At 38.1% G+C, this 111,469-nt stretch overlaps 4 protein-coding genes across 4 annotated transcripts; 1 reads left to right on the top strand and 3 right to left on the bottom strand.

Annotated features, from left to right (window-relative positions):
• Positions 1-8,205: 8,205 nt before the first annotated feature.
• On the bottom strand, positions 8,206-10,556 carry LOC140245080 (NADH dehydrogenase [ubiquinone] 1 beta subcomplex subunit 3-like). The gene is made up of 2 exons (XM_072324680.1): positions 10,376-10,556; positions 8,206-9,414 (listed from the first exon to the last, which is right to left on the bottom strand). The coding sequence occupies exons 1-2, from the start codon at positions 10,492-10,494 to the stop codon at positions 9,264-9,266; spliced, it is 270 nt and encodes an 89-aa protein (XP_072180781.1). The 5' UTR covers positions 10,495-10,556; the 3' UTR covers positions 8,206-9,263.
• Positions 10,557-18,835: 8,279 nt separating this feature from the next.
• LOC140245333 (cyclin-Y-like protein 1) lies at positions 18,836-46,803 on the bottom strand. The gene is made up of 9 exons (XM_072324912.1): positions 46,752-46,803; positions 34,740-34,936; positions 28,788-28,856; positions 25,690-25,825; positions 25,131-25,218; positions 24,361-24,480; positions 21,815-21,981; positions 19,855-20,017; positions 18,836-19,010 (listed from the first exon to the last, which is right to left on the bottom strand). Exons 2-9 carry the CDS (start codon positions 34,915-34,917, stop codon positions 18,888-18,890), a joined length of 1,044 nt encoding a protein of 347 aa, XP_072181013.1. The 5' UTR covers positions 34,918-34,936; positions 46,752-46,803; the 3' UTR covers positions 18,836-18,887.
• Positions 46,804-47,238: 435 nt separating this feature from the next.
• Positions 47,239-51,758, top strand: LOC140245393 (uncharacterized). The gene is made up of 2 exons (XM_072324970.1): positions 47,239-47,354; positions 49,503-51,758. Exon 2 carries the CDS (start codon positions 49,517-49,519, stop codon positions 51,581-51,583), a length of 2,067 nt encoding a protein of 688 aa, XP_072181071.1. The 5' UTR covers positions 47,239-47,354; positions 49,503-49,516; the 3' UTR covers positions 51,584-51,758.
• Positions 51,759-68,122: 16,364 nt separating this feature from the next.
• Positions 68,123-106,875, bottom strand: LOC140244992 (acyl-CoA 6-desaturase-like). The gene is made up of 12 exons (XM_072324583.1): positions 106,645-106,875; positions 105,267-105,413; positions 100,150-100,296; positions 98,197-98,298; positions 84,379-84,438; positions 78,597-78,723; positions 76,466-76,542; positions 75,737-75,834; positions 72,706-72,802; positions 71,245-71,324; positions 70,262-70,387; positions 68,123-68,583 (listed from the first exon to the last, which is right to left on the bottom strand). Exons 1-12 carry the CDS (start codon positions 106,873-106,875, stop codon positions 68,511-68,513), a joined length of 1,365 nt encoding a protein of 454 aa, XP_072180684.1. The 3' UTR covers positions 68,123-68,510.
• Between the last annotated feature and the right edge of the window lie 4,594 nt (positions 106,876-111,469).

Here is a 111,469-nt window from a genome sequence, read left to right as displayed (position 1 = left end):
GGAAGTGTTGTTGTTGTTTGTTTTTTTTTGCCAAACTGGACCCAATTTCATATAAGATGTTACAAAAGCAATTCCTGCTGGAATGGCAACTTCCTGTAGCAGCAGCCAATCAGGAAGCAGGATTCATGTTGTTACCATGACACTTGCCATTTCAACAAGAGTTGCTACCATAGCAACTTTAAATGAAATTGGGCCCAGGTTCACCAAATTTGATTTGTTGTGGTGTGATTGGAAATCATATCTGAGACATGTATCTACATAGAATGCTTTGGAAGAAAAAGGGGGGGGGGGAAGAGTTTTGCAGCTTTATTGTTGAAGTGTTTAAAAAAAAGCATATTTGTCATGGACCCACCTATTTTTTTCTGTGTTTGTTTGTTCTAATGTGATTAAAGGATAAACCAAAGTAATGAATAATGGGATGAATGAACTGTAGGCGTGAAGTATGCCAATGCTGTTGATGTATGATTATATATTCTTTAAGGTGACCCTCAAACCACATGAGAGGGAAAATATGATACAATTTGTGCATATGATTACATGTAGATTTGCATAGATGACTCTTTGTAGTAAAGCACATGTGTTTGTCCTTGCCAGGCTTTTTGTCAGCTCATAAATCCATGCAGTGGCATACTATAGAAGTGTACAGTGCATGTCTTTCTTGAGCAGTCATATTTCAAGAGCATATGGCTGAATGAACGAGTTACCTACTCATCATTTCTTCAGTTGTGTCTTTGCTGAAGGATCAAGTGTCCAAGGCCAGGCGACGCAACTTTCCCCTGCAATTCTTTATACATTCCGTTCAGGGTTACATGGTTCTTATACTGTCGTGTGCTACGGCCAAAATTACAGAACAAAAATGATAGAAGAAAATTTACCTGAATAACAGGTGACATGGTGTGTATGAAAATCAACTTGACATTAGCCGCTTTATCCTGATGTTTGCGGTACATGGTTTGGGAGTTATATAAGTTTGTTTGACTTTGTATAGTTAAGCTGTTCTTCAGCTTCAAGACGAAGGAAGTTGGTTCCTGACACTCCACCAGCTGTTGCTTAACCTTGTCTGTACCAGGGACTTTGGACAGTTTGCAGAGCACTACGGGGTTTTCTAAGCCAGTCAGCACTCAAAGTCCACAAAGGTTCAAACCCACTTCCTTTTGGATCCTGGAGGATCTGTAAAAATGTCTATCAGCTGGGAATTCTGTATTGTACTGAAAATGGGGTTAAATCTTTAGGTGATGTTAATGCCATTGCAGTTTGTACAGGGATAGAGTGATGTATGTTTACACTGTTGTGGTTTCACATTAAGTCAAAGGTCAATGGAAGGGGAGGTACCGCTGACCCCTAACCCCTGGTCTGCAACCCTCCCTCACTACCGCACACATTAAGAAAACAATCTACGGCCCCTGCATTCTACCACCTGTCCATCATTTGGCAGTCATCATCATAATGAGTATGATTTTGCTCTAGAAACGTGTTGTAATGCTCCCAGACATAAAGTATCCAATATTCACCACAGATACATTTTTGCACATACATCATAAGTGCAAAAATGTAGGAGCATAATATTATTGTTTGTAGGTTTTGATCCATTCATTCATGTCACATCAATTTAGCTTTCCAACTTGCTCCATGTGGGTGAGACACATCCGTGTGATTGGATTGCCTAATATTATTCCTAATGTACCACCAGACAGTTATATCACTTAAAATGAGTGCTTTAATAATTTTCTCTTTTTTTTTTTCAGGTGTATTCAACAGTGCGCCATGGCTGGTTTGTGAGAGCTTTTATTTTATCTTTACATTTCAAGAAACACATGCACTGCACATTCACTACTATGAAATGCTACAGAGTTTTGTATGGACAATATGGTTATTATGTTTTCTGATTTCATATCAACATTGGCAGGAGTGTATTCAAGGACTTTTAAAATAGAAACTCTATGTTCTCCTCCCTACCTAGTTTGCATATTTGTGGGTGTACAGAAATGTATTTTGTTCTCAGTTTGGTCATGCTGGGGGATAAACTGCTTAAGGTAAGACTTTCCAATTTGGGAAGTTGAGTGCTGATTTGCACATATGTGTCATAATGTGATGTCAAAATGAAGTATTAATTATCAAAAAAAAAAAAAAAAACTTTTTTTTTTTTTTTTTTTTTTTTTTGGGGGGGGGGGGTTGGGGAGGCCCCCATATGTCGGGGGAGGCCCCCATATGTCGGGCAAGCGCATAAGCGCTCCATCCTTTGTTCCATCATAGCGTGTGATTTTATCAGGTCAGCCAGGTCGGCTTGTATGCATCTGTATGCGGTACACATATTAATACACATGTGATATGTTCTTGCCCTCAGGCAATGCATGTTTTAACATCATGGAACCTCATCTATAGATGGAGGTTTGATAGAAAGTGTGGCTTGGTGTTCAGGAAACCGTTATGATGTCGGCCTGATGTATGGTGGATGTAGAAAACTTCTTGGTTCTAGTACGAGTACTATTGATAGTGAAGTGCAGGCACTCTATATTTTCCCCCAGTTTAATTTATTCAAGATTTATGTACAATTATTTTAATAGTAGTCTTTGAAGCGACTCTTGATGGGTTTATTATATGTATGTTTTTTGTATTTACAGATTTCAATGCATAATTGATTAGATTTGATTTGAATGGTGTCTAAAGGTACTTAATGTTAGTGAATTTACTAGAGTTATATAAATGTTTTTGATGTGCCATCCAATATATTCCCCCTTTGTCCAGCTATTACTCATTGTATGCCCTTCTACTACTGCTTTATTGCCAGTGGGTCTCTTTATCTCTCTCTCTCCATCTCTTTCTGCTATATATTTTCCCTCTCCATATACATGTATTTTCATTTCTTCTCTTATACCCCGTTTATACTAAGGAAAAAGGGGGTTCTGAAACCCCCTGTAGCCGCTTCGAGCAGGCTTTCAGCTCAGTATAAACAGACAGAATTCAGAAAAGGCGATCCGATCGGGTCGGGTCGGGTCGGGTTCTGAAACTTCCTATGGGGGGAGGTTTCAGAACCCGCTATAGCAAGCTCGAGGGGGTTCGACTGCAGTATAAACGCAAAGGGGGTTCGAGAAGCCGCTTTTTGGCCGACCCGGAGGTAATTGCTGAAGGTCATCACCTACTTACATAAACAACCCAGCCATCTCGACAAATCCCTGTTGCAGAAAGCCTGTCAACTTGCACACTGTCACTCAAAAGCCCGCGCCATAAATCAGAGGAGAGGAGAAGGTTGGGCCTGCTAGGGCCTGCTAGGGTCTGCTTTTGGCGAGCAGTATAAACAGACAAGAGGCTGCTTTTTCAGAGTGGGCTTTCGAACCTCCTCGAGGAGGCTCTGAAACCCGCTAGCAGTATAAACGGGGTATTATTTTGTCTCTGCCCAACACCAGTTGCATTTTTATTTCTTTTTCAATTGGCATCTTTTTCTCTCCAGTTTACAACACTCTGTTTAAAACCTTTTCTTTTTCATTACTTCCTCTGTAGAATATCCCCAGTTTGCATTCCCATGTAGGTAACAACATTCATTGTTTCTTCAAAGACATTATCCCTGTACGTATTGATTGCTCATTTCTTCAGCTATTCTCATACAGATAGTGAATTTTGTATTTCGTATGTCGTAATATCAGCATTATAAGTCTCCACATTATGTCCTGTGTGTCATACTGTAAAAGTGGATATTTTTCCCCGCAGAGCCAGGTAAGATGAATTTGGTGTGTGTTTTTTTTTTATTTTGCAGAATCAGATCATTAAGTACTGCAGGTATAGTAAGCAAAAACATTTGCGTGATTTTATATTCATGCTGAAGTCTGGTTGTGCAAAAAATTTCCATACTGCAAAAATGTCCACTTTTACGGTTCTCCTCTGTTCAAATGCAATATTGTGTTTGGCTCATGCATAATGTGGAGTGTTATAATGAGTATAATTTCAAGTAGTGTTTTAGCATTTTTGCAGTTGAATGATTTATATTGTACAATGTTGTATATGTATGGGTCTAGGGATGAAATATTGGCAGTGTTGACTCTAGACTTGAATGTAGAGTCATTGTGATTATGTGTTTGTGATTTATTCATCTGATGTTCTTTGTAAGACAAGAACTGTTAGTCACCAAGCAATAATTGCATTTTTTTTTTGAATCTGTGAAAAAAAAAAATCAAAACATTCTGTACTCTATTGGATAAGAGTACTTGAAATTTTTCTGTTTGTTTGTTACAGAAAATAAGTGGCAGACCACACATTTCAAAGTGTGTGTGTGTGTGTGTGTGTGTGCCTGTCTGTCTGTTTGTGAAGAGCAAATTCTTTTACTTTGCTTATAATCAGGGAGGAAGAATTCAGCACATAATTTGCAGGTTATGTTGAAACTCTGAGAAACTTCAAAGCTATTCCAAAGTTGGTTTATGAATACGTGTAGCTGTCATTAAAAATCATTCATTACCTAGAGGTAGATAATCAATGAAAAGTTTGCATGAATCTCCATCTTGGTCAGAGTAACAGTGCAATTTCACCATATTAAATGAACAGATAAATGAATAAATAGATAGATAGATAGATAAATAAATAAATACAGAATAAAAAAACAAACTTACGCACCATCAAGTTTTGGATGTGAATGGCTTTTGAAAAATCAGAACCGACAAATGATGAGCTATATACTGCACATGATGTGAGATTTTTAGCTTCTGGCTTGTGAGGAGACTAGTGTAAATTAGGTTGTTGTTGTTGTTGTTGCTCTTGTCATTGCCTGTTGTAAAGGAGTCATAAAAGACTGTGAAGAAAGCTGCCTAGTCACTACATGGTATGATGTACTCATCATTGTGTCAGATTGACCAAGATGGAATCAGTGCATAGGCGAACCCTGCCACAAGATAATTTTGACCACTATAATTTTGTTATGACAGAATTTAATTTAAACAGACAAACAACATAAAAAGTTTTCATCCAGTAAAAATCCTCCAGGGGCCCGTTGCATAAAACTCCAACCGGATTTTTTTCCGGTTGAAATCACAAAATTCCGGTTGGAAGCTCCCAACCAGAGTTTTTATGCAACGGATTTTACATTCTTAGGTTAGCAACCTTAAAAAATTCAGGTTGGGCAAATCCCAACCTGAATTTTTTAAGGTTGCTAAAAAAGTTTTATGCAACGGGACCCAGGACTAATAAAATCTCATTGTATCCATGTTTCTTTTTGGTTGTGCCTGTTTTATATATTTTTTTGGTTTTGTTTTTTGTTGGTTTTTTTACACTCCCACACATGTATTATGTCATGCAATTATGTCTTATATTCTGTATTGTTTTCTGTATAACAATCCATTCATGCAGTGTGCAAAGAATAGCTGCCATTATTGTGTGACATTTTCCTGACCTTTAATTTTGTATCATGAAGGTACCGGTTAGAATATTCAGAGAGTACATTTCAGTGGTATGTATGATGCTTTGATATGCTAGTACAATGTATATTTTTTTAGGTGTGCATTGATTGTGTGGTGTATGATGTAATTACATATTGTTTGGTTTGATGTTTTGACTTTGCCATCCCCATGCGTAAGTAAGTGTTTGATACAATTTACTTTTAACATCATTTACATTTTCCATGTTACCATATGTTTGCAGATATTACCTCAAATACATTGAAAAGCTTTTTTTGTCAAATATTCTGTATAATCAGGTATAAGATTTGAGAAGATTACGCCAGTACATATTTTAGTAGGAACTGCTTGAAGAGACTGCAATTTGGCACAATGTAGAATAAGTTTTGAAATAAAAATTTGGAGCAGACTGGAAATTTGAGAAGAGTTTACCTTTATTTTTAGCAAGGGTTAAGAGAAAATGACTTAAAATCTTCAGATACAAGACGAGGGATACAGTTACAATTCGGTCCATAGAGAGAATTTCACAGGTGTTTTGTTGCAATCATGCAGACTGTAATTGTGTTTGCAAACTGCTCAACGTTACCTGTATTCCCTATGGTGGTACAATTTGAGTAAATCACAAAAGCTGGTTTTTGTTTGTTTGTTTTTTTAAATCCAATATCATGTGTTAACACTTAAAAAAAAAAGAATACATGTATTAAAACAAACACAGAAAACAACACAAAAAAGTCACCAAAATAACCTAGGAAAACTGAAAAAATGGTATTAATTTTGCAACATTACTAGAATATTTCAGAAACATACTGTTTTCTCGGAATCTTTTCAAGGGGCTCTTTAGAGCATTATTATTACCATGATTATCATTTTTATCATTATTTTTAATGTTATAATGTGTTTATGTCAGGTGATATATCCTCATAGTTCAAGAGCTTTGTTTATGAGGAAATATCACTTTCACAATTGGGGATTTCTCACATCAGATTTAAATACATGATTCCCCATTTCCTAAAGAGCTTGTTGATTTATCTGTTAATCTTCTTCTTCTTCTTCTTCTTCTTCTTCTTCTTTTTTTTCTTTTTTTTTTTTTTAAATGGGACTGATTTACTATGTATTCAAATTATCAGATTTTTTTTTCTTTCCTTCCGAGGATTGGGCAATTTGCTATTCAACTCACCCGATTCTTCTTAAACATGGTCTAAAGGTAAGTAGCTGGTTTGCATGACTTCGTTACGCTGCTGTTTTGAGCAAGCTTACTGGTTGTCAGGAACAACATACAGCTGCTGTAATATTTGTATGAGTACAATTTGAATATATTAGTAAACTGGTCTATTGTGAGACGCCAAATGCAGTTACTATAGCAACAGCTAATATGTCAGAGCTGATTTGGCACCGGCAACATGTTGCCATGGTAGATGCATTCACCATTCCAGTGTCGTATTAGTTTCTTATGAAAGGGGACCCAAAAAGTAGATATAATGGAATATATTGTAAGATATTGTTTCCTGTAAGTAGCACAGATAAGTATTTATATAGGTTTTTGTACACTTCCAAAGTCTAAATGTTTCTATACCAATACTCGTATTGGTCTAAAGTGTGTATTACCGTGAAGCATTGAGTTAGACTTGTACAAAGAGAGAGATTGATATGGATGATATTGATGTTGTTATTTTATGAGAAGAATATATAAAATTATGTTTGCTTATTCCAAAAATGGTAATAAAGGTATCGGTTTTCAAGAAAAAAAAAAGGCAAAGAAAAGATTGTATTGCTTCGAGTGTCAGTGTGTTCCTATAGACACTCATCAACTTGTTAAGTTGTACTTCATCAGATTTACATTCATGTTTACTTGATGAAAATTCAGTAAGGGAAAATTTCCAAGAAGTTTGCATTCAAGGCAGTGAAATACAATTGTACCATGTTACTGTGAAGCTATTGTAAAAGTAAAATCAAATACCACCACAGAAGTTTCACAGAATATGATGTGGAAGTTTCAAATTACCGGTACACGCTTGTAAAAATAATGTGCAACATGCAGATTCATTGGGATTGTTATGTGACTTCCTTTGTACAAATTTTTAACCCATCAAGGACGAGTCCCAAGAAAATTCTGGCAGGTGTAAGAGAAATATGTGTTAAAAGCAAAATCAGTTCATCCTCAATGAGTTAACCCATTGAGGACAGACTGATTTCATATCTATTTTTCTTTTCTAAAAAAACAAACCCCAACTCATACACACACACACACACACACACACACACACACATAACAAAAACAACCCAAACATTTCTGTCCTTTACATAATTGTAATGTTGTTTATCTTTTACTGAAGACTTGAAAAGGGACAAGGGTTCTAAATACTACTACTACACAAATTATTGTCCACAATATTTTTATATTTTTCTGTTCAAATCAGCGAGGTGTGTCATCCAATGTGCACATGTAAGTGGTACCCTGAGAATGGGTTAAACTAAAAACTTCCACATCTTTATATTTTCATGGGTGATGAAACTTCTAGCCTTGCTGTTGAGAGTACACTACTATGCCATTTCACATTCAAATTGTGAATACATGTGAACAAAATACATTAACATGAAAGTTACAACCACTTGATGTCGGCAAGTTAATCATATTATGGTATTGGGAAGACTTGTGAAGTACCGTCTAGATCATGCAATCACAAAACTATAATGTCAAAAGCCGCAGCATTTCTATGGAAATTCCTCCTTAACTCTCTCTCCCTCTCCCTCTCTTTTCTGGTTCCTTTCATTTGACTTCACACCCATAATGATCACTAAAGAATTGAAAATGATATCAATTTGCCACTTCTGTGATATAAGAATCTTTATTTTCTGGTCACATAGCAGTTTTTGTTTCTTTCAATAACACAGTAAACATTCACAATATCTGACAAAGAAGCGCCTGTAAGCTACCAGGACACAGTAAAGAGGGAGCATCACCTGCCACTGCTTTCCTGTAACTGTCTCCATGGAGACTAGTCTGAAGTAGGCTGTTATCAGCACATGGATTGGTATTGCATAGGAATACTCCTCTGCACTCTCAAATCCAGTCTCCCGTCATGTCCGCTTTATAGTCACTTTGATACAATGTCCACACATTGATATCTTTCATGACAATACTGATTACTGTCAACGGCCTTAACACTTGAAGTATCCAAAATTTCAGTTTAGATTTACCACAGCTTTGATACCACATGGTGATATTCACACGAGTCAAGCAGTGGAAGGGATGTTCCATTTATAATTATTGTTTTTGTTTTTGTTTTTTCTTTTATGAACACAGCATAAAGATAACCGGAGAGTGGATGTCTTGATGTAGTCTACCAAGCTCTGTCTTTGACTCTGCAAAATGATATCATCTTTGTTTTCCTGTTAATCTTTAAAAATCAGGCAATACAACACATAAAGTGTTAGAGACATGTACGGAGGAGCACATTTTTTTTTTTTTTTTTGTTAAACATATCAAAGAAAATGTATATGCACACTTGATAAAATCCTGTTTATGATATTGTCATTAATTCATAGGATAGTAACAGGAATCATGCGGCGCACACAACAGAAGAAACGTAGTGGTAATGCAGTTGTAACAGCATAACCTCAGTGCAACTATCCTCTATCCCTTTCTTTTTCAAGCCATCCTTTCCTTTCAAAGGAAAAGTAATGATTAAGTCTCTCTAAAAAACTTGAATTGTTGATATCATTTTGTCTGCAGTCCCCTCAGCACCTGTAGGAGTGATGATCCACGGCAGGTAGGCTTTCTGTCGGTTCTATGTAGCTCACAACTCACAGTTCACTTCTTAGTAATGATGACAATCAGAAAAACAACATGACATCAGTGATTTCACCCCAAAGGGTTCATGGTGGTCAGTGATGTCCATGATCATCCTTCGAGGAAAACATCTTCTCCAGGCCAACAGCTACGACAAAGAGGCCAGCCCCGATTGGGAAACCACGGAAGAGCACCTGCCAAAATGAGAGTCGCTTGAAGCAAGGTTGGTACCGCCAGACCTCATTCCTGTATGAAACAGACAGAAATATGCAGAAAAGATACCTCACTTTACTAATGGGGATCGGTAGAAATTTGCTGTGCTGCCAGAAAGAGTACTGTTGGAGGAACGGATGTATAATGTGACAGGTACAAGTGTGAAGGGTACAAGTCCCTTTTTAATAACTACGCTCAGAAAAGTGCATAGCTATGACTCAATGTTCCTCCCCCTGTCTCACCATGCATTATTGTTCATTGTATTGATTATGACATAAAATATTGCTGTGTGGACTGAAAGCACTGTTAGGACTGCAGTCTTGGAATTGTTCAACTTGTGACTGGTCCAACTGCAATGATAGGTAAATTCTTGAGATGGAGTGAAGCCAGGTGACAAGTAAAAACAAACAAACAAATCACAAAACAAGAAACCTTATTCATTCATATTCCACAAACTGGGCACCAAGCAAGTGCAGCTTTTCTAAACTAGAAAAGCACAGATCTCCACTATCAGCAGCTCATTTCCACATACGATACCACATTCATATGATGATACATGCATGCTGAAGATAGCCCAGTTTCCCTGTATAGAAGCCTTTTGTTTGCAATAGTTTTTATATCCATGTCAGGCAACATAGCATGGCCTATAGTATCTATATGGTCAAATCTTAAACTAAGTGTTGATATTAACGAACATAGCAAAACGCACATCACACAGCAAAGCCAAACAAACATCACATTACAGAATTTACTGATAGCTGATAAGACACATCAATGTCATACAGCATGAATATTGAACAGAACGCATACAAAGAAGGTCAGGTACGTAGCTCTATCTAGGGACGTGGAGTGTAATACAAAGACGAAATCCTACACACCCTGTCCTCGGTCCTACCTATGCCTAAAAGTCTTACATCAAAGTATACGTGCGGGACTGTGTCATTTCCCTGCGTAGTTATTATAACCCCCTCGATTTGGAATGTGAAATACTTACCTCAACCATGGGTCTTTTAGACCTCTTAAAGCCAGTCGCTCCTGGACAGCTTTCAACTCCGGAACATTTTCTACCTTGTATATACGCCAATCAGGTATTTCAATGCCACCTTTACCCATTTTGGTAAGGTTTTTCGCGACCCTTAGATATTGAGATTCGACATGGACAAACTGTCTGATCTGATCTAAGCCACTTGCTGAGATTGAACGTAGATGGCGCTGTTATTCATTAGCCCAAAACTTTTATTTGTGAAAGGTTCTTTTACTGTACATCATGTTTATAATACATGTATTGTTGAAAACTGTTGACGTAGCGCGCTCCTTGTCTGTCACGAACAGCCCAATTACAGTATCTAAATTTGTGAGGTGTCAGCACAAGAGAATGATAAATTTTCTTATTTCCCATATATCTGGGTATATTTAGGAAAATTCACTGTCGTCTTTCCAAGCTGTCAAAATATCAATCATTATTTCCTACAAGTCATTAAAAACATAACGATGTTGTGTTGACAACATTAATGCTTGTAAAGTTACAAGGCTCACTATTCTTGTCTGAAAATAAAAGAGAAGTTGTCATTGAAGTGATCACCATGATTTGTAAATGCTAAAATGATAATCACCTTTGAGAGAATTCTGTAGGTCTATTATCCAGTCAACCTTGCCCAAGCGAAATCCAGAAGTACCCGAAAAAATCTGACTTGAACCATGAATTTCGACCTACACAATAATTGTAATTAACAGATGAATATATCCACCATGAATGGAATCGTTCTTCCCCATAGTAAATACCCATATTTTGAATTGTGTAATTAAGTTTGCCTTGGAGAGGTTGCCTGTATGGACACATAATCAGTGGACTCCCGTTTTAATGAAGCAGTCCTCAGGATTGGCAGGTTTTTTTTTTTTTTTTTTTCTTTCTTTGTTATATTGAAATTTCGCTGTAACCGAACAAATTAACAATAAAAGACAAATAATGTCGTGGTCTGATTTGTTATTTCGTTGTAACCAGAATTTTGTATAACTGTGTTTGTTTTAATGGGAGTGCAATGTATAGTTACGACAAATATATCACAAGTTTATTTTTCTTTTTAATTTAATTACAAAGCAAAGCAAATTATCAGTGATAATGTTCATAATTTTTACTGAATCCTATCCTAAAGTCCTAAATAATCATTCAAGGAGTTTGAATGCAAAACGAGAAACATCATTTTCAGTTTTTAGAGTAGGTACCAAAGTTCACCTCCAAATCAAGAAACATTATGATACAATGTATATATAAAACTGTTTATCTTTTCAATGATACAGCACTCATTAAATCACAAAAAATATATATGAAGATATCATTAGAAACAACAAATATATTTCAATAGTTTTCTTTGTTTTTAGATCCATCCCTCCATTGCCATATTAATTCTTCAGTACGATTGAAATCTCAAGAGCTAAACTACCATATCAGTCAGCATGCACCATACACGTCACAATGAATGATAGAAAAGAGGAACTTTCAGTCTATTCATATCTGTCCTGCAGTTGCAGTTGTAATGTTTATTACAGAAATGACATAATTTATTCATCACAGTCATTTTGGTTTGTGTACCTCCATTAGCTTTCCTTGTCTACAGGAAACCTAAGAGTAGATAATCCAGTTCTTCCCTTCTCTTTCATATATATCTATTTTTTTTCTTCAGCATCACTAAAACAGAATGCAAGCAACACAATAATGCCATCTCCGAGCAAAATCAGTAGTACATCTCCTTACGATGCAAAATATTTGATCACGAATGCTATCATATTCACAAAACATTAAACATGACAAAAGGCAACATAAGGCATTACAAGAAAGAAAAACAAACGAAAGCTTGCAAGATCTCCATACCACGAAGGGACATATAATATAATCCTAGTCATTGCAACTGATTGACAAGGTGCCCTTCATTGACATGAATAAGTACCGATTATTCACTGTTTTGTTAGTAGTATCCATGATGAAAAAAAAAATAAAATCAAAATCATGGGCAAACATACTTGGGTCGGACTTGAACCAAAGATCTGATTACTTGAAAGGCTTCGTATCCACTATACTACCATGGAGCTACCAAAAAGCTCCATGATACTACTGAGCTTTTGCCTGACAGCTAGTGCTGGTTCTTATCCCCATAGCTGCAGGTACTGCATATCGCTATCTATTTGAATTAATGAATTTTTACATTGATTTGTTAATAATAAGTAATGTTTATTTACTTTAACGAAGGGCAATTTGTAAATGAGTTGCAATAACGAAATTGACACAAATTCATCAATCTGAATTATAGTCATGTTTATGTGAAGGGTTGAATCTACACGATGACAAAAATGAGCGGTCTGCTGCAGACATTATATTCATAACTGCCATGATAGTAATATGGGTAGATATGTGTTGGGACAACATTCAACATTGTGGTAGTAACACTGTGAAACAGAATGCTGCAACTAATTAGCCACAAGAATATTAGTTGCGTCTATTGCAGCTAAAGGTTTTGAATTTTATGACTGCAAAGAACTGCAAAACTCTTGTTCACACCACAACTATTTCCTCTTTAATAAATCAAGTGCACAAAAACTTTCTTGGACCTTATTTACTTCCTATACTCTATTTTCTTACAGTCTTTCTAGAATTGTTGATACAATTCACTTTAAAAATACTATTTCCACATCTTATTTAGAAGATATATTACACTGGCATTGCACTTGTACTTTATTAGACCAGTTCTTTTAAGTATTCAACTGCATGTGTGTTTCTGGTCCTTAAAATATGCTTTTCATTCCACTTACTTCAAACTTGATTTGTAGAACTAGAAGTATTTGCCCTTTGGTGGCTGGTAAGTCAGGCAAGCCCTAAAATATGCTCTTGGGTTGCTATTGGTTACTCTAATGAAGGGCCTATGCATGCATCATGCCCACTATCTCTTTCTTTCTGGTCTTTTCTTCAATATTTCATACTTACGTATTTTGTAAATCAAATCTAATTTCTGAACTCTGAATGCAATACTGTAAGAGTGGAAATTTTGGCATATCGAAATGAGTAATTTTTCGTGCTCAGACTGGTAAGGTAAATTTTGCACATTTGTTAATTCTGTGGAGTCAAAATACAAACTAGTACCAGTATTACACATAGGAAGCAAAAAAAGAAAAAAAAAAACTATTGTGCTTTCATTTTTGCGCTAGTTGCACATCTCACAAAATGCACAACATTTTCCATTTTTACAGTTGTATTCTATTTTTTTGATAAATGTGCCCCCTTCATGCAGCTAAGAGCTTTACATCTTTAAGATTTATCTTTTTTTTTTTTTTTTTTTGCTTCATACATGTATGTATTTTACCCATACACTTTCATGGACAAGCATTGTAATGAATGGCTGCATCCTCATATCTTCCCAGTCTATAGTGAAGGAAAAACCCAACAGAAAGGAGGGAGATTCTTGATTTAGTGCATGGTTTTGATTGAAATACTACTTGTGAATTAAAGAGGAAGAGCCAGTGTAATGGCTACAAATTTCATCTGAGGATCTTTCAAAAATTGACACCATGGCCTTAACACCAATCTCTTAATCAGACAAGGTCATAATCAGTTTATGTGAGTTATATAGAAAGTGGGCCTGTATCAGCAACACTCCTGCCACATGATAACCCAAGAGACAAATAGTGTTCCCTCTGAATCTACATATCATAAATCATTAATGCTATAATCATGTGGCAGCATTACTATTCATCCTGATGGATAAACTCCACAAGATGTATTTAATACTTTCTTTTTCTTCCCACGGCCAGTGGAAGACACAGAATGAGACCTTCTTACAAGCTACAAAGTCTGACACACTTTCTCTCACCTTTCACTTCTTACTTTTTATGTTATCTTTGCATCCCTTGATAAAAAGTTTGACTTTTACTATCTTAAATATTTGAAGCAATAAATGACATAAAAATGACATCTTATGAGTGTATCAAAAGGAATGCACAATAGTGTGCCTTCTGGGAAACATAAGAAAGAACAATAAGATTCTTTACGATATCATACTTTTTCCACGCAATAAAAGATCATGGCATTATCTTCTATAGCGGCAAAATGTTCTTTATATCTTACTGTAAACATGATGGGGAATATCAATACAATACCTTTACAAATAAATAGCATGCTTTAGCAAGAAAATTTATACACCAAGTTTAAAAAAAAGAAAAGAAAAAAATGAAGAGCAAAATTTTGCTCCCACAAGTTCAAGCAGTCTTCTTGACTTTACAAGTCTCTGGACTTAATGTGGTCAGAATTTCTGACCACGGATATGCTCCGAGCAGCTACATCAACATACAGTGTTGGTTGGACAAATATGGCTTACAATATTGCATTATTTTACACTTTTTTCCAATACACGTCTACACATAACAAGAGCATGAAACGTCACCTACAGGGCCATTCACATTTGCAGTAAAACACAACAAGATTTCAAATCTTTAGAAGTTCCACTCAAGTTGGATTGATGTGGATGTAAAGATGCATATGAAATCTAATAAGACATCTACGTACGTATCTTGCCCTTTATTGTTTTTTAAAAATTTTGTTGGGTACACATTGAGCACGGCACCCACAGATTTGAAGTGTGAATTTGATAGCCTGATATCCAGCTTTGTTCACTCACATGGCATCTCATATTCCCAGCTGACTTCTGAACTCTGCATCTCAAGGCACCTGTGTGCTATCTCCACAGTTTGCATGGATTACCTGGAGACTGACAGGGAACATATATGCAAACACAGTGCATTCCTGGTACACCTTGACTATCTAGAGCCAGGTGTACTATCAGTCCACTGCGATCATGTGTGAACGGAGCTAAGTTCTCTCAAAGATTTATTCCAGCTGTATTGGCAAGTGAGAGTGGCCCTGGAATACCAAAAGTGGATAGTACAACTGCAGATAAGAGGGGCTTTCTTAGACTGAATAATTAATCAATAGATCAAAGCTTCCAGGGTGAAATGGAATTGAGTTGGGGGGGGGGGGGGTGCCATGAAGGACTAAAAAAAAAAAAAGAAATTAAGAATTCAACAGAAATTGCTCATCAGACATAAAAAAACAAGTAATACTTAATAATAGTGGTGATCTGCCATCAATGCTATATGCAAACAAAACCCACAAATCTCTCTTAATTTCATTCCTTTCAGTCAAAACGCATAATATGCCTCCGAGTCATAAACTAGTTCTTCAGTGATACACATGTCAAAATATGTATTAGTAATTACCAAGCATTTTGGATATGAACAAGAAACAGCTGACTCCTGCTGTATGATGCAATAAAATCACATGAAACTGGCTGCAGCAAAGGTTACTGAGACACATGGCAAAGTACAGTTTGATTCCTGTGTCTGGGTTGTTCCATCAGACAGTGTGCTATGATAAATGCTCATGATAAAGTGGAATATTCTGGAGATATCAGTAAAACAAAGACAGAAAAATCTCTGGTAATTTTAGACTAGCATCTTAGAACCTAAGAGTGCTATTACATCATCAACATTGTACTGTTACAATGATCTTCTAGTTCTCACAGGATGAATTCTCAATTTTCAGTTGATGCACAAAAAGACACAATTTTCCAAAGGAAACATATCTTTAAAGTCAATGGAAAAATAAATTAATGAACGCAAAGGCATGACATTGGACATCAACAAAATTGTCTGTAGTGATATGGAATCCTCTATATCCTACTCAATATCCTATCTTTGTACATGCCTTTTGATGTACATTCCTAAAATCAATTTCCATCACATTACTAACAAATGCAATAATCATGAATATGTGTAAATGGGAGGTTTCCCTCTGTATATCATTGCAAAGTCCATGTAATATTGTGATGTTAATGGAGTGTACAACGCTTCATTCATTTCAAGACTCGGAGTGAAACACACAGTGTCGCAGTTTCGTCATTTGAACCTTGCACTATGGTGTCTACACTGTCACACTCGAGAACTTAACAGACATTCACATGGCAGTACCTCTTGTAATGTGTGTCCTACAAATTGTATGTTACTTGTGTTTTCACAAGTCTGTTGTGTTTCAGTATATTCATGTGACACAAATTTCCCCTCTGAGAATATCTTCCTATTGGGGACATAACAAAGTGTAAGAACGCAGAGACATGAAAGAGACATGAGGTGCTATGATAAACCTATCTCTGTCAAGATTTTCTTGCAAAAAAATATGTATTACACCTTGGACAATTCCAAAAATCTGCACTAACCTGTGCCGTAACTGTGGCAGCAGTTTATGGCTACTTGTACATAGCGAGTGTGAAAGTTCACTCTATTAAAATGTGTACGACAACCTTTCAACGGCTTTAGCTTACATGACAAATGTTTGGTCAAAATTTTGATACACAGAATAGAAAACTATGGGCTTCACAAAATATAATAAGTTAGTTGTATACTGTAAGCAACAGAATTTCCTTGCAACAGATAAAGGTAGGGAATTCTTGCCATCTGATTTGTACATGTCATGAACATGAGTAGGTGGAACATATTACTGTGAAAGTGCTCAATGCAAAGACACAAAAACATTGAAAAATGAAACAAAATGATTAATTACAAGAGGAATGAAATTTCTGACTTTCTACACTGGTACTGTGCATTTAAAGTGTGATAACTATTAAAGGACAGCTTTATCTGATTACATACAATGTAGTGACTGTGGTGGTGGGATTATCTGATATAGATATAAAAAAAATTAATCTGTAATTGTGATTTCAAGAAAATACTAGCCAACGTGGGATGCTAGTAACTACTAGTTCTTAGAGCGTGAATTTCTTTCCAATACAGCCCTGATGTTAAATTGTGGAGTTTTACAAGGGACTACAGAAATATGTCATGGGAAAGATAAAGATAGAAATCTAACTGCGAAATAGGACTGACTCCAGAGAAAATAAATAATTTTGTCTAAGGCAAGCTCGGCAAAACCAAGCACAGTAAGAGAAATTGTACAATGTAAATACATTTGAAGACATTATTTGCACTATTTCTTGCTTAACCAGAAGTCGGGTCAAATAAAAAAAATCCACCCCATACTGACGTACTGCAGGGTTTTCTGGTTTGGAGCATGGATGCTGGACAATTATCAAACGTTGACTTGTGAACTATATTGAGATGCATACTGTGACCTTTTTTGACATGTGAGTCTACTTTCATGTCAGTTTGGCATGTCTGAAGAAAAGTCTGCATGCTCAAGGCACAGCATGCTCACGACAGCGACAGAACTGCTGGCGCAAAAGGCTATCTACTTTTACTTTCCATCAGCATACAAGAGTAACATAATATGCTTCAGTCTACAAGCAACAAGCATGAGTGTAGAGTTACCGTGGCTTTTTATGCCGTGTTTGCAAGCATTCTTTAGGGCCAGCTGCAAACTTTTTCTCACTACCTTTCTGCTAAGTGCAACACATCATCCCCTTTTCACATTTCACTATGCAGTATAATTCCATGTCTTCATAGAGCAAAAGGAAAAATATAAAGAAAATCAGCAAACAGAAGAATATGAAAAACTAACAAATGGAGAGGAAAAGAGTGCATAAAAGACAGATTTAACAAGGCTTACAGTGTAATTGTTATCATTTTAACATTTCATGATATGAGAAAGCAACTTGTCGAGTTTGCATCATCTGCCCTACCTCAATCTGCACTATCCGATCCGTTCACTGACAGAAATCATACGCAATGACCATAAATACAGAAAAGGGCGTAGAACAGCAATTGTGAAGACCTTGTTGCTAACAAATGTATTAGACTACGAGACAACATAGCACATGGAGAGGTTATTTTAATCATCCCTGTAACACAAGAAGTTGGTCACCAGATTCTTTAAGTTCGGCCCACGAGCTGCGGTGCAAACGTGGAATCTTCTGAAGCTAGGAGCACCCAAGATTGTCCCTTGCACACAGATTAACGTACACATAGTGCTGTTCTTGGTTTTGTTGAAGAAGGGATGTGGTGGGATAGTATTCTCATGGTTGGGTACACGTCACTTCCGGTACAGCTGGAGTGAGGACAAACCGCTCGTCTGCACAGTACATGTGCGCGAAGCTCGAGTGTGAATCCGTGTGCTATATAATGTGAACGCTGTGCATGCACAAGCATACAGTGTACGAATCTACGTGGCGATACACATGACATAGCATCGGCATTTAAAATCCTTGATCTACCATTCTTTTACATAATTTATCAATAATATTTCTTGTGGCTATCAGAAATGTTAAGATGGAACTATATCCGACAGATTCATTAAATTTCAGAGTCAATTACGGAAGAAAAGTAGATAATTTCCTCTCAAAAGTATGCTGATTGTGCACTGATCATGGGTTTGTTTTCATTCCAGCTATGGCTAAATACCAGGATGTCCGACCATGAGAATAGTTGGGAAGTGGGGGAGTGAAGGTGGGAGGGGGCTGGTGTGAAAAAAGAGCTACTTGTCGGGCGCAGGGGTTGGCTTCCTGTGGCTTTCATCATGAGATGATTGCATTTGAGAATCGAGGCACGACTTGGATGCTGTCCGCACTCCGCGATCTCTTGAGGTTTGTTGGCGCTGGGAATTCTCGCGACTTTTCATCCGCTGTTTTTGAAAATACCTGAAGGATGGAGCATATTCAAGCAAGAAAAAAAAAAGAGATATAAAAAGACTTCACACATGACACATCATTCCATGTTTACAATGAATGGGTAAATTATCAATTTCTTTTACAATTCTTGAAAATACTATCTTAGAGCTGTGACATGCTACAAACACAACAAAGAAATGATCAAAACCTGCAACTGCCTTTGAGGTACAAAATATTTGGCATTAAGTTAATTCAATTTCCATTACATATTACGCCATGATTAAACACTCAACTGTCATAAGATGGAATGATGATTGTGTTAGATATATTTGTACATGAATTTTGAATGGCTGTCAGAAATCTGTCTCCTCTTATTGGCTGGTTGTTGGGGATTGGTGAATGAGATGTACAGGTGAAGGTTTTCATTATGTACAGATATTTTTGCTTTATTTTAATTACTGTAAAACGAGGAATGTTCGCATGCATTTTAATTTCGCGAATTTCGCAAGCGCCAAGATTTGCAAAATTAAAATGCACGCAAAAGTTCTTCTTTACACTATATGCATTGAATGCCAGTGGCAGTTCACAAAAATTTCATGCCACAAAAAAGGCCGTCGGATCTAATTCACGAAAAATTCATGCCGCGAATATATCATGTTTTACAGTAGTCTTTGAAATCAGGAATAAACTTCACATTGGGTAATTTACCTAGCAGAAAAAAATGACATTTTTGGTGGATTACTTTTATTGATCAATCTATTGATTGAATATGGATTATGTCATAAATCTGCATCAAATTCATAAGAAATATGTACTTAATGGCAGCTCTAGAAGAAACAGAATAGTACAATCTGTGACCCTCCCTGAGCGTTACCTCTAGTTTGGTGGCGCGTTCTGTACTGAGTGGTTCAAGGGGAAAGGCAAGTTCATGGGAGTCGGCCAGCTCACGCAGGTCGAAGTAGTACTTAGCATAAACACTGGCCGGAACGTTAATGTTGAACTGCAGAAGCTCCAGAAACTGCCTCTCCAGTTCATTCCTGCAAAGAGGAGGCAAAGTGTTCATGTTCTAACAACACGGCAGCGATGACCATTTGATGACTGATGTGCTTTGTGCAGCTTTACACTATGAGTACAGTAGGTAGAGAGTTTTTTATATAATAGGCTTTAGAATCTCTGCAATCTCATTGGGCAATTATCATGCATTTACTTTTACTGATCCACACTGAGCCATGTGTCTGGTAAAATCTGAATGCATGGCTCAAGCCTTGTACACGTTGTAGGTGTACCGTATACATGATGGGGGAAAAATTTTAAATTTCATGAATTTACAGGCTCATTTTATAAAACGAATGATGCACAGGCCTTTTTCATGGATCAGTGAGAATTGGATGCTCTCGTTTAACTTTGGACCCAGTCTAAAACCCACTCGCTGCGCTCGTGGGTTTAAACATTTCCAAAGTTAACTTGTGCATCCAATTTTCATCGATTCACTCTGTCCAGTGCATCATTTGTAATAACGATACACATCATGAGGTACAGTCTTTTCAGGAGACTGTTACAGATATAAGACAAAAGGAGAGTGGAGAAGAAGGGGTATTCTTTTGGAGCGAATCAGTTTCTTGTGAAACATTTTATGGCATCAAACAGAAAAGAGGCAGGAGGTGGAAAAGGAAAGAGGCGGTTGAGGAAAGGGCATTTTTTGCTGCAAATTAGTTCTAAGCAGATCTACAGATGGAGGTGGAGATAGTGAAAGTAGTGTGGAAGAAAGTTATGAAAAAAATTATGAAGAAATATGGTGGAAAAGGATAGATGAGTGGAAAGTTGAGAAGAAAAGGGAGATTTTTGGCTGCAGTTTAAAGGGACTGTACAGTACTGGTTGAGGTGGGGATTCATGTTTTGAACATTCCTAAGTGAGATAATGAGAAACCTCTTATGAAATGTGAAAGAGCGTGTAATTTTAAGAAGGATTCAACGTTTATTTGATGAAAATTGGTTTTCAAATGCCTGAGATATTCAAAACAGTGATAATAATAAAAGGCGACAGGCCACGCCTTTTATTAGGATCTCTTTGTTTCACCTTGTTTTTGGATATCTCAGCCATTTCTAAACCGATTTTCATCAAATAAACTTTGGATACCCTAAGAATTGCATGCTCTTTGACATCTCATAGTGGTTTCTGAATATCTCACAAAACATTAAAAGCTAAATCCTCACCTCAACCAGAACTGTACACACCCTTTAACTAATTTACAGCAAAAAATGGTCTCACTTCAACTTTCCACTTGTCTATTTTCTATACTTTTTACTTCTCCCGAGTATCTTTAATCTTCTTGAAACTAACTGTAGCAAAGAATATCCTTTCTTCTTTACTCTCCTACCTATCTGTAACAGATTTATGAAGGACTTAACCAAGGAGTGCTACCATAAAACTTTCTTTCTGCATACAGCTGAGCAATGTTGGTCATTTACTAATGTGTCTACAACAGTTCCACAATTTGCAACAGGGATAATGGGCAAAGATTTAAATACACAGCTATCATGACATGGGAGGAAGAATATTCCGTCGTATAATCAACGAGCTATGCAATTCAATCTGTGCATGAATCCTGTGTTGTGTATTCTCTATCCAGGTTGCTTCCAGTACCAAGGCAGTTCCTAATATGAGCTGCTTTAAATCAATAATAATCATGAACAATTTCTTCCTTTTTTCGGGAAAGGGGAGGGGGATTTGGGGAATAATTACCACTTCTTATGAATCATTCTGTCCATTATCAAATTTCATTCAGGGAGCAAATATACTCCTGAATGGTTTATTATAGCTGTGTGCTACTCACATGTCTTCCACTGTTAGTTCTCTCAGGATCTGACAGTAGTCTACATTCCAGACTGCCTGGTCGTCCCACACCTTGGAAGCTAGAAGGATGGCGCCGAGAACCATTCGTTTCCAGTTGCCGGGGGTGATGTTGATCTCTGCGTATGTTAATAACCTCTCAAGGTATACCTGGCAAGTTGACAAAGACATGGAGATGGTGGACATAACATGAATAGTACAGAAAGTATATTAGCTTTTTGTCTCTTTGTATTGCAGAAATACACAGCAACTCATTAGCCACAGTCACACTGGCATAACATTGAGAAGTTTAACATAGCGATCTGTAAGGTTATCTGAACGCTCACAACTGAAACTTTGTTCGTCATGTGACCAGTCCCCATCACCTGTTTGTGGAAGTGATCGATGGTTTTCAGGTTGTGCCTCAAAGGGATGCATCTATGTGCATTGTTACGTCACAATCATTGGCTGTCAGACGACATACTCTTTCTTCTTTCTTGTGCACACGCACTAGTGACCCAAACTTTGAGAACTTAAAGATTGAGAAGTTTGGTTGCCAGTGTGGACGGATGGCCAAAGATCGTGAAGACTTTGCAAATTTCTTTTGCCAGCGTGACCGCGGCTATTGATGATTCATGGGGAATAACACTTCTCCCCCCCCCCCCCCCCACCAGCTCTTATACTATTTCCTCAGAAACTACAAACTACAATCTATGATGAATTCTAATAACATCTCCAGGTCACCTCAGGGTATAAGCCCTTCCTGGAAGTGGCGGATACACACTGATCATGAATTCTAAACTTGATTTTGTGTATCCCTAACACCATAAAACTGCAACGCTACACTACAACAAGCCTGTTTCTCTTTCAGGCCATCATGAATAATACCATAGAAGTTCACGCATTTGATTCCTTGCCAGGTACAAAATTAGTTCATGTAAGAACAAAAAAAAAAAAAGAAAGAAAAAGAAATACAATGCTCACAGAAACTCAGAGAAATATAGATCCTAAACTGTGGCAGCTCTTTTTTTTTTTTTTTTTTTTGGAAGCTGATGAGATTGACATCTTATATCATTCTATTACAGATGTGATAGAGAGACAAAAAAGTTGGCAAAGACAATACAGAAAAAAAAAAAAGGAAAAGGAGGAAAAGCAAAAGTAATTTCTCGGAACCGATATCCTGTCAAATCGATGAACATGTTTCAGCAGGATGTGACTAATCTTCCAAAAGGAAGTGAAAGTGAAAGATGCTTCTCATTTTATGCAGAGAGATAAATCATGGCACCAAATCATTCGTGTTTGACAGTAAACACTTCAATAAAAACTTCGGGTAAAGTCAAGAGGAAAAGAAATATATCCTACTCTTGTCTGCTTTAAGCTTCAGATGAATGGATTATCAGCACCACGGCCAAACTTCTTTATTATTCCTCTCATTATGAATACTAAACCCTTTTGTTTGTTATGCTACATGTGGAAATTCATGTTGTCTTTAATACCACCTTTTTGTGCACATGAGCAGGTATGTGTATGTCTGCATTGTATGTATATCACCACGTGTATTCACTTGCAACTTTCTGTAAGTGCAATGTTCAATAGTTTAACGGCAATATGACATCATTATGACGAAATATTTTTATTTATTTATTCATTTTTTTTAAAATATGGGATATATTTAACTGTGTGTGTTTCTTGCAATAATAATTTTTCTCTGTATGCATGGCAATATTAGTCTCCAGACTCACTGTTATGCTCTTCTTTATTTGCAATAAAACCAAAATTGAATTGAATTGAAAAAAAAAAAAAAAGACTTCAGACAGGAGACCCTGTTCCATTAGTTTCGGAGCAGTAGAGGGAAAAGCTGTATCGATAGCTAGCTTGCTGTTCAACTGTCGCATGAAAAGTCACAGACATTGACAGTGAAGTGCACCTTGAATGCGAATGTCTATTACAATACTCCTTGTTACCTCCGCCAAGGGAGGAGGTTATGTTTTCATTACCACTGGTTTGTTTGTCTGTGTGCAAAATAACTCAAAAAGTTTCGAACGGATTTGGATGAAACTTGCTGGAAAGCTGAAAATGACACAAGGAACAGATGATTACATTTTGGTAGTGATTTGGGGATTTTTATGGATTTTATGAAGGATTTTAGATATTTTGGCACGTAGGGTCAATAAACTTCATGAACTTGGGAGTTCAAGCTGCACATTTTTGAGGTTTCCATACCCGCACTAAAGTGCATGCTCTAGTTTTGTGCTAGGGTGAGGCGCGCGCTGTGAGGCTGAAAGTTAACAACGTAACAAAGGGCTTCTATATTGGGAAATGGGGTGATTTCCAGCATGCATAATCTGGGTGGATATCACTGATCTCTATGGAAGAACGAGATCATTGGTGGAAATTAGCTGCTTGGCGGAGGTCTGCGCTCTCAGATTGCTTCTCTAGTTGTACTTTGGTGCTCTGTTGTAAAAGGCTTTGTAGACCAGTTAGGAGTTTGATGGGGGCCGGATGTACTGTAGATTCTATTAAGAATGAGACTATTCCACAGTCACTTACTAGAGTTACTATTGCACATTCTGCGGTGAGCTGAGCTGCGTTGAATAGCATGCGGATGAACTTGTAGATATGTCTGTGCTCCGGATTGTGTTTGTCATAGTCGTCCGGAACCGGTGTTTTCTGTATGGGCGGATGCAGATGGGTAAACAACATCAGAATGAAAACAAAAATTGGCAGTTGTATCACATCATAAAATGCACATGATCTGACCAGCAAGCAATTGTCTTGGGCAGAGATCCAATCAATACGCAGGCAGAGATAATCTACATAACAAAAAATTATTGCTGGTTTTGTTCCCTACATTGTTCAATGGTGACCAATAGTAGTATTTCTTTTTTTCTTTTTTTTTTTTCTCACTCAAGTCACTTTCAGTGTTATAGGCAAACAAATGATGGCTGAGTCTGTCTTTCAGCAATGCTGCACACTGGCACTGGTCCGACGGTCCAGGACCGGTAGAAATCACTGTTAGACCAGTAACTTTTTCAGGAATGGACCAGTAAAAAACGGAAAAAAACTGGGTACCTAATGGTAAGACAGACAGGTCAGACCAGTAGAAAAAATGGGTTATTGTGCAGTCCTGCTTTCAGTTATCAATACAAGATCAATACTGGGACTTTCAGGCTACTTTTTCAGTCCCGCAAAAAGCCACACAAGAACAGAAGAGATCAAAAAAGCAGAAAATGTCAGTCAGAAATTTACTGAAGAGAGTTTGGCACAGAAAATTCACTTTTGCAAAGAACTGATCACTCCTTAAAGTGATTACTACTTACTGATAGTGGGTATCGCTTTTCATCAAAGATGTCCATCTGTCGACTTGAGTCTCTGTTCTTTATGTGGTAGTATATTGCAAGTGATACACTGGAGTCAAAAGAAAGAAATAGACAAGCACAATTAACCACCAGTAGTGTTTTCTCACCCTTTCATTTGACTAAAATCAAAAGAAAGCAAACTTTTCTGTTTCCCAGGATGAACAATTTAGATAAAAAAAAAAAAATAATAATATTTAAGTCACAAAAAATAAAACAATATGTATATTAATCTCATAAAAATGTTGTTTGCACACAAAATATTAGAAACTATCCTGTCAGCTTTAGATAGAGCCTGACAATCATTACTAAAGATGATCCTCAGTACTACAAACATGTCCATCTGGATTTCTTTATCACTGGCAGTTTGCATTGTGGTTTTGACTGATGAGACACCATAATATGCTGTAGCTAGTCCTGTTTTATCTACTTATCATACACATATATTTTTTGCATTTTTTTTTCCCTGTGTGTGCATGTATGTGTGTCTGTGCTATGCCAAGCTAAAAGCAGTGCTTCTTACCATCGTATTGTTGACTTGAGGTTCGGTTGTGACACTGTGCTGTCGTCGATGAATATCGTGGAACACGAGCTGAACTTCTTACTGAGCGTGCTCAGCCTGTGGTCAGCGTAGTGATTTCTCCTCTCCTGGCTCACCTCTGTCCATTGCAAAAAAAAAATTAAAAAAAGACCTCATAGCAACTTTAGAATACAACACTGCTCCGTCTGTACATTCACAAAGCTACTTCCATCTGTTACAAATACATTGCTTTCACAAACATTCCCTGCACCCTACACGCATGTATATCTTGTTTAATTGCAGTTGAAGATTGAAAAGTACACACATACAATAAAAGGTATAAAAACTAGAAAATCCATTATTACTGGAGTTACTGGATAATCCATTACATCTGTTACACACATCACTGGAGTCACTTTGTGATTGCCCGACAGCACAAGACCATGAAAAATACAAAACAAAAACTATACAAAAAGCAAAGCAAAACAAAACAAAACAAAAACATAAAACAAAACAAAAACACATGCTACAAACAAACCATATAATGCAAAATATACTGTCTACACAAAATACAATATTTGGGCACACGGAAAAGTGAAAGTCAATTACCTCGTACTCTGGGCAAAATGTATGACAAATCGTGTCGTTCCATAGAAATCAAAATGAAAACTGCAGTTTGTTCTACACTGCTTACTTCAGGCATGCAAGAAAGCAGGTGACAAATCCGTCAAATCTACTTCAATATTCAAATCTTTAGGTTAAACTTTGGAGGTTCCCAATGAACAATAGGTGGGCACAGAAGTTGCTTCAAGCGTCATTTTGAAAGATTGCTGCAGCTGATGTTTCATGACATTGTACAGAAGAAGCCATTCAAGAGGACAAAACCACATGGAGTTCACTTCTTGGTAAAAATATGTGACCTGCTACAACAAAAGGATCCGAAAAGGATCCGAGAAACATTAGACTATAAAATTATGCAAAACAGAATTCAATGGTTTTGACTGATTTTGATGATCTAACTTCAAACTCAATACTCTCGGCTCAGCTGTCAGCAACTTTCGGATCCTTTTGCTGTGGCAGGTCACATATACTGTACGAGCTGAAATTTCGCGTACAGATATTTCGCGAATTGCTACTAGGAGGACATTTTCACGTGTTGTTAATTCGCGGTTGCGAGGTCTAACTGTACTTATCCTATTCGCACGTTGTTATTTTGGGGGCATCCACGAGACCGACACCCACGAGTCATACGGTCCACGAGACCGACATCAATATTAGGTCCATGAGCCATACAGCCCACGAGTTATACGGCTCAGGAGTCATACAGCCCATGAGTTCGACACTACGCACAAAAGGCTCATGAGACCGACACTAAGCAAACATAGCCCACGAGACCGACACTAAGCAACAAAAGCTCACGAGACCGACACTAAGCAAAGAAAGCCCACGAGACCGACAGTAAGCAAAAAGGCCCACGAGACCGACACTAAGTTAAAAAGGCTCACGAGACCGACACTAAGCAAAGAAAGCCCACGAGACCGACAGTAGGCAAAGAAGGCCCACGAGACCGACAGGATAAACAGCGCCATCTACATGTCAATCACCTGTACAGGGTGTTCCATAAACGGAAAAATAACATACTGGCGGTTGTAATTTCGTCACGTTATCAATTGAAAGATGGACCATCTACATAATTATGAACGACATCAAACATTTATTTCTACTTACTTGGAGGGGGGGGGGGCAAGTGTGTCAGGGAGCGACATTGTTATCAAGTAGAAAATAGAATTGTATTCTTCATGCCTCCGCCCCCCCCCCCAAAAAAAAAGATAGAAGAATTAGTATTCTTCATCCCCCCCCCCAAAAAAAAAAAGAGACACACAAAAAAACAAACCTACAAATGAATTAAAAAGAGGGCAAGAACGATGTATGGATTAATTTTAGAGCTTTGATAATGCCATCGTGCTATTTTAATAGGCTTTCCCAGTTTTTAGCTAGAAGATGGACAGGATATAATTTTTACCTCTTCTCTTTCCCGATTCACTAGTTACTTATTCTATTTTAGATATTCTACCCTCCTGCTTGGACGTTTTGCAGTGAGATCTATTTGTAATTTTCTCTGTAACTATAATGTAATGCTACTGATTAAAACGTTTTATATCGCAGGGATTCACCTTAATTTGTGGCTTGCGTTATTCTCCTCCAAACAGTACTTTTTTTTTTCGTGAAATACAATAGGTGTTTCCATGGATGCATCTAATTTTTCCGAATCCCATACGCTACTTTGATAGACGATTACGTTATTTTTTTATTTCTAATTAATACTAATTCAACACCCTCGCAGGTTTACTGTGGAAAGATCTGTTACACACTTTTACTGTACTTTGTTCATTTTTTCCCACAAACAAACACCCATGCAAACACAATGATCCTGATCATTTCGGGGGGGGGGGGGGGGGGGGGGGGGGGGCAACTCTTCTTTTCCATCTCTCATAGCTTCCTATGCTATTATCAGGACACCCCTATACAATTTATTGGTCTATAGGTGGCGCTGTTCATCCTGTCGGTCTCGTGGGCCTTCTTTGCTTAGTGTCGGTCTCGTGAACCTCTTTTGGGTAATGTCGGTCTCGTGAGCCTTGTATGCGTAGCGTCGGTCTCGTGGACCTTTTAAGTGTAGTGTCGGTCTCGTGGGCTTTGTTTGCTTACTGTCGGTCTCATGAGCCTTTTGTGCGTAGTGTCGGTCTCGTGAGCCGTATAACTCCTGGGCTTATTTACTTGATGTCGAACTCGTGGGCTTTATTTACTCAGTGTCGAACTCGTGGGCTGTATAACTGGTGGGCTGTATGACTTGTGAGCTGTATGACTCGTGGGCTGTATGACTTGTGAGCTGTATAACTTGTGGGCTGTATGACTCGTGGGTGTCGGTCTCGTGACGTGCACCCGTTATTTTCGCGTGTTGTTATTTTCGCGGTTCAAAGGCGATTCGCGAAAATAAAACCACCGCGAAAATTTCAGCTCGTACAGTAATGTACCACTTTTATAAGTTAATCCCCTTGCACAAACGGCAGAAAAGTTATAATCACCTCCTTCAAGATACCTACCTAATGCTTCTGATTTTGTCAAAAAGATGGTGCTAGTCCTCGGGTGTACTGATGGATCTAGGGCATCCTCTGTGTCAAAATAAAAACAACAAAAATATCGATTTCATAATCAAACTGACATCTAATGCTACAGGTGCACATCATGCAAATATGAACATGCTAGCACGAAGAAACGAAACATATTATGTGAACACATATATTCCAGAGCGACAGAAGAAGAAAAAAACATTTGCACATTACCTGTACATTGATTTAAGCCAACACAATGACTTTTAAAAACTTGAATCAGTATAAAATGAATACATTCCAGGAGTTGGTAAGAACCCCGATGGATGAGCCCTAGATTCTCAGTAACTTGTAAGTATATACTGTAGTACATACATTGTACTCATTTCATCCACATATTCATACAATCATATATTTCTATCTCTAGATATATTTACATATCAATATTTTATGTTCATATCTTTATATCACATTTACCATTTAATCAGGAAAAGAAATCAATCTCTAGGTGTTGGATATTACTAAAAATGTTGTTCTATGTTCTCCCTCTTTGTATGAAGAGGAAGAAGAATCCATGTGTAGGTGCACATCAATTTCGAGTACAGATTACACTGAGACTACAAAAACCAAGCACAGTGTATTGCTGCAGCTGGTATAGTGGACAGATCAAACATGGCCACCCAACAGAGAATGCTCTCGGGAGAATGTGGACTCCTGTAGATATGTTGGACAGCAAGGAACTTAGGAAGGGACTGAAGGAGACTGAAATAGGAGCAGCAGTAGAAGAGAGTCTGGGTGGGGCCGCTGGTCAACCGCTGGGGTTGAGAGATTACTACCGCAGACTGGTCGCAGCTAGGGCGCTGGACCAAAAATAGCACTGGACTACAGGTGAATAAAGGGGCAAATCACATTCAGATTACACATCAAGGAAGTGATTTAGACAGTGAGTGTGTATAAGTGCGTTACTGAGTAACCAATCTAGAGATACAGAAAGAGAAGAAAGAGAGAGAGAGAGAGAGAGAGAGCGAGGGGGGGGGGGCTGTGGGACTGTCAAAAGTTACTAGGAGCTATAAGGAGTGGCTCACATTAAACTTGAGAAAAATGCAGAGCCAGAGTATGGAGCTACAAATGTACATGGCCAAAGTATACAATTGTAGGAGGAAGGTAAACTGTGCCAGTATGAAGCACATACAGTCATCTGAAGTAAAGGAAGAAACTTGCATTGTTGCCCGCATTTAATTAACAGAGTAGGCACCTACATGTATAAGGGGAACTAGATATCCACAGTGTGTACTTCAAAATTGGTGGTGGTGGTGGTTAGTTTATTGAATGAATAAAATTTGTTTGAAATGATGCATCTCATACAGCCTTCCCCTATCTGCCATCCAAAATACAGTATACAGCAAATATTTAGCAAGTCTCATTTTTTTTTTTTTTTTTTTGCCAAAACAAGACTTCCCAAGAATTGCATGCATGGTTGAAACAGCAATTTTGGAATAAATCTTACAGTGCTGAATGGAGATTATAAGTATGTGTGCACATCACATTCATGTCAGGAACAGAGCTTATGTTTCTGCATATTTGAAATCCGAGAATAGCACCAGACTCGTGCAAAATTTGTGAAAAAAAAAAATCGAAATTATATTCAGTGTAGACAATATAATAGTACATACAGTTGTATACACTTATATACACACAAACATCTTCGCAATGGTACAAAAGCAAAAAGTGCTGAGAATCAGTGGCTGACAAAACAGAATCAACACTCATCCTCTAGAACCTTGGTACTTTAAGGAATGGCAGACCTCCTAATAGTAGTCCCAACCTTTCTGACTGGAAAATTGGGATGATTTGGCTCCAAAGTAGGAAAGAAAGGGCAGTTCCTATAGGAGTATGAAGTAAAATTTTAACTTACTAGATAAATAGGAAATTCCTATTGAAACAAGAGCTGGGAATGGTCAAAATTCAGATTCTTTCCTCCAAAATCAGAACGGTTGGGAGATCATGAATGGGGGTAATGTTTATGTTTCCTTCCTCTTCAATGGAATGACATTCCCTCTGCCCATCAAGATGCTGATTAGATACACTTGGAAGGTATCCCTATGGACAATCGCAGAGGGCGAGGGCTGTTTTCGCAAATGAGAGCACTAATCAGTGACCCAACTGCCAGGGAGTTTCTCGGGGTTGCGAGCATTACATGTACGCTCCACCAGCCCTCCCTGATGGATCACGATATCCGTAGGCAAACATTCCAAGAGTGCCTGTGTCATGAAACACTTCCCACCTTGGGGGTGGGAGGAGGGGGGGGGGGGAGGGGTGTGGGAGGATAGGGGCAGGGCAAGGCAGCCTTCATTCACTGGACTGTCACACAAACATCACACTGTGCACAATGTTCTCATCATGAGCTGAAGGTGGAGCGACTGGATGCTGCCTGTAGTGTAAAGAATGCACAGATGCTGCATGAAAGTCCAATATGAAATAAAGAGAGCCCACAACAGTCTACAGAATATTTGCTGGAAGTCGCACGCCCACACACAAAATGTCCACTGCAAGTACATGTACAATGTATCACTGCACATATGACAATATGACTGTGGTGAAAATAGTGGTCATATCCTCACACACACATATATCACGTTGTCACCCCATGAGAAGGTTTTTCTCTGTCTACTGAATTGGTTTGAACCACATCATATTTTACATAGCTTACAGTCCTAAATCTCAATGAAATCAGATACCCACTTACCAATATGCCCCAGGGAGGTTTAAAAGCAATGACACAGCCAAATCTGGGTCTTAAATCTAGGCTCAAAACTAGATCTACATTGTAAATAATGCATGCCCAATCTATGAGCTACAAACAAACATTGGTACAGTGGAAAGCCTCCTTGATCTATTTGTCATATATTATAATATTGAAGATGATGTTCACAATGTTGAGAGTGGCTTCTAATTTTAATACCTATCACATGCACTGTATCTTGCTTCGACACATTTTAAAATAATTCTGTATTCTACATTTCTACAAATATTTCATTCTTTTTCACTTTACATAGTACTCAGTTTGTCAAAATTCATACACATGGTAGGTTGCCTTACAGTAAAATCTACGTACTCATCTGTACATGTGTGTGTATATATGTGAGTCTGTGTGTGTTTGGGGGGGGGATGGGGGTGTGGTGGAGATACATTTGAAAAAAAAACGAGGAGCTGTTGCCTGATAGATGTCTCTATTGACTTAAATCCAGTTACTAGATAAATGATAGGGAAACTTCCACTTTTTCACTGGGATGTCTACTTACACAGCTGTAGAAACAAAGTGGAATATCCAGTATCGTCAACTTGGCATTGGAGTATTGATAGGAACTTTTAGGTTTGTAAAAGGCTTTCAAACACTGTATTCAATTCATCAATATCAATTTAGATATCATATATGATTTGAACACTCAAAAAAAAAAAAAAATTAACCAATATCATCAAAGTTGTATGCCTCCTTCAAAGTACCATATTATAAAATGCTCTGTACCTGTGGACAGTATGTGCATTAGAAGTCTTTGTAAAGTTGATCCTTTAAATAGGCATGCAACGTAAAGCTTATCTTGACTACCGGTATTTCTCTTTACTTCTATCAAAGGGAAAATTGTAAACATGGTTTCCCTTTCTGCTATTTTTACTTTATTTTAACAGGTTTTTTTATTTAGTTCATTCTTCTTTTTTTTTTTTTTTTTTGGGGGGGGGGTTCAATGGATCTAACATAGTACATGTACGATACATCCACAAGAATAAATTGTAGATCCATCAAATTTTAAATTTCTGTAAAATCTATAAGGCACATGCCCAGTTTAAAAAAAAAAAAAATAAGAATGGGTACAGTGTATGTACTAGGTTGAGGCAGTCAACTCCAGATCAATGGCAGTACTGCCCCTTGATAAACTCAAGCTTTTTACATGCTATCCCCAGCAGAAATTCCAATCCTCTGCTTAAATTTGTACCTGTAATGTGCATTTCATCCACCACTTTATACTGAGAGTACTAACTTTTGAACAAAACTACTGAATTTTTTTAATAAACCTACATCACATCTAGCTTGATATTGAGAGCATTCGTTTGAAAACACAAATCTTGCGCATTTAAAAGGTGCAGATGTAATCAAAGAGAGACTTTTATCAGTACAAATGCGAGTGTCAAATGCTGCATTCAGAAGAACATGCACAGTCGTAATGGAGCTCTGTGCCTTGCGATACTGCAGCGCAGGAGAAATACACTCTGTGACACACTACTGTACACAGTTGTCTGTACAGAATGTTCCTTGAAACTGCTAATATCATGCTCACTCGGCAGGCATTTGTATCATAGTTTGTGGCATAATGACCAGCTGCTCCCAGAGCAAACGTGTGTAATTAGCCAAAAGCTAAACCAGAGGATGCAAACATGTACAATGTATGACATCTCCAAGGTGTGCTAATGTGGAGCAAAATGGGGGGGGGGGGGGGAGTGGAGGGATATTGGTGCTGACTAATATGATATGAACAGGGATTTGTACACTGCCTCACAGTAACATTTTAATGGTATGTTGGAGGTAATTAGTTTCCAATTTTGGGAATAGATTCACACCAATACACACGTCACAGATGGTGAATTCATGTCAGGTAATATACCATGTATCATTCCTGATACTGGTACATTTTACATGGAACACTTCTTCCTCATGAACATTTGCACACACACTCACACACATACACTGTATTGTATTTTGTGTACTTCGGGAGAAAGATGTGAATCATTTGCGATGGCAGCAATTCGTTGCCCATGATGCCGTAATCTGCCAAAGTGCATTTTCTCGCAATACTTGTCCTTGCTACATACATGTAATCACATGTATTATTTCACATTTATACACTTTACATGGCTGCAGCACAGGTAATGGCTACGAGTACTGTACAAGCTGAAATTTTCGCGTACAGATATTTTCGCGAATTGCTACTTGGAGGACATTTGCGCGTGTTGTTAAATTCACGGTTGCGACAGTCTAACTCAACGTAACTATTTGCGCGTTGTTATTTTCGCAGTTCAAAGGCGATTCGCGAAATTCGCGAAAATAAAACCACTGCGAAAATTTCAGCTCGTACAGTATTTCATTCCCACTGTGAACTGCTTTCCATGTGATACTTTAAATATGAACTCACTATAAAAGATTACAAAGAATACAGAAGTATACTGTCATTCGGACTCACCCAAATGAGGGCAAGTGTTCCCAAAGACAATTCCTATGCACATTACTCTATCAAAGTTTGATATATATCAGAACAAAATTAAAGGGTGTGTACAGTTCTGGTTGAGGTAAGGATTTAGCTTTTAATGTTTTGCGAGATATTCAGCTAAACCACTCTATGAGATGTCAAAGAGCATGCAATTCTGAGGGGTATCAAAAGTTTATTGTTTAAAATCGGTTTTGAAATGGCCGAGATCCAAAAACAAGGTGAAACAAGAGAGCCTAATAAAAGGTGTGGCCTGTCGCCTTTTATTATTTTTACTTTTTTGGATATCTCAGCCATTTGAAAACCAATTTTCAACATATAAACATTGAATCCTTCTTAAAATTACATGCTTTTTCATATTTCATAAGAGGTTTCTCATTATCTCACTTAGGAATGTTCAAAACACAAATTCCCACCTCAACCAGTACTGTACAGTCCCTTTAACATTCATGAAATGCTAATATTCAGGTGCCATTTATTTCACAGTAAATGTGAAATGTTCAATACTTCATATCCATACATAATCTATCTCTCTCTCTCTCTAGTCTTTGCTTTAAAAGCAGCATAGCACTATCATATCTGCCACAATCAGGGCACACTCCCAGTGTACCATGTAACATAAATCCCTACTTGGAAACAAACTTGTAGGATGTGTGCAGAACGGAGACAGTCTGGAAGAACGTTTTACCTTCGATGCCCTTTTCCCTGTCACTGATGTGTTGTAGGTTATTCACCCGCTCATCTTGGTCCGGTTCTTCGTTGGCTGGCTCGTAGCGCTCAACGTCTTGTGGTGGCACCCTTCCCGGCCGCCTGGAGGGGTTCTTGTGGCAGGTCCTCAAACAGTTACAGGAGTGTTTGTTCCCCATTTTCAGGTACTACTGAGCACTGCCAATCAAAAAGGATCACAAGACAAACATGTACACATTCAGAGACATACAGTAAGGAACATGAATATTTTTGTTACGGGAAGTACGACTTACTAAATGTATTGCTTCCCTCTGACATGGAACATACGCCATGGTAGTTGCTTTCAAAGGAAGTCAAAGTATCCAATTGCACATACCTGAGAAGACTGCAGGGGCGGAAGAGAACAACAAATTGGTAATGGTTCTTTTCTGTACAACAACTACCGGTATTAAACTGCGTAGCATATAAACATCAATGGCAATTGAGGTGCTAGTTCTGAGGAGATACCACAATGGCTTCACTGTATAATCCATAGCTGTTCTAATTTACAACGTACCAAAGTTAGGTGTACTCGCAATTTCACGTGGAATTTCACCACTATTAAACATTCAACAGCAATCATATGCATTTTATGAAAGGGCCACTCAATATGTTTGTTCAACATTTGGCACAGCTGAGAAAATTCAACCAACATTGCACTTGGCAGATGGGCAGAATGTAAAAGAAGTGCAATATAAACCAGCAATATCACATGATACGTAACAAGGGGATGCCCCGCACTGCTGTGGAATGCACTGTGTTATTCTGTCACTGTCATAACTTGTTCTACTGATGAGAAGTTTGCCAACATTTCATTAATCCCCTTTTGCTTCAAAATATTTCCTGCTTTTGTTTCTTTGTGGTAAACAAATCCTCTGCGGGGATGTGGATCTTGGAATCACTGGGGATGCTTCATTAAAATCAAATGTCAGTGTAAAATATCAGCTTGCATTTTTGTCCCTTCACTATTAAGAGGGGTAGCTATCTCAACATGCAAGGAACATGGGACACCTTGATGTCTTTCAAACAAATGTTTTATTTCAAAATCACATACAGTGAATGCACATTTCTTATGCAAAGATCACAGATCACGAGACAGAGTGGTAATTTCCAAGAAAGAATACAGTCTACTGTAAAACTAGAAGCATTCTGGCCTGAAACTTTTAGGATTTGGAGCCGACAGCCTTTTTCATGGCATTAAACTTTCATGAATCGCCACAGCATTTACAATTGTAATTCAAATTGTAGAAAAATAAAACCACTTTTGCAAGCATTTCACTTTTGTGAACTTTGGATTTTTATGCACATGAAAATTTCTGGGTCATGTATGGTAAATTAAATGATGTGATTAAGAGGTGATTATATTGTATGTGTATCAACTCACAAGTTCAGAATTTCATATGATGTAGATTGATGTATATAAAATATAGCAAAAAGTCTTTGGCACTACTTTCACACATGTATCATAACACGTTTCCCTCCAACACTAAACCTGAATGGGACGTGATGCATAACTGATATTTATGAATTTTACAGGAAATGAAGCACATGCCTTCTTGGAAACCATTTTCATGAAGTCACTGATATCAGACAGTGACACTTCAACAGATAACTTTAAACTGCATTAACTGAAATAGAAACAGGAAAAAAGTGCATAGGGCAGGGCTGCACACTAACCCATTTTTTCTGCCGGTCCAACCTGTCTCTGTCGGACCGGTAAATGCCCCGTTTTACCATTTTTTACCGGTCCGAACAGAAAATTTACCGGTCAACAACGACAACCTAAAAAAAAACATTAAATGACTTGCAAACTTATTTTCTTGTTTTTTATGGACGTACGCCCTTACCCATGTACATTTTACAGATTAATATTCTTTTTTTAAACTTGCATTATTTATTGCACAAGAAATAGAAAAAAAAAGATAGGAAAAAATAGAATGTTTGTGAATTACAGTGTAAAATGATAATGAACAAAATCAGATTGTATCAAATGCGTTTGTGACTTTTTCTAAACATCGGCGCACGAACTTGCTGCGTAACCTGCTCTTGGTGGTCAGTTGGATTGCGACGATTTAATGAATTATTTTAGCTGTGATATTTTCTGATGCACGCGCTACAAGGGGTTCTTTATTTTTCTCCCGATAATCTATTCGCATTGTGCATGCGTTCTTGAAAGGTACACGACATGCAGGGCCGAATTCGCAATCCTTTTTGCGCCCATTTCCACCTCAAATATTAGCGGGATTGTGACGATTTCATAAATTACTTCGGCTGTAATATTTTCAGATGCAAGCACCAAAAGAAGTTGAAAATGTGTCCTTTATTTTTCCCGATAAACTCTTCGAATTTCGTAAGTGCGTTCTTAAAAAAAGATGCACCACATGGCCGAATTCATGATACTTTTTGCGCCTATTTCTACCTCAAATATCAGCGGGATTGTGACGATTTCATAAATTACTTCGGCTGTAATCTTTTATGATGCAAGCGCCAACATAGGTTGAAAATGTGTCCTTTATTTTTCCCGATAAACTCTTCGAATTTCGTAAGTGCGTTCTTAAAAAGATGCACCACATGGCCGAATTCATGTTACCTTTTGCGCCTATTTCTACCTCAAATATCAGCGGAATTGTGGCGATTTCATGAATTACTTCGGATGTAACTTTCTGTGATGCACGCACCGGCGAGAATCATGAATTACTTCGGATGTAACTTTCTGTGATGCACGCACCGGCGAGAATGGTTGAAAATGCGTTATTTTTCTCCCCATAATCTCTTCGCATTCCGTACATGCGTTCTTGAAAGGTATACGACACGGCCGAATTCACGATCCTTTTTGCGTCTATTTCTACCTAAAATATCAGCGGGATTGCGATGATTTTATGAATAACTTCGGCTGTAATCTTTTATGATAACGCACCAAAATGGGTTGAAAATGTGTCCTTTATTTTTCCCGGATAAACTCTTCGCATTTCGTAAATGCGTGCTTAAAAGATATGCGACACGGCCAAAAACCATGATTCTTGTTTTTGCGCCTATTGTTTCCTCAAACTTCAACGGGATTGCGATGATTTTATGAATTATTATTCGGCTGTAATCTTTATGATGCACGGGCCAAAAGGGGTTGAAAATGTGTCCTGTATTTTTCTCCCAATAATCTCTTCGCATTTCGTACATGTGTATACGACACGGCTGAATTCACGATCCTTTTATCACCTATTTCTACATTAAATATCAGCCGAATTGTGGCAATTTCATGAATTACTTCAGATGTAATCTTTTGTGATGCACGCACCAGCTAGAATGGTTGAAAATGCGTTCTTTATTTTTCTCCCCATAATCTCTTCGCATTCCGTACATGCGTTCTTGAAAGGTATACGACACGGCCGAATTCACGATCCTTTTTGCGTCTATTTCTACCTCAAATATCAGCGGGATTGCGATGATTTCATGTATGACTTCGGACGCAATCTTTATGATGCACGGGCCAAAAGGGTTTGAAAATGTGTCCTGTATTTTTCACCCCATAATCACTTCGCATTGCGTACATGCCTATACGTCACGGCCAAATTCACGATCCTTTTAGCGCCTATTTCTACATCAAATATCAGCGGGATAGCGATATGTCATTAATTATTTCGGATGAAATCTTTAGTGATACATTCACCAGAAGGGTTGAAAATGCGTTCTTTATTTTTCTCCCGATAATTTCTTCGCATTTGTGCATGCGTTTTCAAAATTATACATTGCATGCAGGGCCGAATTCGATATTCTTTTTGCGCCTATTATTGTTTACTCAAATTTCAACGGGATTACGAAATTTTCATGAATTACTTTTCAGCTGTAATCTATATGATGCAAGCGCCAAAAGGGGTGAAAATGTGTCCTTTATTTTTCTCCCGCTAATCTTTTCCCATTTCGTACATGCGTTCTTAAAAGGTATACGACACGGCCGAATTCACAATCCTTTTTGCGCCTATTTCTACCTCAAATATCAGCGGGATTGTGGCGATTTCATGAATTACTTCAGATGTAATTTTTTATGATGCACGCACCAGAAGGGTAAAATGTGTTTTTTATTTTTCTCCCGATAATCTCGTCGCATTTGTGCATGCGTTTTTGATAACCAACACGGCATGCAGGACTAAATTCAAGATCCTTTTTGCGCCTATTATTCCCTCAAATTTCAACGGGATTGCGTTGATTTCATGCACTCACCAAAATGTGTCCTTTATTTTGTATTTTTTTCCTCTCCTCTGTAATCTCTTCGCATTTCGTACATAAGCTTTTGAAAGATACGAAGCGGCCGGTCGAATTCATGATCCTTTTTGGGACGATTTCTACCTCAAATATGTAAGCGGGACTGCCATGATTTCATGATTTTTTTTCCCTCCCTAGTATTATCTCTTCACATTTTGTGCATGCGTTCTTAAAAAGTACACGGAAGAGCCGATTTCGTGATCCTTTTTGCGCCTATCTTCATTATGAGACCATTCTGAGCGAATGAAAATATTCATTTGTGAAATGACTGTGTATAATGAAAATGAACGCAATCAGATCCATTTACTGTATCGCTGAATATCAAATGTGTTTGTACTTTTTCTAAAAATCGACACAAGTAAATTAGTTCTAACATAACTGCCACGCTGCTGCGAAGCCGGGATCGGATCGATCTTGCGTTAAAAAATCATGAGTAAAATGACCCAGAAATGCGTGCGCTTCTATCAGTGCTTCTTGTCTGGCATGACCGCCGATCGCAAGCAAACGAAAAGCAGTTACACTGTACATGCTCTGCATGTATTGCATTGCACGGCAGAGCGTGAGCAGCGCCAAATGCGCAAGCGAGGGCGAATAACTGGTCGACTGCTAGTGCTCAAAACTAATGTATGTTTACTGTCACAAAGTGCACCGGTAGACATAAACGAAAACTTGCGTAAAACTTGTTGAACAGTGCGATATCTTGCATTCTGTTTCTCCCTGATCGGGGCTGCTCTTTTTCTTTCTACTGACCCCACCAATGCTTTTTTTTTACTGGTCATGTCGGACCGGTAACTTGTGGATTTCCTGAAAAGTTACCGGTCCGACAGTGACTTTTACCGGTCTTTGACCGTCGGACCGGCGCCAGTGTGCAGCCCTGCATAGGGGATGTACATGTCTAATGCCACTACCCATTGAAAGATGACCACTAGAACTCATAATATGTTCAATGGATGGCTATGAAATGTACACAGTGAAAAGAAGAAGAAGAAGAAGAAAAAAAAACCCTCAAACCATTAAAGGTCCAGTTTACCTTTGGGAGCAGTGATTTCAAAAATGTTCAAGATATCGCATTTGATGCATATATAGGTGTGTAGGTCTGTTGTATCACAAAACATCCTACCATAAAATTTTTGCAATAAAGCCTAAAATATTGTATGGAGATACAGTGTTTTTCTCAATAAACCGCAACTGTAGACGGTTCAGTCTGGAAACATTTTTATTACAACTATTGTTCACATTTTGTGAAATACGGACTCAAATTTTTACAGTGGTTGTTTCTATCCCTAACTCACTATTTTAGAACTATTTTAAAGCACTAAATGCTTGGTTTTTGTTTCATCTGCAAATGGTAAATTATGCCTTTAAAATCTGGCATTCAATGTCAAGTCAAATTATTGACACTGTACATACATATATCCCTATTCCATGCAAGCAGTGTATACACACTGGTAATGCTTCACTGGGTGGTTCTTATGCACATACAGTAGTTCAGAATTACCTACAATATGTACAAGACAGAGTAGGAATTGGCTGCCAGCTTTGTGTGTGTGTGTGGTGTTTTCATGTACAATGTACTTGTATGAAAATGCTAACAGCATTCATTTTCATTGGTTTGAGGACACATACATGTACACTGTACAGGTACCATCAAAGAACCATATGACAAATCTGATGCAGTGGTTTCTGGAATGTGATACACCCCTCGGTGCTTTACTTTTCTCTTTGAACACAAGCTCACTGGAGACCCAGTCGAGTAAACAGTTAGAAAATTGCATCTACATTGGACATCAAACATATCAATATTACCATGGTGACTACAGCTGAACCAGAAATTTATGTGTGCATGAAACTTTTTGCAAATTTTGCAAGGAGCTAAGATTCGCAAAAGTGTTTGTCTATATAAAGCATAGAAGTCAGTGGCATTTTGCGAAAGTTTCATGTCCTGAGTATTTCTGGTTTTACAGTATGCAATATTGCAACACATCTGTTCTTGTTATCAATCTTTGAAATACATTTTTCTTCATTATTTATGATTTCCTAAAATATCAGCCATTTCGTGGTTGTTACACTGTTTTGCAGGGCTGCCAGCATTCTTACACAATACATCAAAAGTGAAAATCCACAGAACTACATTTGTACATTACCAAAGGGAGATGCCTGCAATGGTACAAGTAAATTTGTACTTATATGCATCTGACGATGATCTCATTTATAGTGATGATATAACAAATCAGGTTCCAGGAATTTACTCTGCTTTTCTCAGAAAAAGTGAAGGAGTACGTACGCGTTCATCTTTTATGGAAGTGCCTGCAGAATCAAGGTAATGTTAATATAATAGCAAGTTCAAAGATAGTCATCTCTGTCTGTCTGTCTGTCTGTTTGTCTGTCTACCTCTCTCTGCATCTACAATACGTTGTAATGTATGCATCCATGCATCCTTCCATTCTAGTCTGCCAACCCTGGAAATTCAATAATTACATGAACTAAGGAGAAAATACTGCACAGACAGGAATTTGCCCATCCTCTTCTGTCATCACCATAAACTGGAGTTTGCTAATTTATACGAATGACAAGGTTTTACAAAATAAAGCTTCTTATTTCCTGAAATTAGGCACAGGTATGGCAGGTTTGTCATCCTGCCTACAGTGTATGTAGATGGCAACTGTAGAATCACAAGGGAAATTTGGCAGATCTGATTTTTCTTCCCTTCTTGTGTGCTCATGAGTACAGTAAATGGGAAAAAATATTGCAAAAATAATACACACAGTAATACCAATCTCTCATTTGTATTTACCACCATGAGCATGTTCTTGCAAAGATAGAAATACAAAGATTAAAGAATAAAGCTTACTTGTTTCCTGAAATCAGGCATACTTGACAGATTTGTCCACTACACAAGGTATGGCCATTCTTGAAGAATCACAAGGAAATTTTGAAAAATGTGGTTTTGTGTTCTTCCATGTGCATATCACTTCCAAATTATATACCAAACTCTGAAGTGGCTTGATATTGGCAAATATACCGACATCTACGACAAATGTCCATTGATGTGACTGATGTCTATATCAAACATCAATAGCTGTGGTAAAAATGAGGAAAAGGAAAAGAATTTGATGTGCACTGTCTTCAGTGACAAGCTGCTATAAAGTGGCAATACCCTCTCTCTTCCACATCGGTGCTTTTTTTTATGCCTTTACAGATAGATCTAGATACAAATATAAAGTTCACTCAGTGAGTGTCCAACAATACTTGCTGTTCTTATTTACCTACTATTTAGTACTAATAACTTATTAGTTATTGCTATGAAAGGTTTTTATCCATTACACGTACAAGATTTTTGAAGATTGACTATGTAAATCAATTCATACATTTTGTATGCTGTGATTTTCAAGCTAAAACTTCTAATCTTTCTAAGTACCAGTATGACTTCTATCGTTCAGTGACGATGTAAACAGGCAAAATGAGCATGAGAGCCTTGGGATGGAAAAATCATTTCAGAGATGAAATTCAGACAGGCAGATTTCTGAAATTGCTGGCTGGCTTGTCCGTTACAAACGATTAACCACATTGTCTTGGGCATGTTGCTGTATACAGTAGGCTCATTAAATCAAGACCTAATGAGCCAGAATACAAGTGTCTGAGGATTGTACATTGTATTATATAAACATCTGGGCATTTCTAAAGGTAAAATATACTTTCCACGAATGTAAAGTTATTTTCTGTTTCCAGAGTGCATTACCCCCAATACAATAAGAGCACTTAAATGATAGATAACTTGACCCCAAACAGCTTCAAAGAAACTGTCTATTTGCATTTTTTGCCATGAAATATATATTTTGTGTGTAACATACTGGTACACATTTGGTGAACAGACATCTATGAATGAATAGAAGGTCAAATACTGAATGTTCATTAAAATTTGTTGTTTTTCAACTGAATGGCCTACTACTGATTAAGATAGATAATAAAAATACTTGAATTCTATTGAACACTGTGTTACATACCATCGCAAAATGCAAGTTTTAAGAGGTGGAAGCTCAGATGTAAATCGTTTGTGTGACATGGTTAGCCTGATCACAATCAAGCATGTATTTTCTATTATCGTTATTTTCAAATTTTATGTGGTACATTGTACACTGCTGCACACTTCTTTCCAGGGTATTGTTGATAACATTACCTGCATTACCCCAAGGTATCTTACCTCCATGTTATGACCCTTGGGGCAAGCTCCCCAGGTCAGAGCATGAGGTTAAAATTCTTTGGGCGAGCAATAATATCGACAATGTCCCAAAAAGCAGTCAGTATCTGTATGTTGTGTGTGATGCTCAGATTGGTGATAAGCTATCAAACATGACATCAGGTTGCTAATCATTCCTTGCTTTGCTTCACTATGAAAATGCATATAAAAACATAGCAACTAACAACTGAAAAATAAATTTCTCTCAAGAGATTATTGACCTTCGAAAGATCCACTGGGAAAAAAAAAATGTCTTTGATCTACAGATGCAGAGGAATGCAATGTTCTTCTGGGCTGTTCAGCAAGAAAGAAAGAAAGAAAAAACACCCCCAAAACAAACAAACAAACAAACAACAACACCCAAACACAAAGTTGACAGAAGCACACTTTTACAACTGAATACTTTAAAAATGAACTAAATTCTCCACTGCAAAGTGACAATGTAACTTTCCTTATTGGAGACTGTTTGAAAATTATTACAATACACGCTTAGTAACTAAGGATGATCCTTCAAAAACCAACAAAACAAGACATGAAAAATATTCAGTGGCCTACATACATGTCCATGATCACACATTGTATTGACCATAAATTACATGAAATTTAATTACTCCAGAAGACATACATTTGTACATTGTACACAGCACAGTGTCTGACAAGGACCTGTGCACTTTCATTGAGACATCCTTTGTACAAGTTACATAAAATGCTCTAGATATTATTTACAGTATTATACAAACTTCTACAGATTGTATGTTCTGCTTCAAATCTTATGTTTTACTTGCATGAAATTGATTGCTTAACACATAAATTTGGCATTACAAACCCTGCTGAGCCATTAGGCAATGCCCATGGGGCAAAATTTGCATTTCTAATGGCAAAAACTGTCAATCGCAAGCGCGGCATTAATTCAAAATACATATTACATGTATGTATGGCTACCTGCATTATGGCTCCATTACCATCCTACTGTAGGTTACAACCTCTAAAGAGGTTAAATCCAGAGCCTACACTGCGTTAGTCCGTCCTCAACTGGAGTACGCTTCAGAGGCATGGAACCCTCACACTGTCACAGCCGTTAACTTACTCGAGCAGGTACAAAGATCAGCGGCTCGGTTCGTTTACTGTGACTACAGGAGAACAACATCCTCCTCAACCTTGGTTTCAGGCCTAGGATGGGACAGCCTCCATTCTCGCCGGCTCCTCTCTCAGTGCTCTCTTTTCCATCGATTACATCATCAACTCATTTGCATGCCTTTTCCTCAGGGAATCATACCAGCAACCCACTTCGGAAGACATGACCACCCAGCCAAATATGTCATACCCAAAGCTACAATAGACGCATTCAAATTTGCAACTTTCCCAAGGTCAATTCGACTGTGGAATAATTTACCAGGATCTGTGGTACTCACTCCAAACCCAGCCACGTTCAGAGAGGTTGCGCTGCCCTTCATCAACAAGATGCAAACTCCTGCTGGGTCCCACATGCTGTAAAAAGGGACCAATGTTTTTACTTGCACAGACACTCTCACTTTTATTGTACATAAGAGAGACACACACAACCTTGTCACTTTGGCACCTCCATTGGCACATGACACGATTTGCATCCCGGTATAGCTTCCTTGGAGCTGCGAATGGGATTACTGCAACAAGTAACAAGTAACAATACTTTGCCTTTACTAAAGTATGTATTTTCATGTCAAAATCAATTGTACACTTTCTCATAACAACGCTCAATACAGTCGATAGTTTGATCACAACAAGTTTTTCTATGGTATCTTCATTAAGATATATTGTTCTTTATACATTCCCTTTCCCTCAGCTTGTACCAAGTCTTGCAGTAATGGTTGTTTAATATGAAGTGAATGATTCGAGGTAAGTTGTCGTTTTGTGCTGTGTGTGCATTTGAATGAAATAAGAATGTGATTTTATGTTGATCTTGAAAAATAATAAAATAACATAATAGATAATAGACGTTAAAGAGAAAGAGAGGGGAGACAGAGGAGAGAGAAGAGAGCTAAGATGAGAGAACAGATGGGGAAACATGTAGAAAGAGAAAGGACAAAGAAAATACATTGTAAATGTTTACGAACATAGAGGCTTACAGCACTAAAAATACAAAAATAAGAAATAAACAGATTGTTAGAATAGAAAGTAGTCTTAAAAATGGAAAGGAAAAGAACACAGGAAGGAAAGAAGAGACAGATGGGTTCATAAAGAAAGGAAGCAAGAACAAAATAAAGATAGTTATTGAAAACGAAAGAAAAAAGATATTGATACAATGTAGAAGGATGTGAGAAGACAAAGATTTGGAGAGGAAGGCAAAAAAGGCAGATGAAGGGAATGACAAATCAAAGCAAAGAAAGTTCAACAGTTACGAAGATACAACATTTAACATTGGGCAAAACATTGATTTTTTTTTTGCCATAAAACAGTGGAATTTAAAGCCTAGGCACCTGGTGTGAAACTGCACGAGTGCCTCAACAAGACTCGTATCATGGGCCCAAATTCACGAAGGTGGTTTAACCTCAGAACCTGGTACAAATCAAAACCATGGTGTAAAATAAGCGTGAAATAGGCGTACCTTTTCCATGCACGTATCAATGGCTCTTTGCTACTGTGGATATATTGCAATTGGATGTCTGTTGGCATACGCAATCTCTAGCTATCTTAGACTCTACAATTTGCACAAAAAATGGTTTAGATTTAAACCACCCTTGTGAATTCGGGCCTTAGCGTAGCGTAGCATAGCGCATATAGCGTAGTCTATGTTCTAACCCACACTACAGTGCACACTACCCTGGCCCTACCGTAGGCTACACAGTTTAGATTTTGAGTTCAGTCAGAAACAAGTTTTACAACCAAGGTCTGTCTTAGCCCGACCAGACGCCGGTCGCTATTTATACAGCGACTGGGCTGTGCATAGTTAGGTCTGTCTCAGCTACAGCATAGGTTCAGGGACTTTTCTTCACATGGTGACACAGCATCGCATCTGCATATTAATGAATACTGTCTGTATGCTCGACAACCTTCCTTGGCTTCAGACTACACATTGTTGTCATTAGTAGTAGTGGTAGCTTATTAGTACATGTACTATCTATCGCTGACCAGTGAATGCCATACCATGATACCGTATGCGCCGGGTTTATTTCTAAAAGGACGTTCCCTGCCTCCAGCCAGCCGCAGCTACTTACTGGCGAACCGATAATACACTGCACTGGGTGCATACACTCACTGTTTCTTAGCCCGAGGCGAGCCGCTACCTAAACGTCCAAACACGACACCCCGTTATGCTAGACCAGGGCAGTGCAGATCGTTGTCCGGTAGGCGGGCAGCTGTCTTCAGAGGTGAATTAATCAGTTCACATGTTACAGAAAATACATCATATCTACATTAGCATTATTAGTATTTACTATGATAGAATACTGGATACTTAAAGTGATTTTAGATAACTAAAACTGGTCAAAAGGCAGTAATTACCAGATATTGTTCCGTCAGTCAACGTCAGTCACGTTCCGATAGACTCCTCTCTTTCGGGTTTTCCCTCTGTCAACTTTGACCTATGACGTCTGTGTACGTCTAGACACCTCCATTCTTAAGTGGGGTAATTCAGTACGTGTTTTAATATGCGAGATGGGTGCACAGGAAATACCAGCAATATTAACAATATTGAGATTGTCTACTACCAAAGCTTCCTATTTGTATCGTAATAAAAATATCTCACCAATTTCATAAAACAATCGGCACAGTTGCCAATGGAGTTGCCCAGTCTTAGAGAACAAAAAGCACCGTCACATCGTTGCATGGGTGCGCAAGACCGCCGATTCAATAAAGTCAGTATTGAGTTGTGAGAGCCGCCGTGCAACAATCTGGCATCAGCCTAAACTAACAACACAGTCGGTTGATAGTGAGTGCCGCAACGGTGCATATATATGCATGCTGTGCTATTAGATAGTACGCTACAGTTGTACGACCGTGGCGTTAGACAAGACAACAACACAACAGATCCAAGTTTGTTGGACAAAATTCGGGATTCCGATCGCCACCGTCCCTACACGATGAAGAAACTGCAGCAAAAATCGCGTGAGTCCGTTAGAATGCTCGTACATCTGGAAATGATGAGTGTCGATGTCGTTTCTCCACGACACAATCTAAAGAAAACAACAACAACAACAACAACTAAATTTAATCTGCTTATTAGTGCTTTCCTTCTTGCAAATGTTGGCCTTGTGTAAATTAGGTGAACCAACCAAGACCATAATTTCAGTTCTCCAACCAGTAACTGAGTTCACAGTTAGTATTACCAATTACAAAAGTAACTTCCAAAAACGCCAGTGAGGGGTCCAATGTTTGATCCCTCCAATACTAACGTTAGCAAGCGTAATTTAGTCGTTGGCTTTTTGCACGTATCACTACTAACAGTTAAACACTAACGTTTAATAGGTTAGTAGACTAGGATGCACAAGGATGAAGAACAGTAAACCAATGGTAACAGACTGTTGATTGGTAGATCTACTGTAAAAAAAAGTGGACATTTTTGTGGTGTTGAAATTTTCATGCATTTTGCGCAACCAGAATCGGAAACTAGCCCGAAAATAAAAGCACGCAAATATTTTTTGTCGGCCATAGAAAACAAAAGCACGCAAATATTTTTGCCTGCCATAGACCTATAATATGTTCCAGAAGTTGAGGTCTTGATTCCATGAAATTAAAAACATGCGAAACTCTTCTTACCCCGCTGAGCGCGAAAAATTAGTGCGAAAATATCCACTTTTACAGTAATTGCTAGAGCTATAAAGTTTAATCAAGTTGTTATCATAATTGTTTGTTTCATCAAAACTTGGTTTAAGAATCAATCTATGATGATACTATCTTGCAGGATTAGTTTCTATATAGCCATAGAAGTCTAATCAGGTTGACATTTTCTGTTAACTTTTCTTCCTTACAACTGTAGGCCTACCCAGCTGCCTTGCATTTACAGCGTGTATTCTAACCCCAAAAATTATATTAATGACATCTCATTTCTAATTTAACCCGTTGAGGACGAGTCCCGAGTATACTCGGGCAAGTGTCTATGGGAAATGCGTGTTGTAGCAAAATCAAACCGTCCTCAACGGGTTAAAGAATTTAGGTGGCCTAAATGAGCCACCAGAGAAAACGGTGTGCAGTGTCGAGCCCAGCACATCACATGATGATGTGTTCTAGTTGAACCGGAACACTTTTTTTTTTTTGCCATACTTTTGTACACCAGCTAGCTTTTGGGCTTTTTGTAACCACCCCCCCCCCTTTTGCTCGTCCTATTCAGCCCTTTCTTTATAATTCTAATTACCCTTCACAATTAGGCCATATTGTTCCTGATCTTGTTAGATGTTGTATCCCCATTCATCTTTATCCTTCACAAGTATAGGCTGCCCATTCAGGGACTTTGGTATCATCACTGGGCCTACACAATCCCTCTCCCTTTTGTTTTCTCACTCCATTTCCTACACCCCCCCCCCCCCTTTTGCCCTCCTTTTCTGATTGGCCCCCTGCTTTTACCTACCTAGAATGTACCCATTTTGTTTCCTTTGTTCTGCTGTAAGCCCCTCCTTGATAATGCATGTTCTGTTTTGTCTGGAGTCCATGTTGGTGTCCCCTTTCCCTTAACATTAATGCTGTTGTTACATGTAGTTTTTGCCTCCATTATCTTGATACTTGAACATTGAGTTGTGTTGAGAGTTTAGATGTCTTTCCTGAAATTTAATCCATTCTTACTCAAACTGACTGAAGTAATACTTGAAAGAAGTAAACCCTATCACAATTTGTGGTATGTTGAGAGTTATTAGAGAACAACGTACAGTACAGCTGTACTTGGTACCGGTACTCATTGTTATGTTGACTGCAATAACAATGCCTATTTACAAACTAGTACAAGTGTATGCTGTGAGGAAACAACTAGACAGAAGTCAGTCCCTTGTCTTTTTTAGTCAGTTAAGGTTCCTGTCGATATTTGCTTTTGATTCTTTAAGATAAGAAATGGGGGATAAGTTGTTCAATGAAGCCGGGTATGTGCAATAAAAGTTCCGTCAAATGTCAAGAAAAATGGCTACCGGGTACAGCTGTATGTAAAGTTACTGTAATGTATGTGATCTACTATAATGAATATCTTGCCATCTTGCAAATGAAAAGATCTCTGACACTTGTAACACAATCAATAGCACAAAGTATACTGTTGTGTTCTGATATATGCAGATGCCCCTGGATAAATGAAGATCAGTGAAGCAACCATGACCAGTCCAGACGGTACTGCGATGCCAAATGCCAAAGTGATCCTAAAGGATGCATTCAGGCACAGCAGAATGGAGTCATCGAGCGGCACCTCTATCTCGTTGGACTCACCCAGTGGACTAGAGCGTAGCCGTGGGAGCGGGAGCCAGGAGTATCTATCCTGTCCGTCGGAAGGTGACAGAGAGACCGATGCCCAGGGTTATGGTGCGGAGAACCTGCGGGAGTCGCCATCGCGGGAGCTGATCGGGTCAGGGGGCTCTACAACAGACAGCTCAGGAAACCAGGAATCGCAGTTTGTCGTGCTGGATGATGTGGATGATGATGAGGGTGCTGATGATGACGATGGTGCAGGAGGCATGGCAGATGGACCACCTGAGGATGCTCCAGGAGCAATGGCTGTTGTCAGCATGCCAGATGGACCCAAATACAAGTGTAACATGTGCGATCGTGTGTTTTCCAGCCAGCATCGTTTGATGCTTCACGTAAATAAGCACATGGGTGTGAAGCCATACGCCTGCCCTCTGTGCCCTGCTAATTTCAACACGCTAGCCTCATTTCAGAGGCATCGGAGGTCCCACAAAGCCTCCACAGCCAATGTCCAAACGCACACATGCAATCTCTGCAACGCACAATTTTCTCACATACAGCATCTCACGGCGCACCTCAGGATTCACGCTGAGAAAAACAGGAATTGCCCCCACTGTGGCCTGTACATAGGCGGGCTGCGCAGTCTGCAGAAGCACATCAGGGAAGAGCATCCTTTGATGATGAAAACAGGGAAAAAGAGCAAAACTCAGAACTGTGATAAGAATGCAATGCCATATTTAACCACACCCATCATAACCAAGCCTGTCTCCTGTAGGTTGTGCAGCAGGCAGTTTGCAACCAACAGGGCGCTGCAGGGTCACATGAAAGGCCATAGTAAGCTCTACCAGTGGAACCCTCGCAAGTGTAAGTGTGGCTTGCTCCTGGCGGATGAAGCAGAGTACCAGCGTCACCTGAAAAGCGAAAGCTGTGAGGCCTCCATCGGTAGGAAGCAGGCACCCATGTTGGTAGATACGTCAAGAAGTTTGTCAGATGTTTCGCCCATCTCCCCCGGGCACCTTGCCGGTGTTATGACTCATTCAGGCCCAAGACAGCTCAGCCCAAGAAGCCGCAGCTTAGACTCAGGCATAGGTGCACATTATTCTCTTATGCCTCACAGTCACATAATTGTGTCTCGATCAAACACAGCTCCGGTCTTGTGCCAACCTGTAACATCTCCTGTGATAGTCCCTAGTACAACTCTGCCTTCCAGTGTGCTGACAGAAATTCCAGAGGGCGCTGGTGTGCGCGATGCGAAAGAATCTGGTAGAAGGGCAGCTGGCTCTCCTTCTAATGACAGGTCAGGCAGACTGGATGGCATCACAATAAAGACGGAGGAGTGGAGTGAGGTGGTGGATGTAATTCAGGTGCACAGCAATTCTACCAGGAGGGATGACCCAACCCTGCATCCGGATCAGCCTCGCAGTGAACAAGCATCCGGGTCGGGTGTCGAGGGTCGTCTGGTCCGTCGTGAAGCATCTGTCCACGAGGGAGTGGAAGAGGGTGAAGCGGAATCGGAGAACTCCTCTCAGCCGAGGATGGAGCAGCACCGTGAGCATTACTCTAGGGAGGGGCCGATGCAGCCTGCAAGCCACGGTGGACAGCGAGCGAGGCCGACGACTGAAGCAACTCCGAGAGGTGGGGAGCAGGTTTCTCCGTTGGAGAGAAGGAATACTGAGTCCCCCAGCACTCAGATATCCTCCTCCCAGTCCAATGTCTGTGCCCAGAGCCCGTCTGCCTATCTGGCGTTGATGGGAGGTCGGGTACAAGAGGGGTTGCCGTGGCGATGCTCCTACTGTGGCATCACGTTTGAAGACAGCCTGATGTATGTTATCCACAAAGGATGTCATGAACCTGGATCCTCTTTCAAGTGCAGTATGTGTGGGGAACAGTGCTCTGATAAGGTGAACTTCATGCTACACTTTGTAAGAGGGCAGCACACCAAGCCAACTCATGTTTAGTGGTCTCTGCAAATAGTTTGTTTTATGCAAGGGTTAGTTGGTGCTTGTAAATGATACGACATATATGATATTGAATGATGATACAACTATATGGAATTTACAGGTTTAAACCTTCTCTTGGGCTTTATCTTGTAAGGAACTGAAGTTAACATCATCTCAGTGTAGCTACTTGTAATTGAAATGATAAATTCTATCACTGCTTGCAATTCAGTGTTAAAGGGACTGTACAGTACTGGTTGAGGTGGGGATTCATGTTTTGAACATTCCCAAGTGAGATAATGAAAAGCCTCTTATGAAATATGAAAGAGCATTAGGAAGGATTCAATGTTTATTTGATGAAAATTGGTTTTCAAATGGCTGAGATATCCAAAAAAATGCTAATAATAAAAGGCGACATGCCACAACTTTATTAGGATCTCTTTGTTTCACCTCGTTTTTGGATATCTCAGCCATTTCAAAACCGATTTTCATCGAATAAACTTTTGATACCCCTTAGAACTGCATGCTCTTTGACATCTCATAGAGTGGTTTCTGAATATCTCGCAAAACGTTAAAAGCTAAATACTCACCTCAACCAGAACTGTACACACCCTTTAAAGGCTGCATAGTTTTGAGTTCCATGAGCTATGCCAATAATGATCTAAATATTCACTGTATAATACAATTGAAAATTCTCTCGCAAGATGATGTTGATGCAATGAGCACCCCAAGAATTACCGTATTCGCCGGCGACAAGGCCGCACGATTTTTCACAAAAATAAAGCAGTAAGGTCGGGGTGTGGCCTATACGCCAGCACAAGCGAATTCTCATCTTTCCAGCTCAGAGAATCACCTGCCTGATCAACACACATAATTATGTATGGGACTATGCAATGTGCGCAGGAGCAACGCGATATCAACCACTGAATCAATCAGTCTTACAGACGATGCTATGATCTGCAGTCAAGTGGCATCTTTTTCTTTTTTTCACTACCTACTTATCATTCTCATGGTGCCAATTCAATAAGAGTGTAAAAACAGAAAGCACAGCACAATTGGCAGTTGATGTGCATAGCCACTGCAGCAATTGCAATCCTGCACACATCACACAATAGCACTATCTCTGCAATACTCAGCTATCGTAATGTTTGTGAATGAAGACACACCATTAATAGGCTATTGCAGAATAGTGCGTGTGAATGTTGTACACACGCTCAGTTATTCTTCACATTAGAGCCCTACACACAGAAATAATCATATAAAATCCTGACACAAAGTTGGCATCAACCGGAAAAAAAACTTAATATCAAACAAAAATATAAATTATTATTAGAAAGCCCATGGAAAGACAGAGAAAATAAAAAAATTTCTTAGCAATATAATGTAGACAAGTAATAACATTTTGATCAGGACAAAACCCCTTCAGTATTTTTTTCCCAGTTTTTCATTACCAAAGTCGGCATGCGGCTTATCTGGCGCTGTGGCCTTATCGCCGGCGAATACAGTAGATTATTTTGTATGAAATTGGTGATTATGAGTCATACATGAGCAAAAGAAGATGGCTGTGAAACAAGGTAATCATGTTGCATCACAGATGTGGTTTAAGACCCAATCATCATCTTCGAACAGTTTAGAAAGGAAAATCCTCGTAAAGTACTTCTGAGCATGAAACGATGAATGTCACAATAGTCTTATTTGATAACCAAAAGATTGCAGATGTCTTATGCTGAAAATAAATCTTAGACATCTTGCCAGCATTCACTAGAATTGAGGAAGGCAATGACTCAAAATGATCTATGGAATGAAGGTTATATGTAGAGTTGTTGTTGTGCATGTGTGTGAAACAAATGAGGAGTGTGATGCAAAGGGTGGCATAAGTCACATGACCAAGATGGTTGAAGGGGATGGCTAGTAACTGATCAGTGGGAATCAGTGGGAATGCTGGGGGATGATTGTTCCAATCCATGTGGGATTCATTTAAGAGTACATTATATATCTAATGTTGTGTGAAAATTATTTGCTTCAGAATGGTCTCATATTCAAGTAATGTGCAGTTTAATGTTTCCAGGTTAGCATACCTGTACAGTGACGGGGCGATCGTTAACGGGAAACTGCACATTTCTTGAATATGAGACCATTCTGAAGCAAATAATTTTCACACAACAATAGATATATGTACTCTTAAATAAACCCCACAAGGATTGGAACAATCATCCCCCAGCAGTCCCACTGATTCCCACTGATCAGTTACTAGCCATCCCCTTTAACTGCAAATGGCCAAGAGGAATTGTGCCAATTTATTTCTTGACGATCTAATCATGATCTCATAATTGCCCAAATTTCCACAACTCATTTGCTTGTACTTAAAACCTTTTTGTAATTCAAGAAGACCTGCCCTTTGCATAGCTGAACTCAAGTTGTATTAGGTTGCAATGTAAGAAATTTGATAATACACAGAGTGTGTGGATACAAAGTGTGATACAATGTATTATATTACATGAATATGTGAATTGACCTTCGACCCAAACGCCTGTAGGTTTCTTGCATTGTCAATCTCTGCTAACCAATGAAAGCTGTGAATATCTCCCTGTTAAATATGGTCACTTGTTTTATGAAGATAATCTTAAAAGTTGATACTGTACAATGTAGGGCCTACAGGGATCACATAACTCAGGCTCAGAAATAATATTCTGTTACGTCTCTGCATTTCTTATTCATACCTGCACACCGACCAACACACACAAGTAAGGTTGGCCAGAGATGATTCACTGATTTGTAAGAGGGAAGGCCACGTGCCATTAAGGTGATGTTTAGAGTTTCCTAACAAGTTTACCCTGAACTTGTGGAGAGACCTTCCATGGCTTGGTGTGTCCAACAGACTAGCTGCAATTTTGCCACGTAGGAAATAAGACGTTACTGTTTCTCAGCTCAAGAATGATACACCATTTAGACAAAACAAAGAAAAAAAAAGAAGTGAAGGATGCATTCACAGTGTTGATTAATGAAATTGGCTCAATAAATCTGAACATATTTCTTATTTTATATAATTAAAAAAATATTTATGAAGTCTTCATAGTCTTACGCAATGTGTGAATCCTCATACATGTGATATCACCAGTATTTATGATATTTGATACAAGGGTTTCAAGTGTCATTTGTCCTACATAAGTACCCATCTGTATACATGTACATATCATACCTTCCCCTTTCAGAGAATTATTTGATGCTAAACCTATCAAGGCATTATGGTTTGTTAGGCTGTTGGATTGTCTGTCAAGCAGTGAAAATGTGTAGAAAAAACGGGATACAAAATATGGCAACAAATGTAGAAGATTTCTGTGAAATGTGTGAAAATATTGAAAGTGAAAGAATCAAGCCTGTACATGTATGGTGCACTGGTAATGTTTTGAAGACACCACCTCACAAGATTCTATTTTGATGTTGATGGCTGTTTGTTTCAAAGGCATACAAATCTATATGCAAAGTAAACCAGTGACTGGTCGAAAATGGCCCAAATCTTGGTTATGATTCAATGGAAATGACTTGTTCATATGTGACTGCACATGTTTCAGTATATTAGATGTGTACTACTTCTATGGTGTGGGATACTAATGGTAGTGTGGATATGTGCTCGTGGGTTTCCGGGAGCTGAAATGTCAATGAAAGCAATTTTTGGCACGCACAAACACCTAAATGATTTTCCACTGTTTGTAGTTTATTAACCACTTTGCCATTATGTACATGTACCTCCAGGTGTTGTATCTGCATTTCAGCCATGATGAGGGGATTGCAATGTTGTGTAGAGAAAATGAAACCAACTTCAGTCCATCATCTTCCAAAGCAAACGAGGTTTAAAGTTAATATCTCTCAAAGCAGGTTTTAGGGCAAAAATGTCGCAGTTGTGTAGAAAGGCTTGTCATTGTTTGACTTTACCTATTTTTGTGTTATGCTCGTAGTTTCTAATAGGGAAGTGGGCATTACATAATAGACATGCACATTTACATACACTCATCTGCTCACGAATTTCCCTTATCTGAGGCATTTTATTGACCCTTTGGCAAATGTTTTTATTTATAAATGTCCATTTTGCCCATTCTAAAACAGGGCTGCACACTATTAACCAACTAACTAACCAACATATTGTTTTGTGTTAATACAGACTCCTTGCGTGATTTTTTTTTCCTCCAAATTTGAATGCCCTTAATGAATATGACAGTAACCATTTCTTTCCACTGAAAAAAAAAAGCAAAATGTGGCTTAAGGTTAATTATTGCAAGGCAGTATTCATGGGAAAGATAACTCCCACGTGTGACTTCTGTAAGTTTCCTTTTGTTTGTGTGAACATAATACGCTATTATACTTAGAATCTTGTAAGAGTCATACACATTCCTATGAGTACGTATGCAACATGTACTTACAAATTTCTTAATTTCTATCCAAACACCCTGACACTGTATCGATGTGCATAAATGGCTTTTAATTTTGCAGGTATTTTTGGCTTGACAAGTCTGTTGTTTCGTCATAAACATCAGCTTCTCTGACCATCTTTGGTGTGAAATTGGAGGTCACATATCCAGTCATATTCAGCAATGGAATATCAAATCAGATTTAGATGATGGCAGTTTCCTTTTTTCGAATCTGCATGTCAGCAGTAGTTGGGGTGATTGAATTAAATGTAGACAGTTTACAACAACAGATTTTCTTTTCTTTTCATTTGTTATGCTAATGTGCTGAACTTAATGAGGCAATATTTTCTGTTGTGACTCATACTTTTTTCTCCAGAAAATACTGCCTGTGATAAAATTAGGATTGCATAGGAAAAAAAAAATAATGAATTTATTTGAGTGCATTTCTTCTTCCAGGAAATCTGCTGCCTTGTTTAATATGTACTTGTTTCTGGTTGAATCATAGTTTTCACATTTTGACTGCTCCCCAACACTTAGGTTTCTTATTTTGTTTGTTTGTTTGTTTTTAGGTTGTTTATTTCTTCTTGCCAAAGTAGATGTGGTGCTCAGAAAAAAAAAAAGTGACTAAGAGTTGGCAGTTGCCATCACAATGAACTCATTATACTGCCCTCAGTGACGATAGCCATACAGCTCATTGCAGTCCCAGAGTAATTGTTTGTTTTTGTTGTAATTATGTGTTATCTTTGTGACTATTTTAATGATTTTTACTGTTGGAACCATCATTATTGTAGTTTAATACTTTTGGTGATAAATAAACCATCAGTCAAATGCTCTCTGATTATTCCTCAAGTCATCAGCCCATCTGTAGTGTTATGTAACTATTCATGTGTACAGCTCTGTCCAGATGAGCGGTATTTGCAGACCTAGAAGTCATGTATTCTCAAGAAATATTATGAATGGTGTTGTAGGTCAATAATCCTGTATTGAAAAGAAGAAAAGACAACAACAAATGAAAATAATGAATTAGAATTGTATGGTACCTGGAAGTGCAGTATTTTGTGCTTGATACATAAATATTATTCATATATGCTGTTTACAACATACAAACTTATCGTGGTGTGATAATCTCGGTTCATTTTTCCACCTCCCTTTTCATCATGTCTTCAGATGTGACTGGCAATGAATGCCATGGTTGTGGTCTCTGTCATTGGTGTTCCCTGTAGTCTGTCCTAACTGTTGTACTGATTCTTTGCCGTAGTTATGGCATTTGAGACATGTCTGTGGAACTCAGAAAGTGCTGAATGATGACAGTTTATTGAACTAATGACGAGGTTGGACACAAACTGTGTATTGTTTTGTTTTGTTTTGTTTTGTTTTGTTTTTTTTTTTTTGTAGTGACCTGTTTGGGACCCTAAATTTTGTAAATGGTATCTGAAATTTTGATGGCCTGAAAAAAGAAGAAGTATTTTCTTCCCAAAGTGAAGAAGAAAATAACGATCCACTTTGAATCTTTGTAATAGTTGATTGATCAGGGCACCAAAAGATAACCGTTTTGGAAATTTGGTGACCCAACATCAATTTTTAGTAGCCCTGGGCCACAGGACTACCGGACCACCAGATCACCACTTGTTGAACCCTGATAATGGTAAGATTTTCATCAAAATTGAGCACGAGATCAGAAAATGAGAGAATTTCAAAAGGTTCGCATGTTTCATGTCCTGAATAGATAGGTTGGTTGCAAGATGGCGCCATCACCTCACGAGTTTCTCATTGACGTGGACACCAATCCTCAATACAATTTGTGTATATCATGTTTTATATCACATTGAAACAAATAAAGAAGAACAGTTTTCACATAAGGCTTTTGTAAGGTTGTAGTAACTTGGCAAGAACTTTTCAGGGTGATGGGCATATGTTGACCATCATTCAATTCGTGACACAAAAAAACAAAACAAAACAAAACAAAACAAAACAAAACCCAACAAACCAACACAAGCTCTTTGTACGAAATGAGGGAAAATTGTGAAGCAGCTGCATTCATTTGGAATGTGGCAGTTGCTACCAGTAATACTGCTTCATGAGAACAGGTGAATCTCATAGAGTTCCAAAACTTTCTCATTCCATGTGTGTGAATATTTTATTATTTTACAGAGGTTTATTTCATTTATTTTGGTATGATGAAATGAGGTCACATGGATTTTCATCAATAGTGATATTTTCACTCCAATGATCATTTATGCGTGATATGATTTCCTCTTCATAGCATAGACTACAATTTGTATTATGTTTTTAGTAGTGAAAGATTTCCCTCTACTTTTTCAGCTTTGTGCTACAGCATATAAAAAAAAAACAGACATGCATTAAAAAACAAAACACATAGATGTTGAAGTTTACCACGAGAATATGCTTGTGCTGTACAGAATTCACAAAAAGTGGAGCTGTTGGAAATTGGATGAGTGCTACAACATTTGCACAACTTTTATAAGAATATGTTGTGCTAAATCAGCATATTGCCTGGCCTCTCCGTGTGTGGAAGGTACAATTTGCCTACAATGTGTAATATGAACACAAAGTTAGCCGTAAACTGGTAGTATTGAATGATGCATTAGCTATGTTCTGGTGTTATCATTGAGAAATTGTCCTACATTGACGTAAATAAGCACCAAATTGATCAGTGTTTTAGTAGTAGCTCTGACAAAAGAAATCCTGGGCATACATACTCTAGCAGGATTTGAACCTACAACCTCCTGATCACTGGACAGGCTTCTTATCCACTAGACCACCAAGTTTCCAACCATCAGCCAGGGCTGGTTCTAAATCCTTAATAGCATGCAGCGGGTACTGTGTAATGCCCGTGATTTCTTTTGTCATGGCTCCTACTGAAAAAATGATAAATTCATTTGCTTTACATCAATGTAGGGCAATTTGTCAATCAGTTGCAATAAAAACAACTCGATGGAAGAATCGCACTACTGATCGTTAGAAAGAGAATGAAATGTAATGAGAGTCATGGGCCCAAAGTCATGAAGGGGGTAAAAAATCACATCCATGGTTTCAATTTTGTCCATGGAAGAACACAAGCCCAAAATGGGTGTGCCTTTCACACTTTCTGTATTGGTTGTCTGATGGCGTATCCGAGCTGTCACACGCATATGTACGCAGATGAAATTTGCATAATCCATGGACTAAATTTTGACTGATTTTGTGTGAATTCCGGCCATATTGTGCTTTCACGTCGGTGCAATCCACACTACATGAGTGCATGCTCAGCGTATGCTCCAAGACAGACTTGAATAAACTCAATTTCTAAGCTCTGAAGGAATTTGGTCCGACTTACATGTATGAAGTTATGAAGGGTAGTACAGTGCACTCCCGTTAAACGAACACGGTTAGTAGTACAGTGCACTCCCGTTACAACGAAATTTCGTTATAACGAAGTAAAACTTCTGGTCCCAAAATTATTGCCATTAAAGTCTATGGTAAAAGATTTACTTATGACGAACACGGTTATAGCGAAATTTTCGTTAAAACGAAGTCTTTTTCCGAGCACCACTGACAAAGAAAAACAAAAGAAATGTGCTCCGAAATAACGAAATGCGGATCGCTTTCATAAATACGGAGCGGAACGAGCATTTCTAGCGTCTCTGCATGGACAAACGCTTCAATCACTGTGTGTTCGCTCCGTGTGTTTTCGAGTGAACTTGCGTTATTGTATTACAATAGTCTTAAATTGAATAAGGTTCGTTTTATTGTTCTGAAGGTTCTTATTACAAAACACACAAGATTCTGATACACTTATCTGTCCGTTAGTTCGGTAATGAAATAGGGTTTGTTATTACGAACATATTGGCGTTATTCCAAAGGTTCGTTATTAATAAGGTTCATTAATCCGACAATGAAATAGGGTTCTTATTACGACTGTTCATTAAACCAAAAATGATAGGAATTCCAAACGTTCGTTAATCGGAACATTAATAAAAAAAAGTTTCGTTAATCCAGAAGTGATAACTCCACTACCAAAACTTAGGAATTGCAAACCTTATAATCGTCTTTAAAAGATAACCGAACCTTCGAAATAGCTAACCTTTCTCATTTTTGTGATTAACAAACCTTCTTCGGAATAACGAACCTTACTTCATGTTCGGATTAAAAAACCTTCGGAATAGTGGACCTTTCTCATTTTATGATTTACCGTAAACCTTCGGAATGACGAACCTCATTTCATTTTCTGTATCAACGAACCATTGGAAAACGAACAATATATTAATATCTAAATTATGAACTTTCGTAATAACGAATCTCCGGAAGAGCGAAGCTTCAAATGAACAAACCTTCAGAATCCCGGGAAGGGCGAAACTTCGGAATAAGGAGCCTTCATATTAACAAACTTTTGTAAGAAACGAACCTCTGGCATAGCGAATTGTAACTGAATCCTTAACAGTCATTTTCTGTACATGTGTGACAATATAAACAACTTCATATGCTCTCTTTTAAATGTAATATTCGATGAAATAAAAAAAAGGTAACATCCCATTTCACATAGCTTTCCAGTGTATGATGTGTATTCAACAAACAGAATATGATATATGCATGGTTTCCTTGTTTTCGTTTCATATTGTATTTGTTCGCTTATAACGAAATTTCGTTATAATGAAAGAAAACTACCGGTCCCGAGCATTTCGTTAAAACGGGAGTGCACTGTACCACTTTGCATAGAGTGAGGAGCAATGAATGAAATGGATATAATCTGTGTGTGTGTGTGTGTGTAGCATATTGTTTGTGGAGTGACAAGACCTTGTATCTAAAATTTTGGTGAAAATCACTCTTAAAGGGTGTGTACAGTTCTGGTCGAGGTGAGGAATTAGCTTTTAACATTTTGCGAGATATTCAGAAACCACTATATGAGATGTCAAAGAGCATGCAATTCCAAGGGGTATCAAAAGTTTATTTGATGAAAATCGGTTTTGAAATGGCCGAGATATCCAAAAACAAGGTGAATCAAAGAGATCCTAATAAAAGTGTGGCCTGTCGCCTTTTATTATTATCACTTTTTTGGATATCTCAGCCATTTGAAAACCAATTTTCATCAAATAAACATTGAATCCTTCTTAAAATTGTATGCTCTTTCATATTTCATATGAGATTTCTCATTATCTCACTTAGGAATGTTCAAAGCATGAATCCCCACCTCAACCAGTACTGTACAGTCCCTTTAAGATTAATTGTCAGATCATCATTTAAATGATGTCCTGTCCAAATCCAAGCTGTCTTACCCCCCAAAAGAAGCCACCATGGCATGTCAAAGGAAATGTGATCCCATTTGTTACAGTGGTTTGGCTGCAATTTTTTTTTTCTCTCCTGAACATGAGACACTTTTAAGATGCAAGCTTTTGTCACCCCCACAGTGAAATGCCACAGTACTGAAAAGGTGGATACATGTATTTTCGCGCGACTAATTTTTTGCGCTCGGCCAGTTTAGAAGAGTTCCGAGTGTTTTTAATGCCATGGAATCAAGACATCTACTACTGGAACATACGGCAAGCAAAAATATTCACATGCTTTTATTTTTGCGCTATCTTATGGTTGCGCGAAATGCGCTAAAATTTCAACACCACGAAAACTTCCACTTTTACAGTACCACGGTATTCAGGGAGTTCAGAGTTGAATATCCAAGCAGCAACAACTGGGGTGAGAACAAAGCATTTGAATATCAGGTAAAAGCTAATGAGATTTCATCTATCAAATTTATTTCTGTCATTTTTTCCAAAGTCTGTTTACAATGCAAACATTGCAAGAATATTTGGACAAGTATCACAGTAAAAAATAAAAAAAGAAAGGCTATGCAATCTTTACAGTGCTTTGCAATCGGCATCAAGGTCAGTTTAACAGGATGTAAAATTACTGAACATGATACAGAAATTGCAGTTTTCATTGCAACTGATTGACAAATTGCCAGTTTTTGTCCCCAATAAACAAGTACATCTTGGGTAAATGGATAAGAAATGAATGCTGCAAAATGAAACCATCCAGATGTACAGGATCTGGGGGCAAGTTAGATATTGAAAAGTTACATTTATTTTACACTGTAATAACTGCAGTTACTACAGAAATGACCATAATGACCCATAACCTGTTTCTATCCCAAAAATTAAGATTTCCTTGATTTTATTGTAGTAGATTTAAGAACAAATCTTTCCATATACAATGTACCTTTCAGATTGATAAAAGAAGAGGGAGTAAATGTTCTAATACATGCTATAAGGACATGATTAGTATAAATTTGCAAACGTAGTTGCCTACATCTTTGAAATGAAACTTTAAAGGTACAGTATGTTACTACATTAACAGCATTTATATCTACATTCTTTTCTTGGTACGGAAGCGAAGATCATTAATGAACCAGAAAGAAACAACAGCAAACGAATCATTTCCTTCACACACAGCGTTTACATCTGACACTTTGTTTACGTACAATACAAACCACTTTATTCTTTTCACTTCAGAAGGAGAAAGTATTTTACCGTTCCACAAAAACAAGCACATTTCTCCTACTTGTCAACAACAAAAAGTAAAGTGAATTATAGATGCCCTCCATGTTTTTATGTTCAATCATTGCATTACCGGCAGAACAAGTTAGTCCTATTTTTCTTGGAACTTATGCAGAAAAAAAAAGTTTTTTTTTTTAAATTTTTTTGTTTAGTACAAGGCCAATTAATAAAAAGAAAGAAAGAAATGTTCTCACTCTCTTTGGTTCTCAGATTATATATTTGAAATTACTATTTCATATATATTTAAAAAAAAAGAGAGCCAATTTGTCTCAATGTCAAAACAGAGTACAATATACATTGCTAAAAGACATGATGAGCTAACTGACATAATGTAAATTCTTATTACACAAAAAAGAATTTATGAAATGGCCTTATACAGGAGATTTTTATTTGTAAGGGTATTTTGCTTCTTTATATTTCATAACCTTCACCAAAGATTTAGAATCTCATATTTGTACACTTTTAATGTAACATACTCATTTTACAATATAGGGGAAAAAAGTCAAGACAAAACAGAACACTGCATTCATACTTCTTTGTAAAACATTGATTGAATCACATTATTTTGCTCTATAAATATGCATGCATGCAGACAGGAGTTGACAAGAAGTCTTTTTAATCTGCTCAGACAACAAAACTGTCTGCCGATTCTAAAAGAATTTGTACACAGTATACCACACAGTACACAGTCCACTACAAACATTAAATTCAAGATCAACCTTCCAGTAAACACGTACATCAAGCTATTCCTTCTGCCATGCATGCAAGACAGTAGATGTTCATGACCAACACTTAAAACCATGTATGGGCCTCAATTACGAACTAAGTGGTCAACAGTCTTTGAATGTTTTCCAAATGTTTGAAAATTCTCCTCTTTAGAGGCAACTAGCAAAATCACCACATACGCACAATTCTTTTTCTTCTAAGTAGTCATATAAAATGACCAACACAAGAATACAAACACATAAAAAAAAGATTAATTCCTTGACATGATAGCCTGTTTGAAATATTGGTACTCACATGAGTGAAAAATCTAGCACATGACTTTCTGCAATGCTGATGGTCACTCCAGACAAAGTTCAAATGCATTGTGTCATCACAAATGTCTGACTGGCGTGCAATTAAGTTTTGTACAGAGGAAATCTACGCTAGTAATTCAGTCAACTTTACTTTTCTCAATATAAATCTACATTTTTCTAGCACATTGTGCTGCATCAACAGCTTACAGGTGAGGGTTTACAATTGCACTAACATGGCATTTTGGGTTACTATCAAAAGAACTAAAACAAAATAAAACAGAAACAAAGTAAAATGTTAATCAGACGCTTGAATATTGGCAAAAACATATTAAGCATATTAGACAAATGAGAGAAAAACAGCTGCTTCTTATGTTATCTCGATTGTGTCTCTAATCAAAAGCATTATAAGATTTTTGACTAAAGCAGAATTACTACATGGTCCAATCAAGACCATGGACACCTACCAACTGCTTTGCTTAAAATAGTTTCAAATTTAGCTTAAAGTTAGTAATAAATGCATAGAGCTGACACAATGTTTTGGCACTGTAAAACATACAGTCCACAGTTTGTTAGCAAGATGCGACAGTCTGCATGAAAAGAAGAAATCGTCCCTTCTGTCGTACATGTGGGTGATGAAGTTGTGTTAGTCTGCAAAATGGTCATCAACTGCTACAAATGGAGATGGTACATAAAAAGCAGTCTTTGCAGCCACAGTTTTTATTTTTCTAATCATTATCTCTATCATTCCAGCATTATCTGGCTGCAAGCTTGTCAAGAACAACAAATAACATAACCAACACAATGACATATTTAGTGAGGTATTCTTTTTGATTGTTTAATTTTTTTTTTTTTTATTGGCAACAGTGAATGTTTCCCTCATAGGACAATTCCAGATTAATGATGCTGTAATTCATCACACAAGCCTGGATACTTCTGCCCCTTCCATCAGAATCTTTGTCTGTTGGATCAATACTCCATGGATACCACAGCCCTCTTAGGGAAGGACTTGTTACCATCTAACCAAGATGGTTTCCATCATGAGAAATACCTTCTTGATAACCATCTACACTTTGTTTAACTACTTCTACAGTTCTAACTTTTGCTAAAGCCTATTACTCTAGTAGAGCTTTGATATTAAAGCTACTCGTTTATGTACAGTACTTTGCCAATCAAGGGGAATAACAATGCCATTCAGAATGGCAAAGTTTTACTACATGCTAATTCATAAAGAACCCAAAACTATCATATAATTCATTTGTACAAGTGGATGTATATGAGAACTATCAGGTTACAAAAATATCTGCATGATTTTTGAAAATGAGCATTTGCACAAAATAGTCTAGAAATAGATTTTGCCTTTTTCAAATCTCAGCACATCATATTCATTGTCACAACTTGAAATTGGATCATGAATTACCTAATACAGAAATATGATCATTTGAAAAATGAAAAGCAGTGATGTGTATCCTTCTTTACACAAAAGCTTGATTCAATACACACTACTTTAGATTACTTGCCACAGACTGAACTCTCATTGCTTCCATAAGTAAACTGTCCTGCAACACAACTTTACGATATCCCCTCTACATGTATCACAGGCATATCATGATTCACAAACTTTATGTCACATTATGTGAATAAGAACTTACAAAAAAGGAGAATAAAAAGTACAGATATCTTGCATTTGGTGTCTTTGGAGGCAGATTTTTTAAAACCCACATACAAGGTCTAAAACACAATGAGATCTCTCATTAGAAATACATTTCTCGCATGTTGCTTGATCTGGGATGGTTGTAAAAATCTGTTCAGGGCAGCCTCTGAGTGAAAGCACTCTTTTTCATAGACGACCCTGGCATTATTCCTACCCCAGCACTGTGAGGTAACCCATCCACAACAGGGTCATTAGGGACGTATACATCTTGCCTGAAAGCTTACCTATCACTTGGGATCTGAGCCAGCGATCTTGTCTATTGAGACTACACCCACATCCCCTTATACACTGAAATGCTCCAATTTGCATGCTGGTATTCAAGTAAATTCCTCTTCTCAAGTCTAAAAATAGACTAATAAACATAAATGCATAGGACATTCAAGCTGCGAATAAATGCTAAGAATGATAAATTTCTGAGAGTTACGTGTTGACAACAGACAAGGTGAAATCTGCCGGCACTGTTGCCTACAACAACAAAAAAAGAAAAGAAAAAAGAAAAGAAAAGAAGGAATGATGAATAATTTCTCAAATCCCACATAACAGATAAACACTGTGTGATTTAATGTTTACTGTAGGCACAGGCACAGGGTACGATGAACCCCTTTGGTGATTGATACATCATTATTTCCAATACTTGAGGTAATGCTTGTGGTGGTGTCTCAATTTGACAGAATCTACAATGTACTCTTGCAGTTTCATGTCAGGCTTACATCAAGGTAGATATTTTGGTTGCATACCAAATCACTTACAATTAATTTTTTGTTTATTAAAGACAATACATGTGCATCTCATGATATCAAACAATGTACGTATTATGTTTGCAGGTATTTTAGTTTGCCTGAGAAATTATTAGAAAACAAATACATTAACCATATGTCCTTTTTCATTTTACCATAATCCTTGGCACATACAAACAAAAAGTTAAAAAATTAGCATTTTTAACACACATGCAGTTGAAAATGCCACTTTACAATTGTCACAGCACTACAGTTTACCAAATCACCACATCACATTTATGCAGAAATGTTCTTTCATTATGTCTCATGCCTGTCTAAAATTCCACAGAATTCCTCTTAAGTTTGTGTATAAATTGATGGCAAGGCATGGAGAAATTCAATCCATTCTTCATGTTCACTGCAGTTCTGAAAGAGGCACAGGGTCATCTGTCACCTACCTCATCCTCATCCTATTAGATAATGTAACACTGCAGCTACAACTATGACTTAATTTTGAGATACTGACAAAGATTCCACAACTTGAATTTCTCTTCCACATTACCATGACGAATCCGATGGGCTACTTCCATAAGTGATCCCCCACCCTGCTCCTAAAATGGAAAACATGGGTGTGGGGGCATGTTACACTTTTTAACACTTAATTTTTGTTCTTTGTTTCAATTACAGCATTACAACACACAAGAAAAGAATGTCAATATCTCAATGAGACCTGCAGAGTAGATACATGTATTTACACAATCGAGCAATAGGTCACTCACACAAGCCTGCGAAAAGCGATGTCAGGTTGGTATGTGAGTAGTGGGCAGTAGCTGTCAATTGCAGTCCACTTTCACACAACATCACCCTCAACTGGCATTTTGGTGATAAGAGTAATGTGGACCAAAATCTTAAGAACACATCAGAAATTACTGCCTCTATTCCAGCGTGCTATAAAGCGTGCTATATCTGTAAGACTTCACTCTTCACATCCTTTAATGTGCTTCATTTGTGAGTCAGCACATCATCTGGTTTGGTTTCTCTGCCACTTGGCATAGAGGGATGAAAACTTAAAGGGATCGTATAGTTTTGGTTAAAACTTAACTTCAGGTTTTTATCATTTTTTTGGTGAGATATTGAGAAACCTTTTATGAAATATGAAAGAGCATGTAATTCTATAAGGATTTCAACGTTTATTTGATGAAAACTGATTTTGAAATGGCTGAGATATCCAAAACAGAGCGATCCTAATAAAGTGTGGGACCCACATTTTATTACGATCGTTTTGTTTTACTTTGTTTTTGGATGTTTCAGCTATTCCAAACCCGATTTTTATCATATAAACTTCGAATTCCTCTTAAAATGGTATGCTCTGTACTACTTCATAAGTGTTTTCTTGGATTCTCGCAAGTTAAAGGGACTGTACAGTAGTGGTTGAGGTGGGTATTCATGGCTTGAACATTCCTAAGTGAGATAATGAGAAACCTCTTATGAAATATGAAAGAGCATGTGATTTTAAGAGGGATGCAACGTTTATTTGATGAAAATTGGTTTTCAAATGGCTGAGATATCCCCAAAAGTGATAATAATAAAAGGCGACATGCCCCACCTTTATTAGGATGTTTTTGTTTCACCTTGTTTTTCGATATCTTGGCCATTTCAAAACCGATTTTCATCAAATAAACTTTTGATACCCCTTAGAATTGCATGCTCTTTGACATCTCAGAGTGGTTTCTGAATATCTCGCAAAATGTTAAAAGCTAAATCCTCACCTCGACCAGAACTGCACACACCCTTTAAAGCCTAATTTCCATCTCCACCAATACTGTACTATCCCTTTAATCATTATTGTGTGTGGGTTTCACACAGCCCTCCCCCATCATCCTGATTTCTGTCGCCTTGCCATTCACGAGAGACTGGAACATCATAATGCCTCAGTAAATGGATCAATCCCCAATCAGACAATGTGTGTCCTGGGAATAGATATGCCACTGCTTTCCTATTAAAATGATAAATCTATGGCAACAAACAGGTATGTTGACAATTCTCCAGATTTCAGATCCAGGATTACATGCTTTAATACTCCACTTGTGTCTTGTTCTGTTCTGATTTTGTCTGCTCAGGGGTGAGTGATGGCACTGTTCAAGCTTCCCTAAAACATTTTTGTTTCTCTTTAAAATTCTCATTCTATTCTTTACAAAATCCTAGATAAAAACAGCTCATGCAAGTCTTCAGTAATGTTGACCTGGAAAAAAAAAATCCAGAGTGATCTCAACATTTACACAGTTATGATGCCAATAACACACACATTACATACATTTTCAGTGCACTTCAGTGCAATGGAACAGATTTTGCTGTCACAGAATATCATAAACACATATCCTAATTATGCTCTAGACCAAATTCTGACTGATTTAGTTACACTTGTTCTCTAACTACAAGAAACAGAACATACGGCAAACCAAGTACAAAATTTGGGAAGCAAAATTGCTCTGTGCATACTCTAAAATTACATCATTCACCCACTGCTAAGTTTACCAGCAATTTGTGGTTATTTTTCTTCATACTGATCCTGTAGATGATAGTATGCATCATACCAGATCTGGCCCGAGGTTTTCAGGGACCTGAAAGAGAATGGCCGCAGAAAAAGTGAAAAAAAAAAATCATCATGACATCATCATTATCATTAATATCATCATTTCTTTAATCATCATAATCATTATTACTATCACCATTTTGACAGTATTGCTGGTCCTGTTATATCATTACAATTATGATCATTATCATTAACTTCATCATCATCACACCTGTAACCATCACCACTGATACTGAATATGTGGTATATTTCGCAGATTTGTGTGTATGTTTTTTTTAAATAGAATTTGACAAGTGAACTAATACCCGTAAAACAACACATCCTATAATATAAATGTGACACAAAAATCGTCTCCAGGGTAGAAAATCACTAACTTGAATCCTGAATATAGAATATACTTGTTTCTCTTTTGTCATTATGATTCTCAGTCAAGAATTCAAACTCTTGTAAAATTGTCTCCTAAGTCTCAATTTGTAAAATATTGTACTCCGAAATGTATGGTGTACAAAGTGTTATTTCACAACTGTTTGAAAGAAGACCTGCTGACTCCAAAACCCCCGACTCAGAGACTGGAATGAAGAACTACTTTGCTTTTTGCCATCAGCAATAATCACAATAACCTTGTTGTCATGTAAAAGGCATGTGAGGCTATCACTATTTAACCAAGAGGTGAGTGAACTCACATATAGAAATTAACACGTTATGTCATTCCATCAATGCCAACAGAGACCTGGTAATCCTGTTCAAGGTCTACGGCAGGACTGCCGCCACTGCCACTTTAAAATCAGCGAGTTTCATAAGAGCAATCATGACGACTCTTTTCCACGTATATGAAAGACATACACCTTAATTGGGGGGGGGGGGGGGGGGAGGGGGGAGTAAATCCCCAATAAGGGAGACTTTTGTATTCTTGTGTTAGGACAAGACAAGATACATTTTGTACTGAAGTTTTCAGGAAGCCTCTTGCAGGATAAGGGAGACTAGGTAGTTCTGCTATCTTTTACTTTCTTTTTCATTTCTAGATTTTACTCTCCACAAGCTTCAAAAGAATCACAGCGATGCAATACATATTTTATTACCTTGTTTTTAAAGCAAGAACGGGAGAACAAAACTCTTTCTCAGCTCTGCAATCCCCTCTATTACTCTATGGCCAGCTTCTTTAACATTAGTACTGAATCCTCTATGACTCATACAGGGGCAGCAGCATTGACAAGCATTTGAATATCAAGAAGTTCACATTTAAGAAATGCATTTTAAAGGTTGTATCAGGACAACTATCCCCTCGCCCCCATCCGGTAAATACCGTTTCGTGATAGGGTTAGATTAAAGATTAGGGTAAAATTAAAATTTGGCTTAGGATCGGGATTAGGGTCAGGGTCTGGGTTAATTAGCCTAGAACCTTATGCAGGGTTCGAAATTGGCGATGGTCTGCTGGCCATTGGCCACCCGAAATCAGGTCGGACTAGCTAAAAATCGCAAAATTATGAAGTTACTAGTCTGTCTGGCTAGCCAAAATATTGCTTCAGTGTCAAAATTGATTCTAAGTAGTCCGCCTGGCTAGTTAAAAAAAAAAGTTAAGTGCGACCCCTCTTATGAGGCTAATACCCAGGAACCCTTGAAAATGAAAGCAGGATGTAATTAATGTTATCACTACTATTATCATCATCATCATCATCATCATTATTGATTACTTATGTTTTATTTACCTGATAATGTCTGCAAAGCCCTCCAGCAAAGTCTTGGTCTTGTATTCTACGTTGTGCTTTTTGCACAGCGACTTGACATAGGGGGAGATGCGGAACAGGTTGTGGCGAGGCATTGTCGGAAACAGGCTGGGGTGAAAAAACAAGAGGACACGAATACTAGGAGGCTCAGCGTCACTGGTAAACGCAGAACAATCCATCAAGTATGTTTCATCCCAAACACTAGTCTCACACACACTTGTTACAGGATTGAAATTTGGGAGTTTTCTACAGACGACACAGTAAGCTGTGCGACGCCGAAAGTAACCAACCTTGAAGAACTACGATTTGTATGGTCCATTGTGCCTTACAAGCTCTTTTGAGAATGAGTACTGCATTAGCTCAGGGGAGTTGTGACTTTCCCTAGTACAAATGTGCATATTATGTCGTAAACAGTATTGTCCCTCCAGATGCATTGGGGCTTCTATTAGACAATTGCTACTTTGGCTGACTACCACTGTAGATTCCATTCGACACAGAATGTTAAGTTTGTAACCACGCCAATCACAGAAATTTGCAGGACACGCATAATCTAATGTTCGCATCGTCTACTGAAACCTCCCTGATATACAGTATATCTCCATGATGAAAGGATAACTGTGTATGACAGTTCACTGTGTCATAAACCCACATGCTTGCTGGTTAAAAACATACCTCACAATTGTGAGCCAAATAAAAGTTGCATTTTAAATCTGCCAGGAACTACCTAGATTTTCTTTTCTTTCTTTCTTCTTTTCTTTTTTCTTTTTTTTGAATTAAGGATTGATATCATATCCATCCTTCCCTCCCTCCACCCCTCCATCCATTTATCCATCTCTCTGTCCAACTATAAATTTGTTACTGCTGTCACTATACCCTGGTAAGGATGATAGATCACAGAGCACAGTCCAGTTCAAATAAGTGGCAAATGCTGACAGACTGAAGAGAGGTTTGTGCAAGAGACTTACTGGTGCTCAATCTGGAAGTTAAGATGTCCAGTGAACCAGTCGTTGAACCAGCTCTTCTCAAGGTTGCAGGTGGCATGGAGCTAAGAAAAAAAAAGTCAATGAAAGCATACATAATTCTTATTCAGAATACACAAATGTACATTCAGTAAACTAGAAAGCACTCAGAGAGTGCAGATCTCTGCCAAGCAGCTTATTTCCACCCATATTGTGATTTCCACCCTATACTTTAGTCCCACATCTAGACGGTGATCCAGATCACTACCAAAAGTTGTAAGTTTCTGCCAAAATCAGCAAAGGCATAAATCAAAACATACTTTTCATGACACCATAGACTTCTTTACCATGCAGCATAGATACGAAACTAGAAATGTCGCTACGGCGACTGGTGTATGCCTCCGCCATAATACATGGTTCTCCTAATAGGTCTATAGTACAATGTCTTGACAATGTGTGATCACAGTTTCACACAATTGGCAAAATATTAAAATGACAGGTTTGCCACAAATGTGCTGAATGTTCACTTTCCTAGAACTAGGTTCAATTGGATGAATGATTAAAACGTCAGAGTGCAGGTATTTGGGGGAACTGAAGATTTTCACTTGACTTTTGACCATTTTACAAGTTTATGCATTGAGTAATGTTCAAGGTATTGAGAAAAAGTATAATTTCAGTATCAAATGGTAAAATAGTATTATCGAAACCTGGCCTTTGACCTTTGACCCTACAGTTCCAAAGAGAATCACTGTCAGGTAGAACATGCATAAATATGTAAGTTTCATGACAATACCTTGAGTTATTTTTGAGATATGGAGGAAAAAGTGCAATTTAGCACTTTCACTTGACCTTTGACCTTTTGACCTTTGATCTTTTGGCAAGAAACTTCCCACAGAATATATATTGGATTATACATGCACACATCAAGTTTTAAAAAAATCCTTCAGGCATTGCATAAATATAAGGAAAGTAGTTATATTTTGAGGAGTTGACCTTGACCTTTGACCCCTGACCTTTGACCCATGACCCCCAACTTCCCTAGATAATCACTGCCCATCGGTACAAGCCTATATACTAAGTTCCATGAAGATACCTTGAACCATTTGCGAGATATGGAGAAAAACATGAAATTTCAATTTTTTTTTTCACAAAATAAGCTGTGACCTTTGACCCTGTGACCCTAAAATCCACACAAAGGATCATCCCCCAAGGATATACCCTCATACCAAGTTTGATGCAAAACCACCACACGGTTCTTGAGATATCGACAAAAACAAAACGGGACGGACGTACGTACGTACGTACGGACGGACGGACGGACGGACGACCCGAAAACATAATGCCTCCGGCCACTTCGTTGGCGGAGGCATAAAAAAGTATTAAATACTGCAACAAAATTAACAGGTGCATTTCTGCATAAGGAGTACTTGAGATGGTTGGGTTCTCCACATGTTACAGGGTACTCACCTGCAGCTCCAGCCAGGGTCGTGCCTTGTCTTCATCAATCTCCATCGGTATGTGGTTGGATTGGGACACCCACGTGAACCAGATGCTCTCCATCACACTGTTTGGTGCAAGGGGAGATGGAAGACGGGTAAAAATTGTGAAGTGCGATAGTTAAACTGGAATCCTGCAGGTACACCAATGCTAGCATTCTGATGAGACTCTGGATGCACGGTGCTACGCACCCTCCCTCTCTTCAACAGCTTTTACAATTACATCAAATTCTATCTCGATGTACTTATGTCATCAAAATTACACTTCCTAATACCAATAAATAACACAACTGGAAAAGACACATATCCCTGGCCTCTAATTTGTAGGGGGTATCCTTCAATTTGGAAGATACCACATTGGAACATCTGAATAAATGCATAATATTTAATATATCATGTTTAAAACACAAAGAGACACAAGCACATGACTGTCAACTTGCTTGAAATGTCTTTGACTGAGATGAAAATGCAGAAACAGTACCACATCAAGACTTGGAAAATTAAAGGATCTACTTAATGTATTTTTTTTTTTTTTTTGGGGGGGGGTCATATAAACTTGCACTGATTTGACAAGAAATTGGAAATTCTTCAAGTGTCTCAGAAAGGCTGTTTCAAGTGTGAAGAATGTATTGATGTTATTTGTCACAAAATCCTGCTCTCCTGCTTGAGTTTGAATTTCTCCCACGCACGCTGTTTTTTCTTCTGCTCTAGATCAATTCTCTCCCACTTAAGATTCAACTTTCTCCAACCCATCTTCAATTTTGTCATTAATTTACTTAAAATAGGCTGAAAGGGACATCATGCTCTGTTTGAGTGATCAGATTCTCCAGTTTGAGACATGTTTGGGGTTGGAGTCTCTGCTTATCTCCCGGTACTGCCTGGTATCGCTCCGGCTGCCCTATGCAGGGAAAATCACACCCACAGACTTCTGCCCCCCCCCCCCCCCCCCCCACGGAAAAAAGCAGTAACTGACATTTTTATGAATGTTTACTTTTTTGCAAAAATGAATAGTTTACCCAATGCTCTTCAATGTTGATAGGTCAGTTTTGCAGAAAAAAAAAATGAAAGTGACCAAAAATTCAATTTTCACTTTTGCAAAAAGCAGTAACCGCATCCAGTTGATTCAACTTTGCAAGTTTCCCCATGGAAGAAAGCAGTAACTAACAAAACCCACGGAAGAAAGCAGTAACTAACAATTTAGTCTAATCATTCAGACTCTGTATAGTCCTTCCTGTATATTTTTTCCCTAATACCGTTTATTTTTTTCTACTAATCTTTAAAAAACAATATAAACAGCAGGTTCTTCCATAATTTAGGGGAGTAGATATAAAAAGATTGTTTCACCAGTAACTTGACTCTGCCCGCAGGGAATCATATGACAAGTTGTAGAAAAAGTTTCTTTCTGGAGACTAGCAAACCTGGCAGACTCAGCGCGCTCAGAGTGCACAATACGCATGCAGCTAGCTGCATGCGCATAAATTCTGTAGCATACAGTAGTCTAGCTAGCACTGCATCACATCACAGTCATCACTTGCACAGTACATGTTTGCAGGTCTGGTACAGTCTGAGCTAGTGATCATGCCAGTGCTAACCATGCAGTCACACAGTTTCTGCGGTCCATGCATGCCTGCAAATCTATCATGAATTGCAGAGGAAAAGTCATGGTAGCCATGGCTTTGGCCAGAACCAGAAAGTCTAGGTGAGCTGAAAATAATATTATATTGAAGGGAGATGAGCACTAGTATTAATACACTAACGTTAGTCTAGCGTTAGATGTAGGCCCTAAAGTTAGGTCTAAACCGCGTACAAGATCTAACGTTACAGAGTAGTGTTAACTGTTTTTAGACAAAATGTCAGTATTTTCTAGGCCTAATCTAACGTTAGATCTAGGTCTAGCACTACCATTGGGCATAGATCTGTAGTCTAGCTTTAAAAGTGTAACGTCAGAGTTCGACTAGGATCTAAGACGAAGAGACTTGATACTTTATTGTCTAACGTTAGTCCAGGGTCATGTGTTAGGGGCCAGGCCGGGCACTTCAAAGTTCAAATTCAATTACCTCATTGTACACAGAATGCCATTCAATCGACAATACCTAGTCTAGGTCTAACGTTAGGTCCTAGATCTTATAGATCTAGACTAACCAGAAAGTAGAAGAACTTTATAAGCTGGTGGTGGTAACAATTCTCCTCCTATGGGATGGTCATGTGACATGTGCAGTTACTGCTTTTTTCCATGGGGAAAACAGCAGACTCCTGGCCGTCTGCAGTTACTGCTTTTTTCCATGGGGAAACTACCCGGAATCAAGGGTGAGTCACCGCAGTAACTACATTTTCCTAAATAACATTTAAAAAATAATGGAAACGTAATTTTTTCCTAGGTATTGTTAGACAACTAGGTATGGTGCATAATCATACCACAAAATTATTTTTGAATGTTTCTGTGTTTTTAAAGAATCTGCAAAAAACACAAAATCGCATTTATCTCACCTCAGCAGCTATGCAGTTACTGCTTTCTTCCGTGGGGGGGGGGGGGGGGGGGGGGGGCAGAGTGTAAACATGGCCGCAGAAGACCTGCCTTCCCGCCGCCCATTGTCCCCCCACTCAGATTCCCTCAGTGGCTAAAAACACTTTCAAAGCATGGAGAACCAGCAGGCAGCACACACCCCGACCTGCCCAATTCTCAACCACCCCAAACACCAGTCTACCACCGGGCACAGACCTACCCCGCAAAGAATGGGCAACCCTGAATCGGCTACGATCAGGAGTGGGCCGATTCAATGCCACTACGCACTGCTGGGGTCTGCGCCCTTCTGCAGCCTGCCTGTGTGGTGTCGCACAACAGACAACCCATCATATCATCCATGAGTACCAGACCCTTTCCCCACCCACCAACCTGGATCTTGACAACCCCAACCATGATACAGAGAGCTGGCTGCAGAAGCTTGGTAATACTGCATAGCTGTCTTAAATGAAAGAAGAAGAATCTCACAGTGGACACTCACCGGAAGGTTTCATAGAAGAGAAGCAGCTGCCACCAAGTCATGAGAGGGACGTAGCAGTAGAGGAACCGGATGTAGTACACCAAGTTACAGGCCAGGTCCTGAAATAAATCAATGACACTTGATTGTGACACTGAGTGTAGTACACCTAGTTAAAGGCAAGGTCCTGAAATAAATGGATGACACTTGATTGTGACAATGAATGTGAGTAATGCTCTCATGATTTATATACGAGAAAATCAAAATCAAACGAACTGAAGCAACTGGGCTTAAATTAGTAAAAACGTGCTGAATAAGAGAAGAGTGAATAAATATTGGATCTGGAGTAACACAATGTACAGTAATTAGTATCAAACTGCCTTTGTCCAAAAATTGGAAGAATGCTGTTCGAGCATTCTAAACATGAATATTCAATACATGTACACTTGTATGTAATAGTGTATATACATGTGCGTTGACATTTTGAGGAGTATGTTTGAGTTTTTTTGCCTGTTGATTTGTCTTTATATGTGTTATACTTACAATACATTGTACATCACTTCAACATGGCATACATTTCTAAATACCACACCAAAAAATATATTTGTTTGAATAGCATACATTACATGTAAATGTACATGTAAAGCATGATTATCTCAGAGTATGCAGAAGGCAAATTAGTGTCATAAACAGTGGAAATTATTTTGCTTTCAATTGATAACAAAAAAAAAAAAAAAAATGATGGACACTTACAACCCACTCCCTTCGTTTAATCATGTGGCGGTAGATCATAAACTGGAAGTAGACAGGAAATAGGAGGGGAGGTCCAACTGAAAGAAAAAAACAAACAAACAAAAAACATAAAACTATCTTTACAATCACTTCACATAAGTCATAAAAATCTTGAATCTGCTAACTCAACTGATATGCTACTAAGTATCATGCTTGCTGTGTCCAACCAATTCACCCATACTAACTCAAGTAGGTGGGGCATCACTGCAAGATTGATTGGTCATGGTATCATAAGCAGCATAACCTTTAGAATGTGCTGTGTATATACCAGGGGGGCATTTCACAAAGTGCTTCAGTCAGATATTTTTCTGACAAACTGTTACAAGCTACGGAAATCCTTGCATCTGATTGGCTGAGAGAAAATTTGTCTGACAACTTTGTCGGACAAAATGCTTCATGAAATGCCCCCAGGTAGTTACTTTCTTGTTGGCCACAAAGTAAAATGAATCAACTGATCACCCATTCAAAGACCACTTCCCATTTTTTGAACAGTCTAAGAATAGAGAAAAGTTACACTCAAAAGATAATGTTCTGTGAAACAATTACATTTCTGAAAGCAGGGTTTCAAAACTTCTTTATAATCATACAGTATGTGTTCTGGACATCAGACATACAGTGTATGGACAGCTTCATCAACTAAAGAGTATTAAAATGAAGCCTGCTGATCGTAATATCAATGTAAAAATTGAGTATAGTACGAATGTCGGCATGAATATGGGGTTTCATAGCACTTGCAGATTTCATTGGGACAAGAAGGTTGACCTGTTGCCTGGGAAATGGAAACAGCTTTCAAAGCATATCCTATGCACTTTTTTCCCCCATTTTTTTCAGCATCATATCTTGTAAATAATTGATTTGCCCACACAGTGCAATATCCACTCATCTTCCAATCAAGCTGCATCTTTGATTGCATACTTTAATCTAACCAGGACACACTAAATATAGTCATGCCAAGTGCAAAGTCATCAAGTTTGTAATCAACACTAATTACAGTTAACAGATTATGACAGATATGACGCTGAAAGGTGTATGTATGCAGGTCACATTCAGTATCTTCCTACTCACTTGAACTTTGTACACCAACTGACAATAAGTAATTAAGGTACCAAGTGGTAAAAAAAGAATGTGATTAGTTGAATTATAGTTTATGTACCTATGTACAGGTAAGGTTTGTGTTCCTGTAAAAATAACATTGCAGGTGGCACTACACAATGTACATTGTAAGATTCATAACCACACACACATACACACAATCAAAGAACCGAAAACACTTTCCTGCCCCCCCCCCCCATGCAGAAATACATTATACAGATACAGTGCCTGTGTATTCATACTTCGTGGCTCACTGTTTTGCGAAAGAGAAAGCACAACAAAACATGCACGCACCAAACTTACAACTGGACTCTATGTACAAAAGCACAGGTAAGAAAGTACAAGAACTGCATGTAGGAAGCTATGTTTGGACACCATAAATAGATGGTACAGTTTTGACTGAGATAATGGATTCTGACTTTAACTTTTTGCGAGATAATTAGAAACCGCTTATGAAATATTGGAGAGCATACAATTCAAAGAGAAACTCATAATTTATTTGATGGAAAATTAGTTCTGAAATGGCTGAAAATTCAAAAAACAAAGTAAACAAAGAGGTCCAAATAAAAGGAGGGTCCCAGTGGGGATCTCTCTGTTTTCAGATTTCTCAGCTATTTCAAATCTAATTCTTATCAAATAAATTTAGAATTCCTCTTTACAGGATTGTAGGCTCTTTCATATTTCAAGAGGTTTCATAAAAGGTTTCTCATTATCTTACAAAAAGCTGGAAACCTGAAGCCTCATCGCAACCAAAACTATACACCATTCCTTCAAAACCTAATTTCTCATTTCACATAGCAGGATGCCTTATTTCAGGCTCAACATGTACGCACACAATTACCTTCCAATACAAAAAGAGAGCACATCAATATTACATGGGACTGTACTTAATGTATGGATAGCCAAGTTGCTTAGGGTGAAATGATTTTGCAGTGAATAAAATCAATTCATCTGCCTGGGTCTCTCTATTCAAAGCTGATCTGTAATGGATGGTACGTACTGATGAAGAAATACTTGTGTTGATGATTGAAGGGCATGTTTGATTCTCCACTTTCAGCCACAGTGATGGGCATTTTCTCTCCCACGACAAAGAGCTTTTCGAGGCGAACATCCGGATCCTTGTTGATCTATATAAAGTATAAAGATTAAACATAACAGATGACAACATAAATATAAAATCTCCAATGACAATGGACTTGTTGCATGAGTAATTACAAGTATAAAGAATCCTGCTCCCAAATCTCTTCCAGAGAGCTATTAACTGTGAATCAAGGAATGTTCACATGCATTTTGATTTTGTGAATTTCGATGAGCCAGGATTCACGAAATTAAAATGCATGCAAAAGTTCTCATCTACACTATTTGCAATGAATGCCACCAACATATCGCAAGAATTTCATGCTGCAAAAAGGCTGACGGCTCCAACTCATGAAAATCTCAAGTTGGACAAATATCAGATATGTATGACACAAAAATGTAGAGGGTCCACGTATCCCAGCATGAAAGCTAAAATCATCACCATCATCATACCAGTTTTTATCTGGGTATGTCCATGATAACACAGGGGTGGCTGAAATCATCTCACAGCAATAGCTCTCACACCTTCTTGCCATCTCTTAATCTCAGAAATCTTAAAGCTAAAACATACTGTACATGAAATGCTATTGGTTCAAATTCATCTTCCCCCATTCACAATTTGCTTGCAATTACATCAAAAGGGTCTGCCAAGAAGCTTGTCAGGCTGATGTACAAATTTTGTAATATGACAGGGGATAATGAGTTGCTTTGGAGTACTTTAAGATGAAAAGTGTAAAATAATTTCAATATAGCACACAACTTTTATCATTCAATGCACCATATCCATTCAGTAGAGAGTACATGGAATGTTAATTGTACTGGGTACACGTATGTAATGATTGAATCGTGTCCTAACTGTGGTATTGAATTGCATGCAGCTTGGAAGCTGCATGCTGCATGCGATTCCTCCTTCACAGGAAGGACTGCCATAGACTGATTGTATGAAACTATATAAGACTATTTAAAACAAACAAACAATTATAAAATATCACATAGAGATCCAAACAGGGTATGCTCCAATACTGCAAAACTCCTGAGGTATCTTTTGGGGTAATATTTCAAATTTTTGTCGTTACCTAAGTGAAATTGTGTTATCACAGCATTATTTCACACATTTCTTATGCTTTAATACAAGTATGTCTCTTCTGTAAAACACGATTTTTCGCGGCATGACATTTTCGCAAATTGGAGCCGATGGCCTCTTCCACGGCATGAAATTTTCGCGAGTTGCCTCTCACATTCAATATGCATATAGTGTAGACAAGAACTTTTGAGTACATTTCAATTTGGGAAATCTTGGCTCTCGCAAAATTAGCGAAATTAAAGTGCATGCGAACATTCCTCGTTTTACAGTATTTAAGAGCAAAAATTGACAGTTTCTGCAGTCACATGGTAACAATGTTTAAAGGGTGTGTACAGTTCTGGTCGAGGTGAGGATTTAGCTTTTAACGTTTTGCGAGATATTCAGAAACCACTCTATGAGATGTCAAGGAGCATGCAATTCTAAAGGGTTTCAAAAGTTTATTTGATGAAAATCGGTTTTGAAATGGCTGAGATATCCAAAAACAAGGTGAAATAAAGAGATCCTAATAAAGTTGTGGCCTGTCGCCTTTTATTATTATCACTTTTTTGGATATCTCAGCCATTTCAAAACCAATTTTCATCAAATAAGCATTGAATTCTTCTTAAAATTACATGCTCTTTCAAATTTCATAAAAGGTTTCTCATTATCTCACTTAGAATGTTCAAAACATGAATCCCTTACCTCAACCAGTACTGTACAGTCCCTTTAACCTTCCAAGCCACTAATGCCGGTATGACCAAAAGCTACTAAAACTGTAGAGCAACAATCTGAATACCCTCCCCTCAATTCTCTGCTACATTCTTGTGTGCCATTTGTTTTTGTTATCACTTCCTGAATTTCAGCTCACCTAATTATGTGATGTAGTCCAGGTACATTTTTGTGAGTTCACATGCATGTTTGTGTTACATAACATTGTCTTTTCATAACTCACAATCAAGGGTTTCTAGCACATGGATTCATCCTTAGGTTTGAAGGTCCTTCAATCTAGTTTGCATCCAAATGACCAGACAACTACAGGTACATTTTCTGTATATCTTCAACCCCATGTTAAACAAACCAAGCCCTGATTACACATATCCACACTAATCACTGCTTATCATTATACAAACATTACGACTCACTGTTACATCAGGAATAATTTTCTGGATGCATAGACTTGCAAACTCTGCAGTGGACAGTAAGGTTACACAAACTGTATCACCGGTCCTCTCTGAATTAGGAATATCACATTACATCACAATGACACTATAGACCGTTTCAATTTCGACGGCCTATTCACCTACCGCCGCTAGCGGCGCTATAACGGCCGCCATAACTGGGGGCCAACGGGGGCTCCCAGCGAGCTAGCTACTCAGCGAGTTGCACTTGCAGCTAGCAGCCCAGCGTACCCATCGCGCATAGTTAGCCGGGCGCGGCCGCATGCGCCGCCGGCGGCCGCTGGGTCGGCGACCGCCGCGCTAAATTGTGATTGTTTTACTCACTGTGGAAAAGTCATTCAGCGGCATTTAATGCCTTTCTTTTGGACAAATTGAGTAATTCAGACATATCGATCTAAAATTAATGAAAGCTTCAAAGGATCAGAAAAAAAAAACACATATTGTGCATTGTTGGGTGCACAAAATAAAATAACAGGCGAAAAAACGGAAACGGAAGCTGCCTAATAGATTCTCTTGATTAGGCTAAATCACTGCATATTCATATTCGTGAAATACAGTTGTTCATTTTAGAAAGACAGATGGTTCAGATCAAAGATTTTGAGAATTAATTTTATATATATATATATATATATATATAAATTATATATATATATATATATATATATCAAATGCTTGGTGCAATACTTACAAAAGTTAGAATACACTTCCTGGCTACTAGTATACTACATTGTATATGACAAACATTTTTAAAGCCTACACTACAGCCAAATGTATGTTTCAAGATGTGTAAAAAAAAAAAAAAAAAATCTTATATTGTAAATTTTTACTTCTTCACTAAGCGTTGAGCATTAAATTGACCCATTGGGCCTGGAACTCTGAATTTGAATTAATTTTTGATAAAGTGATACTTATAGATATTAAACTGCCATGAATGGTGGCAAACATCCGTTTCATAAGCATAATTCATATTAAGAAAGTTTGATTTGAAAATCACTTTTGTAGATTATAATTTTAGGCGTTGGCGCGATGTTAAATGCAAGGTTACTTAGACCTTAAACAGTAGAATGTTGGTTGTTGACATCAGGCGACGTAAATTAACTTCTTAAGTTTGTACGGCTTAGAAACGCGCCTAGATTTGCCTTCAGTTTGGTTTACTTACTTAGACTTGCCGGAAGTTAGTGACAACCGAAAATGATATAGGATGTAGCTAACGTTAGAGGGTTCTAGGGAGAAGTCAATAGGTCTAGACGGGTCTAGATCTAGTCTGGACTGTTGCCTAGAATTCTAGACAAGATCTAAAAAACGTTAGACAGACTTTACCCCACTGGTCCGAGAAAAAGCAAAAGCCTAAAAAGGTTTAAGTTAACTGATCTTATTAGTTGCTTTGATAGCGCCATATCTACTATCTAGCTCAAAACTGATTCATTATTTGTATTTAATTATATCAGTTAACTGCTCAACAGTCTAGGCTTACTATCTAGACGTCTGTCTGCGCCTAGCCATAGTTCTCCCCAGGTGTTTTTTATCCTCTTACACAAATGTGAATATAGATCTAATGTTAAGGGGCTTACACGCGAGTACCTATACCCAGGTCATCGCAAAAGAAAGTAGAGTCTAACGTGTTACAATTCCACTCACGGATCGTACCGATATTTACCTTGTTTTGGCTACAGCCGTATATGCCATCTACCCATTCGCTCATAGCCGGTATAAGTTGTTTAATTTTATTAATTAGTAAAAAAAAAAAAAAAAAAAAAAAGTAGACGTTAGAGTTGTCACAAAGCCAGATGCGTCGATCGCTGCCAGCGCCAGAGATAGCTAGCTGGCCGGCTGGCGCCGGGTGGTAAAAGCACTGGCTGCCGCTGGCACCCTTGCCACGCACGCACGGCGCTTGCCGACCCGGCCTGGTTGGCCCCAGTAATGGCGTCGCCTTAAGAGGGCGCACTTCCATGAACAGTCACTTGAATCGGTCTATAGGCGTGTCTTCATCAGCCCGAAGTTCAAACTAGCGGGACTTTTGCGGCCTTAGAAAATAGCCCGATACAGCGAATTTGCGTCTTCATCAGCTCGAACAGCCTGCTTCGGGAAATTAGTCCGAAAATTGACGCATGCGCACTTTGCAATATTACTCTGCCTGGCTCGCGGTTCGAAACCCGCTCAAAATCTCCTATATCACCGTATGTACGATTCTACAACCAGGAGGTGAGCAGTAGAGCAAATTCTCTCCAAAGGGGTATTAATAACACTACTCTTTCTTCTGTCCAGTGAGGCATCTTATATGAAATTAACGAATTGCAATGTTTAAACAAATCCAAAATGCACAACAATCTGCAAGAATCCTCAGCGAAGGTAGAGTGGACCAGAAGAAGAAGTTTACAAAAAAACAGATAGCATGCACGGCACTGAGTTTTAATAGGGAGGTGAGAGAAATCACCTCCCTGGTTTTAAAGATGCAACAACAGTAGGCCTATAGTACACACATGTGATCCTTGAATACACCGTGCGTGTAATGTACTATATGTATACACAATCACTAGCTGCTTGTACATGCGCTTTCCATTGCCAGCTGGCTAACCAGAAGCGTGGAGGGATCAAGAAAATTTTAGGCTGATGGAGACGCACCCAAGATAGCGCGCTATTTCACGAATTAGCGCTCTAGTTGACGAACTAGACCAAGATTTTGGGGGGAAATTTTCCGATCAAATAGCACGCTATTTGCGTCTTCACTACACAGATAGCGCGCTATTTTGACATCGGACTAGTTTGGTAACAGCAAGATAGCGCGCTATTTTGAAACTTCGGGCTGATGAAGACTCGCCTAAAGACTACCTTTTGTCTCTTTTACTTCACTGCATCAACTATTATTTTTTCATCTTTTGTTTTCTTTGTTCTATTCAAAAGAGTTTCAACAGCATTTCACATTATTAGAATCATGGAGGAAACTTCTGCTCATTTATAAACTCATTCAAGACTAATCACAAGTCTACTCGGGTGGGTGTGTATGGAAAATGTGCATTCAGTATAGCAAAATCAGCTTGTCAGAGACATCACTTGGACACACAATATTTATTAGGATCACCAACTCCAACTGGGAACTGCAAAGGCTAGCAATTTATACAAAAAAAAGAGAAAAACTACAAGATGTTCAAATGCATTTCTGCACTTACAAACATCAGTATTAAGCACTACAGTGTATTGAAGTGTTATTCATTATCATTATCATTTACAGCAATGCCCATTAGTGTCACATCTAGTTATCACCATATTCATCTTTTCCATGTCATTACTTGATGGAAGTCATTAGCAGCCTCTCTTTCAGCACTGAAAATTTGACAGAAAAGTGTCAAGGAGAATGTTAACAAACAGTGACCATTCTACGCAAATACCACTCCCTTTCATACCAGTGGTACATCTGTGATGTAAAATGATATGTGACACAAGAGATAAGCTTCAAGAGGTCTTACCACATTAGGCTTCGCATGGTGTTGGTAGTGCATGTGTGTCCACCACTTAGCTGATGCGCCCTGCAGAGTGAACAAAAAATATACCGGTACAAAAGAAGAAAACAATGAATCACCTTATTCACTCTTACAAAAGGGACTAAAAATCTCTGAAATCTTATGAGGTGATTGCCAAGTAAGAGCAATTTTTGCTGATCTTCTTTATTTTTTTTTCAGTTTCTACCGTATTTATTTTCAGCCATGTGTTTAATAGTGAACTTTGTCTGGTAACCTTGTGTACAGCCATGTATTTGTAAATTCCTCACATGAAATTCTTGCACTGGATGCCTCACTCAAATGTTAGCTAGTACATGACAGAAATATTGGTTGATTTTCACATATTCTAGTACATGATAAATGCTGTCTTCACAGGCATACAATTGCACTACTTGCAATTGCACTACTAATCAGGGAGGTGTGAAGATCTCTTTCCACCTCCCTGCTTAAATCAATGGAATGGGATGCACACAATAATACTTTGGAAATGGTTTGAAACCCCTTTAGCTGCATATCATGTGATTATGGCAATTCTCACCAATCCATTCAAGCATGGCTATCATGCTTAATAGATTGAATATGAATCAAAACAGGCTTTAATGTAATTCACCATCTGTAACAACTCATACACAATGTATCTCTTACAAGGTTTTTACAAAGCTAATTACATGATGATGTTTAATGACACACTAACAATGGCTAAATTGTTAAGGGCACACATCATTTGTGCGCATACACTATCTTTTATGCAGGATATCATATGACATAAATGTAATTAGAGGAGAAACTGATACAAGTAATAGCTTGATAGCACTCCGCACACACATCAGCAAGTTGCATGGGAAGAATGCTACATCTATCAACTCCACTTGAGTACAATTAGTTGCAATGGCAAACCAGTACTCAAAACACTCTTGCTCATCAGACATACAGTATGCTACATGCTGAGGCTATTACTCATTTCTGTTGATGGTGATTACCACAATATCAGACAATTTTGGTTTCAGAGCTCATTTAAACAAATAACTGCTGTGCCCTGGCCTTGCACTGGGTACATGTTCAAGTACATTAGGGAAGGGATATTTATTCTCACTAGCGTTCTACCGCAGGAGGACGCATGGAACGCTCGAGGACGATTTTACGCGTATATAGGCGCATTTGACATGATGTGCGCGCTGGTGATTTTTTTCTGTAAGAGAGAGATCGTCCTACCGCGGTAGGACGACTGTCGTCCCTCCGCGTTCTACCGCCGCTGCTTTCAAAGTGAAAATAAGCATGCAACGCGCGCGCGAGCACTCTGGTCACGTCTATGCTTTGTGCGTGTGTGTAGGAGCCCGGTTTGGTTGTGTTGATCCCAGAACAACAAGAAGTGAGAACTCAACGCAACCAACGAGAGCCAGAAGCTAGCTATCGGTGTATGGTAGCCCTACTACATATCGACCACCCTTATCCACCTCCCTGTTGAAACCGACCGCGTATAATTCGCGCACTGAACACTTAGTACGCACTTCTCTGCGTGCAAAGCACATAAAAATGGATTGGCTTTGAATGTAGATTAGGATGGTGTGGGAAAACGCGATAATTCACTGTTCATTAATGGTTTTAATCAAGGACAAAATTTCGAATGAATATTTTCACCGAATCGTAATGACAGCACAATGTAATGTCTATGGAAGTTTCTAAAAGGCTTCTAAAAAGCTTCGTACAACACGGTGTTCAATACAACTCGGTTGACGTGCATTGTCAATGCAAAATCAGCGGTCGATCCTAAAAACGCGATTTACCGCGGGGAGCTGAAACGAGGCCAAGCAAGTTCGTCGGCGATATTTTTGCACTGAAACTTCGAATCGAAAAGGGAACAACGGCATTTGATAGAGCTGGATTTTCTCAATCACGTAGGTCAAGTTTTTTACGTGAATTTCAGTGTTAAATATTCTTATCAAGCAAATAAACATTAGGCGGTCGATTAGTAGTAGGTCCAACCCTACTACGATGATGCGTATGGCGATTTTTACAGCGTAAAGACTAGAATTACACGGCTTGAAATTGTTTGTGGCCGTATGGATGCCAGGTTAATCACAAATGAGGTGGAAAAATATCGTCGAGCAACCTTCAAGCTGAGACACTATTCTATCGGGATCACTCAAAAAATAAAGTGTAGGCCCTAATTTACGTCCAAGGATGAAGTGATTATGATTACTACTAGTAGTAGAATCCTGATTTAACGACAGTGAAATGAGCTATATAATGTGACATGACAATTCGCGAGTCTTGTGTTGATATAAATGAACGAAATCACTGAAAAAAATATCTACACGTGACTCATAGTATTCTTTGTCAGGCAATTGAATAGCGAGAGTGCAACGTTTGACATGTTAAAATGCCAATGGGAAAAGTGAGCTTCAAATATCGAAGCTCGTAAAAAAAGAACCCCGACAAAACAAAACACAAGTCACGAAAAAGACATCGTGAAGCTGCATTTTGACAACTGGTATGATTATTTACATACGGCATGTGCCACGGTCACACACTTTGCTTAGACTCGCCTTTAGACGTAAATTTTGGTGGATGAATTTCACTTCTGATGAACGAATGTAATATGTCTTTCTTGTAACAAGTTAGGTTTGTAGATATATTTTGTACATTGTTATTACAACTTGATCGTCACATTGACATTATTTTACCGACTGTCGGGATACTGTTTTACGGAAATTAGTTCTTAATCTGGTATATAATGGTACATACACCTACAGAATATTTGCCACGCCTCAACGGGCAACTCATTCCGTGTGTAAGGACGCCAAAGGTTGTATTAAACGATGTGCAATTTCGTTCCTGATCTCCCTATCATTACAGGAGTATTGGCTGCTGCTAAAATATCGTTGCAATCCCAAGAAAACCGCTGGATTTTACGTTAAATTGGTTAGGCTTTTAGGGGAGATTGCCTGTACATACCACCTTGGAAGACAGGAAAGCAAATTCTTCTCAAATCAGTAGTAACCTGAGATATATTCCCAACAATTCCATTTCAAACAAGCTGTTGTTTTCCCTGCAGGCTATTAACAGAATAAATACGAAGAGAAACGCGTACACTAGTTGAATGATTGAGAACAACTGTAATCAAGTCAGTCTGCAAGAATCTGTGAACAGTCTATTGCAGAAGAAGTCTACTCAGTATGTGTCCAATTGCAATGCGAGGTGCGCAATAACCACGTGCTGTCATTCAACATGACCTGTGCGTGCCTGGGAAGAACGCAACTTTCATGTTCAGCTCCCACGGTGTCATGTAAGATGTTCTTTGAGTGGTGGGAGACCGACGTGCAATCAACAACGTTACGACGCGAAATGTACAGTTGTTGTCTTCTCTATTTTTTTTTTTTTTTGAGAAGCATAGAGGTGTTTTCAAACACACTCTGTTAGGTTGGTTTTCGAGGGGTGGGGGTGGTGGAGGCGGAGGCGTAGTACAAGACTTTGAGCAAGGAGATGCTACATCTTTCAGTTTTTTCTCGGGATGCGCAGAATTGCTGTAATTATAATTATGGGATATTACACGATGAAAGTTGAATTAAAACACGCAAGTTAACGTATGCCCACATACACGCACTGACATAAACACAAAAACACGATATAGTTTTGACGAAATGAAATATACTGGTGATCTAGTTTTCTTAAAATTCAATGATAAAAAAATCCTTCCATCTGCCACGTTTCCCTCTCTTCTACATCGCCATTAGGATCAAATTTCAGGATCAAATTTGATCATTTCTTTCACTGTTGTAATTGTCAAATACTAGTACATGTAGGCCTACATGTATTGCTCTTTATGATAAACTAACTTACAACTTGGATGGAATTGCCGAATAACCAACCGTTTGAGTGTTTAACCTTTTTTATTTTCGGTTAAATTACGAATGCTATAAAGGGTTAGATGTTCATTACCAGCAAAGAATAAGGGGGAAAAAACATTGACGATAGTAAAATAAAAGCGAAGAGCTGATTGTGCGTATGCAGTCTCTTCGGATAGAAGAAACTTGACCCCCCCCCCAAAAAAAAACAAAAAAAACAAAAACAAAAACAAACAAACAAACAAACAAACAAACAAACACTTGTGGGCATTTCCACAAAAACAGTTGCCAGACTCCAGGTGCTAGACGAAAGAATGCGCGCACTTCTGGTAATAAACAGCGTATATTACAAAGCCTGGAAATATCGATCGAACAACGATCAGCTTGTAATTGGCAAATTTAAGCAACACATGATTGTGTATAGCCTTTCTTTTGGCCCATACTAGACAACATCGAACAGTCGATTGTATATACTTGAATACCAGTATTTTTAATGCTCACTGAACTATAAAAGGGATTGATTAATCACTCAATCAAAAATGGAATTACAGAAATATTACCAGTATGAAGGGTCTCGTATGCCGAGACAAATTCACTACGAGAATGTTATGCAGCCGCATGCTTATTGAGAGCTACATGTACCCGATTAGACAGCAAAATCAAGACAATTTCATGCCCCTCAAAACTGCGTATCCCTATTCAAAGTTCGAAGGAACTTCACCTGTGAAAAAAAAAAAAAAAATATATATATATATATATATATATACTGTAAATTTCCACTAAATTTTACTTAGATATTTTGGCTAGCAACTTTCGTTCAGGGTTTTTTTTTTTTCATTCTCATTTTTATTTCTTTGCTCGTAAAAGACTTCTTGATTTCTTCACCTAAGTCATGAGGGGCATTCGATCCATCGAACTTACAATAACCTCATTGCTTTGAATTGAGTGAAACCACGTGTTTCGTACGGGCGCTGTTCGTTATTCCGAAGGTTCGTTAATCCGAAACACGCAAAGTCCCTATACCTAGAGCTCGTTAATCCGAAAATGAAAAAGGGTTCGTTATAACATCCGAACATTTGTGGCGTTATTCCGAAGGTTCGTTATTCCGAAGATTCGTTTATCCGAAAATGAAATTCGGAACAACGAACCTTCGGAATAACGAATCTTCGGACTAAAGGGCCTTCGGAATAACGAGCTGTAACCGTTTCGTACTTCGGCACATCCACGCAAAGCGTGGCGTTTAGCGATCATGCATGTGGCAGACTTTCAGATTATAGTTAGGGGAAAAGAAACTGGAATAATATACTTCGGAAATGGTGATGTTTAAAGTTAAAGCTTGAAAACAACGCATGTGTATGTTTTATAGTAAACGATAATTAAAAATACCCAACAAAGTTTTGCATTCGCTCTAACAAAAGCTCGCTTGAGAAGATCAAAGTATCCCCCTCCCCTGAAAGGCAGTGGGAGTTTCCGCACCCCCCCCCCTTCCGAAGCTTTTGGAGATCAGATATTGCGTCCTTGGTATATCATAACATCAGATACTGCGTCCTTGGTATAAACATAAAGCAATCAATGAACGCTGAACATAGGAATCTTTATTTTTAGGGCAAAATACGAATTTTGGAGCTGCTGAGTATGTCTCTACTAATTTCTGCTTACGAGCACATAATTCTGTGAGGAATTCAAAGTTGTATTTGATGAAAATTTGTTTTGAATTATACGAACCTTCGGAATAACGAACATCATCCCATTTTGACTGGACGGGACTGGCATTTGTATTTACCATTTGGAATTGCAGATCGGTCTGTAAAGAAAGAGTAAAATATGGCCACCACGTACTAGTATTTTGCGGAATTCTATCCGGACTCTTTGTGGAGTTTTCTGACGGTTCATTATTCCACAGGGAAGGGTTCGATAAAGGGATGGTACAGTTTTGTTTGAGATGGGACTAGATTTTTTTTTTCTTTTAGATGAGACATCTCTAATGAAATATGAGAGAACACATAATTCTATGAGGAATTCAAAGTTTATTTATGAAAATTGGTTTTTAAATGGCTGAGATATCAGGGAGGTGGAATAAAGCAGTTCAATAAAAGTTAGACCCACTTTGACGATCGTTTGTTTTACACTGTTTTTATATCAGCCATTTCAAAACAGATTTTCCTCAAATGAATGTTCAATTCCTGTTTTTCAATTTTTCAAAAAGGTTGTTTGTGAGTATCTTGCTATGAAAAAAAAAAAATCACCCAATATATTATACCACTCCTTTAATGGAATTAAAATAAACTTATACAGCAGTGAAAAACCTGCGGCGAAGACGGGGGGGGGGGGGGTCATCGTTATAAATGATGATGAGAAGGGGCTGATATGACAAAGGAACACGCAGCCCATTATTTCAAAGAGGATGATCAGGATCAGCAGGCCCGTAGCGGGGGTGGGGTATCCTGTAGGTGAAGTAGGGTGCATGCGTATATATTATACGCCACCCCCCTCCCCCCCCCCCAAAAAAAAAAAATAAATAAATAAATAAAAATAAATAAATAAATAATAATATAAAATAAAAGTCTGGAAGGTCCACTTTTTCAAAAAATATTCAAGACATATTTATAAGCCTCATCTGTATGCACTACTCCAATGTCCAATGTCTCGTTGGATGACCCCGACACTTGACCACTCGGTACCCCTCACCTTACCTTCGCACACAAGTGTAATAATAATGAAGTAACCTACACAAGAAGCAGAAATTATTTTTTTCTTCATCATCACAGTTTCGTGTGGAGGGAGAGGAAGAGGAAGAATGTAAATAATAATGATAAAATCAATTCCACATATTAAGATTACGATTATATTCCAGTTCGTCGCTTGGTGTATATCGTGTATTCGTGTGTGAATTTACGCCTACCGATTGTAGTTCGTTATTCCGAAGGTCCGTTATTCCGAAGGTTCTTTAGTCCGAAGGTTCGTTATTCCGAAGGTTCGATAATCCGAAAAAAGTGATTAGGTTTGTTATTCCGAAGGTTCATTAACCCGAAGATGAAATAAGGTTCGTTAATCAGAAAATGAAACAAAGCTCGTTATCCCGAAGGTTCGCTACGGACCCAATTTCATTTTCGGATAAACGAACCTTCAGAACAACGAACCCTATTTCATTTTCGGAATAACGAACCTTCGTAATACCGCCACAAATGTTCGCATTAACGAACCCTTTTTCATTTTCGGATTCTCTAGGTATTATAGGGAATTTGTGTGTTTCGGATTAACGAACCTTCGGAAAAACGAACAGCACCCATGCCTACCATGTCTGTCAGCTTTAAACGGGTATGTGCGTGATTCTGGATAGGTGCGTGTTTTCATTTAATTTTCATTCCTTGATATCTCCATTTTTGGAGTGATCCCTGAGGTCACTCTAAAACGAGTGAAAATGAACATTTTCACTCAAAATTCACTCGAAATTCACTCGAAATTCACTCTTTTTTGTATTCACTCCTTTGAGAGAGAATATTTTCACTCGATTTTTTCAGAGAGATTCAAAGAAGCAGAACTGATATTTTTTTCTTTCATCACAATAATGTCAGGAGTAGATATATAATTCAATTCCACAAATTGAGATTACGATTGTATTCAGTTTGTGAATCGTGTGTTCTTGTATTTGTAACATTGTGTTTACATGCGCCTCATGAACATAACACCATTTTTTAATTCTTGGTTACAATTCGTTATTCCAAAGGTTCTTTAGTCAGAAGATTCGTTGTTCCGAAGATTCGTTATTCCAAAGGTTCGTGCTTCCTAAGGTTCATTAATCCAAAAATGAAACAAGGTTCGTTATTCCGAAAGTTCGTTAATCCGAAAATGAAATAAAAGCTCGTTATTACGAAGGTTCGTTACGGACCCTATTTCATTTTCGGATCAACGGACCTTCGGAATAACGAACCCTATTTCATTTTTGGATTACCGAACCTTCGAAATAACGCCACAAATGTTCGGATTAACGAACCTTCGGAATAACGAACAGTACCTTATATATATATATATATATATATATATATATATATATATATATATATTATGAACTAACGAACCATCAGAAAATCGAACCTTCATTTCGGATTGGCAAACCTTCGGAAAATTTAATAGGCCATAACTTTTATCATTCATCATAATTATTCGGATTCACGAACCTTTGGAATAAAGCACTTTCAGAGCAACACGCTATAAAACCACTCTTTTTATTCGGGCATTGGGAGAAAGTCCAGAAAAGAATAATCTTTGAGGTAAAAGAAATCAGTTTCATTCTTATTCGACACTATCAATGATTTCTAGGCGTGGTGTTCATTTTCCGACAGAAGAAGAAGAAGAAGAAGGAGGTTCGTTATGCCGATGGTTCGTTATTGCAAATCCGATACGCGCAGATTCCCAGTGCCGACTATAGAAGTTTGTCGATCTGAAAATAATCAACAAGGTTCGTTTATCCGACTTGTGGCATTATTCCGAAGGTTCGTTTCTCTGGAAATGAAATAAGATTCGTTGATCAGAGAATGAATCACGTCGCACGAAACTTTTTCTGATAAACGAACTTGCAGTATACCGAATCAATTTTCGTTATCAAATGAACGAACCTTCGATCCTTTCTTCCTCTCATTTTTTTTTATATATCTATTTCTTTTTTATTATCGAACCTTCTGGTTATTAGGGATAAGACAAAATCTTTAAGGCAAGATAAGTTAACTACATGGTTCGACATAGTTTACTTTTTATCGAGGAGTACAGCAGTGGATACCTTACAAGGAGGTATAGAAAACGTGGAGATATAACCGTAACAAATAAGTATATCTTTTGGTTTAGAGTGGTTGATTTCTTTCATGCACGGTATTCATTATTCCGTTGAAAGGAAATTCTGATGTTTCGTTATTTCGGGTGCATGTACGTCACGATACCGACACCCACGAGTCATATTTACATAATATACAGTCCAGGAGTCATACACCTCACGAGTCATACACCTCACGAGTCATACGTATACAGCCCTGAGTTCGACCAGGGAGGTGAGCCACCTCCCTGGTTCGACATAGATGATGTCCACTGGCGGGGGAGGGAAAATACCGAATGTTCCATCCGAAGGGTTTGAAATGCTATTGAGGGAGGTTATAAGTCCCGAGACAAAGTCGAGGAACTTACAGCCTCCCGAAATAGTGTTTCAAACCTGGATGGTGGAATGTTTGGTACATGTTCCCGACAACAAAAGTCATCATCTGTTAGATTAGGCCTATACATTATGGGTTAGTCAAATTATCACACTTTCGTACGCATTACGATTATCGGTCATCTACTTTAATTTTCACTTTGTATACGGAATAGGCAAATTTATCCTATCGATTGCGTGAAAATATGATCGTTCAATCGTTTGGTATCGTTTGTCATTTCTTACGTGAAAATGTTTTCCCATGGGAGAACATTACAAAAATGGCACAGGCTGCCCATGGGCGAACATAACCAATGTGCCTCCATCACGTGACTGTGTTTAGCCCATCAGAAACCGGTATTTGAATAACCAATTTAACGTAAGCAAAAAAGGCCTACGAGACCGACACATTAAATCCCGTGTTGTATCCATCGAACTCGTGGGCTGTTTTTATTTATGTCGAACTCGTGAGCCGTTTTTACGGAGTGTCGAACTCATGAACTTCATTTGCCTAGCGTCGAACTCGTGGGCTCTATGACTCGTGACCTGTATGACTCATGGACCTGTTTTCAGTGTCGAACTCGTGGGCTGTATGAGTCGTGGTGTCGGTCTCGTGATGACCCCGTTATTTCGAATCTGAAACACGCAAAATCTCCAGATGTTTGTTAAAGAGAATGTAAGGGTTCGTTAATACGAATATTCCCAGGGTTTGTAAATCTGAGAAAAAGTTTGTTAATCTTAAAACGAACTCTCATGTATAGGTCTGCGTGGAATCTTGCGGAATCTTCAGAATTACACATTGTGTTTCGCTTTCGAATCAACAAACTTTCAAAATTACTAAACTTTTCTTCTTCTCTTTTCATATTTGGTAAAGCGAACCTTCGGAAAACCGAAACTTTTTTCTCTTTCATTTTTTTTTCTTTATTTAAAAAAAAAAAAAAAATCGGATTGTGAACTGTGAGAAACGAACAGTTACTGTTGTTTTTTCCCGGATCAGTGGTGATAATTCAGGCAAGATATAATTTAGTAGAAAAGAAAATAAGGCACACACAAAAAAAAAAAAAAAAACCCAAGTTATTTGAATCCTGACATCAATTACTGTTTTTTCTTTTTACCGATAAATGAAAGATCATACAGATAAGAAATGAGAGGAAAAAGAAAAAAATAGCCTGTGATAACGAATCGTAATGTTTGACATCCTTGGTCTTCGCCCTCGGTCGTCGACTTGCTTTCCTTACCTGTCCATCCCGGGTGCCCCAGGCCCCAGACTGTAAATAACCTCCAGGAATGCACCAGTGCGCGCGGTTTCCTTTGTTGCATGCTCTCTATTCTACCGCCCCACCCTTCCCCAAGTCTGGCACCTTGCCATCGTGGGATTTTTCATGTTTTCCTTCTTGGTCAAGTTGGTGTTCACAACTTTGTCTACGTGACTGCGTTCTGTTTTGTTTCTCCGAATTCCTCACTGCGTGCTCTACAGACACGTGGTACACAAACAGTTACTGTATAGCTGTTTACGATGGAGGGGGGGTCACCTATACTCACCTGCAAACAGCTTTGAATACGCGAGCAGAAAACGGCAGTTTCCTCTGCTGTGGCTACTTTCACTGCCAAAATATTGGGCTTTGTCACTACGGAATATTATTCACACACAAATTGCAATGGAATATTCAAGTACATTCCAACTCGTACTTCCGATCATAGCGATCTCTCGAGTGTTCGTGTTTCATCGAAAAGTAAGTGTTAGAAAGTTGTTGAAACTGCGTGGCAGCGCTAGACAGTCGTTAGTTTAGGGCTTCCGTATGCTCGATTTTTATGGGTTTATTGATATTGGAGCTCGGGGAAAATGTGGGGGAAAAGGATGACTTCAAAATAATTTGCTTGCCCGATTCGGTCAAGCATTTTTTCCTTGTTCCAAAACGCTTGCCCAACTTTACTACTAGTATGAGAAAGTGTGTGATAGATTGAAGTTTACTTCACATGTCGTGATCGTACTGGATCCAGGACAACTCGCCCTCGAGACCGGTCGCCCCGAAGACAGCCCGCCCTCGTTTTTCGAGGGCGAGTTGTCTTGGGTCCGAGGGTGAGTTGTCTCAAGTGGCGAAGGAATATACCCCAAATGTTTGATTTAATTTCAGACAAAATAAAAGCTGCTTAAAATGATTTTGCATCTATCTGCCTAAATTAAATTTAAGAATGCATACAGTTTCTATCTTCTATGATTAAAATCACTCTTAAAATGAAAATTATGGCATTTTGTTATCCCATTTTCCCAGCCCTGAGATCGCTAGAATTGCCGAATCGCCCCCCGATTCTTCTCGGCAAACTGCAGTAAATTTTTTGACTTTGAAATTTGAATGCACCTCTTTGACTTCATCTATGATTCAGGTTTGTATTATTGATTAATGATGCTAGATAGTATGTTAAATTTGATTAATATTTCACTGTCTTCGTTTATTCAGCAAAAGAAGAAGAAGATACGATCTCGCCCTCGCCTCTTTTTCTCCCGCTGGCGCGGCATGCATTGTAGACTGCATGCTGCATTGTGTTCCTGTAGCTGTTAACTGGAGCACAATGCAGCCTACAATGCATGCCGCGCCAGCGGGAGAAAAAGAGGCGAAGGCGAGATCGTATCTTCTTCTTCTTTTGCTGAATAAACGAAGACAGTGAAATATTAATCGAATTAAACCTACTATCTAGCATCATTAATCAATAATACAAACCTGAATCATAAATGAAGTCTAAGAGGTGCATTCAAAGTCAAAAAATTTACTGCAGTTTGCCGAGAAGAACCAGGGGGCGAGCTCAAATTGGGCATGGACGTTTCGGCAATTCTTGCGATCTCAGGGCTGGGAAAATGCGATAACAAAATGCCATAATTTTCATTTTAAAAATGATTTTAATCGGAGAAAATAGAAACTGTGTGCATTCTTAAATTTAATTTAGGCAGATGAATGCAAAATCATTTTAAGCAGCTTTTATTTTGTCTGAAATTAAATCAAACATTCGTGGTATATTCCTACGCCACTTGAGACAACTCACCCTCGGACCCAAGACAACTCGCCCTCGAAAAACGAGGGCGAGCTGTCTTCGGGGCGACTTGTCTCGAGGGCGAGTTGTCTGGCGCCCATCGTACTGTACAAACTCAGAGAAAAAAAAATACTCGCAATTTTCCTGAAAGTGAGATCGAACAAAAAAAAAGGATAAAATTGGATAAAAAAAATGTCATGATCGTGCTGGAGAGAGCCCAAATAATTTGCTAGATTGTATATTTGTAGACAAATCACACGCAGTTTTGCTGAGCATGATTTCGAAAGAACTTGATAAAACTTTGTCATGATCGTGCTGTGACAGAGCTCAAAGAATTCGTAAAGTGCAAACAAGTCAAACGCAGTTTTGCTGATGTTGAGATCGAAAGAAAGTGTATAATGTTTATTAATACGATCGTGAGAACTCAAAAATTGAAACGCACCGTTACTAACCCCGCGTGAAACACACGAGCCGCCCAGCGTTATACCATGGAGCTACCAAGCTCCATGGTTATACACTACATGCATCAAACGTTACAAAGGTTGTTCCACAGATCCGATCGACGGGGAAAGGATGTGCGTGCACCACTTCAGTATCTGCCCGTAGTTGCGTGCACACGAAGAATGAATTACGCCCGTCCTACCGCGGCAGGACGATCGGCGTCCTGCCGCGTTCCTCCGCACGATTTTTTTCCCCTGCCGCTGCGCGTAGAAAAAAACGTTCAGCGCGTATTACGCGTTCGGCAAATCGTCCTACCGCAAATTTGCGGGATCCCGCGGTAGAACGCTAGTGAGAATAAATATCCCTTCCCTTACTACGTAGTATTTGTAAATTGGTGACATACAGTGTACAATTAGTATTTTCTAACATTACATGAAATGATTGTTACACTTAAAGACCATAATTGCATTTTCAACATTAGTATGTTTAAAAGAAAACTACATTTTCCAAATGTCTTGTTGTCTGATAGATTGTTACACTTACACTTAAGACCATGTTACACTTAAGACCATGATTGCATTTTCACCATGAGTATGTTCAAATGAAAACTACATTTCTCAAATGTCTTTTTGTCTGATAGTTTTAAAACCTTATCAATGTTGTGCAAAGGAAAATATCTTACTGTATATAAAATAGCATAAAACTCTTTATTCAAAATCGATAACACGCCGAAGAAATACTCTTCATGTTTGGCTTTCATGACAGCTTTGCACATGAACAGAGAGAATCTTTGCACAGAGGTGCAGGACGACAGGTAAAATAGGGGAAAAATAGAATGAACAGGAGACAGGATGGGGAAGGGCAGAAGGAGGAGGAGTAGAAGGAAGAAGAATGGAAGGTCCACAAAAATGAAACAAAATAACATAAACAAAATAAACAAAATAAATGAGTAAGCACATCATCACCCAATCTAAGAATGTTTACAGATTCAAGGTATACAACAAAAGAGCTTCAAATACAGGAAAAAAAAAATAAAATCATAAAAGAATAATGGGATAATAATAAAAATAAGAGAAACTGCCATGAAAAAGATAAACAGACAGATATCACAAAGTTGGAAAAGAGGAAAATGCAAAACAATGACTTGATGTAATATCAAATTGTGACAAAATGAAAGCAAACTTTATTACCTTCTTGTACCATGTACAGACAGGAAAAAAGGAACAATCACATGGGATAAAAATGGATTCTATGAATTTCAACATGAATTTTGAAACTTATTGTGAGTCTTACCTTGATGGAACTCATGAGGAAATAGTGGAAGAAGTGATTCCAAAAGGTAGATTTAAAGCAAGACAGATGGCCAAAGTCATGTTGCACCCAACCACACTGGGCCTGCAGGCAGGAAATGACACAGAGTTCAACTCAGATACCACAGAGGGTATGTCTCAGATTACAGGAGAAGCTGACATTGAAAATCTTGCATCTGATTTCCTGACTTACATCAAGAAGAGGGAATCTTAAAGGCATAATTTACCATTTGCAGATGAAACAATAACCCAGCATTAGTGCTTTAAAATAGTTCTAAAATGTGAGTCAGGGATAGAAACAACCACTGTAAACATTTTAATCCGTATAATCTATGCTAAGTGTTGTTAATTACACAAAATGTAAACAATAGATATAATAAGAATGTTCCCAGACTAAAACTGTCTACAGTTACGGTTTATTGAGAAGACACTGATATCTCCTTATATTTTGGGCTTCATTGCAAAGATTTTATATGGTAGGATGTTTTGTGACACAACAGACCTACACATATGTTTCAAATGTGATATTTTGAACATTTTTTAAATCACTGCTCCAAAAGGTAAACAGGACCTTTAAGTTGCTTGGCAATGTTGTTGTGCAATACAGTTTCGACTGCAGGTTGATTTGCAAAGGTTTGTGTTGCAATGTGATACAAATCATAAGTTCATATATTAACAACTCAACTGTATTTATGACAGCGAATTTCCAATTAGCATGGAAACTTTGTGCAGGCTGGTAAACTTTTGCCTCTCTCCCAGGGGGACTCTTTTTTTTTTTTTTTTTTTTTTTTGAGTGTGCAGAGCTTGGATGCTTTTGTTGCATGAGGTGGATTTGTACTCCTCACTTGAAACTAGAAATGTCGCTAAGGCAACTGGTATGCCTCCGCCATAATGCATGATTCTCCTAATAGGTCTCTAGTACATGTGGACAATGTGTGATTACATTTTCAACTATTTTCAACTTGAGCCACTTCCAAGATACGGAGGAAGAAGTAAGTTCAGCACTTTCATTTGATCTTTGACCTTTGTCCTTAAACCTTTTTCAAGCAAAAAAAAAAAAAAAAAAAAAAACTTCTCAGAGAATCTCTATTGGGTTATACATGCATACATCAAGTTAAAAAAAAAAAAAAAATCCTGCTGGCATTGCATAAATATTAGGAAAATAGTAAAATTTTGAGGTGTTGCCCTTGACCGTTGACCCCTGACCTTTGACCCCATGAACCCCAAAATCCCTAGATAATCACTGCCAGTCAATATACTATGTTCCATGAAGATACCTTGAACAATTTCCAAGATTAATAGAAGAAAAGTGAAATTTTAACATTTTTACTTGACCTTTTGACCTTTGACCTCATGACCCCAAACTTTCACCAGAGAATCTTAATTGGGTAATACTCGTATATACTAAGTTTCCAGAAAATATCTTCTGGCATTGCATAGATATGGGGGAAATAGTGAAATTTTAAGCATTTGACCTTGAACTTGATCATGTGCACCCAAAAGTTGATAGGCACAATTTCACCCCCTAAATACACATACATGCCAAGTTTCATTAGGATACCTCAAAAGGTTTTTTAGTTACGCTGTCCACAAAATTCATTACGGACGGATGGAAGGACTGAAGGACGGACGGAAGGACGGACAACCCGAAAACATAATGCCTCCAGCACCACTTCCTGGCTGAGGCATAAAAAGGGGTAAAATGTAAACTCACATTTGGAGAGTGACACAAAAGAGTTCTGGAAACTCTCCACATTTGATCCATATTTCTCTCAACAATTTGTAACGGGAAATGATATTGGTCACACAACATGAGGAAAAACATGAACATTTCTCTCTGGGAGAACCCAGCACTGCAATGGAACCATTTTGGGCCCTGCCAATTGACTGCTGATTAAACTTGGAAGTAGAAAGCAGGCCTGATGTATCAAAGCACCTGTAGAGTGGCAATCAGGGATGTGCACACAATGAATGTCCACCAGGAGAATCCATACGTCCTCATGATGACATAGGCCGCTGCCTCCAGGGCCAGAATGTGGAGCACTTGCAGGAAGAAGAAGAAGAAGCTGGCATTGAACAGACCCTGGGATGCACGAGAAACACAAAAATACAAACATAATGAATACAAAGATGAGACAAATCATAACATAGATATTACAAGCAAACACATGTCAGTGGACTCATTTTCTCTGGTGGCCACTTTTCATTACCAGTATTAAAGAGAACAGTGCCAACAAATTACCACGTATAAATACCAAGGTGTAATGATTAACCTGTTGAGGACAATTTGATTTTACTACAACACATATTTCCCATAGACGCATGCCAGAGTATACTCGGGACTCATCCTCAATGGGTTAACAGGAGGTATACATATGAATTCATATACACTTGTAATGTCATTAAGATAACGAAAAATTGATTACATATCAATGTCATATGGGAGGGGAAGAAAGAGTTCTTTGCCAATATTTCGGGCTTTAATATAATTGATTGCACAGGAAGGTGTTTCATGCACAATATCACTTTGAGAAGATATCAAAGGTATGACATGCACTTGAAGGAAGTAGGAATGGTGCAACACAGTGGCACTGATTATATGCTTGTCATCCATCATACTTTAAGTACATCTTGTAATTTCAGCAATAGAAATTGGTATTCAATACAGATGACCATGGTCCAGTGTGCTTAACTCTGCGATGGTATCACCATCTCACTGTGTACCCGTTATGCATACTAATGAGACTGTCGTATCCTTTCAACAAATATTCTGATCTGTTCAAATTCATGAAATTCTTCCGTCAAGATGTTTTCGTTGCAACTGATTGACAAATTGCCCTACATCGACGTATTCTTATCTACTACAGCACTAGGTGCAGAGTACTAGTGTAGCTCTCACAACCATATTTCTTTTTGTTTTCCAAATGGAAATGCAATTCCAGTTTTCTTGTGTTACTAAAGTTTTGTTCAATTACTTTGATAAAATATAAATCTGTAAATAACCTGACTTTTAAAACTCTACTAAAACACAGCAGTGTCTGGAAAAATAGACTAACTGCACATGTACTGCACAGGTATTCCATTTTGCCTTCCTGTGGACAATGAGTGTGTACACTGTATGTGACATTGAGATTGACATTCAGCCTGCACACAGGCCATACCCAAGATGGTGATATCTTGATTGTATTGCAGTAAACATTGTTTGGTCCCACTCCGTGCAATCCTTTTCTCTTAACCCATCATGTCCCATCAGAAAACACATTTCTGTTGTTTTGTAAGTGCTGAATCTTTGTGGTTAATCATAGACACACATAAAAACATGTTACATTGTAGCATGGGGATATATAAAGGCTGGCCTGACTCGGATGAGGGTGGGATGCATTTGAGAAACCACATGTAACATCCAATCTGTATACATGTCTGGTATCACAAGCAGCCAAAGAGTCGAACATTAACCAATGAGTATACGCTTCAATGCACAGTATGTTTGCTGACAGGTAATTCTATTCTAGCAGGCCGGCGCTATGGGCAGTTTTCGAATGTATGGCTATCCTGGTGGGCAGCAAGTGAAGATCAATGCAACCTGGCCAAATGTCTCTCACACTACAAGGTCTTTGGCTTTCCATGACAGAGCTAAAAAAATTTCTTTATTTTGAGCCCTGGAATGTTTTTCTTTGACATAGTGTTTCCAGTTGCACAATTCTTCTAACAAGCTTCTTTGTTGCTAAATTTGGAATTGATTCTTAATGGAAACAAGTAAAAAAAAAAAAAAGATTTCAGTAAGCAAAATATTGTATTCTCCCTTGATCTTGTGCAGATTTAATGAAATAAATACAGTTCAAACTAATTTTTTACTTTCAAGAATGTTTCCTATTAAACAAGGTAATGCTCTGTGCATGTCCTGAATGTATTGTGACAAGTTAAGTGGTGGGAAGTTACACTGCCAGTTATGAGATTTTACTAGATTTCTGGAAATATTACTAAATCACACACACACAAAACTATTCCCCAATTCCTTCATTTTGGAAAGGTTAATTCACCGTGAGATGTGTCAGACAATGTAGACATATAATGTAAAATGCAACGAAACAAAGATTAATCTGTCTTTATGGTATATATAGTGAAATAATAAATGATTATTAAAATCACAAGTAAATCCAAAACAGATTGAATTAATAACTATACAAATCTTGGCAATTATACAATAAGTAGACTTCTTTGCTTATGTTTCATTTTATCATTCAGTACCTCACCAGAAGAAAAAGAGAATCCCACCAACAAAATTCTTGAACAATATGTCATATCTCTGCATAATTTTTGCCGATTGATATATGTGTACATGTACTAATCTCATACTGTCGAAGTGATTATAAAATCCCTTGCATCCTTGTCCAACTCTGATGTAATACACACACTCACTGAAAAAAACAAAAATCCACCTGAATTGGCAATCAACTGAAAATAGATTGAAATCTCTGTCAAACAGGATAAGAGTCAGACTGTCCAGCTTACCTGGGGGGGGGGGGGGGGGGGGGGGGGAGGGGGGGGAGGGGGGGGAGGAGCATGCTAGATCAAAGTTCAAATACCTTGTCAAACAGATGGGGGTGACTAGACATTACTGAGCACTTCAAAACTGGTGTACAAATAGCAAAAATGTCAAAATCTTCAATTAAATCCATGTCTGCTTTTTCCAAAGACTTCTTTGAAAAACACAAATATGACTAATATAAATGTTCAGAGAAAATTTTCGGAGTTTTGACCTCATTCCAGGACAATTTTACGTTACCTACATCTCCATAACTCACAAGCATATTTTTTTTTTTCTCTGTAAAATTGTGAATCCATACTACAGTACAGATGAGTGAGTGCAAATGAATCCATCAACAGGTCACAGAATTCACTGACCTGTAAAGCCTTTGGATCATGAGAGCTAAAAATTCAGAGGGACTGTCGCACTCTTTGTTACACACATACAGTACGAGCATTGTACCACTGTACTTGATACATTTTGAAAGAAAAGAGTTTACATAAATTTCCTATCACACACAAACTTGTATGCTCACAGTATATTTATCAAATGATTTTGAGGGGATATTTGGATACCAGTGGATACACAGTGAGCAGACTGTGCCTATTCAATGTATGTTCTCTGAAGTGCATTTGAAGAAAAATCCAAACAAAGAAACAAATATAATCCAATCAAATGCCTGCATTGATTCATCAAAACACAAACAATTTTTGGACACGTTGCACTTGTGTACGTGCAGAAAGACACAGCATCAAGGTTAATCCCCTGGACTTTGACTTATGGATGTCTGTAGTGTACAATGGGGTCACAATCAAAACCTTTTGACAGATCAATCATGTGACAATCAGATCAATATATATATTTCATGTCATACTCTGAAGAAATCTGGTACCAGCTAACCTCCTTCCTGATTACTGACATCAAAAGAGACAACCACTGTTTTCTTTCATGTTCACTACCATATGGTGGCTAGCTTTAAATGTTGCAAGAAGTTCACAATGGAACGGAAGTCCAAACTGCCTACAATAAAGTTCATGGCACAATCAGATACTTGTATTGATGGTTGGCCACACCATGTGATCAGGTGATTTCAGCATACCAATCCCCTTGAAGGTGAACTTCCATGGTATTTGTATGGCAGATTTATACTGTCACAGCAGGCAATCAACTTGTGAAGGGGTCAGTGAACTTTTGATTACAACATTTGCTATGCTATGAATCCCACCCTCGTTTGTCAAACTTGTGTAGCATGAAAACTGTTAATCATACTGACAGATTTTTATAGCATTGTATGAACAGACAACTACAGATGATTATAAAGCATGTACTTCATAAAAAAATTTTTGCATTCCAGTTCATCATATTCATTAATGAGCATTTGCTATTTTAGCACTTGTATTTAACAGATATATATATATATATATATATATATATATATATACAGTTATACAGAACTACTTTTTGCTTTGAGAACTACAGCATTCCTAGATGTTTCATTATCCATGAGATGATTACAGGGATGGTATAGTTTTGGTTGACACCTGGCTTCAGGTTTCAATAACTTTTTTGGCGAGAAACCTCTTACGAAATATATGAAAGAGCATGTAATTCCAAAAGGAATATATAGCATTTATCTGATGGTAATTGGTTTTAAAATGGCTGAGATAGCCAAAGCAAGCGATACTAATAAAAATTGGGACCCAACTTTTATTAGGATCGCTTTGTTTCACTTTGTTTTTGGATATCTCATCCATTTCAAGACCGATTTTCATCAAAAGAACTCTGAATTACTCTTAGAATGGTATGCTCTGTAACATTTTTTAAAAGTGGTTTCTTCGTGTCTCGTAATCCTCATCTCCTCCAATACCATCCCTTCAACGTCTGTTATGATAGAATGGACTAAACAGTAATACATGAAAGCATTAACAAAGATTTATTGCAACAAATCATTAACTAGTGGGATATGGCATGCAAACGACTTCATTTGTTTTTGTTTTTTTTTTCAGTTTCCATGCTACAACACTTGATCCTTCTTCATTCCACAAATATCCATCTTGCATGACATCAAAATTCATGTATAATTTAGCACGCATGCTGAATATGAATTTGAACATAAAAAGACAAACAGTATACAATAAAGATATGATATGAGCAGTTTTTTTTTATCACACTTTCCAGACAGGCGCTGCTTTCCTCTGATATATTGAAGGAACTGTAATGATACAGTTTGTGAATTGGGACTTGGAAGACAATTCTGCGTGTGAATTCATCATTGAGGTTGGAGTGACAGACAAAGGGATGGATAGAATTACTCCTAATCAGGAGAGGAGATAACATCTTTGTATCCTGGTGATAGAGAACACATTTTTGGCAACACTTTTCTGCAATTTGTTGATTTTAAAAAAAAATCAATCAAGTCACAAATTTCTTAGAAATACAAATGTAAAAGCACTGCAAAATATCAAATACATACAATAACGAGAAAGCAATTTTGCTGTACACAGTTGGATCATGAGCATACTTACCATCTTTTCAGCTGTTTTCCGCAGCTCTTCCATGTCTTTAACGATGTCTTTTTCCTCCACTTCTTCATCGCGCAGTTTTCCAATGTGGATTGCCTTCATGTACTTTCGCACAAACGTCTCATCGTTGTGAAAGGCTGTGAATGCTTCCTGCATGTCATAACAGACAGACAGATGGCCAAAAATGTACCATTAGGCGGGAAAACATACATGTACAAACGCACTCTGTAGTGGATCATGCATTGCACAGACATTTTAACAGTTTGAACAATTGTAAGAATTTGAATTCTAAAATACAAAATTACTAAGTTACATAAGTAATACATCCACACTGATCTCCAAGATGTGACCATGATGATGTACAAAATATGTAAAGCTTAGTATTTTCATCCTTGTGAGGTCTTTTCTCCTTCTCCATCAATCAATTATAACAACTTATTGTCAAATTCCTCAAAACCTCTTACATTTAATAGCATTGAAGAACACAAAATACTAGTAATATTAATGATATCTGAACAAAGATAGATTTTTACTATATGTGACCGTGCATCACAAAACGAACAAAAAGTCGCAGCCCTTGATTTTGAGGGAGGACCTCAAAAAGGTGAAACTGGTCAAACAAGTCAATTTTGAGTTTTTCACACTTTCTGAAAGAGCTATTCTTCGTCTACATCATTCTTAAGTTTGCGGTCATGAAACAAATTGGAAAGTGTGTATTCAACAGTTTTTCTACAACCCCCTTTTTTTTTTTGTAGAGTAGTGCGATTATATGTCTTTAGAGGTCCCTTTTCATTTCTTCAAAATCCTTTGCACACCCTTCACTTTCAACTCTCATAACTTTGAATAGATAGTGCTGCCGCCTTGGAAGTTGGCATTTATTATGAATAGAATGTGTTAATTGAGCATGCTTAATTTCAGCTTAATCTGATAATCTCTTCATCGTTGTTGCTACGGTGGGTTTGCACCTTGTTTTTTTGTCCCATTAATTGCACAGCTAGCACGGTTTGGAAACATTAAGTGCTTGAATAGACCCTTTACTTCAGAGCCTCTTTTCTCAGTTCACACCTTTCCAGAGTGTGTGCTTTCTTTCCAATATTTAAATACTTAAAGTAGGTTGGGAGAGTCCATTTGAATTGAGTTGTACATCATTTTATAGCTTAGAATCTGCTCTTTCAATGTCTGGTGACTTTTGTTGGTTTTGTGCTGCAGGGTCACATATGGATCTAATGCAGTGACAATTTTAAGGTTTAAAGAATATATCTAGGGTCTTTTACTCATTCCAACAACCACTAAATCATGCAGTTCAAACACAAAACACACTGCCCAGAAGTTAAATGCATGCTGCGATTGTGACTTGACTATTGGTAGGACCAGCACTTACTGTTGCGTCTTGTCCTGCATAATGAGTGATAACCTTGTACCCCCCTGGATGCCTCCTGCTCCACCGTGTGATATCATACACTTGACTGTCGATGACCAGCCACTTGTCTTTCACCTCCTTCCCATCATGCTTTCTAACTTCCTCCCAGGTGAGCTCACCAAGGAATCTCTTGGAGGCAGGAGGGGTACTGTGCAGCTCTCCGTTGTCCTGTTGATTGGCTCCTTTCCCCATTTCTGTGCCTGACCTGCCTTTCAGTTGAGAAAACACCAACAAAACAAAAGAAAACAAAAAGGAAAAATATTTAATAGTAAGATTTAAATGCCTTCTGTCAGTTATTTTTGTCACCATGATTTCCACTTTACTTCCATTATAATGTTACAAGTAATCATAATTACAATGTACAGCACATTATTATCATAAATATCAAAGTTATTTATTAGAATACTAACTTTTTTTGCGGTAAAAAATGTCAATGTTTTTACTTCATGTACCTATTTTTCACTGCAAAGGACATTAGCACATTATCACAAATATTATTCATTAGAATACAAACTTTTTGCAGCACTATCAACGTTTTTACTTTGTGTGCCTATTTTTCACTGCGAAGGACGAGTTGATCGTTATCGTAGGTCATCACATCTTTTTGTCGTGCTTAGTATAATTATTATTGCACACAATTTTTGTCAGCTGTTGGGCTGTAGCATTGTCGTAATTTAGAACCCACATCACATTTTCTCACAACCACAACACTATAAAAGCAGTGATGAAAGTAAGTGGCTTTCCTCAGAGAATGCTCTGATATTGTAACCCACCATCACCATCACCTGACTGCCACCTGCCTATAGGTCTATGCACCTGAGAGTTTCAGCAATGTTAAGTGCTAATGTGTATAAAATAGATGTCATAATCAGCAATTTCAAATTTGGTACCAGTACTAGCATTGGCACAGGGATAGCAACCTTGCAGGTAACAACACAGTATTCTGAAAATGCATATTTTTGGTAGAAATACAGTATTTTTACTTTTTCTGCAATAGACGTATGTGTTGTACCATGGTAATCAAATTTGGGGAAACAGTACTTACAATGAATGCAGTATTTTTGGCAATCAAAAAAAAAAAAGGTCAGTAAAAATATACTGAAAAAAAAAAATAAGTGGACATCTCTGCTGGTGCGATCTCCCACACAACTCCATAAAATCAAGCTCCTACATAGTCAATGGTTTAATTAACACAATACAAGCAATAAAATTGGTGTATCCCTGACAAAATCAGGTACCTACAAAATAATAGATCTTCACTGTGCTCAAATTTCATGTCGAGAAAAGTAACTGTGCTCAAATTTCATGTTGGTAAAAGTAACTGGCATTGGTTAATATTCTAATTTCTACTCTTGTATGATAAGATGCAATTTGCGCCCAGACAATACTGTAGAAGTGGATATTTTTCGTGGGACTAATTTTTCTTGCTCGGCCCGATAAGAAGAGTTTCGCGTGTTTCTAATTCCGCGAAATCAAGACATCCACTACTGGATGGAACGATGGCAAGCAAAAACAACAGATTCGCGCACCTAATATTTCACGCTAGATTCTGTGTCGTAAACTTTCAATCTGCCAACACTGACCGATTTCAATTTAATGTCGCAAGCAATCAAATTTTGCATGGCATTGTGGTCGAGTTATGGGTATCTTAGATCTAGTGATGTCTAACACATTACTAGCTAGTTACTGTTACAGAACATTGTTGAGTCACCTCAGACTACAATACAAAAGTAGTGCCAGGCTGCTTCGTACGAATTGTAGACCGATAAATCTGCTCATTGTTCAGTGTGGCCTCTTGTCGTGTTGTTCACGAGAGTCTAAACTAGCCCTATTATATGATCATTCATTTATAAATATGAAACAGTTAACTTTGTTAGAAATTTTGGCCAATCTACAATGATATTAGAACTCTGAAATGAGAATGTACCATTATTACTAGTATTTTACTAGTATTACTTAGGGCCTAACGTTAGGTGTTAACATGGTCATCAAACGACATTATCTAGTCAAACAGTTAGCCCTAACGTTAATCAATATCTGGACGGTCTAATGTAATGTTAAATGTAGGGCCTACATTCCAGAGCCGAGGCCCAACAAGACAGGTGAATACAGCCTATTAGTATTCACAGGTTAACAGTTAGAGTTAACGGGTTACACTTTACAGGTGAATACCACCAACGAGTATTGACGCAAACAGTGACCTCTGTGCTCTGAAAGTTACATGTACAACAACTGGTCGAGTGAACGGTATTCTGACCTACCTATAACGTTAGATAAGCTGGAAAGATGTGTGAATTCGAAAAAGAAAGGCAGATATTGGCCGTCTACTTAAATTTACCGTGTCCACTGGTGATGCAAGGAGGAGGTGCGGCGACAGTAGCGCTAGCAGCGGATATCGCCTCTTCTCTTCTTGGGGTCGGTGCCAAACAGAGCCGGTGGTGGTGGAGTGTCGTGGTGGTACACAGATACACAGCAGAGTGAGGTAGTAACTGGCTTACGGACCCGAGTATCTCCCCTGGCCTGCGCTACGGGACGGTTGTTAGCAGGTCTTCCGCTTCGCTGGTGAAGGTAGAGGGTGAAGACAAACAGGAACACGCCTTGTCGGCATGTGCGCTTGTATCGATAACAAATAAGGCCGATCACTGTGAACTTTGCCCTCCCAGGTCTTGCGCCTGCGTGTAATGGACCTAGAAAGAGCGAAACTGCATCAAAAGGCACTTGAGTGTTGTGCCTCAAACTCTTTTAAATGACATCGGATTTTTGACGAATGTTTCTTATCTTGATGGTTCAAATTCAGTGGAGAATTAAACTGAATACGTCCTATAACAAAAATGCCGCATTCTAAGTGATTTTCCTTCTGTATAGATTCCTCAGCCCTGAGAATCAGGTGATCTACCGACGATCGCACCACTCAGAGGAGCAAGGGCGATCTATCTCTATCAGGTGATCGATCAATACAGAAATTACGCAAGGTTGGAAACTCGTCTTCATCTTCAAATTTAGAGGCGGGGTAGGGGTAGGGGAAAGGGGGAGGGCAGAGGGGGTACAAAACAGCCCCTCTCGATCTGGCCAGATTGTCTTTGCTGTATTCTGTTTTTACAAATTTCAGAATTGTTCATCACATGCTTGTTTTCCAGATTACTTCACATAAAGAGAGCTTCCTTAAAATCAATTTGGAGTTTTGTGATTAATGAAACTATTGAAAGCATAGATTTTTTTCAGTTTTTCATGTATTATTTTGTCATCGTAGCATAGCGGCTTTGACATAGAAACAAATTTATTGGTCCTAAACCATCTTTAAGATCCGAATGTGTTCTATAATAGTGCATGTGGGTAAAAAGTACATTATACATACCAACTTACATTGTCAGTTACCATCTACTCTTTTTTGGGGGTGGGGGGTGGGGGGGGGTCTTATTCAGCACATTTCATTCTAGCATGAATGGTCTGTCCCAAATATAAAGAGATTTATAAGTGTTCAGACTTCTACAGAGATCTTTTACCACTTTTTGGAATTTTGCTCTTCATGGATATATATATATATATATATATATATATATATATATATATATTTGTAATTAAAGTTAGTCATTCATTTTGTTATAAGAACTTTCCTGCATACTTTCACACTGCAGCATTCAACAATGAATGGGGGAGGGGGATTCATTGAGACCTGTAGATCATCTGACCTCATGCAACATTTTTTTTTTTTCTTGTTTGTAAATTCGTCCTCATACAAAGAAGGATTGTACAGTACAAGTAGTGATTTTGACACCCTAAACAAGAAAACCAATCTACCCTATAACAAGTCTACTTTATTGTATTTTACTCCCTTTATAAAAGGACATAATGACCTCTGGAATAATATTGATACCCTTTTATTTTTTTTATTTGGATAATATTAATGCTAAAATGCGTTACATGCGTGTTGCTGAAAAGGGACCCTTTCCCTTGCTTTCAGGTACACGGAAGATACCGTCTTTAATGAGACACAACCCCTCCTGCCCCCCCCCCCCCACATTAATTATATTACTCCTATGACAGCGAATGCTTTGTCTTTTTAAAAATAGAATTGTTGCATTAAAATCTCCATATTTTAAGGTGTCTTTAAGCGTACATGATTCACCCTGTGCTCGTTTGAAATATATGCAAAGTATGTCTTCATAAGTTCACATAGATTACGCAATACCGACTGGTAAAAAAGTATATTTGGTATCAATTTCGCGTCACAAAGGAAGGAAACTGAGATATTACACTAATCTTCTATTTTGAGCGAAGAGGTACTGATGTTTTGTGAGTTTTCACAAAATAAAGAATATTTGTATACATAATGGATTTGGCTGCAATAAACTGCTAAGCCACATATTCGAAATGTGATTTGAAAAATCCTCTTGAATCCACCAAAATATCAATGTAGTAAATTTCTTCAAGGAACTATTCAATCTTGAGTATGTAAAGGTTCATATAGCAAAACATTGGCCTTCTCGAGTCATCAACCTGATTATGGATTTTTTTTTTCAAACTTTCAAAAGCGATTATCTCAAAATGACTACTGTATGGGTTAGCACTATATTGCACCGACCCCCTCAATTTTATCTCCATAATGGAAGTTTCTTCATAAAAATGCATCATTAAATGCTGAGTTTAAAGGATAGATTCAGTGGCGGAGTAAATGGAGCTATTGACTCAAAATGAAATTACGATTTTAAACTAAATCAACTGCTCTAAATTCATGCTTTAAATTCCGCTTTGATTGCTTTCAACGTTTATCGATTTACATTGAAAA

This window comes from Diadema setosum, chromosome 22 (genome assembly GCF_964275005.1).
Source record: "Diadema setosum chromosome 22, eeDiaSeto1, whole genome shotgun sequence".
Lineage (NCBI taxonomy): Eukaryota > Metazoa > Echinodermata > Echinoidea > Diadematoida > Diadematidae > Diadema > Diadema setosum.
This window is presented reverse-complemented; position numbering and strand designations above follow the sequence as displayed.

Coding starts and splice junctions, on each gene's coding strand:
- LOC140245080 (XM_072324680.1), bottom strand. CDS start 10,494: ATGGGTAAAGGTGGCATTGAAATACCTGATTGGCGTATATACAAGGTA. Junction 9,415..10,375: donor CTAAAAGACCCATGGTTGAG/GTAAGTATTTCA, acceptor TGTTTCATACAG/GAATGAGGTCTGGCGGTACC.
- LOC140245333 (XM_072324912.1), bottom strand. CDS start 34,917: ATGGGGAACAAACACTCCTGTAACTGTTTGAGGACCTGCCACAAGAAC. Junction 28,857..34,739: donor CAGGGAAAAGGGCATCGAAG/GTAAAACGTTCT, acceptor ATTTTGACACAG/AGGATGCCCTAGATCCATCA. Junction 24,481..25,130: donor AAAAGCGATACCCACTATCA/GTAAGTAGTAAT, acceptor CCGCCCATACAG/AAAACACCGGTTCCGGACGA.
- LOC140245393 (XM_072324970.1), top strand. CDS start 49,517: ATGAAGATCAGTGAAGCAACCATGACCAGTCCAGACGGTACTGCGATG.
- LOC140244992 (XM_072324583.1), bottom strand. CDS start 106,875: ATGGGGAAAGGAGCCAATCAACAGGACAACGGAGAGCTGCACAGTACC. Junction 75,835..76,465: donor TTAAACGAAGGGAGTGGGTT/GTAAGTGTCCAT, acceptor GATTTATTTCAG/GACCTGGCCTGTAACTTGGT. Junction 70,388..71,244: donor AACTTCCAGATTGAGCACCA/GTAAGTCTCTTG, acceptor TTTTCACCCCAG/CCTGTTTCCGACAATGCCTC.